Genomic DNA, 144,179 nt, shown 5'->3' on the forward strand with positions numbered 1-144,179 from the left:
TCCTGCTCAGAACTCTCATTTGTTTCTCACTTTAAAACGTTTCAATATAATTTTTCCCTGATTGACACATTTTTGATGTATGTGTTCGTGGAGGTCAGGAATACGTCAGCACAAGTCCTAAACCTATTGAACCACCATCTCCTTTCCCAGCCTGTGGGGAGCCCAGGAAGCTTTGAATGTCTGAAGAGCTAACAAAGTCCTGAGTGAATGTGTGTTGGTGTCTTGGGCACAGCCATGTCAAGGACCAAAGCCTCAGACTCATGGGAAATTGTCAAAGCATTCCTCTGGGTGAAGCAGAAAGGGGGTGGGGAGCAAGCACTTTTGAGCTTCTGGTCTGAGTATGAATGTATGAATGTTGGCAGTGTGTGCAAAGACAAGCAAGCAACCTCAGCTTCCTCCTCCCAGATGTTTACAGCCTGGGACAGCTCACCTACTAATAATCCTGCAGAGACTAGCTGTCTTAGGTTTCAACTGTGATAAAACACTGTGACCAAAAGCATCTTGGGGAGGATTATAGAGTTCTACATCATAGTCCATCACTGAGGGAAGCTAGGACAGGTACTCAAGGCAGGAACCTGGAGGCAGGAGCTGATGCAGAGGCCATGGAGGGGTGCTGCTTACTGGCTTGCTCTTCATGGTTTTCTCAGTCTGCTTTCATACAGAACCCAGGACCATCAGCCCAGGGGTGGCCACACCCACAATGGGCTGGCTCTACCCACAATGGGCTGGGCCCTCCCCAACAATCATTAATTAAGAAAATGTACTTTTCCCAAATGACTGTAGCTTGTGTCAAGCTGTCAGGAAACTAGCCAGCACACTAACTAACCCCTCCTCCTGTGCCACACACATTAAACAGGCTGTTGGTGCCACACCCTCAAAATAAGCACGGCCCAACTGATGCCAGCCTTTCTGAATGTTTCTGAGTGTCTGTTCTGCCTTTGTTCCCTCGATGCCTTCCTTGCCTTGTCCCGCATATCTCCAGGGACCGATACAAACTTTCTGATCCGGTTTCACTTGCTATCTTTGTGTCTCTGGGCATTTCAGCACTCCCAGGAGTCGTAGTCTCCTGTATTTTCTTCTAGCAGGTCTATAATTCTAGCTCTTGTTAGGATCCACTTTCTGTTCTGTTGCATATGGTTCCTCCACCTGTATCTTGTTTTCCTCCTTACATAATCTTGACATCCTTCTCCCCATCCACTGAGCTGAGTTGTCTACATTTCTGTCTAGACTCTGAGTTGTAGCCCAGGAATCTGCGTGCTGTTCTTTAAGGTTTATTACAAAGATGAAGATCTTGGGGTTTTATTGTCTCTCACCCTTCTCTCTATTCTTACCTAACACTGACAACAGACACTGCCTGTTCAGTCCAGGCCAGTGGAGTGTCTCAGGTAGATAAATCTGGGTGTGAATCCACGGAAACAATGAACAGTCCACCTTATCAGGATTACAGAGGGCTTATTTCTGACGCCCCCTACTGGTTGCGAATAGTAACTCCCTGGCGTCTGAGGGGTGAGGCTTCCCGCCCCTGCTTTGTCTCCTTTGGCCACACATGCAGCGTCCACTTGAGCTTCCATTGGGGGTGGAGGCTCAGAACCTCCTTTCCCGACATGGGGAGACCTTCGTCACAGGGCAGGGGTCACCACATGCTCCAGATCACTCAGGAGAAATCCCTCTAGCTGCTTATGGTACAACTCAGTGAGCACTAATGTCCACGTGTCATAGGTGCTGGAGCCTATAACGTGCAATCCCGTAAAATGGAAGAGAGGAGTTTTAAGTCGCGTTTGTAGGCAAGCACAGTGGCTTCCTATGGACTTCATCATCTGCTTGGACTCTCCACTCGCATTTCCTGCCCCCGCGTTGATTTCAGCAATTCTTGCCTTTTCCTCCTGCCACTACTGAAAACCCAGGTCACACCGATATGATGTCACTGGGAGGAACTCGGAGAGACCTGAGGCCTGCACTGTGAATCCCCAAGTGACCTAGAATTCCAGCACACACAGCGATCCTCAGGTGTCAGACTTTATCCCATGAGCTGGTGTGGTGACATCATCCCATGAGCTGGTGTAGTGACATCATCCCATGAGCTGGTGTGATGACATCATCAGATGAGCTGCTGACATAGATGGAAGAAATGGGAGAAACACCACCATGTTTTTCTTGCCTCCCATGCTTTTGACCGGCTTTGCTCCACCATGTCTCCCCACAATATACCGGGTTTTTTTTTAAAACCCAGAGCCCAAGTGAATCTTCCTCTGTCAGCTGGGCAACAGTTATGGTGATGGAAAAATTCTGTGACATGGAGAATCACTGTCACCTCTGACAGGGAGTCTTCAGTGCAGGTCCAACGCTTCAATAGCCGCTCTAGGTGAGCTGCCAGTCTGCTGGAGAGGAAGCACAGGAAGTGGCTTGGTGATTTTTGAGTAGAAGGTGAGAGGCGCATCCTTTGCTGCGATGCTCAATGGCCTGCCTCGGGAACTCCAGGAACATCAGCCAGAGGATGCAACACCTTTCCCTCCACCCCAGGAAAGATGAGCAAGTTGGCTCTGTTGCAGAGTGAGATGGCACAGTCCAGGGCCACATGTGCCAGGATGCCAGTCCAGGGTCAGATGGCAAAGTCCAGGGTCAAATGTGCCAGAGTTCTATTCCAGGGTCAGATAGCACAGTCCAGGGTCAGATGGCACAGTCCAGGATCAGATGTGCCAGGGTGCCAGCCCAGGGTCAGATGGCACAGTTCAGGGACACATGTGCCAGGGTGCCAGTCCATGATCAGATGGCTCACTGGATGGTGTCTGCTTTTCCAGCCAAGGGTCTCAGCCCTTGGAATGGTGCCTCTCACACTCCCAGTGGAAGCTCCCAATACACAAAGCCAGAGGTGTCTCCCAGGTGACTCCAAGTCCACTCAAGACCATGGTGCAAATGAGCCACAGGCTCTAATGGAGACAGACTAGACCTGCTGAGTTGTGGAGCACTATGAAAGAGCTGACCTCTGGTGCCGACTAGGGCTTACAGTCTCAACAGGAGACCCAAAGGCTGAGCAAGACATTGACACAGTCAGATGGCTGCCACATTCCAGGTGTGAGAGAGTACAAAGGTAACTCTTAGACACCTAGAGCTGGGCCTGCTTCCAGAGGCCTCTCAGCCCTAGGCTTCTGCTTGCCTCGTCCTGTTGAGCTCATCTGCTGGCTCCACTCAACACCCTAGCCATTCATTTATTCACTCACTCATTCATTAATTCAAGTACTTACCATTAAGTCATTCACTCTCAAACTCACTTGGTCGTATGTTCATTCATTCATTTCACATTCATTCATTCATTTCATATTCATTCATTCATTCATTCATTCATTGTCTAATGTCCATTGAGTATATATAATGGTTTATTTCTCCCTGTAGTAAAAATACAAAATGAGGCAGTAACTATAGCAACACCACCACTGTGAAAACTGTTGTATAGCAGGGGCAACATCCACCAAACAATGCAGTACCAATTAATCACTCAATTTATTCATGTTTTTGGTCCAGAGTCCTGGAAGCAGGAGCAGAGCCTATGGAGACATAGAGGAGACACCCTGCCTGGCATGTGTACTCCTCAACTCCTGTCCCAGCCTCTCTCTTTACATCTTTACATGGTCCTTACACCATCCAGCAGGAGTCACCCTCAAACCCAGGCCCTGGAAACCTCAGCCCCAAGCCCTTCCCAGGTACCCATGAGCCCTCAGTGACCAGCGGAGAGTCACCCCTGGGCACACCTGTCTTGGAAGTCTCTCCCAATGTCAGAGTGAGGGAGGATGCAAAGCCAGCTGGCCCGCAGCCTTAGGAGAGAATCTGCTTGCTCTGCTTATTTTTCAGCTCCTGGATTCATTAGTGACTTCAGTACTAACTCAGAGTCATGCATGTATCCCTATCTGTCCCCAAGATACTGAGGGTATGAGAACAGAAATTTTAGTTCAGGAAGAACATTGTGATTTTCCAGTTGCTTGTGAATGGGAAGGATCTGGCAATGTTTGCTTTAGAACAAGGAGGCACAGTCAGCCAAGTATCCCACTGCAAGATCCATGAGCTACAAGACCCATGCACCTTCTGCAAGGCCTGTGCAACCTGCTGCAAGACCCATGTACCCCACTGCAAGACCCATGCACCCCACTGCAATGCAGCCCACTGCAAGAGCCATGCACCCCACTGCAAGACCCATGAACCCCATTGCAAGATTCATGCACCCTGCTGCAAAACCCATGCACCCCACTGCAAGACCCATGAACCCCATTGCAAGATTCATGCACCCTGCTGCAAAACCCATGCACCCCACTGCAAGACGCATGCAGTTTGCTGCAAGACTCATGAACCCTGCTACAAGACCCATGCAATCTGCTGCAAGACCCATGCACCCTGCTGCAAGACCCATACACCCCACCACAAGACCCATGCACCCCACTGCAAAACCCATGCACCCTGCCACAAGACCCATACACCCACTGTAAGACCCATGCACCCTGCTGCAAGACCCAGGGTCCCAGAGTCAGGCAGTTGAGGGCCCAAGAGCAGATAACCTACCACCCTGGCCTCAGCATCAGAGAAATTCCTTTTAAATGACTTCATACACTTCCCCACCCACTGAGTTTCACTCTTTGGCTAACAGATGGGATCGGCTAACCATTCCCAGCCCTCAGATAAAGCAGTGTCAGGCAGCGAGGCCCCCTCAGAAAGGCATGCTTGGATAATAAATTCCAAGGCATCCCGCCATCTGCAGACTGCCAATCACAGGGGCGCCGGGCACACCAGGGCTCCCAGCCTGCTGCTGCAAAGGAGCTGGGGCAAGGAGGGGGAACGACCTCAGTGGGTGGGGAGGCAGCCTGCCCACACTGTTGCCCCAGTCTCCTGTGTGCTTGCTTTGCTGTGACCTGTCTCAGGATGCAGGCAGCCAGGCCATCCTTTCCCAGCTTCCCTCCTGCATCCCTGAATATCCCTCTTGCCATTTATGTGGTGAAGCCAAAGACATTGTGGTTTGAAACTCTGCTCGGGAAGAGGCCCTGCTGCCCAGATGAGCCGCCCCCCCTCCTTCCCCTGCAGGGATGGGGCTGTGGTGTCAAATTTCTAGAAGGACATAGAGTTAAATGAGACTAGCTGTGGACTGGTCTTGTTGGTGTGTCTCTGTGGCTGTGGTGGTGGCATCTACAGGGATGCTTGGGGTTGCTTACCCTAGGCTGGGAGCTGTTCTCAGGTGAGACAGGGCAGAGGTTGCTGGGCCCTCAGGTGTCATCACTTAAAGGGACTGAAGTGGCTTCTGGGGCTTGCTCTAAGATGCTGAGCAGGGCTATGTGGACATTATTGTGAAGTTGGTAGAGACGGTCCTAGAGAGGGCTTGGGGAACAAACTAGCCTTCCTTTGCTTTCCCACACTCCTTCTTCTTGGTCAGGTGGCTTTAGCACTCTTCTACAGTTGGGGCCAGGGTAAAATCAAGGCTAGGATAGGCACAGGACAGCCAAGGGCAACCTTGAGAGCCCCTGGCAGACTCTGCAGACTTGGTGCTTCTCAGGTTCAGAGAGGCACCTGTCTTAGCCTTGAAGATCATTGGAGATTTCAGAGAGGGATCCAGATACACAGGCTGTGGCTCTCGGCAAGCTCACATCAACACTGGCAACTATGGAGCTGCTGAGCTGGTCTCAGAGTCAGGCCCAAATTAGCCAAAAGATGTAAGTTGGGGCCACGGATTTCCAGATCTGGGGATAAAGAGGAAGCAGCTAGGTAGAAGGGGCCATCCCTGGTCTTTGCAGTCTTCCATCTATTTGATCCTGAACCTTCTTAGGGGGTTTTAGAATTTAAGTCCTAGAGATGATGGGGCCCACAGCAGAGTGTGGGGGGGGGGAGGCGGCAGGGGGAGAGTTGTCCCAAGTCACATGGCAGTAGACAGGCAAATCCCAGTGTGGTGAATTGAATTTGCTTGGCCCAGGGAGTGGCATTATTAGGAAGTATGACCTTGTTGGAGTAGGCGTGGCCCTTTTGCAGTTGATGTGGCTTGTTGGAGTGGGTGTGGCCTTGTTGGAGGAGGTCTGGCCCTGTTGGACTAGGTGTAGCCCTGTTGGAGGAAGTGCGTCATTGTAGGGGTAGGCTGTGAGACCCTCCTCCTAGCCACTTGGGAGCCAGTCTTCTCTTGTTTGACTTTGGAACAAGATGTAGAGCTCTTAGGGTTTTGTTGCTGTGAACAGACACTGTGACCAAGGCAACTCTGATAAAGGACATTTAATTAAGGCTGGGTTACAGGTTCAGCAGTTCAGTCCATCATCATCAAGGCTGGAGCATGGCAGTGTCCAGGCAGGCATGGTGTAGGAGGAGCTGAGAGTTCTACATCTTCATCCAAAGGAAGCCAGGAGTAAAATGTTTCTCATGTGACTAGGAGGAGGGTCTCAAAGCCCACCCCCACAGTGACACACTTTCTTCAACAAGGTTAAACCTACTTCAACAGGGCCACACCTACTCCAACAAGGCCACACCTACTCTAACAGGGTTAAACCACCTCCAATAGGGCCACACCTACTACAACAGGGCCACACCTCTTCCAATAGGGCCACACCTTCTCAACAGGGCCACATCTCCTCCAACAGGGCCACACTTCCTTCAACTGGGCTACACCTACTCTAACAGGGCCACACCTACTCCAAGGCCACACCTCCTAATAGTGCCACTTCCTAGGTCAAGTACATATAGACCACCACACCCAGGCTCTCATCTCTCCTGAAATAGCTGGTTGTGCAATTCAGACCCCACAGCATGGTATGTCCTCAGCAAGGCTGAAGGCTGCCCTGAGCTCAGAACTTAGTCTGATGGGAGCCAGGAACAGTGACTTACCTCCTTCTACCCCTGCCTGTCTGGTTCGCCACCTTACCAGAGCAGCTCCTTCCCTGCAGGAGTTGAGTTCTTTTTGTGTGGCTATAGGGGGTGGGGGATGAGGGGTAAGTGCAGTCCGTATAGTCCATATAGTGGTGCCATGTAGAAGTGATTTTCTCAGGGGTGACTTGGACCTCAGGTCATACAGGTCAATAAGCATTGGCTGAGCCAGAGAACAGAGAGCTATACTGACTGACAGACAGTGCCAACATTGCTCTGGCTTGGAGGCACATCCTGTGAGCTTTCCCAGAGGCCCTTGCGACCTTGCATGTTGACTGGTGGCTGACAGAGATATGCCAGCTTTGAGACCCTAGGAGAAGTCACTTGAGCTCTTTGGCCATGGTATCGGCTTCCTGGTTAGTACATCCCTGAGAAGGCTCTGATGCAGCTCAGAAAATGATGATGACTGCTGGCTTATCCCAGGTCACATTCATGGCAAGGCAATGGTGCCATTCCACAAAGGAGGCCACTGTGGAATGCACACCACTGACCTGGGTCTTCTGTAGGTGGAGGACTCATCTCAGGCACAAGACACAAACAAAGCATTGCAATTAAGGGTGGCACCTTGGACCAAGGCTTCAGGAGACGCTGGATCCAGGCTCCAGAGCTGGAATGGGGAGCAGTCCCTCCCTCCTCTCTTCCACAGTCAGAGCTGTCCCAGTGTTTCTCCATGTTTGAATGTCAAGTGGATCGTCAGGGAAAGGCTTGAGCAAGGCACAAATCTCCCCCCCCCCCATCCAGCCCATTGCATCCTGAAGGATAGCACTCCTGCTGTAAGGACAGACATGCTGGGCTGGAATCTTTGCCCAGCTGTGTGACCACAGGAAAGTCACCTCCCCTCCCAGTCTCAGCTGCTTCCTGGAGCTGCCCTGATTCACCAGTCAGGGAGGCTGAGGTGCCTGTTCACGGCTCAGCACTCAATGGGTGTTTAAGGAATGTAGGGCAACTGGGTGACTATGAATAACTCCATGGACCAAGGGCTGGAATGAGCACTGGGAACAACTGAGAATGTGTCCTGACATCTGCACATTTTGTTCTCACGGTGAGTAGGACTATCACAACCTCCAGTGTATGCTTGGGTGACCTAAGAGCTAGGGATGGAGAAGAAGCCAAAAAACCAGGACTAAGAGGCTCTGCCAGTGTCTAGTAAACACAGAAGTGGATGCTCACAGCCATCCATTGGACGGAGCACAGGGTCCCCAATGAAGGAGCTAGAGAAACTACCCGAGAAGCTGAAGGGGTTTGCAGCCCTCTAGGAGGAACAACAATATGAACTAACCAGTACCCCCAGAGCTCCCTGGGACTAAACCACCAATCAAAGAAAACGCATGGTGGGATTCATGGCTCTAACTGCATATGTAGCAGAGGATGGCCTAGTTGGTCATCATTGGGAGGAGAGACCCTTGGTCCTGTGAAGGTTCTTTGTCCCAGTATAGGGGAATGGCAGGGCCAGGAAGTGGGAGTGGGTGGGTTGGTGAGCAGGGGGTGGGGGGAGGGTATAGGGGATTTTCAGAGGGGAGACTAGGAAAGGGGATAACATTTGAAATGTAAATAAAGAAAATATCTAATTTTTAAAAAATTAAAAAAAAAAAAAACAAACCAGGGCTAAGACTAAGCTGGTTTGAAGCACCGGTACTTACAACTACCAGATATGACTGGAAAAGGGTGGAGGAGCTATGGCTGTTCATGTCTCTGTCCAGGGATGGCTTCGTGTCTGTCTTGTGAAGACAGTAGCTAAAGCAAAGAACACCGTGAAAATGGCTGTTTTCATACTATTCCGGCACTTGGGGCACAGAGGTGCTGAAAGGCCCCATCCACAGAGACAGCAGAACCCAAAGGATCCCCAGGACACCAAAGGGTCTGGACTCCCATAAGAATAGTCAGCCAGGGTCACACAGGTGACACTGTAGCCACAGGAATTCCTGGGTGAGCCTGCACGGGCTGTGCAGTACTTCAAAACAAATGTTTGAATTTGTTCCTAGCCTTTGAAACCTAGGAACTTTCACATTTGTTCCACATTCTGTTTGGTCTCAGGTTGGGGCAGCCATTCGATGTGGGATCTTGAGTCCCTGTGGGCTCAGCACAGCGGGACACCATTATGCCAGCCAAAGGCACAGGGAGGAAACCCAGGATTGCTTTTGGGGTGGAGATGACTCACAGGACGAGCATGCAGCTTACAGAGCTGTTTTTACAAAACAGAAATTGAAGTTTCCATGACACGTGGCCACCCCACCCAGTGACCACAGGCTTGAGAGCAGCTGGCACAGAAGGATCCAGGGCAGAGTTGGTTGGGCACCAGCTGCTGCTCAATGACATATGTCAGCTCAGGAAAGTACTGCCTGGGGACAGGGTCAAATGGCAACACGGGGGAGACTCACAGCATTTTTTTTTTTTTTTTTTGAGACAGAGTTGCACTGTGTAACCCTGGCTGTCCTGGAACTCATTCATTGACAAGGTTGACCTTGAACTTACAGAGATCCACCTGCCTCTGCCTCCCAGGTACTAAGATTAAAGGTGTGTGCCACTGTGCCCAGCTTCAGGAATGATTCTTGAGGCCATAAAAGGGTAGGAGAACCAGGGATTTTATAATAGCATAACTAACATATGACCCACCCACTCACTTACCCATCCATCCACCAATCCACACATCCACATCCATTTATCCATCCCTCTATCCACCCATCCACTTATCTACCAACATAGCTACCCACCCATCCACCATCTATAATCCACCAATCCACCCACTCACTCACCCATCCACCTAATCCACATTCCCAGCCACCTATCCACCCATATATCTCACACTCCTCCACCTACACACTCACACACTCATGTGCCTGCACACCCATTCATCCATCTACTTAGCCACACACTCAACCACCTATGTATCTAACATCCATCATTCACCCATTTACCAACTCATTCACCTGTCCCTGCCTCCATTTACACACACACACACACACATGCACGTGTGCAAAGACACACACAGACACTTAAAGACATACACAAACACAAACACACACAGACATACACAGTCACACAAAGACACACAGACAAACACATAAAGACAGACATATACACAGACACAGAAATACGCATACACAGATACACACACAAACACATACACAGAGACACACACACAAAGACACACACAGACACACACATTCACACAGACACACACACAGAGATAGATACACACACCTCCCCATTTATTATTTATCTGCCCATCTACCCACCCACCAACCTTTCCACTGTCCCCTTCTTCCTCTTTTGTGCCTTATGCCTATGCAAGGACTGTGCACACATATTCTGTGTCCTGTGAGGATACAGAAATAAATAAATAGGTACAGGCTACCCTGGGAGACAAATACCAAAAGGCTGATCACAGCTGAAGACAGAGGGACAGTGGTACCCATTGGTGACTTAAGGACACTTTTTTCTTATCCTGGGCATTGACTTAGTGAAGTCAACCTATAAGGGGGGGGCATAATATAAATAATATGGTTTTTACCTGTGAAAAGAATGAATCTGGAGAAGAAAGAAGATATGTTGATATGTAATGAACGAGTATGTCTGGGCAGAGAGGGGAGGGGAGGGAGGTGAAAGGAAGAAAATGTCATTTCTAAGGAGTCAGGAGTGAACTTTACAAGAAAAACTCTGGCCACCTTGAACATTCAGAGAAGTCTTCCCTGGAGATGGGCTATTTGAGCTGGCGTGCAAAGGATGGATAGGAGTTTTTGGTGCCGTGTGCAATGGAGGACACAGACTGCCCCAGGATGCTAGTGGAGCAGAGGAACCTCAAGCCCTGAGTTCTGTTCCCAGCACCATATACATCTGGCATAATGGCACATGGCTATAATTCCAGCCCCAAGACACAAAGTACAGAATTTTAAGGACATCCTCGGCTACACAGTGTGTTTAGGCTACCCTATTCTATGTGAGTTTTATTATTCTGAAAAACAGATCATTCTCAGAGCCAGCCCTGTTCCAGCAAAGTCATTTTCATCCCATCCACCAGCCCAGTCTAGGAGTGAGCTGCCCAGTACCCCCGGGTCTCTAGCTCTTGACAAGATGAAGATTCCGAGAAGTCGAGACACCAGCTCAAGGTTGCACAGCTATAAAGTGCTGACTTAGGAATCTGAGTCTGTTCTTTTGACTGAAAAATCTATGTTGCAGCCTGTCATGAGGGGGCTGGCTGGGCCTCCACATACATTTGGGCAAGGGAGGTTGTTTAGAAGAGGCACCAATTAGACAGAAGTGCAGGGCAAAGCACAGGCTTTAAATCCCCACTCGAAGAGAAGCAATCCCTCTCCACAGGCTTTCCCAAGAATAAAGGGCCCTGGAGACATGAAAAGGAAACTCATAAAAAAAATCGTCTCTGGGTAGTAATTGTATCATAAAAGGTATCGAGTTAGAGCACACGTGCACACTCCAGCTCACCAGCTCACTCTCATCCCGTATGGGATGAAAGCGCCCAGTCAGACAGGGTGCCAGCATCCCTTTCATGCCCATACCACAGAGATTAAGGGGTGTGTTCAAACCATGGCTGCCAACAGCTGAAGCCTACCCCGTTGCTTACTGGCACCTGGGTATGCTTTTCCCTCAATAAACTGAGCTCCTACTTCCCTCCATGTCCCTCTACCTCACCTCACGTGAACCTGCCGATCCCAGGAAAATGCAGACAGATCATTGTGAACTTGAGGGGATAGGCTGATTGCTTGCTGGCTGGGGTACATTCCAATATGAATACCTACTATGTGCAGAGCAGGCTGTCAGCTCTTGTGAGGTGAGAGGAGACTGGCTGGAAGGGGACCAGTGATTGGCCGTGCTGGTGAAGGGAAACAAGGAGGTCAAGTTCAGAGGCAGCTGCCCAGAGGTGAGCTGGATTGGACAAGCCTGACCAGTGCAGTCTGGGAGTGGCAGGGGATGAATCTGAGGTTTAGAACATTCTAGAGGATGGTGTACCAAACAGGGCACACCCCTAACTTGGATTAAACAAAGACTCAGCTTCTTCCCAGACTCTGAATGAATGGATGCACAGATCTATCCTGGACGCCTGGACCTATCAGAGTGTTTTAACTGAAGTTCAGAGGTGGATGTTCTGAGACTGCCTTTGGTTTGCAAATGGAGTTCCATGGCTCCCTGTTCCCAGCAGGCTCTTGTGGGGAGCAGGCCTGCGATGGCTTAGGTGGGGACATTACAGAGTAATGATACCCAAAGAATGCACTATGCAGTACTCAGTTTTCTTCTGCACATCAGAGCAAAGGGGAAACAACTTCCAGGGCAGGAGGGTTTACTCCAGCCCAACCTACAACACCATGAAGCAACTACACTCTGCCAACAGCCTGGAGACAGGTCTCCCTAGCTTGGTTGAACATCTTTGGACACACCCTGAGATGGGCTAACTGCCTAGGCACTCTTGGTCTGATCCAAGGACAGTCTTAATCAAGTGTCTCAGAGGGACGAGCTCACCCTTTAACCTGATGTCTAGGTCTGAGTGCTCCATGCTGTCTATCACTGTGGGGTCAGCCAAGCACGGCTAACTCTTGCCTCTTGCTGCCCTGTACACCAGCCCCTGGCCAAGACATTCTGCTTGTTCAGCAATCTGTCCTTTTGCAGACCTGAATTTATATACTTCCTTTGCCACGGGGCTCTGTCTGGACCTCATGAGTGTCTTTAATGCAGCTCACCCTCTGGTGTTTCCCTCAAGAACTCTGACCCACTGAGAAGGAGACCCTGAATTTGATGACCTTTCTCCTAGATCCAAGAAAGCAGGACAAGTCATGTCCAATACCAAAGTGGCCATGGGGCAGGTCCCCAAGAGATGCACACTTAGGCAAACAGAAACCAGAAAGTGAAGGAGAAATGGATGGGTAGGGGAAAGGGAGGGGGATGAGTGGATGGGTGGATAGATAAGTGGGTGGATGGGTGCACTCGCAGGCCAGTGGACAGAGAGGTGAGTAGGGAGGAAGGTAAGTTGATGAGTAGGCATGAGAGAGTAAAGGATAGATGAATGAGTGAATAAATGAATGGATGAATGAATAAAAGGATGGATGAATGAATGGATGGATGGATGAATGGATGAATGGATAAATAAAGAGATGGATGGTTGGATGGATGGATGGATGGATGGTTGGATGGATGGATGGATGGATGAATAAAGGGATAGAAGGATGCATGCATAGATGCATGGATGGATTAATGAATGGATGGGTGGATGGATGGATAAATGGGTGGATGATTAGGCGTATAAATGAAAGGGTGGGTATATTAATAGAAAGTAGGAAAAGAATGAAAGAAGGAAAAAGAGGCAGGGGAGGAAGGAAGGAATGGACAGCAATATCCCCACAGGTGGATTCAGAGACACGTTTCTACTTATTCCACAGGACTCCAGGCCTTAGCCTTCACAGAACCTTCCTAGCGTGACTCTCCCTCATTCCTTCCCTCTCTCCCCCTCCATCACCAAGTCAGCCTCCAAAGTGCCATCACAGCTGCTCAGGGCCCCCCTCCCAGCAGCCTCCCACAGCCCTCTCTGTCTGCTCTTCCTACAAGGGGAGAAGCAAAAGCATCCATCCTGACAAGGAGGGGGGGCCCTCCCTCAGCCTGCAGCTCCGGGCAGTCAGGCAGAAACACGGTCCATTTCTTTCCAGGGATGAACACAAGCTTGTCTCTGCAGGGTAACAGGCAAAGCCTCTATTCTGTCCCTCGCTTAATCAAGAATCACCAGTGATATTGCTGAGGCAGGGGGACATAGCACCTCACAGCTTGTCAGCCCATGATGGGCTCCCCCATGACACAGCAGAAGAGGGCTCCGTCCACCCCCTCTTTCCCCTCACAGACTTCCAGCCACTGGGAGGCTTATTGTTCCTCACTCTGCTGCCCTTGTGACTTAGTGGCTTCTGGGAAAACAGAAGGGCAGAGAGTGGCTTGTGACCTCTTGGGTATTATAGAGCTTGATTCCGAATGTGGGACCCGAGGGGGTGGCTTGTCTAGGTCACGCAGACTGTGTCAGGTCTAGGATTTTATCTCAGTTTCACTGACTTCATGTTAGTCTAGACCCCAGTGCCTTCAGCTCCTGCCCCAGAGAAGACAACCCCTCGAAGCTCAGGCTGGCTTAGGGAGCCGATACAGTCCAGAGCTGGGAGGGGTCACAGAGACAGTCCCTGGAAGCCCTTCTTTCTTGGTATCTGTACTTCAGGGCCACCTTTCTCACCATCCCTCTCCTACAGCTTCAGTCTATCAAATCTGTCGACATGGGTTTGATTAGAAAGTCCCCACATGTCACACCCTGGATTCCTCTTTGCTTTGTTCAAGGTGGCACCATCTAGTCTGGTGGGGACTAGTCACATGTTTCATCCTTGCACAGACTCTATGGGCACTTGAGAGCACACCTCCAACAAGAGAGAAGAGGCTGGCAAGGGGGTCCAGCAGACCCCAGTTCTCAGGTACAAAAGGGATGCAATAGGATGGGAGCCCCTATCTAGAATGGGGCTCCCCCTGGCCCCAAACTCCCCTTCCTCTCCATGTCCCTCTTGTCCTTGTGTGCCTTCAGCTTCTCCCCTCACCCTCATGCTCAGTCAGACATGGTGCCAGGCTGCACCCAAGTCTCTGAGTATGGCCACCAGCGTCTCTATAGTTTGGAACCATGTTCCGCGTGTTCTTCTAAGACCAGGAAAATCGTGCATGGCAGGTGACAGTAGCTCTGAATAGATCCCACCTTCTGTGACATTGACCAAACTCCAGTACCTTCTTGTCACTGAGGAGAGGGACTCACCATTCCTGGTGGTGGTTGTAACTATAAATGAGCCAGCTCCAAGGTAGGCTAGCCCACCACAGAAAGCAGGGGAATTTGGTGTGAGTATACCCAAGACCACATACCTCACATAGCAGCTGTACCGGGACACAGACTGCCTCGGGTGGGCTCCTTCTGCAGGCAATTCAGTGCTGACTAAGGCAACTGGCCTTGAGTTCAATCCGCATGCCTGCCCTGGGGCCTCACCTCAGCCTGCCTTACACATGGGACAGTTGCTTGTATGCCAAGTTCCAGAGCTTGTGGGGAGATTCTCCCACTCTCAAGTTTCGAGAACACCAGGCTGTGACTGTCTCACTGCAGACACCTTGGTGGGGTACCCAGGACCCCAAGAAAACCTCCAAGGTGTGTGTGTGTGTGTGTGTGTGTGTGTGTGTGTGTGTGTGTGTGTGTGTGTGATGTCTCCAAACATTTATTCTAGTGCTATCAGGACGGCATACCCAGACCTTTGGCCAGTCTCTGCCAGCTCAGACCGAGGCTCCAGGATTTACCGAGTAGATTACATGGCACTTAGCTAATGAAAAGACCCCCATCCCACCCACGCACAAGATATTGATCCACTGCTGACAACCGTGGAGCTGACAGCAGCCTCCAGCCCATTAATAAAATTGAACAGTGGGGGGAACTGGATGTATGGGGTGGGGGAAGAAGTGAATTAGACAAGGGGAGGGGAGGGCAAAGTGCCCTCTGACCCAGAGCAGCAGAGGGAGGGAGGGAAGGAGGGAGGGAGGGAGGGATGAAAGGAGGGAGACTGCAATCAGCCTGGGCCCAGAGGAAGTGGGGTCACAGAAGTGGCTAAATGACTAAGGCAGGTCCAGTGTTACCTGCAGACAGCACAGGTGTGACTACAAGACAGGCCTTTGGGCCTCCATAGTCCCCTGTAGGCTTGGCTTGGAAAAAAATGAGCTGGGGTGCAGCTCCATAGGAGAGTATGAGTCAGGCAAGCAGAAGGCCCAGGTTCCTTCCACAGGAATGACTAGAGAAGAGGAATAAGGAAGGGAATTAAACTGTGAATGTCGTTTGAAAATATGCATTTTCATATTTAAAAAAAACCGTGAACTGAGGGTGTTTCTGGAAAGATCGGACACACCCTATGTGAGTTCTCCTTCTTTCATGGTGGTAACTGACCTGAGGGGAAACGTCAGAGAAAGGTGGGGCTCGGCTCACACAGAGTTCGTCTGTCCCCGTACTTACTCCAGTGGACCAGCCACAGTGGTTAAGCATCACCCCGTCTTCCAGTTTGAACTGAGGTGCGACAGAAACAAACACCGGGGTGTGGAGAGACCTGTGTGAGCACACATGTAAGCTGGTGCACCTGTGTGAACTTGTGTGCACGAGTATGAACCTGTGCATGTGTGTTCATGTGTGTGCACACATGGGAGCCTTTGCGTGTGTGTGCAAACTTGTAAGACTTATGCAGATATGTCTTGCATGTGTTGGCATGCATATGCACACCTGTAAGCTTGTGCATATCTGTTGATGTATGTGTATGAATGTGAACCTGTGCATGCGTGTTCAAGTGTGTACACACATGGGAGCCTTTGCATGTGTGTGCACACTTGTAAGACTTAAACAGGTATGTGCATGAGTCTGAGTCTCACATGTGTTGACATGCGTGTGCACACTGGTAAGCTTGTGCACTCATGTTTTCATAAGCATACACATGTGTGTGAATGGTGATTACCTGTATGAAGCCTGGGTAGGGGACACACACTAGGCTCTGCACAGTGGTCACTTCTCCCTCAGTGGACTTAATCTCTTTTTTTCTATGTACTATGTCATCAATGGAAACAGGAGTGGTGGCTTTAGGAAATTGATCTACACAGAGCAGAGGACTCCATGCCATGGCAGGATTTTTGGAAACACCAGCCTGGTTTTCCCCAATTTGAGGGCAGCAGACAGCTGGAGTTGCTATCTTTGGTTTGCTCACATTTCCAGTTGGGAATCTTGAGAGGGGATGTGCTGAATTCAGGCTGAATCACGGTTGACTGCTTCCTTGAGGAGGGGCTCACACACACTGGGCTGTTGGTGCCCCTTGCCTGTTTCATCCCAACCTGAACTTAGGACAGGAGTGGGTGCCCTCAGTCCTCCTTCCCCTGGACATATGAGTAAGTCCCATCTACCAAAAGGATGAGAACAAATTGTGATCCAGATGGGGAGAGAAGGAGGCTGACTGGCATTTTTTTCAGCTCTTGTTTTGCCAAGTGCTGATTGGCACATCTGTGTGTTAGATGGAAAAAAAAACAAAAACAAAAAACAAAAACAAAAAACCTATGGCCCAATGAACCAGAGTCTCACCCTAGCTTGTCCCTGCTATGTGTCACAGGCAGGTCACTTATAACCTCTCTGAGCCTCAGACTTTGTAGAAAACAGTTAAATGTGTCCTCTAAGGTTGGAGGGAGGGCTGGATGAGAAAGAAAATCATGAAGAGCTCTGGGTCTGGCACAGCCGAATGCCAGAGAGCAGCTGACACTATACTGGGGCCAGCAATGCCACTTGAAGCACCTACTGTGTGCACAGGGGGACAGGGGACATGACCCATCCATTTTCAATCAACTTCCCAAGACACCAGTGAGAGGGAGGCTATTATGTTCTACTTCAAGAAGAGGAAACTGGGGCCTGGAGCAATGGCTCAGTGGTTAAGAGCACTGGCTGTTCTTCCCGAGGACCCACATTTGATCCTCAGCACCCTTTGTAGACTATTATCCCTGACCCATCTCTCCCCTTCCAAGGCTCATTTTATTTTATGTGTATGGGTGTCTTGCCTGCATCTGTGCACCACATGGGTGCCTGGTTCCTGTGGAGGCCAGAAGAGGGCATCAGATCCCCTGGATATGGAACAGGTGGTTGTAAGCCTGCAGGTCTGCACTGTTTACAGACCTCACGTGCTCACTATTGGCCCTGCCCCATTAAAAACCAGGCAAATATGTTTCCAATTGAGAGCAAAAGGACACCTACTGTGTGCCTGGCCTCATGCTAGCACCAAATTCAAAGAGTATACTAATGATTAGATAGGAAGAGCAAGGCCCATCTGTCTACCCACACATCCACCCATCAACTCATCCACCCACCCACCAACTCATCCACCCACCCATCTAACCACCCATCTATCCATCCATCCATCCATCCACCTAGCTATTCATCCATCCATTTATTTATCCATTCACCCATCCATTTACCATCTGTCCATCCATCTGCCTGTCCATCTACCCATCCATCCATCCATCCATCCATCATCCATCTATCCTTCTATCTATCCATCCACCCACCCTTCCATTCATCTTTCTACCCATGCATACATACATCTACCTAGCTATCCACCCATCCATCCATCCATCCATCCATCCATGCATACATACATCTACCTAGCTACTCATCCATCCATCCATCCATCCATCCATCATCTATACACCCTTCTGTCCCTCCCCCTTTTGACTATTCTACTTTTACATGAAAACAGCCCAGCTCTCCAGCAGGGATCCCCAACAGCCCTGCGCCTCTGCAAACATGTACAGGCAAGTGATAGGGAACCATCCTCCCCAGCTGGGCCTCTTCTCCCCCTCACTGCTGGCGGCAGCTGCAGCCAGACATGTGGAAGCCATTACCAGCATCCCGTCTGATTTCATCTCCCTTGTGTGTAGCTTAACGCTGTGGATTCCAAGGAATGTTGGCCAAGTTCCTTGGCAGAGAGAGAGCCACAGGAATGAGGAGCACTCTTGAGTCCGCCTCATCTGCAGACGGGCCTCTTCACATCCCAGGTTTAGGAGCATCGGGTGCAACCCACAGGGGTATGGGAAAGACTCTCCCAACCAGAGCAATTTAAACTTTAGCCTAGACTCAGCCTTATTTAGAGGGTACTGCCTCTCTGTGCCTCAGTTTCCCTATCAGTAAAGCAGGAATCATAATGGTAAACATATGTGGCCTCCTACCCTTGACTCGAAGGGCTGATGCTGGGTGGTTGCCTAAATCCCTGCACGGCTATTTGAGAAACTGCATTCTTTCCTGCCCAGCCCTGAAGCCTGCTTTTCCGTGCAACCCAGGCTAGGCAGTTGTTCAGAAAAAGTCTGTAGCCTGCCAGAAGCCCTGAGCAGTCACCTCACGTGCCCGTGCCTCAGCTTCCCCAGCCTTCTGCTGCACATTCCTTAGCCCTGACAGCTGTGGTCACTCACATAAAGCATCCAGTTTGCCAGCATGCACATCCTGCCTGAAAAAACCATGTGGACAGTGTACCTGAGTAATGATAGGCAGGCTACACACACATATGCATGAGTGCACACACGTGCTCCTGCCTGCATGTGCACACACACGCATATACACACATACACACGTGAATGCACACACAGACACACACATGAACATACACACACACATGAATGCGAACATACACACGGACACATATGCATTCATGCATACACTTCCTTTTCACTCTCTTCTCCAGGGCTCCCTGTGTGTCTGTCACCACCAAACCCCCTCCCCTGTGTTGCTGCTTCCAGTGACTGCAGGAGCTTGCCTAGGTGGTTCCTCTCAGCCTCCACTCAGCTCACATTCCACACTCTCCTTCCCACTGCAAGAATGAACACTGATCAAAGCCCCCATGGGGGACTGTGGCCTCTTGGGAGTGAGGGAGACAGTAAGATAGGGTGGAGGGGTAGGCTCCATGGCCTCCTACAGCAGAGTCCCTCTGGCTGGTCTGCCTGCAGCTCTCGGGGATAGCCTGACTCTCCTGACTTGTCAGATGGAATGTAGGAGGGGAGAAAGAGCTGGAACTGGACTGGAGGTGCCTTGTGGGGTCCATGGTATGGGGTGTCTATCTGTCTGTCTGTGTTTGCATGTTTATCTGTGTATAAATCTGTGTGTGTATGTCTCTGTGTATGTGTCAGGCTATCTGTGCATTTCAGTCTCTGTGTGTGTGTTGGTCTCTGTGTTTCTGTGCATTGTATCCTTCTTTGTGCATGCATGTGGCAGTCTCTGTGTGCCTGTGTTCATGTGTATGTGTTGGTTCATGTGTATGTGTATAAGTATCATTCTGTGTGTGTCTGTGTCAGTTTATGTGTGTATCATTTTGTGTGTATGTTTCAGTTTCTGCATGTACATGTGCCATTATGTGTATGCTTGTGTGTCAGTGTGTATGTCAGTCTGTGTGTGTCTGTCTGTATGTCAGTCTGTATGTGTGTAAGTCTGTTTATGTATGTCAGTCTGTGTGTGTCTGTAAAGCTCTGTGTGTATCTGTATATATGCCAATCTGGATATGTGTATAAATCTTTCTCTCTATGTGTGTGTGTATGTATGTCAGTCTGTATGTGTGTAAATCTCTCTGTGTCTGTATGTCAGTCTCTATCTTTCTTTCTCTCTTTCTGTGTGTGTATGTCAGTCTGTGTGTGTCTGTATCTGTATGTATGTCAATCTGTATATGTGTGTAGATCGTAGATCTTTTTCTCTGTGTGTGCACGTATGTATACCAGTCTGTGAATGTGTGTGTATGTGTATGTCTTTCTCTTTCTGTATGTCAGTCTGTATATGTAAGTTGGTGTGTGTGCACATACACATGTGCACTTGTGTTATTCCCACCCTCCTCTTAGCTGGACACACAGTCCTGGCACAGAGAGGAGGAGTGAAGGGCTCTGTCTGTCTGTCTGTCTGTCTGTCCTTAAATGTCAGCTGTCCACTCCTCTGCCTGTGAAAGTGGCTGCTGTGAGAGTCTAATGAGGGGACAGAGTGGCCTAGATCTGAGCATCTGCATCTGCTGCTCAGCCAGTCACACCTGCTTCCATCTCCACCCTCTCCATGGCTGTTTGGGCACCGTCTGGCATCCTGCAAGCAGCTGTGTCTCTCCTTCTGCCCACCTCAGAGCTCCTACCCAGGCAGCACCTCAGACCGCAGCTCTCAGACTTCCGGAACTTCTCATTGTTTGTCTTCTCTTTTAACTCTGACCTCAGATTCTGAGTTATATGTCCTGGCCCTCTCCCCTAGGGGTCTCTCTGTGTCTCACTGGCTGAGCTCTGTCCTTCTGTCTGTCTCTCCACTGGCCCTTGCTGCACTCACTGTGACCATCTCACAGAAAGCTATCAGGATCCCACCCTTTCAGAGACACCATCAAGACTACAGGGGTGAGGCTCTGTGAGTGATGTCTTCCACCAAGTGACCAGCTGTGTCTCTGCTGACCTGTAGCCACTTTATCCTGAACCTTGCTTTCTGTGGACTTCCATAGCTAGTACACACATTCCCCTGAACCTCAACTCCTGACCCCTAACCCCTGACCCCCAACCCCTGACCCTGGCCAGTTCCTGTATATGGGTTCCTCAAAATAGCATTAGACAGGGAAAGCAGTTAGCCTTCCTCTGGGTTCAGTGAACTCACTTCTGTTGAGAAGCCCTGCCTGGATGGAGTCTCCAGGCCTGGGATTCGAGGGCCCCAGGGTTGGCAGCTGGGAGTCACACCATTGTTCTTTGCCCCAGCTCAAACTTTCAGGATGCTCAGAACACCACTTTGCAGTTTTCCTGTAAGACTTGCCTGCATACAAATGTGCCCCAACCCCTTTTTCTCAACTCCACCCCTCTTTCCCATCTGTTCTCTTGCTTGCTCAGATGTCTCCCAGGCCAGGCTGGGGGCTCAGCAAGTGTAGGCCAAGACCTCCCTGCACCATCTCTTGCAGACTTGGCTCCCTAGACTTAAGGATCCAGTCTTTAAACCAGCCGGGGGCGTGCCTGCAGCCTGCCTGGGTGCAGCAGGCATCCTCACTGGGCCTATCCCAGACACTGACGCCCCAGCAGGCCATTCATCATAGCTCCTGTAGCACCCCCACCCCCAAGTAAGGAGGAGACAACTGAGTATCGCTACACTCCTGGCTCCGCCCACTCCCCAGCTCCTCTGCTGCCGGGTTCACGGATGGGCGGCCCCCCTGCTCTTGGCGCCCGCTCAAGCTGCCTGGTGAACTAAATTGATTTTTTATCGTTGCTCTGGAGCGAGCTTAATGAATCTGTTAGTGACGGCTGCCTGCCCCAAAAGCCTCTCAGTGCCCGCGCCACCAGAACGGTTCTTCTTGCGAAGGAGGGGGCGTTATTTAAGGCTCAGCCTGGGCTCTGGAGAACAGCCGGGGACATTGGCTGAGAGGTTGCTTTCCTCCTGGGGTGCTTCTTGTGGTGGGAGGGGCTTGCAATGGGGCTGGAAGTAGGAATGCAACCAGGAAAGATTGAAAGACTTTGCTTTGCCTGGGGACCAACAATTCACCCATCCACCAGCATCGGTCTATCTGTCTGTCCGAACGTCCATCCATCCACCTAACCAATTCATACATTCATGCGTCCACTAGCCCACCAGCCCATGAATTCAAACACCATCCACTCTTCCACCTACCAAACCCATCTACCCCTATGTCTATCCATGTGTCTGTCTGTCCATGCCCACCCTATCCATTAATTTCTCCATCCATCCTTCCTTACAAACCTATCTTTCCATCTGTCTATCCGTGCTTCCTTGTGTCTGTTGCTCCTTTGGTGAGAACAACTCATGATGAAACCATCATGCTTGCTTTGGCCCATAGGGTCGCAGGAGCTGCCCCAGATGCCACAATTGCTTTCTTCGCTCCACCCTGTCCATGACACCATGACCTCCCAAACATGCCCAAGGCCCTCTATACCCAAGACTCCTCTAGCCTAATAGCCATGCCTTTTCTTCACAGGTCTCTAGTCAAACTTTACACCCCAGAGATGGGCTGTGACCACTTCTGACTCAGATCAGCACCTCCCTGTTTATTCCTCATTTTTAGTGACTTCTCATTCTTTGCTCTCGATGAGGTATCGGTGGGTGACCTGATTTCTCTTGTCTTCTGTGGTGATGGAGCTCTGCAGTGGCCAGAGCAGTACTCAGGATCCTATCTGCTCTAGGAGTCCTCTCAGCCAGGTGCTTTGCCACACTCCTGTAGATGGTGAGTTTGAGGCCAGCCTGGGCTATATATATATAGAGAGACCCTCTCTCAACCAAGAGTCCTTGTCCCTCGGAGACATACACAGCCTAACTCAAGGCTGTGTGGCAAGGCATGTGCTGGACAATTTCACTTATGGAACTGGAAGGTGAGAGAGTGCTGCCTTCCAGAAAACCCAGAAAATGCAGGTTCCCAGCCTGAGACTTCTCCCTAGGCTGCACTAGGCAGGTCCAGATTCAGATGCAAAACTTCACAAAAAAATTATTTTGAAGACAATGGGAAGTTAATGATACCAGGGAGAGGAAGGCGTTTTGAAGCGCAGAAACAAAGACATGAATCACAGAGGGTGGCGGGAAGTGGATAGATGTGTGTACCTGAAATTAAACAAGAAAAAAAAATCAGTGTGACTAAAGAGATCATAAATGAAATTAAAACCTAGCTAGCAAACGGACGAGCTTCAACACATAAAAGGAAAAAAAATTGGTTAGTGCCCGCCATATAGATAAATTTTAAAACCCGCCCACATATCAGGTGGAGACAGTAATGCCCTCAATGAAGGAACGTCTCAGAAGAAGGCATGTAAATGACCGCAAAAGTGCAGACAGCTCCAGAGCAGGTGAAACTCCTGCAGCTGACTTCACCAGGAGCCAATGGTGGCTTCAACACAGACAGGTGCTTGTTGAGTGGGGTTTAATGTTGATCAGAGAAAGAGGAGGCGGGTACTGAACCTCTAAAGTCAGGGAGCATCTCTCTTGGAAGACATTTGTTCACTTAAAATGAATGGCCCAGGTTACCCCAAATGGCTCAGCTGTGCAGGTATGAGGACCTAAGGTGCGTGCCCAGAGCCCAGGTGCGTAACTGGCATGGTGGGTGAAACACACTTTTATAAGTCACGCACTGGTGGGAACAGGTATGGGCAGAGCTGCCAGTCTAACCAGATGGCTGAGCTTCAGACCCGTCCAGTCTCATACAAGTAATGGCAGAGAGCAACAGTTATGATACCCAACCTCTTCTCAGGCCTCCATGAGCATGTATGCACACAGGCACCCACAAGCACACATGCACATACCCAAATGACACACGTCACCTCTATCTTCAATACCCCAATACCATATCCGTGGACCATGACCCTGGGATTCTACATTCTGGAATCTCAGATCCAGACAGAGCCAGAGCCATCCTGAGCATCTGGGGATTCCGAAACATACACCACGGATTCAGACGTGATGTGGCCAGAAAATATCACACACAACCCTTGTTTCTGAAATGACTTTGAGGTGAGTGGCATCAGCCTAATGCCACCACAAAGCAGGAAAGGCAGAAAGAGACCCCTGTCAAACCAGCAGCAGAGTCTGAGAAGGGTTAATACCTCCTGGTATTTCCTGTACTGTTTTTTTTTTGTTTTTTTGTTTTTTTTTTTTTTTTTTTAACACGGGTCTTTCTATTTCTTTAGATTGGGGTATGTTTCTGCTGCTGTTTGAAGAGATAAGGCTTTCCTATATAGCCCAGGGTGGCCCGAACCTTGCTATGTACTTGACATGTTCTTTTTACCATAGCCACCTGAGATCTGGAGATTTCAAACATAAGACACCATGCTTGGTGAAAAACTATTCAAAGACATTCTTCCTTTTCAGAAATCTTGTTTGTTCAATCGCTATTAAATGGCTAGTAACTGACTAGTCAAACTCGTCCTGATTTTTTCAATCCTTGGAATGAAACCTAGGACTTTGTGCTAGCTGAGCAAGGACTCTACCACTGGGCCACAAGCCTAGTCCACATTTAATACTTCCATTAAAGAGAACCCTTCCAATAAAATCCCACAAACGTCTATAAAGTTTCCCTCAATTAGAGGCCACCTGTTGAATGAGAGACCCCAAAAGGCGTGTGCTGCTCAGATGAAGTTTTCCAGCTTTGAGCCAGTGTGGCAACTGCCACCATACTGTGCAGAATAATCTTGGAGCTCGGAGTGCTCACCTTGCAAGCAGAAGGGCCTGGGTTTCATACTCAGCAGCACATAGTAGGAGCTTTGCTTTCTCTGTCCTGGGCATGGTCCTGTGTAGGATGACAGGGAAATCTAGTTGCAAACCACTAAATGACAGTAACTTCCCCATGGGAGACAAACACACCCACAAATGCTCCCCAACTGTGCCCTTAGGGGGCACAATGTACCCCATCTTGGAAGCCACTGGTGTCAAGGAAGAAATGGGTGGGGGGACATTTCTTCTGTCCATACTGAATACACCACACCTGTTTGTTTAGCTTTTCACCCACCCAAGGATATTTCCAGATGCTCATTATGCCTTGTGGGCCCCCAGAGATCTATCGAAGGCCCATTTGATTGTCTGAAAGGCATCTCTAAGATTGTCTCCTGTTCCTATCCAGTGATAAAGACCATGTGCATGTGGAGGACAGTGCCTTGCCATCCCAACTCAGCCTGGGAAGAAGCCACAGTTCTACAGAGCCAAGCACCACATGAACCAGCATTCTGGATCCTGTGGGGGCGCTGCTCAGGACTTCCAGGGAGTGATGTGTGAACAGGAAGGTGACCCTTCCTGCTGGGGGTTGGAGGAGGGGAACAAGCTGGCTGGCTGGGTATCCAGGTACAGTCCTTTCTGTGAGCGTGAGGCACTGATGGGCTAAGGAGCATTTGAGAATGATGCAGTTACGAACAAAACAAAACAAACAAAACAAAAAGAAAAAACAAAAACAAAACAAAACAAAAACCCCAGACAAGCTCAGGAAAGGGGCAGGAGGTGTTGCAGGTTGGGGACTTCCATCTGGAGCTAAAGCCCATGAAAGGGACTGATGTTGGATTCTGGCCCTGGTAAGGCCACCACCGCAGGAGAGAGCTGCCCTGTGGAGGTGATGGACAGACCCAGTCAGGGCTGACCACACTAAGCTGGAAGCAGGCAGCTGGTAGAAGGGGTCCTCATTTTACTCTCCAGCCCCACACATGTTCATCACTGGTGCCCATCAGCAGAAACTCCCAGTCTGAAAGCCAGAGACAAAGAAGTGAAGAGCCAGCCGCTGCCGCCACCATCACAGAAGTGAAGGGGCAAATGGGGGAGGGGTGTGTGCAGGACCTGCAAACACAGCAGCCCTACAAAGACCCTCTCTACACGCACTCCGTGAAAAAGTAAAGGTACAGACAGTACGGTAACTGCACCAAAGTCACACAGGCAGGAGAGACGGAGCTCATCTGAACAGGCTCTGGAGTGTGGAGAACCTAGGCTAAATCTCTGCCCTGACAGAGTCTCTGATCTTAATGGTTACCTTGTGCCTGTAAAGTGGGCTTAGTGGTTCCCGCATCCGTGGGCTGCGGAGGGCAGATGGAGCACGTAGAATGAGGGAAGCGTTGGGTGCTGATCACTGACTCAGACAAGGCCTTCCCCCCAACTCCCGGCAGTTATTAACTAGCGTCAGGCTCTGCATTATGTATGGGGCAATTTGTCTGCCTCTCCCTCCACCCGCAGCATCGATCCCCACGCTCAGCGGCCTCATTGAGATGCAGGGCCACAGCCCTGGGACTCCATCCCAGTGTCTGCTCAATAGCTTATATTTTTAATTTGTCAATAATCTGTTCAGACCTTGGACTGAGCCCCGTGGAAGGCTCAGCAGGATTGCTGCCTAGGGAGGGAGTGTTGCGCACCAACGGGAGGGGACAGTGACCCCTTGCATCAAAGCAAACCTGACTGAAGATGAGGAACAAAAGGGGGTCCAACCAGACACTGGAGATCAAGGGAGCCACAGGCTAGGCATGCACACACCAGTCTGTGTCCCCCTGTCTCAAACCTAGCTCAGGTGCCGATGAACTTGACCGAGACACAAAGCCTTTTGGAGACCCTGCTCCACGTTTGTGAAGAGTGTGAATGGCTATAGAGCAATCTAGTATGTTCCTTCAGAACGACCTTTAGCATACAGAGGGATGTGGCATGCATTAACTATTCCATTGTCACTAAACGTTTTCTTTTTAGAGTCCAGTAAGGAAGACAGTTGGCAGTGAGCACCAGTGGATCTGCAGAGCCTGGCATCGCCAAAGAGAAGCTTCGTTTCCCAAATCATTCCTGAGGAAACTGAAGCTCGGAGAGGATAACTCTCCCTGGCCCAAGGTCACTCAGCAGGGCCATGCAGTTCAAGCACTCAGACAGAGCAGAACTTCAGTCCTCACGGTTCCAATCACGTATGTCAGAATCCTTGACACAGAACAAGACAAAGCCCCTCAGCCTTGCCTGGCATTTGTGTGTGTGTGTGTGTGTGTGTGTGTGTGTGTGTGTGTGTGTGTGTGTGCTTCTCTGACAGTCCTGGATGCTGTGGGGAGGTGCAGGAGGCTTCCTCCCTTCTTTGTGGGTCCTCATACATCCTTCTACTCTGATGTACCTGTTTCCCCACCCCATGGAAGGAAGAGTCTAGGAGAGGCCTCAGAGCTGGAAGGATGGAGGTGGCTTCCTCCAGGAAACAAAGTCCTGTCCAAGGTCAGGACTTCCCAGATCAGCTCAGGATTTGCATATGTCACAGAAGGCCATCTTGGCTGCTGGAGCCCACAGCTTCCTACCTCTGACATCACCAATGCTGGACACCTGACCCCACAGTTACCATTTGCATGATGTGTCTCTTCCTGCAGGATTCACTGTCGGCTACAGGAGAAAATGTAAGGCTCACCATTCTGCAGGGTCCTAGAGGCCAGGCCCCTACGCATATGGGAAGCAGCTAAACACAGAGGCTGTGACATTTTTCCCACTTCCTGGGTATATAGTTCAAGGTGAGCCCACCAGCCAGCTGAGTGCCACAAAATCTGAGCCACTGGGGAGTCAGAGGGTTGAGACTACCTCAATCCCTCCCTTTGACCCACTATTTCCCAAGCTGATTACTGCACAAGCTCTAGAGAACTGAAGGCACATTGCCTCTCCCTTCTTCAGCTTGGGGACCTCAGGAGCCTGGGGACTTTAGCTTCTGTCTCCAGAGACCTTTCCCCCAGAGTCTATGTCTGTTGGTAGCTATATTTCCCCCAGAGAGCTCTCTGGCGCTGACAGAATCCCCATGTGCCCATAAGTTGGAAGCTACAAATGCCCTTGAGACTCCTTCAGCACCGGGTGCTCTCATGGGTGAACATGGGTGCTCTACAATGCCAGATCTTTGAGAGCCTCTGTAGCCACTACATCCCACCCATTCCCACTGAGCAGGCAGGAAACTGAGGCAGGGTATCTTGAGACACTGCTCAAAAAAGATGGGGCAGATGGTATGGGGACAGCCTTCTTTCACAGTCCATTAGTCTCCCTAGGAACACCTGGACCAGGGAAACTTCAGAAAGCCTCTGTGCCCCCCAGGGCTCTAGAGGACACAGGATGGATGGATTCTCAACCATCTCCTTCCCCAGGATGGATGTGGATGCTAGTGAGGGGAAGTGAGTCCCTAGCCAGTGTGCACCAGTATCATGCAGTGTGAACACAGATGGTTCACAGCTTCACCCTCTAAATCTAACTCTGTCACCAGCCTTGTCAGTTGAGAAGAAATCAGGACTGAGTTACACCATCACTACCACCTTCTGCTCTTCCCCACTCCCTCTCCTCCCTTCCTTCTCATCTCCATCCTCCTCTTCCTCCTCTTCCTCCTTTCCTTGGCCCTCCCTATTTATCCCCTCCTCTCCCTACTTCAGCTGGTCTTTGACGTCTTGCAGATGCTGCAACAGAACTTCCCAAGAAGTGCAAGAAATGATATCCTTGTCCTGCATCCTGTGTCTTGCACATCCTAAAGATCTCAAGAGAAGCCTGGGGCTGGCAGAAGAAAATCCCCTCCCTAACCCCTGTCCTACATCCATCCTGCAGAGGGGCCTCGCCAGCCACCAGCTCCACAGAACTCAGCTCTGGTTTTCTCAGAGGCTGTGATCAGCTTCACAGCGCAGCCATTTTTGAACAGGAGCCGGATCTTGTGGTTGGTGTCCCCACGGGGGCTGGTCTTTCTGTTCTCCCTGCTCTGGGGTGAGGACAGCAGGTTGGTTTACCAGGAGCACTGGGATGTGAAATGGGCCGGAGAACAAATGAGGGAGGGGAATTCAATGTGTCTGGGTTTCTCTGTGGCTGGAGTTTATTCATGCGGGAAGTGAGTTGAGTCTACAGATTTCCCATGGGGCTCAGAGTGTCAGATGGCCTGGTGACAGGCAGCCCTGGGGCAGGGCTAAGGAAAGGGTGAAATGCTAAGCCTTGTAACAGCTCAGGCTCTCTCGCTCTCCAAGGTAACATTCTATCGGCTGTGTGGCCTGGGGTAACCTGCTGCCCACTCTGGGTTTCATGTTCTCTATTAGATAAGCAACTCTTTGGAGTTGAGAAAAGGCAGAACTCCTGTCATGTTGATAAAGCAACAACTGGATGTGAGAGTGCTCAAGGCATGGTTTTAATACACCCAACCCCCGAGGCCTTTGCTGCAAAGCAGTGGCTAAAAACCCGGGCATTGCTTCAACCTTTGGGATTATTTTAAAGTTCCTAGAGACTATAGTTCCTTATAGCAGCTCCCATCCAGACCTTCTGTAGCAGAGTAGCTGTCCACGGAGAAACTCAGGGAAAGATGATGCCTCCCAGGTCTGACTTCTGCCCAGGGCCACTAGCAATGGTAAGGGGGAGAGGTCTCTGTCCAAGGTCCTGAAACGGAAGCCCTACAGGTTGGGGCTGTGCCAGTGTCTTCAGGAAGACCTAGTGGAAAAGGCTGTTTCTGCAATCTCCTCACATTCTCGTCCCTTTTCTACTGAGGCCCCTCACTCTTTCCCTCAGGCCTTCCCGTTCTGTTTTCTCTCCTATTTCTCTTCTTTCTCTCCTGTTTTCCCCTTCCCTCTCCACTTACCTGTCTCATCTGTCTCTCCGCCATTGTCTCTTTCCACCTCCCTCTTCCTCTTGATCTCTGTCTGCCCAGATGCCTGCCTCCAGTTTACCTGTGACTTCTTCTGCCTCCTTCAGAGAGACACCTCCAGCCAGAGCCCTTTTTCTCTTCCTTCATCCACCCTTTGGAGACATTGCTGTTCCCATCATGTCTCCAGATGGAAATCCAGAACAACAGATGCCCCCTTCTTCCACTCTCTGTAGAGATGCTCACCCCTCCCCAAAGAGATGATCCTGAGGAAGGAGGCCATCCAGAAATCCATCAGGAAAAGAGATCCACACTTAACCCCTCAGCTAAAGTTCTTCTCACTGAACTCATGTCTTACAAACTCGCTCACGGGCCAGAGTGAGCATAGCATTCAGGGAGCATGGCAGCCTGGGAGCACAGAAGCCTGGGAGCAGAGCAGTCAGGAAGCACAGTAGCTAGGGAACATAGCATCCAGGGAGCACAGCATTCAGGGAGCAGACTATCTAGGGAGCACAGCAGCCAGGGAGCAGAGTAGCCAGGGATCACAGCAATCAGAAAGCATAGCATCCATGGAGAACAGCAGCTAGGGAGCACAGCATCCAGGGAGCACAGCAATCAGGGAACACAGCATCCAGGGAGTACAGCAGCTAGGGGGCACAACATCCAGGGAGTACAGCAGCTAGGGGACACAACATCCAGGGATCACAGCATCCAGGGCACACAACAACCAGGGCACACAACATCCATTGATCACAGCAGCTAGGGGGCACATCTAGGGACAACAGCATCTAGGGAGCACAGCAGGTATGGAGCATAGCAGTCAGGGAGCACAGCATTCAGGGAACAGTGAATCCAGGGAACATAGTAGCCAGGGGCATAGCATTCAGGGAGCATAGCATTTAGGGAGCACAACAGCCAGGGAGCACAGCATCCAGGGCACACAACATCCAGGGAGCACAGCAGCTAGGGACCATAGTATACAGGGAGCACAGCAGATAGGGAGCATAGCATACAGGGAGCACAGCAACCAGGGAGCAGAGCAGAGAGGGAGAACAGCATTCAGGAAGCAGTGTATCCAGGGAACATAGTAGCCAGGGGGCATAGCATCCAGGGAGCACAGCAGCCAGGAGGCACAAGAGCCAGTGAGCACAGCATTAAGGGAGCAGAGTATCCAGGGAGCATATCAGGCAGGGGGCATTGTATCGAGTGAGCATAACATTCATGGAGCAGAGTAGCCAGGGAGCACAGCAGCTAGGGGGCGAGCACAGCATCCAGGAAGACAGGGCCACCTCCTTTCTTCCTAGATACAGGAAACAGGAAAAAGGTCAGACACTGGTCTCAGTCTCAGTTAGGATGGTAAGAGCAAAAGCATGGGCTGAGGCTGACTTTGGAGCAGTGAGTGTTTTAGGTTTTAAAACAAGTGTGTGTGTGTGTGTGTGTGTGTGTGTGTGTGTGTGTGTGTGTGGTGGGGGGCTGGCACAGACTCAGACCTGAATGGAGAGGGAACTATCCAGGTAGAGCACTCAGAGGTTCTGAGCTGAGATATAGCTAGAACCAAATCCCCCTGGTGTGGGAAAGTGAGGGAGAAGGATGAGCTCAGGATGGTGAAGCTGGATCTGACCTTGCAGAGCAGGAGGGAGCATCTCCTTCATGGGTGTAGCTACAGCTTTGGGCCTGTCAGTGGATGTGTGTGGTCATTTGTCCCCACCAATACCTGGATGGGAGGACACAGGCTATGAATTATTTAGATTCACCATGTTATCTCCTTCCTCAGAAATCTCCAACCCTACCAGGGTGTCAACAAGTCTAATTTATCTAATCTGGCACAGAACCTGACCTGACAGAAGACCTGACCTTCCGGCTTTTCTTACAGGGTGGTGGATGGTGTCATCTCAACACCAAAACCACTGTTTCCTCCTCCTCCTCCTCCTCCTCCTCCTCCTCCTCCTCCTCCTCCTCCTTCACACCACCACCACCACTGCCGCCGCCACCGCCACCACCATTATACTATACCATAATCATCATCACCACCACCATCATCACCCCATTACTATCATTGCACATCTGAAAGATCTTTCACAACCTTGTAAGAAAAATTCAAGATAGACACAGTAACTATCCTGAGGTTACACAACTGACAAGCCCTAGTCTTAACCATCTAATTATAACAATTTCCATACAACTATGCCTGAAGTTTAGACACCAACCTGTGTCAGGTACTGAGCAGGGCTCCTGTCCAGTTGTTGGATGAGGCTCTGCCCTGCATGCTTTGAGAAAGGCTTGGCTTTCAGTGCACAGATGAAAAGCACCAATTTCCCAAAACCAGGAGAAAGAAGATCCTTGTTCTGTCCAAGCTGGACATTTTGGTTATATCCTGTCATTGCTTAACTTTGAGGCTCAAAGCATGGTTATCAAATGGTGTCACTGTTAAGAGGAGCCTGTTACAGAGGGAACTGGGCTCACTGATGGACCTCCTGAAGTCTGTGGCAGAATGATCCAAGAGAACCTGGTTGAAAGAAGTGGGCCTAAGGGAACCCCTAAGAGGAGGTGATTGGCTAACCATCCCTTATCTCCCTATCCCTTCCTTTCTCCCTTTCCTTCCACCTCCTCCTTCTCCTCTCTCTCCCATTTTCCCTCCTCTTACTCTCCCCACCCCTCTCTCTCCCCACCCTTCCTTCACCCCTCCCCCTTCCCTCCTTCTCCCCCTCCCCCATTCTCTCCCCTCCCCTCTTCTCACTCCCTGTCCCTTTCCCTCCCCCTCCCTCTTCCCCAACCCTCCCCCCTCTCTCAGTACATGTTACTTTTCTAAGTGCTGTAACAGAATACTTTAACAAATGCAGCTTATAAAAGAAAGTATTTAATTACATGTATGGAGTTCATGATACCAAAGGCATGACAGCAGGAATAGCTGAGGGTTCACATCTTGATCCACAAGCAGGAGGCATATAAGACACTAAGAATGGCCCCAGTCTTAAAAAAATCTCAAGCTCACCCCAAATGACACACCTCCTCCAACAAGGCCACACCTCCTAATCCTTCCCAAACAGGTCCACCAACTGCAGACTGAGTATTTAAATATATGAGCCTATGGGAGTTATTCTCATTCAAACACCATATCTATTGGCTTGTAGTCACAGCATAATGTAAAATGCATTTACACCAACTTCAAAAGTCCCCTTGGTCTTTCAGTCTCAATGCTGTTTGAAAGTCCAGTCTCTTCTGAGATTCAAGGCAATCTCTGAACTCATCCGTCTATACAATCAAATTAGATACTTCCAAATACAATGTCACAGAACATGCACTACATTCTTGTGCTGGCTACTTTTGTATCAACTTGATACAAGTTAAAGTCACCTAAGGAGGGAAGGTTAATTAAGAAAACGCCCTATAAGCTTGCCTACAGCCTGATCTTAAGGAGGCGTTTTTTCAGTTGTGGTTTCCTCCTTCTGGTTGACTCTAGCTTATGTCAAGTTGGCATAAAGCCATCCAGCACAAACAACCCTTTCTCAGCTTGACACACAAACACATCACTGCTAAGCCATAACCTTTCCTTTCTTATATGGCCCCCAAACAACACACTAATATCAACATCACACTTTAAAACATTCCAACTTTTAAAAAGTGCCACAGCCTTTAAAAAAATTCAAACACATAGAAGTCTAAAGTCTTTTTGAAATATTCAAAAATCTCTGTAAAATCCAAATCCCCTTTAAAGGTCAATATCTCTCAAACATGGGCTCCTCTAAAGGAAAATGAATGAATGAATGAATGAATGTAAAAATGCTTCCTTATTCTAAGGGGGAAGAACAAGAGCACAAACACAATCTGAACAAAGCAAAACCAAACTCCAACAGTACAAAACTGAGTGCCAGACTTCTGGGATACACGCATAATTTTTCTGGGACCCTCCAAGGGGCTTGCTTCACCTCCCTAGTTCCACCCTCTGCTGCACACACAGTGTGTCTCTTAGGCTCAGGCTTCATGGCTGCTGTCCATGGTGGTCATTCCATGATACTGGCATCTCCAAAACGACGGGTTCTCTCCTGCAGCTGGGCTGCACTTTCACCAACAGCTTCTCCTGGGCTCTCCTAGTGATACCAATTCTCAGTATCTCTGTATGACCCTCCAGTCCTGGACCTTTAACTGCCACTGAGGCTGCACCTTCACCAGTGACCTCTCCTGGACTTTCACGGTGCTGAGCCTCAGCTGCTCTCCATGGCCCCTTCATGCCTTCAAAGTTAGGTGGCTCATCTTGGAATTTGGCTGCCAGCACAAGGTACAACCTAGATCACCTCTAGAATAAAGCCTCTGTGTGTTGGCCCTATGGAAACACTTCCTAGAAGATGTCAACTCAACAACGGTGGTCCCAAGTTGCTTCTTATTCTCAGCTCCAGCTGACTAGCACAAATTGTCCCAGCAAAACAAAGGTTTCAATTTAATGATGCTGGTCTCTTCCTAACCACAGCTGACCCTTCACCCCCAACTGACTGGAGCCTCATACTCTGCACTGAATTTTTTTAAATGGCTCCAATAGAGTCTTTAGACTTCGCTCTGAACTTCATAATCCAGGCCTCCATTGTTTGTATCTCTCTCAACACTTATCTCCCAAGATGCCCTAGGATAGCTCACCAAGCTTTGAATACCCAACGGCTTTTCCAAGCTAATTTTCCAATGTCCTTCCACAATCCTCTCCAAAACATACGGTTATGTCACAGCAATACCCCACAGTTCCCAGTTGAGAAAACTCCTCCACAAGGTCAAGCTGTAGATAAGTCTGTAGGTCATTTTCTTCATTAGTAATTGGTGTGCAAGAGTTCATCCCATATTGAGTGGGTGCCTCCTCTAGGCTGGTGGTTCTGGGTTCTATAAGAAAGCAGACTGAACAAGCTTTGAGTAGCATGTAGGTAAGCAACACCCCTCCATGGCCTCTGCATCAGCTCCTGCCTCGAGATTCCTGCTGTTAAATTACATCATGTTGGGTATTTGGACAGAGCTCACATGCAGGGGCAGCATGAGAAAACTACAGTCAGTTGAATCTACTGGTCCAAGTCCCAGGGAATGGAGGACTGGCTTGACAGGAAAAGGGAGAAAGCTATGCTAGCCTATGTCTGTAATCCCTGTTCTCTGGAGGCAGCTGCAGGAGCATGGAGAGTCTGAGGCCAGCCTGGATTAAGTGTCCGGCGTCACCTTCAGCAGTTGGCCCAGGGGGTCATCAGAGAACATGCTGAATTTTACATCATGACTGAGGAGAGGGTTTGTGTGGCAGGCATGAGTCAGTCACCAGCCCCTACTACTCTGGGTATGCAGAGACAGAAGTCAGAGGCAGGCAGACCTGTGTGGGGGCAGGCAGACCCACTAACAGGGGCAAAAATACCTACAGGGAGCAAGATGGTGGTGGCAGCATTAATGTCGGGAACAAGTCAGGGCCCCAAATGAAAGAGCCTTGGATGTCACAAACACAGGCATGGTTGGTACTTAGTACTGTAACCACAAAATGTGCCAGGTACAAGAACCACCAGCTACAGTACCTTTACAATTCCCATGATGCCGCTCTTCAGCTAGCTGCTCCTGCAGGCCACCTTCCCGGCATGCACACAGGTTCAGAAAGCCTCAGTACTTTCCCCCATGCTCACACAGGTGAAAAATGGCCTGGGCAGAGGCCACTGCCTGCAGAGAAGAGACTATTCTGCCAGCTAGGTGAGGACCTGAGAGACCAATCTCCAACTGGTTTACCAGCATGCATCTCCAGGGTAGCCATGGTTCAACAGTTCAAACCCCAGGCCTGCAAGGCATTAAAATTGGAGCTTTGTCCATTTTGACTCTGCAGTAGATCTTGACTCTGCAGTAGATCTGGAAATGTTTCCGTGCCGAGGCTATGGAAGAACTGGGTAAGTTGTTACCTATCTGCCATAGAACCTGTGGTGTCTCATATAGGATAGGGTCCTTGTAGAGACCATCAGCCACTATGATTGTTCCTTTCTCAAAGGATAAGGAAGTCACACTGCCTTGCCAGCCTGGAGACAAGGGGTTTGGAGGTGCTGTGGCAGGGGCCCTGGAAAGGGACAGCTGGGAGGGAGATTAAGGAGATTCGCACGGAATGTATGTGCGTCTGGCGCGTATGGCGCATTTGGCAGGGACAGACTTGGGACGGAGACGCACCTCCCCGGAAAGATGCGAACGCCATTTGGCATTCCATGTTCTCTCAGCCAGCCCGGCCTTGTCTGCATGCAAATGCTGAGCTGGGGGCGTAGTCTGCACAAGGGGAGACTCACATTGACAAAGAACAAAGACTGGCAGCTATGGGCTGTGGAAGCCAGGGCACTTCCACCCGAGTTCTGCAGCAGGTACCTTGTGCTTCTCTTGTGCCTCAGAACTGAACGTGACACCCAGATATTCAATTTCTAAAAATGGTACCTATCCTTCACTCTGGGGATGGACTAGACTAACTTGTATTAAATTTTTCTTTATTTGTGTGTGTACATTGTGGCAGTCACAGGACAAAGTGTAGGGTTTTTTGGCTTTGTTTTCCTTCTGCTGTGTGGGTTTCAGGAACCAAATCCAGGTGGTCAGGTTTGGCAGCAAGCCCCTTTATCTACTGAGCCATCTCCTATCCTTGTTTCTTGTTTTTGGTGTATAAACAGCAAAGTATGTATTGTTTGCTCCTGGTTTTGCTCTAGCCACCGTGGGGTCCCAAGATTGAGAAATCAACTCTTGAGACTTCCAGGCAAGTGGCTTTGTAGTTATTCATCTCCAGGAGATCTTCTTTACGGAGAGAAGAGACAGCAAAGGAGGGAAGTCCAACGTCTCTCTCCAGTCTGGGGGGTCTTAAACACCCTATGAGGGGAAATTGACAGGAAGCAAGAAAGAAAGGGAATTGGGGTGTTAGGCACTGCCTCACAATCTCATTGATCCCTGCTTCCAACACAGAGACCACCTTCCTCAATGATCCCCCTAAGCCTTGAACCCCAAGATTTCCTCATTAGAATCACATGAAACCATCTTTTTATTGCCCAGAATCCACGGGAAGGCACAGCTCCAGATTCCCATGCCTTCCCACCTTAGGTTTGGCAATTCTTGGTTTAAATTTGAATTCTGCCCCTGATAGAAGCTATTCCCTTGCTCTTAATAGTCTGGAAAGAAAGCGTCCCCAAAGCCCATGTATACACATACAAGAGAACAGTTTGCACAGGCCTGAGATTTGGACACGAGGCCACTCTGACAAAATTGTTGGAGACCGCTTCCCCTTTCTCCAGATGAGTGAAAGCACATGCCAGAGCCCAAGGGACCACCGCTCAGTGCCCAGGAGAGCACTGTATTGCACACCCAGCCCAAATAGATCTCTCAATCCTGTGTATAAAGCCCTCAGCATGGGCAAGGACCAGGTCAGCACTAGTCTCTGCCACCAGATTCCCAAAATCATATATCATTTGAGCCAGCCCTTAAAGTTCATAAGGAGACTTCACTTAAGGCCAACACAGCTTCTACTGTGTCCTGGCCATGATCTTTAAAGAAGTCACCAAACCAGCTAAACTTTGGTTTCCCACACTCGTGCAAGATGCTCCTTTCTACCTGTAGTGGGTGTGTATTCGACAGTCCACATCTTAAGCCCTGTGGCACCTGGTACACATGAGCTGCTGTGAAATACTAGACTCCTTCTCAGGGAGGAGGGGAGCTCCTGCCATCATGGCAGTATAACAGAGGAAGGCAGCCTCTTGTCTTTCATGTCAGCAAAGATGCTCACTCCCCCTGAGGAGTCAGGAGACAAGGACCTGCACCTCCATAATCCCCTACTCCCCTTAGATTCTCTCACTCTCTGAGACTCTCATCTCTGTGAAAATGAGAATTATTTCAATTAAAAGTAAACAGGCTAGGGATGGCTCATAGGCAGCATGCTTAAATCTATACCCAGTAGTGTGAGTCTATAATCCCAAAGTTCTACCTGGAGGGAAGAGGTGGAGCAGGAGATCCCTGAGACTCACAGGCCAGCTAGCCTAGTGTGTGCAGCTATAACAAAGAACCCCACCTCAAACAAGGTGGGAGGTCAGGCCCCATACTCACAGTAGCCTCTGACTGCAGCACTGTGGGCACCTGTAGTCACGTGAGTGCTCACAAGGGAAACAACATTTCCTTTTCTTTTCCTCCCACAGATTCAAGTGGAGACAGAAATATTGAATTTATTTGCAACAAAAGAGAGAGAAAGTAACAGTTGAGTCTAAATGTAACAGGTCCCCTGTGTGGTTACCGGGACTCCTGGGAAGAGTCAAGTGGCTGTCAGAGGCAGTTACATGGTTACACTTTTGCAGGACACCAGCCCCTTCCTTCTCAGTAATCATACTCAGGAGAACAGGGAGGAGGCTGTCAGCTCTGCTCCTCACCACCCCAGGGCTCTGGCGGCTGCTGTTTTGAGGAACCCTGGGGCTCTGTGAACACCGTGTGTGACAGTGGCACTCAGATCCTTTCTTGCTGAAATGTTCTAAATGCCTGGGCTTTTTTTTTTTTTTTTTTTTTTTTTTTTTAAATACTGTCTTGGCACTCGATTTATCTCAACCAGCCTGTGTGTGGATGGGGCTGCATTGCACATGCCTGGGTATCACCACACATGTTCAGAAAGACGGCAAGAAGGGAGTCTCACAAGCCGTTAAAGGGGAAATTTCCGATGCATTTTTCTCGTGGCCTCTGGTACATTAATAAGCGAGGTTACAAACTGGTAAGGAGCGGAGGGTGGTAACACCACAGTGGGAGAGTAGAGGCTGCCATTGCAGCTGTCTGATGCCACAGCCATAGCCATGCCTTAGAGGCTCTGAAGCTGCATGTGGGGAAATGGCCCACAGAAGTCTTGAGAAAGTCAGTAAGACTTGCCAAGTCAGTGATTCAGGGACGGGGTGGGATAAGGTTTAAAAGAAGGAAATGGTAAAGGTAACCTGGGACTTTGTAGACACAGCCCACAAGGGGCCAATTGGTTTCCACAAACTTGGGGAATGGTTGGCAGAGCCGGTGCCTCTGTGCAGGGTAGACTGTTGAAGGGCCCGTGCCTTGCCTCATGCACTTGATGGACAGCCTCTGCTGCAGATGTGTCTTGCACCTTGATTTTGAACCCAGGTTGATGAGAAAGCAATGCTTCCTGTTGCTGCCCCTGAGATTCCTGGCTGGTTTTATCAGCAACACCTGACTGATACGGTGTTAACTGCAATTCCTTCATCTTACTCATTCAGGAAATGCTTTGCATGCCAGGTGCTTTGACAGGTGCCAGGTGCTCTGACAGGTGGCCGACTGATGGAAATGGGCCAAGATTTCAGATTTACTGATTTCTAAGATTGCAAACGTTGCTCAGGGCACAGGCCCGAGTGCTGTAACTGTGTGGAGGTTGCTTCTCCTCTCGTTGCTGTGATAAAATGCCTGAGAGGAGCGAAGCGTGGGGGGAAGGGTTTTTTTTAGGCTCACGGCTTGATGGTGACAGTCAGGTGGGGAAGGCACGGTGGCAGGAGTGGGAGGCAGATGGTCACACTGTGCCTGCAGTCAGGAGGCAAAGAGAGATGAATACTGGTCCTCATGTGGCTTTTCCTTTTCTAGTCAGTACAAGGTCCCAGACATGGAGTGGTACCACCATATTTGAGTATCTTCCTGCCTCAATCTAAAAGATTCCTGCCAGGCACACCCAGGTTTCCCCCGCCCCCCATGGTGATTCTAAATCCCATCAAGTAGAGAGGCCGGATTAACCAGGACAATAGGCAGACCAGCATATACAAGGGGCTCCTATCCCAACTCAAAGAAAGCAAGGCAAGCCAGAAACTGTAAGACCTCCCCCAGAATTGATGGGTGGGACCATAGAACTAGTTTCTCAACTGACCAGCAGGGAGAAAAGTTTTCAGTGCCACAAAACTGGCAACTCAGACTCAGAGTCTGTCATCCCAACTGGGGTTGAAGCCAGGCAGAAGGGAGGGAAGCTCTCGGGGCATCTCTGCTGAGCACTGAAGGTCCCAGAGTTTTGTTTTATCTTAAGAAGATTGTATTTCAGGCAGACAAAGAGACAGAAACGCTCAAAGCAACTCCATATATCACGGGAAGTTACAGTAGAAGATGGAGGAGCAGGTATGGGGCCTCAAGGGACCTAAGCAGGAAGGCATTTGCATGCCAACCAGAGAGAGGTTTGAACTGGATCCCTGGAAAGGAATTGGGAGCCATGGAAACTTTGAGCAAGGCAGCATAGAGATTCTGTTTGGAAAGGTGGATTAACTGAGGCCAGGAGGCCAGGGGTGGGGGGGAAGATGGGTGAGGGACCAGGGAGGAGGGGTGTTATCACCGGAAGACACGTGGAGGAAGACATGAACCTGTTCCAGAAATGACATCTGCCCATCCTGTTTCTATGAGCTCTAGCCACTCTGCTCCTATCATTTATTTTATAAATCAATCATTCCATTTATTATTGATTAATTTGCTCAAAATCAGCTCAGAGAGGGAGGATAGGTGAGTGTCCTCAAGTCTCATAGCAGGTGAACTTAGGACTAAGGATCAGAAGTCGGAATACGTGTGTGGATAAAAGCTTACCCACAAACCCACTGTCCTTTCCCATTTGGTGACTCATTGACCAGCGAAGCCTCCACCGTGTGTTTGCTCCAAGCTGAGAAGTCTTGGAGAATGGACTCTTCAAGAATTCCCCATTCCAAAGACCAGAGCTTCCATGATCTGGATGAGAAAACGGAGGCCCTGGAGTGCGGGTTGATGACTGACTTTTCTGTCAGGCTACCAGGGATATTGCCTGGGCTGAAGACTTCAGCAGGATTGGGGCACAAGTGACATCAATAAGCGTCGGGAGTGAGCCTGATCCCACCATGAAACTTTTGGTGAGAAGCTGGCCTCTTTGGGCCTCAGTTTCCCCAATCTCACAGCCAGCCATCCCTTATGCAAGTCATTCTGGTATTCCAGCCATAGCAGGGCACCTGTAAGTGACAGGACGGTTTCCCTCCCTCAGGCTTAAGGCAGACACAGGACATATAGCCCTGCCTCTTCCTATCCCCTGGCTAAAGACCCCATGGGTCCCAGCATGAAGCACACACCACATCCAAGCCTTCTCTGCCACAGCAGCTGAGCTGCCTCTTTCCCTCCTGCTTTCCTGCCTTCTCTGCTGTTTACACACTGCACACGAAGCTCACTTGTGTTCCAGTCTTGTGAAACCTGCTCTGTTTCTTCTCCTTTCTTTTCTAGGTGGGTTTGAGCCTGTAATCTGGTTAATTATTTCCCAGAGCAGTGGTTTGGTGGATTTGGCTCAGCGTGAGGAAGAAAGAATCACGGGAATAGGTCCTGAGAAAAAAAAAACCTCGCTCTCCAGAAAATCTAATTTCATCATTGAGAAATCTTCTGTCTTAAGCAGCCTCCCCCCCTCCCACCACCACCATAAATTTACATATTCTATATGTCTGCAGAACAAAGTGGGTCCCATTTGCATAGTGCTGCTGAAGGGGCTGGCGTGCCTCGTGAACCCTAATGCAGCAGCAGGAGCAGGGAGCTATTATTAAGCTGTAGACACTGGCAGGAAGGAGACCCAGATGGATTTCCACTCCAGTCTCATATCGCCTGGCTGCCTGTTAGCCAAAGCCCAGGTCCCGGGCTGCTGTGGACCCCAGGGCTGGGGACAGTCAGCTGGCTGGCCCTCAGGTCAAGTCTGCAGGCTGGTGGAGAGTGGGTAGCTTTAGATTTCCATGCTGACAGCATGGACGGCTGCTTGTATTTTGGACAGTTTTGTGATGTTACTTTTGCCCTGGCATGGCACTTACCCCACCACCACCACCACCCACCCATGCTCATGCAGCCCACTGCTAAGCTCTCTAGGAATACTGTGCTCATGGTGGCATTTCCCCAAGTTAAGGTTGGAGAATACAGCTTGGAGGTAGGAATTCTCTCTCCTTCTGCAACCAGCTTCTCACAGGCTGCATTGTGGGGAGGCCAGGTTGTCACTGGTCCTAGCAAGCAACTCTGTGGTTGGGCTCAGGATCTTTACCTGGGGTCACTTGGTGTCCTGGAACCCAAGTGTTCTTTCCAGAGAGCCACCCTGGGCAGGTATGGTGGGGTAGAGACTGCCTGCTTGGGTTACAGTTGGGGTTTTCTCCAGTTGCTTCGTGATACAACAAGAGCTTCAGTGAGCCCGAGTCTTTCAATTTTTTTGTTGAGTTTTATTTCTCTCTCTCTTTCTCTCTCTCTCTCTCTCTCTCTCTCTCTCTCTCTCTCTCTCTGTGTGTGTGTGTGTGTGTGTGTGTGTGTGTGTGTGTGTGTGTCACTATGCAGCCCAGTCTGGCCTTAAACCACAATCTGCCTGCTTTAGTCTCCCCATGCTGGGATCTAAGGCTACCCCAAGTACTTGATAGATTTAAATTAGGCTAATCCATAAACATGTCCCACTTCTCAGGCAAAAGCACTGTGGGGCTCTTGGTGAGTGCCAGATAGGCTTAACTAGCGCACAGTCAGCGTGGGGCGGAACTGAAGACCTGGGAGAATCACCCAGGCCTTATGCCTTGTGGTTAATAATGGATCCTGTGGCTTTAATTTCTCCAAACAAATGCTTTTCATTTTCATGGAGTTGATGCACCTGGTGGGTTAGGTGGAGGCTTCGAGGTTGCTCAGTGCCAGATTTCAACAAGGAGTCACTTCTTGGGACACAGGTATGCCAAAGCCACTGTGACACAGGTATATTATAGGCTGCTGACACACAGGTATTATGGGGCTGTTGTGACACATGTTGTGTTATAGAGCTACTGCCACACAGGTGTGTTATAGGGCTACTGTCACACAGGTATGTTAAACATAGGACTGCTGTCACACAGATGTGTTATAGAACTGCTGTCACACAGGTGTGTTATAGAAGTGCTGTGACACAGGTGTGTTCCAGGGCTGTTGTGACACAGGTATGTTATAGGGCTGCTGTGACACAGGTGTGTTCCAGGGCTGCTGTGACACAGGTATGTTACAGGGCTGCTGTGACACAGGTATGTTCCAGGGCTGCTGTGACACAGGTATGTTACAGGGCTGCTGTCACACAGGTGTGTTACAGGGTTGTTGTCACACAGGTGTGTTACAGGGTTGTTGTCACACAGGTATGTTACAGGACTGCTGTGACACAGGCGTGTTACAGGGTTGTTGTCACACAGGTATGTTACAGGACTGCTGTGACACAGGTGTGTTACAGGGTTGCTGTCACACAGATGTGTTACAGAGCTGCTGTGACACAAGTGTGTTACAGGGTTGTTGTCACACAGGTATGTTACAGGGCTGCTGTGACACAGGTGTGTTACAGGGTTGTTGTCACACAGGTGTGTTACAGGGCTGCTGTGACACAGGTGTGTTACAGGGTTGTTGTCACACAGGTGTACTGACTTAGAGTGCTATATTGGAGCATCAAGACCCAGGCTGGCTGCATCAGGCTGAATGGCTTAGAAATTTGGAGTAGAGGTCTTCAAGCAGAGACTGGTAAGGAGATCTGGGCTTTGCCACTGTGGTCTGGGTTCAGGTCTCTGAGCTGCCCTATGAGGGCCAAGTGTCCCTTGTCTTTAGAGAATCCCTAGTGCTTGTAGAGGGGTGGAAGCTCACAGTGGAAGCTGTGGCTGAATCCAGCTCAGCCCATCAGTCCTCTGCCAAAGAGCAGCCTTCTGCTGCTGCATCCTGACATCATCAGTGTGGACCTGCACTTTTGGGGGAACAGATAGCTGCCTTCCATGCATTCTACAATGAGGTTGTGGTGAGGTTTTATTCTCAGGACCAGGGGGAAGAAAGAGCAGAGAGGACAGGGGAGGGGACGGGAGGGGAGGGGAGGAAAGGGGAGGGGAGGAAAGGGGAGGGGAGGGGAGGTGAGGGGAGGGAGTCGAAGAGAAAGGAAGAGAATCATGTAGCATGCAGACTTGACAGCTCATTTAATTACCATAGCTAAAGTGGCTTATCCTGCACTATGTTCTGAATCCACACCTGTGACAGCCTGTCACAGGTCCCCATGTGAGGTACACACCAACACACTCTGTCTCAGATCTGCAATGTCCACAGCAGGACAGTCTGATGCCTAAAACTAGGAACTACCCAGGTGCCCAGCCATTCCCGAAAGTCTTCCCTATGACAGGGTGCCAAGTCCAGCCACTTCCTGTTTGACAAAGGGAGTTTCACCTGTCACCTTTGGTGGCTTTGGAATTGCAGCAGCAGAGCTGTGGTCAGCAGACAGGAGACCTATAAACCCTGGAGGGCTTTCTTATCTGGCCCCTTCCGGAATGAATGTGTCTCTTCCTGCTACACAGACATGGAGATGAACAACCTGAAACTTCCTGAAGGACTGTGAGTGACACCTATTACGACGTCATGAGCAGACAAGGCAACCTCATCAGGACACACTAACAGAAACTCGAGGCAGAGAGCCGTGGTCAACTGTGGAGGACACAGCGACCTGGCTCTGGAGCATGGTGAGGAGAGCTATGGTTGAGTTGCTGAAGTTCACTCATCAAGACACACACTCACACACTTTCCCAAGTTTGTGCTGCCTGTGGGTAAAAGCTTTTAAATAAATAGGAAAGAAAAGTGTGTGTGTGTGTGTGTAACGTCTGCCCATGTTTCCTTCCTAGGAACCTCAGACAACATACTGTCAAGTGAGAAACAGACAACAGACAACTTCAACTCTCACACATGAGCACACATTTTCACTTGCTCACCAAACGTATTGACCACTCCGCCAAACAGGTACTGGGAGAAGGGAGATGGGTAGCTTGTGAAATCAGCTCAGCCACCACCTCCTTGGTGCTTCGAGGTCCTGTGTGCCTACAGGACACGGACCTGCAGTCTTGCACCCAGAACCCATAAGCACTTTCCTGACCTCTGCCCCTTCTCACTCTGTGGTCACCACTGAATCGTGCTTACCACAGACAGGTGGCAGTCTAGGTGACAAGACCCAGAGGGAACAGGGACCTCCAGAGAGACAGCAGTCTGGGCTGAGCAGAATTGCTGTCTTCTCCATGGCCTTGATTTTTAGCTCAACTTTAAAGGCATCACCTCTGAAAACCTGATGTGTTAGGAGTCTTTGAGCTTAGGGCTCTTTGCGAACACTTGTCCTGTGACCAGGCCACCCCACTGTCCCATCTTTGTGTGTGTGTGTGTGTATGTGTGTGTATACATATACATATGTGTGTGTGTGTGTGTGTATATATATATATATATATATATATAGTATATGTGGTACATGTGTGTATATGGCCAGCCAAGTCTCAACACGAAGCTCCTGACTCAGGTTTGTGGCAACCAGCCTCCCCCTCGTCCCCTGGACCTTCCATAACAGCCTCTGAGGAGCACGAAGTGTCAAGCCCTGTAACACCCATAATGCAGACAGGCCAACTGAGGCCTGGTACAATAAAGGTTGTCCAAGGACACTCAGCTTGCAAGTATCCAAAGCAGAGCGTGACCCCCAAATCTATCTGTCCCAAGATTGCCAATGTGGCTATCGCAATGCAGGACCCAGCTCCGGAGTCCTCATCCCCAACTCTGGGAGAGAGCCTGTGGTCGCACATCGGACCACGTGCCACTGCATCTGCAGACTGGTCACAGCACAGATCCAACACTCAGTGACTAGCTTTTGTCTGTTGCCACCAATTAACGTGATGCCTACCTCTATCTTTGCACTACTATTCCCTTAGAATTAAAGAGACTGACGCCCCAGGTCCTCTGTAAAGAAAGAGGCTGCTCAGCCTGTGCCATTTAGTATGCTAAGCAGGTCCCTGCTTCCTGTGAAGTGCAAGTGCTGGCTTTGAGACGTGGAGATACATTCAAATTAACTCCACGCTATTCCTCTTCCAGATCCCTTCCTAGGGCTGACTCCTGAGCACTGACATTACTAACTCAGCAGGAGGGCAGAGATCCCCCCCCCCACCTTAGACTTGGGAAGGGCTCTAGGTGGCGCTCCCCCCTCCACCTTAGACTTGGGGAGGGTCCTGTTTTTGTACAAGCCCGCAGGGTGGCCAGCCCCACAAAAGGCCTCCTTAGAACTGGGTCTGACTGGTTCCCTCCTGGAGCACCACAACCAAGTTGTTTGTTCAGTAAACAGAGACTACATCTCAGCCTGTGACGTTAGTTCTGAGGGGAATGGCACCCGGCAAAGCCAGAAAAATCCTTGTCCTTGAGGAACAAGATTTCCACGAGAGACGGATAACACAGATGATCAAGTCTGTTTTGTATCAAGGAGACAGGGCCAGGTGAAGCAGGCTTAAAGAACAGATAGGCACCTGTGCTGGTGTCTGGGACTTGTAATAGATTTATAGGTGAGACCAGTGGATCCCGACAGCATTCCAAAGCTAAGAGGCTCTGAGGTCAGGGGATCTAGGCTCTGTCCATGTTAGAGGCTACCGAACTCCAGACAAGGAGATCCTCTGGGTGTCTGGAAAGTCAAGCCTACTCCTAGCTGTGGAGCAGACTGCAGGAAAGAGACAACGGGTGTCTGCAGTAATCTGACCTCCTCCTGCAGGTAAGCTGCTCCTTCCTTGAGGTGAGCAGAGTCCCTTGGACAGCATCACTGGAGAGCTGTGAGCATCCATAAGGTATTGGTGTGGGCTGGTCAGCCGGAAGTTCTGTGTCTTCTGTGCTTTGGGGCCATCTGGGTAAAGTTCAATAGCAACTTGCCCATGAGCTTGGACTGCTGAGTCTCTTGAGGAATCTCCCTGTCTCTTCCCTGCGTCTTACCCATGCCCGACCTTTTCCATCAACAGGCCCTCCCATCTTGGCAACAGAGGCAAGGGCTAGACACGCCACCCCCTCCTCTCGAGCGTGAACGGCTGCCCTCGAAGTGTGTTGACCTGCCTCCTCCCTGGCCTCTTGAGGACCCTACCTCTTCTGAGAGCCACAGGCCATTGCACAATAAACCTTTATCAATATGACTCCAATAAATGTTTCAGCTCGCATATAAATTCCAGCCCCCGCCGCACAGTGGAGGAGACCTGCTCAATGCTCAGCCCATAAAGAAGTAATAATGCAGTTAAAAGGTGGGGCCCGTCACCCTCGTAAAGCCGGGGATCGATGCAGGGGAGCTGAGGACAGCAGGCAGCGGAAACTGCTTGCCTTGCTACAGCAGAAACAGAGGACACCGGAGTGAGCTGAGGATCCAGGAAGGTGGTTCTCGGGTCTAGGGGAGGAGGCCCTGGCTGAGGGACCGTGGTTCTCGAGTTTCAGTGAACCACATGGCAAGGAATCTACATTCTGTCCAGGCACAGTCAGGCCTCCATTAGGTCCTTTCAATTCAGTAAGCCTCAGTCTTCTTCCCAGGAAAATGGGCAATGGATTCTTGGTTCAGAAAGTGAAGAAACATGACTCTGATATTCGAGGGGGCCGAGGTCCCAAGGCAACCCAGGATGGACATCTGTGCACCGATAGAAGGAGGAGGTATCCCTGGAGGGCAATAGGGAGTTGTGGGAAAGAACAAAAACAGGCTCCTCGTGGCTCTACCTCCTGCTGCAAGGTGAGCTTCCAGCTCCAGGAACCAAAACAATCAGAATTTCTGGTCTTAGATGAATGAGTTCAGAGTTTTCACAAGTGTGCTGGGGCTAACAGTAAGTGTTCATACAGGCTGCACACTCCCGTAAAGCTACTTTGAACACTTCCTTCGGGTCACCAGAGGGAGTGGTTGGGCTGACATGCTCACACACATGCACACACATGCTCACACGCACATACACAGACATGTGCGCACACACATGCATACACACACGTGCAGAAAGACAGCAGAGAGGTGGGCACTGGAGATCAGACTCTGCCCAATTGCTGTGGGCCCCCAGGTACGTTAATAGTTCCTACTCGTGGGGTTCTTATGAAGATTCAAGGACCACTCCCCCAAAGCATGTAAGACAAGGTGTTTAGGACCCAGTGTGCTCAGAGGTTGGCTACTGCCTGCTTTGGACAGATCTCAAATCATGCCAGGGATGGAGGGTGGGAGTGAAGAGGTGGAGGACCAGTACGACCCCGAGGCCATGCTTTCCGAATGTGTCACCCTCCTCAGGATCAGCTGTTTTCTCTGACCAACTGCGGCAGTCACTGGATAGGGCATCAAGGGGCAGAGGGCCACATGCCTCTGAGGATGGTTGCCGACATCGTCAGGTGTCTTGGAACATCCTGGATTCACTGCATCTGGTGTGTGTGTGTGTGTGTGTGTGTGTGTGTGTGTGTGTGTGTGTGTGTATTTGTCGATCTGTTCTCTGTGTATATCCCACAATGACCCACACTGGACCCACAGATAAACAAACTTGGACTTTTTGTTCGTAAGGGAAACACAGTCTTAAGGGGAAAGAACGACCCTCATCAAGGGCCACACAGATGTGTGTCCTACCCTAGCTTGCCAACAAGGTGAAACAGGTGCCAGGGCATCCTGGTCTAAGACATTGAGAAAGGCTCCCTGTGGAAGTGAGTGTGGCTACCCAGGGATGGAGAAGCCAAGGCACACAGAGGGTCAGTGATGGGAAGAATCATGGAGTATTTGAGGGGGTCTGTACAGTATATCCTAGGAAGCTCTGTGCAGACACCCCAAGGCTTCCATGAACACTACCACTTGGTGACTGTGCTGAAGACTCTCAGACTGTAGTTTAAAGTCCTTTTTAATAAAAATTACTGGTCCCTGAGGGTCATCTCATGTGGGACATCTTGGGTAGGGCTCTCTGGAGATACAAGTCTTGAAAGCTAGCATTCATGGGAATGTGAGGTTCTAGCTTGCCTGCCATCTCCCACCCTGGACATGCACACCATAGCCCAGGATCTCTGCAGCGGCTCCCGGGGGGTGGGGTGGGGGGAGAACACAGAGTGGGAAGCACTCGCTGCTCCCCGTGCTACCTTCGGAACGAGCTCTTCCACATCTAATTTTAATGTATTTACTAACGTCACAAGGGTGCATGCACGGGTGCAGGTGCAGGTGTCATTGCACACATGTGGAGGTCAGAGGACAACTCTGGAGAATCGATTTTCTGCTTCTATTCTTACATGGATCCCGGGGATCAAACACGGGTCGCTGGGCTGGTGCGCGTCAAACAGCTGTCCCGTTGAGTACGGGACCTCCACACATGCGCTTTTCTCGTCTAATCTTGACTTGGCACATAAGGAACCTGAGACTCAGAGGGGGATGGTGATCGATCAACCAGAACATCACACCCAGCAGAGCCGGCACCGCAGCCTTTCCATCTCCAGGTCGTCCTTCCTCTCTGCAATGGTTATGTCCAGCTAACACCAGGTAGCAGGTGGGAGAGGCCAGATCTGTGGACTGTTATGGTCAAGAAGTCAGCCCCACCATGAAGCCAACACTGATAATTATTGGTTAAGTCAATTTCTCTTTGAGGATCCATGTATCTTCTTCTGAAGATGGTGGTGGAACTCCTACCTGTCTAGCATCATAAACCCCAAAGTGAGGATGCATAGACACGATGAAGTAACAGCTATAAGTAGGCTGAGCCCATCTTACTGCTTAGCCACCAATCATAGCCAACACAAATGAGAACTCTAAGCCGGTACGGCATGGAGATGCTCAGCGTGTCAAGCACAGCTCACTGGTGATTTGTGCAGTTTTGCTTATTGTCCCAGACACAGATATCCTGAGAACAAGGCCTAGGAAGAATAAATAGAACAACATACCCAAGGCCACCAAATTACTGGGGAGAGCAAAGACAAACCAAGACTGAGCTTTGGGCTAGAGAGACCAAGGAAAAAGTGGTGAAGGGCCCCACTCTCTCCGGGGATGTTGGCACTAGGAACTATGAAAGAGTTGTAAGATCAAACTTCAAAAGATAGATAGCTCACAAAACTGGCCCAAACTTCCTCCCACTTCCATCGTTGTTGCTTATGGTATGTTTACAGTTCTCCCATCCAGATGCCTAGCTGTCTCATTTCACCCACTGGTTATGTTCTTGGGCCTCCTTTAGCAATAGAAAATGAAAGAGACCACCACTCCCACAATGCTGTGCAAAGACCTCTTGTAATGGAGAGCAGATGCTTATATCATAAAGCCATTGAGCTTGGTTGGTTGGTTCTTCAGCCATAGTTGGCAGACACACTTTGGTTTCTTTACCTTCTTTTAAAAAAAATTGTCCTATTTTTAAAAATTATCTGGGGCTGGAGAGATGGCTCAGTGGTTAAGAGCACAGACTGCTCTTCCGAAGGTCCTGAGTTCAAATCCCAGCAACCATATGGTGGCTCACAATCACCCATAATGAGATCTGACACCCTCTTCTGGTGTGTCTGAAGACAGCTAAAATGTACTTATTTATAGTAATAAATAAATTTTTGGGCTGGAGTGAACAGGGACTAAGTGAGCAGAGTTGACTGGAGCAAACGGAGTTTACCAGAGCAAACAGAAGTCCTAAATTCAATTCCCAACAACCACATGAAGGCTCACAACCATTTGAACAGCTACAGTGTACTCATATATGTAAAATAAATAAATAAATAAATCTTTTAAAAAATTATCTCAATGTGTTTGTGTGCGCACATATGGTTACAGGTATAAATGGAGGACAGAAGAGAGTGTGGTACCCTCAATTCTGGAGTTACAGGTGGTTTTGAGTCAACCAGTTTGGGTTCTGGGAACTGAACCCAGGACCTCGGTAAGAACAACATGTGCTCTTTGTGCTGGGCCATCTCTTTAGTCCAGTTACCTCACTTTCTAAGGCTGTGGCCTTGGGGAAAAATACTTCACATCTCTGAGGCTCAGTTTCCCCATTTGTAGGGGATGGAGATGGTGGGGCAACTTCCTAAAATTCCATGGAGATCAGAGAGGAGAAGGCACCCAGGGTCAGCGGCACAGTTCTGGCCTGTAGACAGTGACCAAGAGGCAGAGCTTCTGCCTAGGAAGCCCTCCACCCCTGCTGCCCCCTCCACCCCAGCCGCCCTGGGACTACAGAGTGCTATTTGCTCCAAGGCTGCACTTCAGACAGATCTGTAATTAAACATCGACGACTAAGCTAATAGCTCTGGGAACTCCAAGCTGCGTCCTGGCCCCTGGACCCCATTGGAGCCCTGGGCCAACCAGGGCAGGGCCAGCACCAGGGTGGGCGGCCCCAGTGTAGGCTGAGTTCAGTGGTGCAGCTCCCTCTGCTTGCTGGAGCTAGCGTGTTTACATACATCCCATAATCACCATCTGCACAGCCAGCGGCGTTTGTTGCAAATGGCCCATTTCCATCTGTTGAAGCAATTTCCTCAGAGGAATTCGCGTTGATCACTTTTTTATGCAAAGCTTTTGTGGAGACCATTTTTCCCCCCAATGGTTTTTAATAGGTCTAAATATCTGAGGCGCAGGGAGGGGCCTCACAAGAAAGAGGACGCTCAGGGAAGGGTGGCTGTGGGTAGCCAAGGTGGGGGAGGCTGAGTCCCCCCGAACCTTACCTGCATTCCTCATCTGTGTCCCCCAAACCCATCACTGTGACCACTGTGACGGGCCCCATCCTGGGCCATACCATGTCAAATATTTATTGTTTAGAGTTCTTCCAGAGTCAGCAGCCCCTGGCTAATGGAGAGGCCTCGCAGGGAGGGAGACTGGGGCGTAGTAATTGGCCAAGCAACTGGTGATTCCGCTCTGAGCTCCGTACCTGAAAGGACCAGATGGGCGATTTTGCATATTTTTGACAGCTGTAATGAACAGGGCAGCTCCGTATTGATTAAATGTCTGAGAAATTAGTGCAGCCCTCGGGAGCTTTGGTATTTACTATTTCTGCTCAAATCTCGGCAAAGTTTCCGTAAGCAGAAGTTGAGACCCTTGAATGATGATAAATACATTCCAGGGCCCCAGCCCCTCAGACACAGAGGGGAAGACAGGCTGCAGCTTTGGCCACTGAATGCCTGGCAGGCACAATGGTGTCTGCACCCCCAGCTTTCAGTAGGGTGCCAGGTGCATAGTAGGTGCCCAAGAATTGGCTATGCCTTGGTAGACAGTAGACAAGAAATCTAAATCTAAGTCCTGGACTTGTGTGGAAAACCCCACAACTCCCCATCATTCAACTAGACCCTGATCCCTTCCATAAATAAGGCATTGCATGTACAGGTGCCTTTGGCCAGCACTGCCCCTCACCTTGACTCTGCAGAATAGATTTTGCGCCCTTTTGGGGCCTTGATTTGCTGGGTTACAACTCAAAGAACTGTGATGAACTGTCTACTTGTTCCCAAGGAGATTCATATATACAGAAACTGGAGAATTACAGTGTGATCTGGAGTCCTGGGTGCGAATCCTGACCCCACCTCATCAAGCAGATATGAGTCCATTGCTCAATACTGCACCATGAGTCCCTGTGTCCAGCCTCCCCCCTCCCTTGCCCCATCTACAGCTGGACAATGGAGTTCACCTGTGAGAGCCGAGAGCTCAGTGGCTGTGAGCCACAGATCTTCACCTGTGCCACCCAGGAATATTTCTTTGCAAAGGTCATTCCAAGAGCCATCTGCCAGGAGACAGGAGAACCACAGACTCAGGAATGTGCAGTTATCTATGGTGCTGTCCTGGATGGAGGGAAGATGGGAGGGGAAGAGAGAGGGAGGAGAGACACACCCTTGGCTAAGCATACAGGCATTAGGCACCATAGACTGGCATGGTGTGAGGGGCCATGTCGGCTCTATGGTTATCTTTAAGCATAATCACAGAAGGCAAGTGGGACTTGATGAGTTACTTGACCCTGCATAGGAACAAGGGAGATGGGCCAATGGGCTGGCAGAGTAGACAAGTGGCAAATTTGCTGATGGCAAGATGGCAGGGAGGGTGATGGCAATCAGGTGACCACACTGGATATGGCCCAGGTGCTATAGACAGGCTCAGGGCTCACTCAGTCAGACTACAGGCTCTTGAACATATTTGTGTGCAAGACCCTAGTTCATTACCTTGATGGATAGATAAGTGGATGGATAGATGGATGGATGGATGGATAGTGGGTGGATGGATAGATGAATAAATAGATGGATGGATGGATAGTGAAGGGATGGGTGGGTAGATGAATAAATAAATGGATGGGTGGATGGATGGATGAACAGTGAATGGATAGATGGATGGATGGATGGGTGGGTGGGTGTGTGGATGGATGAGTAGATGGATGGGTGGATGGATGGATGGATGGATAGATGGATAGATGAATAAATGGATGGATGTATGGGTGGGTAGGTAGATGGGAGTATGGGTGGATGGGTGGGTGGGTGGATGGACAGACAGATGGACAGGTGGTATGGGTGGATGGGTAGATGATGGATGGATGGATGGATGGGTAGATGGATGGATAGATGGATGGGTGGGTGAGTGGAAGGATGGATGGATGGAAGATGTATGAACAGATGAACAGACAGGTAGCTTAATGGATGGTAGAAAGAAAAAAGGACAGATAGAGACAGTAGGTGGATAGATTAAAGAAGATGAATGGAAGAAAGGTGGAATGGAAGAAGCAAGGGTGTGAAGTGTGAAAGGAAGGGAGGGTGATGAGGCCATGAGAGCCCAGGCTGTACAGGACCAGAGGGAGAGGTGGGGAGGAGACCAAGCCTCACTGTTCTGTGATCTCTGCCAGGCAGGACATGGGACTGGGATGCACTCACTGCATGCATCGTGGAATGTTACCATATTTCATTCATTTCTCCTCCAATTAGGTAAAAAGCCTGTTCCATTAACAGCTACCCTTGCAGATCCAGACAAAATTAACTCCTGGTGCCTCATCCCAGCAGCAGGGCAATTGATTCCTCCCCATAATCTGCTGATTTCATTAGCAATACATTTATTTGGTACATGCATTTTGCCATACTGCTGCAAGGAAATGGCCCTGCAAGGTACGGGCTGTGGGGGGAGCACTCGGAATATTAACCAAATCGCTATTGCAGCTATTGTGGCGTTGCTTAAAGATCATATGTAAATCAAATGTCAGGGGAGAACACTGGAGCTGGGCTGTCAGGAAACAATTTAGCAGTGGTTAAAGGCACAGCTCATGGCTGGGTGAATCGTGAACTTTGGGAATGGAAATCTAGGCTGGCTTCTACTGTGGAGCCAATGAGACCTAGAGGAGAGAAAATGGGGGCTGGGAACCAGGGCTCTCCGTAGTCTGCAACAATGAAAATCAAACAAAAAGAGTGTGTGCTTTTAAATATTTACATATATCTGCACCACTGAGTTCCTGATGAGGGGCTTGGACTGTGGAAGAATCCTACCATCCTGTCTGCCTTGCCCCAGAAACAGGAGAGGTTAATTCCATGCCATGGATAATCAGAGGTGTGGAGAAAGGGAGTCCAGAGAAAACATGCATGATGCAGGCGTGACCCAGAACATGGGACCAGAGATTCTGCTCTTGGCAACTGACACTTGCCATTTGGTGTGTGTGTGTGTGTGTGCGTGTGTGTGTGTGTGTGTGTATGCACACATGCGCACAAGCTCATGTGCACACACACAAGCGCTCAGATGTGTGTGTGCATGCACATGCATTTGTGTATGCACATGTGTATATGCTTTCTATGTCTGTGTGCACATGTTTGTGTGCATGTAGGAACGTGTGTGAAACTAAGCACGTGTGTTGTTCTGTGGTCCATGCTCAGTCCCTTTTTTTAGAGATTTCCATCAGAAAGGGATTGCTAAGAAGGTTCCCAAGCTCTGAATGGTAACCAGGAAGCCTGTGTGCAAATCACAGGGGTCTAGGTGGAGGGACCTTCAGAATTTTATGTGTCTCCTGTACCCACTCAGTGTGCCTGTTACCCCCTGGGACAGTGGGGATGCCCAACTTCCAGAGCTTCAGAGTCTGATTCTCGCAGACCTTTTCTGTGAGGTCCACTCCTGGAGAGATTGCTTCAGGACCCAAGCCCTGACATTAGCAGCCAGTTTATTGGCTTCTCCAGGCCTCTTGTGTCCCGGGCTTGCAACTTCTGTGGTAACAGAGACAGGTGAGAACGCAGTGTGTCTACACTCAGAAGGCAGCAAGTGCCCCCCCCCCCCCATCACAGCCATCTCCTTCTGTCCTCTGACTTTGTCCCCATGTTTTCCTGGGAGGGTCATATAAAGCTGATTTCGATCACGTCCCTATGAATATGGGCCGGTCGTAGGCAACCACTTCCCAGGGTCCCCAATTCCCCCAGGGAAAGTCTTCTCCCTTGGAAAGCCATTAAGGATTTAATTTCTTATCATCTTCTAGTTGAGCCAGCCCGAGTGTTATGAATAATATCCTATTAGCAGAGACATTCAAACAATCACCGCTAACATGTTCTCAGGAGCGATGATGGAGCGTCCTCAGGAATCACCGCTTATCTACAGCCCCTCTCAGCACACACTCCATCACGCCCGGCATGGGCAGCCCCTCGGCTGTCTCAGATCTCAGATCAGAAGAGCTCAGGGTGGATGCCTGCAGATGCTGATGTAGGCAAATCCTCAGGCTGTGGGCCCTAAAGCACAGGACGCCCCCGGAACACACTCAAGCCATGCTGGGAGACCCAAAGTTACAGAAAAACAAGGACCACAAACCCTTAGACAAGAGGCTAAGCCAGGCAAGGTTGAACATGGGGAAGGGATATCTGAAGCAAACAAAAACAAGCTGGGCACAGTGATACCCATCATGCTAGCTATTTAGGAGGCTAAAACAGAAAGGTAGAAAATTCTAGCTCAATCTGGGGTCTGGAGTGAGTTCAAAGTCAGCCTAGCCTACAAAGTGAGTTCAAGGCCGGCCTGGTAATCCCAGCACTCCTGGGAAGGCTGTGGCTAGAGAATTACAAACTCTGTGGACTACATTATTGTGAGCAACCACCCTGGGGCAAGAGGTCTTATCTTAGAAATACAAAAATAATTGAGAGTCAAAGGTCCCTGAGATGGGTGGTGCTCCCACAAGGTGCTCCATTCAGTTCTCTGGCCACAGAGGTTAGAAGTCAGAGAAATCTAGCCCCTTCTTGTCGATGCCCAGGATCCAGGCTATTGCAACAAGAGCACCCATTTGTCTTCTGCTACCAGCAGGGACTCCTCCACCAGTGGGAAAGACAAAGACCTCATTTCTCAAGTGGCCATGGTCCCAAAAGCCATTCCTCAGCCATAAGGGTGTGTTTGTCTACTCCCAGGAGCTTGCCTATTTTTTTCTGAGACTCTCAGAGGAAGCCACAGCCATACACAAGTATAGACATACTCTATGCAGACAGGCTTCCCTGTCTGTTTCATGGAGTAGCTCTTCCAATAGCACCTCTGCTGGTACTGTGTACTACGTACCTCTACTGCTACTGAGTACTAAGTACCTTGGAGCCTGACCCCATTTGACCCTCATGGTTACACTTCATGTTACCATGGGGCCCATGAGCCCAATTTTCTGAGCTACCAAGAGCCCGTTGCTGGGCCTGATTCAGAGTTGTCTGTCTTAGTCAGGGTTTCTATTCCTGCACAAAACATTATGACCAAGAAGCAAGTTGGGGAGGAAAGGGTTGATTCAGCTTAAATTTCTACATTGCTGTCCAAAGGAACTTAGGACAGGAACTCACACATGGCAGGAACCTGGAGACAGGGGCTGATGCAGAGGCCTTGGAGGGGTGCTGCTTACTAGCTTGCTCCTAACAGCTTGCTCAGCTTGCTTTCTTATAGAACCCAGGACTACCAGCCCAGGGCTGGCCTCATCCACACTGGGCCCTCTCACCCTTGATCACTAATTGAGAAAATGCCTTACAGCTGGATCTCCTGGAGCCATTTCCTCAAGAGAGGCTCCTTTCTCTGTGATAACTCCACCTTGTATCAAGTTGACACACAAAGCTAGCCAGTACAAGGTCTTTTCTTGTGTGATCTCACACTCCTTAGTCTTTGGGGCTGACGAGGACCCTCTCTAGGCATTGGGTGCAGTGCCCAGTTACAGTGTAGAGGTAGTCAGATTCACTGAGTCCCAGGATTAAGCCCAATGGTAATTTTCCACCCGGCAGAGACCATGAGCTGTAATTTCTTCATGTAGGTGAATCTGGGAGAGAAGGATCTACCATCTACAAAGCCACCTCGTAGAAAAGCCTATGAAGCCCCGGGCCTTTGCAACCATCCAGACTGTTTCCTCCATCCCCGGGTGACCATCCCATAGCTTCCCAAGCGCTGGAGTTACAGGCGGGAGCCAGCACACCACGTTCTGATTTCATCCCAATCAGGTGTCATATTTTCTCCCCCCCCCCCAAGGGAACACTTGGGTGAGAATACAGCCAGGTTTGAAGCTTCCTCCTGTCCCGGTGCAGGCTCCTCCTCACCCTCCCTTCCCACAGCCCCAGTCTTGTCCTGCTCTCTGCCCTGCTTCGGAGCAGCTGGGGAGAGGGCAGTGTGGAGACACTCCCTCCTTGGGCCCCTTGCATGCTTAAATGCTTTTCTTCTGTTCTCTCTGACCTTGGGTGGCTGCGGTCACATAAGCGAACAGCGATAGACTCTCCGTCACCGTTCGATGCCCAGGGGAATGGTTTAAGGCCCTCCACTGAGGTATTTTTATGCAGACCATAATTTCCTTTAAGACCTTCACTGCGTCCCCACAGCCTCCCTGCCCTTTCCTCCCAGGAGCGCGCTCAGAAGAAAAGCCACCGCTAATGAGGGGACAAAGGTTTCCAGGCAGGCCCACTGCCTCACCCCAAGCTTGTGCAGCTCTGTTGTAGTGGGGTCCCCATTCTGCTCCCCCAGATTTCCATCTGGAAATGAGGGTAAGCAGGGCCTGCTCTGGGGGGCCCAGGACAGGGAAGGCAAGCACCGCCCTACGTTAAAATCTAAAGACAGGGCAAGCACGGGGACACAGGACACAGCAGGATCCAAGGCCCCAGAATCCTGGTTCTGTGCACAAGGCCAAACTACCATTGAGCAGGCATTGAGAAGAAAGTTCAAGGCTGCCCATGTTTGTGATCTTCTAGGGCTTGCTGCTGTTGTGGGGTCAGAGGCCAAGTCCTTCCCCACTGTGCCTCAGGTTCTCCTGGTGTCTTTCCTTTTTGCCCTAAACATTTACAGTTCTCCCCATCACACACAGCCTCCCTGGGGAAGTTTGCCCACTGCCGGGTCTAACAATGACTTCATCGCTGTCTCTCTGCCACAGTAAATGTGATCTCCACTTATCTCTGTGTGTTGACCCAGCTGGACTTCTTATCTTGTAATGACCTTGCTCACCGATGCAAGTACTCTTAAGCATGTGCTGACTGACTGACTGACTGAGTTGGGACAGGGTCAGAGCAGATATGGAGGTTCAAAATTAGGATGAACTAGTTAAATTCATCTTCAGATACAAGCTCTCAAGGGCATCTGTGACAAACAAAATCTAAGTGTCTTAAGTGCAGCACTGTGAATAGCCATCTCAAAGCCCGAGTGCAAGAGGAGTGTCAATAACACACTCACTAAAACAGTGTGTGGAGACTGCTGAGGTCTTTAGTGTCCCTCGTATTTTGTCCCAAGTCTTACCTTGTTCCTGCACTGGCTGGTTCCTACCCCCATTCTCCCACCAAGCACATCTGGGACCCCAGGTGAGATCATTGGCCTCTCTGGTCCTCTCTGTTCTCTTGGGGGAAACTGGAATGGTTTTAGTGAAGTTCTTCATCTGAGTTGGCAGAGAAGGGGCACCAGGATACCACAAAGACACGGATGTGACACTCTCTGGGTAAGGAAAATGAGCTCCTTGGGTCAAGTCATGGTTTGTGAGGCACAGTGATGGGCTTTGAACACTCATTTGTGCGATCCTGGAGTCTCCCCAAGGCCACCTGTGGCAGTGAGTTAAGCCAACAGGGGAGGGGTGAGGAGCCGATGGACTGGGATTCAGGCACCAAGGTCCCAGCTGAGGCCCTTCCCTCAGTCACAGTGGTGTCTGGAATCTTCAGAGACTTCTCTCTCACAGAGTGAGATAAAAGGTAAGTGAACTGCAGGTTCCATAAGCCACCCACAGTGAGCCACCCAGGAGATGCCCACCCTCCCTCACACAGCCTCTCACCTTCTGCTCATTGCCTGTAACTTCTCTGATGTGTGGCTCTCCATAGGCCTCTTGCAAAAACGGAATAGTGAGGGAGGCCTTGGGGAGGAGGGATAGATGTTCTCCAAGAAGAAGTGCTCTGAGGCAGTGTGTGTGTGTGTGTGTGAGTGTGTGTGTGTGTGTGAGAGAGAGAGAGAGAGAGAGAGAGAGAAAGAGAGAGAGAGAGACAGACAGACAGACAGACAGAGACAGACAGAAAGAGAGACAAAGACAGAGAGACAGAGACAGACAGAGAGAAAAAGGGAAAAAGCAAGTGTGCGTACATGTGTGAGTATGTGTACACGTATGAGTGTGTGTGTGTGAATAGATGTGTGTGAATGAGTATGTGAGTATGTATGTGCGAGTATGTTTGTGTGAGTGACTGTGTGTGTTGTGAGCACATGTGTATGAGTGTGTGTGTGAATTTGTGAGTGTGTGAATATATGTGTGAGTGTGTGAGTATGTGTGTATGAGAGTTTGTGTGAATATGTGTGCTGTGAGTATTTGTGTGTGATGTGTGTATATGAGTGTATGTGTGTGTATAAGTGTGTGTGTGTGTGTGTGTGTGTGTGTGTGTGTGTGCTCCCAGCTAGACTGGTGCTCACTATGTAGACCAGGCTGGCCTTGAACTCACAGAGATTTTCCTGCCTCTGCCTCCCAATTTTGCTGGGAAAATGTTTTAAAAACCACCCAAGATGTCCAGCCTCATTGGTTCTCATGAGACAAACGGTGATGTGGAAAGAACTGACACTGTAAGGTCAGACGTGCCATTGACTCTGCTGCACACCCTTGCAGAGCCTTCCTAGGGTACAGCATTCACTTACTGAAGAGAAGCCATGGGATTACAGTGACCATGGGTCCTTAAAGCACCCACAATCCGCACTCTATTCTCAGGAACCCCAGGTGGCACTTCCCATGCTCTCCTGCAGGGGGCGATTGTTTCCACATTACTTCCTGGGTCTGGAGTTTTGTTCTGCAATGTGCTGGCTAAACAAATGCCTGAAGGTCCCAATGTTCTCAGTGTTCACATCTGTAAAGGGGGATGCTGGTGACACCTATGGTGTAGCAGAGCTCACAGAAGAGGAAGACAGGGCAGCACCTGGCTCTGATGAGGGTTCTGGAGACCCAGATGTCAATCTTACTGGTGTGGGTAGATTGGAAGCTTTTGTCTGCCTTTGCTGTCAGCTGCATGTCTAATCAAGATTGTGCAGACTGTGTTGACAATAACCAGGGAGCTAGAAGGGAGAAGAAGGTCTGCCTGGTGAGGCCTGGGAATGATACAAAGTGAACACAGTCACAGACTGCTCACTAGACATGACAATGGAGGGACGGAGAGGAAAACAGAAGAGCCAGCAGGACACAAAATGCCAGGGCCTAGACTGGGAGGGTCCCAGCTGGGGAACAGGGGCAGCAGTGTCTGCAATCCTACAGAGTCAGGAGTGACCATCAGTGATCCTGTAGAGCCAGGGTCTGATGAGTAAGTATCATGCAAATCTTCAGACTGGTCACAAGAAAGTTAGAAATTGGTGGTGTGTATGCTTTGCGCATGCCTATGCATTGTTTCTGCAAGGTTGTTCATATGTGTGAATGTCTGCAGATGTGCACACTGTGTGCGCTTGTGTGACTTTCCTATGGTAATGTAAATGGCTTCATCCAGACAGAGCAGCAACAACAGCAGAGAGCACTTCATCCAAGTATGGCTTGGTGAGCCCGTCAATTTATTGGAGTTGCTTACAGAGTGTGTGTAACTCAAAGGCAGCTGCCTCCCCAAAACCCTTTCCAGCATAGTAGACACACAGATGAATGGCAGCTCTGGAGCCTGGCATCTCAGAGTCTCCTCTCCCCTGCCATCTTATTGCTTGTGCAATCTTAGGGAGGGGCCTTGTGAGTTCTGTAAGTTTCAGGGCTTTCCTGAACTTTGTGAGTTTCCCTCTTGCCCTCTCGCCTCCAGGGGAGATGATTTCAGCTGAGAGGAAATTACATCCAGCAGTACTTCCAGCAGAGGGCGTCCTGTGTGTCTCACTGTGAGGCTTACCACACGTGCTGTGTGGATCTGCATGCATGCCTGCCCTCTCTCCAGTTGGCAAGAAGTCCGATTTCTGAGGAAAGGGTTCAGAAAAGGACATAAAATGGCCATGAAAACAGCCTAGTACTTTGTCTGTGTGCTCACTGGGGTGAAGCGGTGGCTTACATCTCCCCAGGAAAAGGCCTGTATTCAAGTTCATGTCTAGAACAAACTATAATCTGGAATGATACCTCACTGTCTATCCTGATGGATTCCTGAAGCTCTGTACCCCCACCCCAGCTCTGACTGGACAAAGGCCAGCACCCAACATACACCATGCCACTGACTAGGGAAAGTGTCACGTTATGACTGAAAATGATCACTCTCTGCCCTTAGCTATCACTTGAAAAATCCTATTTTGGAAGGCAATATCTGGAAAATACACGTGTTGTTTGGTGGTTTGGATGGAGGCCCTTGAACGAAGCCTCAGATCTGTCATGATATTTACTCTCCCTCAAGGGATGGAAGACCCTGACTTCCATGTTGGATGCCTCCCCTGCTCAGGGGAGTTCTGCCTCCGCAGGACCTGACACCCGCCAGGGATTCTCTCAATGATGCCCAGCCTACCCAGTTCACTCAGACATCCAAGGCTTCCTAAAGCACCTCTAACACCACCAATCTCTGCCAATTCCAATAGCAGACAGGAAGCCCAGTTCCACTGTCTCTCAGCACCGCCTTGTGCAAATGCAGAGAGCTCTGAGTGAGGCGTGGGTTGCTAGGGAGGTCAAAGGCCAGAGACACATGGACCCTTGTTCTGACTAGAGGCTGAGTGAAGTCCACACCACAGATGAACAAAGGCCTGTCTTCCTCCCTCCTTTCTTCCCTCCCTTGCTCCCTCCCTTCCCCCTCCCACCTTTTCTCCCTTCCTCTCTGCCTTTCCTCCCTCCCCTATCTCTTTCTCCTTCCTTCCTTCCTCCCCCTCCTTTCCTCCCTCCCTCCCTTTTTCCTTCCATTCCTTCCTCCCTCCCTTCCCTATCCCTTTCTTTATCCTTCCTTCCTGTCTGTCCTTCTGTCCTTCCCCCTCCCTCCCTTTCTTTCTTCCCTTCCATTCCTTCCTCCATCCCTTTCCTCCCTTACTCCTTCCCCTCCCCTCACTTCCTTTCTTCCTTCTTCCCTCCCTTCGTACTTCCTTGTTTCTTTCCATTAGATGGCTTTTCCTAGGTAGACCTAAGACATCCCACAGAGAGCTTGGGTGTTGGCGGGGGAATCAGAAGCATGGTTGACCCAAGGCTGCTGTTGCACTGAAGAGTCCAGCCACAGCGTGGTAGGGGCAGCGGCCACCCAGTCAGCCTTCTACCTCTGATATAAGCTTAGGGTGGGCCTCCATGAGGAACTACTGAAGCCATGGACGACATGACTCTAACAGAAAATGTTCACAGGTTCAGTCTCATGATGTCTCCTGACCCAGTCACAGATGCTCTGATAACCTTCTCCGCAGAGGATGTCCCTGCACAGCTCACGAACCTCCCGAAGGCAGGAGTATGGTGCTCTGGGTACGTGGGGCTCAGGGTGCGAGACACTGTCTGGGTTTGTATGACACCAGAGTCTTCCAGAGAAGCCAGGAGGACAGTCTGCTCCAAACCAACAGGGGTTCCTACCCATGGGTCTTCGGCCTATGTGGGGACATGGGGCGCTTTGCCCACATAGTGGGCACACAAAATAAATACAGTCAGAACCACATGTGGATCACCTAACCATGCCTCAAGCGTGGGTCCCGGAATGAAGTGGGCTGAATGTGAAGACCTGAAGGTCCCAGGAGATTCTGCCCTCTTTTGCTTCTTCTGTTCCCAATGACCCCTCCCTGCATCCCCACAGGACTCACTCACAGGGTGGGGGGTGATAGAGACTTTGAGTCAGGCCTTCCAGCTGAGGCTTTTTTTCCACAGACCTTTAGCTGGTGGACTTGGAGCAGAGGCTTTGCTGGCTAGTGCTCCCAGACTCTAACCTATGCTCTCAAGTAGTGTGCCGAGAGTCCGCCATCCCCATGTCCTGAGCACGGCTCACTTACCATCGCTGTACCCAGCTACAGATGGGGAGACTGAGGCTGTAGGCTATCCTGTGGTATACTAGGTATACTTTCCTGGTGGGCCAGGAAAGGTAACCTGGGCCTAGACTCCACCATGGACAGGCTGTCTTTCAGTACTCTGTGTACCAATGCAGGAGTACTGACTCCATACCATGTAAGTACCACTCCCCCTCCATGATTCCTATCACCTTGACTTCCTGTGGAATCGGATCTTTACTGGCACCAACTCATGAGGGGTGACGGACAACAGAAAGAGAGGACTCAGAACCCCTGATGCCTTGGAACACCAGGCAGGCTGGCACCCCAAGGACCCTGGGCACAGTTCCCTGTGTGCCTGCCTGGTGCCAGCAGGCAGATGGGTCTGTTGGCCAGTCTTGCCAACCAGCCAGCTGGCCCTGAGCACCTTGTGGTTGGCACCTCAGCCACTGGGATGGGCCATGGGCCTGCCTGCAATAGGCATGGGGCTGGCTGTGTGGAGCAGATGGGCCGGCCGCTCCATTGGCTGTCCACAAAGCTGCCAGCTGGCTGATGCCTGGGCACCTCTGGGCTGGCATCACCATCAGGATGCTGCTGTGTTAGCTTTGAGGGATGGGCAGCTGGCACAGAAGCATGCCTTGGCCCCTCCCAGTTAGTCTGTTAAATGCCCCAGGGTCTGGGCTGTAAGGGAACAAAGCCAGGTTCTACCAGGCTGGATGTGGAAGAGGACAGATCTTCTGTGCTCTGGAATTTGCCTTGGTTTTGCACAAGGACAGGATTCCAGGGGACAACCCACATCCTTGTCATCGAATCTAGCACCCCAGCATCACTCAGCTGTCAGAGAAGCTATGTCCCCTGCCAGCCCCTAAGGCTATGCCAGCCCTCCATCTGCCCCTGGTCAGCTGGCAGCCTGTCTCTTCTTCAGTTTGGCTATTTAAAAATTCCACTTCCTTGGACAGAAGAGGCCCAGACTGGGGATGCTCTATGGAAACCCAGGGGAGGGGGAGTCCCTCACAGCATGGGATCCAACAACTATTCCCTCTTCCCTCTGACCTCTGACCTCTGATATGAGCCAGACACTAGCAGCCTGGAGAAGCCAAGGCACCTGTCTCTAGTTAGGGTTTGCCTGCTGTGAGCAGACACCATGACCAAGGCAACTCTTATAAGGACAACATTTAATTGGGGCTGGCTTACAGGTTCAGAGGTTCAGTCCATTATCATCAAGACTGGAACATGGCAGCACCCAGGCAGGCATGGTGCAGGAGAAGCTGAGAGTTATACATCTACATCTGCAGGCCTCTAAGAGAAGACTCACTTCCAGGCAGCTAGGATGAGGGTATTAAAGCCCATGCCCACAGTGACACACCTACTCCAACAAAGCCACACCTACTCCAACAAGGCCACATCCCCTAATAATTCCACTCCCTGGGCCAAGCATACACAAACCATCACAGCACCCAACAAAAACACACAGTGAAGATGCTCCTTACTTGATCAGTGGTCGCCCAGACATCCAAGGAAATATGGTGGCTTCTCCACAAATGCATATCACCACCATGTATTCACTGAAAGGAGCAGAAAAAGATTTTAGGTTGGGTTCAGTGGTAGATCCATTGCTATGCTATGACCTCTGGGGAGAGTCTTCACAGAGACTAAGGGAAAGAAAGAGGGACAGAGTGGGGAGAGAGGGCAGACAGATGGATGGACAGGGGGATTTCACAAGTTGATGCTGACATTCTGTGTACAGTTTCCAGTACTTGAGGTGATGTGATAGCATTAATATTGTCCCCTAAAAGGTCATCCAGGTCCTTACTGCCTGGACTGGAGAGGGAGACGTGATTAGGAGATAAAGCATTTGCCAATGTGGATGACCTCCAGGTACCTAGGGTTGGCCTTCATCCAGTATAACTGCATCCTTCTAAATAGAGTTTCTTTGATACATAGGCACAGACAGAGGATTGGGGGTTAGGTTATGGTGTGTCCTGCATCCACTCCGCCACAGGTCTCAGGTCACTTGAGGAGGTGGCATGCGGGAGTTTTGACTGTGCTTACCCCACACTGGTGCTGGGCAGGTGTCAGGCTATGAGAAGCTGCTGGACACCACTCTGGGGACTGGGGGGGGGGTGCAGTCTGATTTCCTGGGGACCAGTCTGAGCTGGCCCAGAAACAAAGGGGAAAAGAGGGGAGAGCTCCGGCTGGGTCCTGCAGGGTGGAGAGTCCTTGGATTGTTCAACAGGCAACTTGGCTTGGTGGAGGCCATGGCTGAGAGGGCTTCTGCAGATTAGAATGGCTCTTCAGGCGAAGACCTGCTCCATTGCTACCCATGGCAGATTTCGATGAAAGGGGACAGCCCATGGTTTTAAGGCATTTATTGTCATGGCAGAGAATGTGATGAATAAAGCCGTACCCCACTTTCTCAGGGCAGATCTTTTGCAGGGAGGAGTGTCTGGGAAGGAGAGTTTATTGGCTAAGCCTCTCATTAAAATGGAGATCTGTCTTGAGGCTATGTGACCTGTGGTCATGTCCTCTACCTGTGGAGGGGCTTGGGGCACTGCCCTTTCATGACTGATGGCCCCAAATCTATGGAGAGCTGTGGCCTCATGCCAGGAGCCTGGTGTCCAGGAGGGTGGCAAAATGCCTACTGTCCCTTGCAGGGTTATCCCCTGCAGGGTCATCGGGGTTTCAAGCCTTAGCTCAACCGGAAACCAGGCTGCCTTCCATGGTCCTACAATTGGATCTGTAAAGGACACCAAGACCACTATGGGGTGGGGGAGCTAGAAGGACCCAGCAAGGTTTTCCCCATGTTCCACCCTATAAGCCCTTCCCCCACATCCCTTCCCTCCATGCCTCTGCCCATGGTATTCTGTTCTGAAGCCCCAGTTGGGAAGTGTAGGAAGGAGCTGTCTTCCAGAGGTAACCTGTGGCCCAGGTTTCCCAAAGGACTCTGGACACCCTTACACACCAGCACCATCAATGCCTTCCCTAATCCTACACCATCATGTTCTGCATAAAGAAAAGAAGACAGAAACACACAGGGCTGAGCTAGGAGGTGCTGTCCAGGTTGAAAGTTTGAAAACTCAACCAGTCAGGGATAAGCAGCAACTCCCTTTCAATGCTCAGGGTCTAGGCAAGCTGGGAAGACAAGGGGTCTAGCCCCAGACCCATCTATAGTGGAGAAGCTGCTCGACCCTGAAGTCTCCACTGGAAGGCAAGTGAAAATACAGATAAGGCAATTTTTAAAAAACAAAAACAAAAGCAAAACTCATTTTATCCTAGAAATGCACTAGCAGGGCAACCTGGGACACACATCAAATTATGGACAAGTTCTAGCTAAGATGTTGGAGCAGCTGCTCTGCAAAACTGATAAAGGCTGGGGAGATGACTCTGTCAGTAAAGGCACTTGCCACACAAGCGGGAGGAGCTGAGTTCCACCACAAGGAGCCATGCAGGAAGCTGAGTGGGGTGTCCTGGGGTTGTAATTCTGGCTGGGGAGGTGAGGACAGCTGAGTACCTGGCCAGCCTCTTTGCCAAATCCCAGAGGCCTTGTCTGAAAAACCAAGTGGACAGTGTGCCTGACACACTGTACCCAGCCCACACACATGTGCATGCGTGCACACACACACACACATACACAGATACAAACATACACACATATACATGAGTGCACACACACATGCACACATATGCATGGGTGCACACACATGCACCTATACACACCTATACACAATACACATATACACACATACATGCATGATTACATATAAATACACACATACACATATGCACACACATGTATGAGTGCACAGGCATATACTCACATACACATATGCATGAGTGTACACACATGCATGTGTGCACAGAAATACACACATATATACACATACACATATGTATGAGTGCACACATATGCATCTACACACATACACATCTGCACACACATGCATGAGTACACACACACATGCGTGAGTACACATGCATACACATACACACACACACATACAGGAGTAGGACTTGAACTATGGATTCTGTATTTGTAGCTATGCTTTCAGATATAAACACTCTAGCCTGGCAGTAAACACACTGAGCTCTTTGCAGTGAAGGGCACACAGTAGGCACTTAATAAACGTCAGTCAGGTGAAAAGATTGTTTTTCTGTCTCCTTCCTTCTTACTTTGTATGTTTCACATTTTCTCCAAAGTGTGTGGTGTGTTCTCTGAGAGACAAAACACTGGGTAGGTTTTTCTTAAGCTTTGGTGCCAGAAAAATAAACTGTAGCATGAGAAAGAGGAGAGATGACTTTGGATGGAAGCTTTCTGTCGATGATACAGCGCATGTTTCTCTCTCTCCCTCTCCCTCTCCCTCTCCCTCTCCCTCTCCCTCTCCCTCTCCCTCTCCCTCTCCCTCTCCCTCTCCCTCTCCCTCTCCCTCTCCCTCTCCCTCTCCCCCCCCCTTCTCTCCTGCATCATGAGACAGCAACTCCAGAATTCAGAACCCTTCAATGTGAACTGAAGAGACCTTGGAGACCCGGGTCTTCAGATGAGGAAACTGGGCCCCAGAGAGGGTCAGCCACCTGCCCAGGCTGCCACAGGAGTCCAGAGCAGAGAAGGCAGACCCTGGGCCCTCAATGCGTGACTGTTTCTATCTCATGCAACCTCTGACAGTGTGGTCATGAAGGAAGTGCACATGCTGTTTTAGTCAGGGTTCCTGCATAAAACACCATGACCAAGAAGCAAGTTGGGGAGGAAAGGGTTTATTTGGCTTACACTTCCATACTGCTGTTCATCACCAAGGAAGTCAGGACTGGAACTCAAGCAGGTCAGAAAGCAGGAGCTGATGCAGAGGCCATGGAGGAATGTTTCTTACAGGCTTACTCCCCCCTGGCTTGTTCAGCTTGCTTTCTTATAGAGCCCAGGACTACCAGTTCAGGGCTGGCCCCGCCCACAAAGGACTGGCCCCACCCACAATGGGCCCTCCTACCCTTGGTCACTAATTGAGAAAATGCCTTACAGCTGGATCTCATGGAGGCATTTCCTCAAGGGAGACTCCTTTCTCTGTGATAACTCTAGCTTGTGTCAAGTTGACACACAAAACCAGCCACTACACATGCTATGAACTCAGTGCCTCTATGCAATGAATGTTGGGGGAACTTGAGAGGCCTGGTCCCTTCCTAAGACCACACACACACACACAAAAACATGCAACATCAGCCCTGCAAGAGGACGGGATCCAGCTCCTAGAAGGAAAATTCTAGAAGACTCTGAAGACTTGGGCATGAATGTGATTCTTGGAGCCTAGACTCTGAGGCTGAGGTCATTGTCTGTATTTCCCTGAAGCCCCACAGAATGTTGGGAAGGTTGATGGGCTTCAGGCACACAGAGGCATGCAACCTCCTTTGTGGTCTCCCATGAAGACACATCAATGATGGGGCTGAGTGCTGAGTTCCAGGGCCACCAAAGAGGAAGGAGCTTCCATAGAGGAAATGAGGTTCTGAAAGCAAAATCCACTGTCAGACATGCCAGAGACACTATCCTGAGGCAGGAAGGTCTTAGAGCTGCTATTGCTGTGGCAAACACCATGACCAAAAGCGGCTTGGGAAGGAAAGGGTTTGTTCAGCTTACACTTCCACATCACTGTTCATCATTGAAGTCAGAATAGGAACTCACACAGGGCAGGAACCTGGAGGCAGGAGCTGATGCAGAGGGCATGGAGAAATGCTCTGCCTGCTTGCCCTTGTCTTGCTGCTAAGTCCATCTCTTCACTGGCATTAGAGCCTACTTCTTTGGGATTCTAGAGTGTGCTGAAAACCAGTTGAAACATCCAGCCTCATGGAGTGAGTTGGGCATCTACAGGATTACTGAGCTCCTCTACATGGCCAGCCATTGTTGGATTAGCCGGACAGCCTTTAAGTGCATATGTCTATATGTATGTGTATATGTTTATGTGTATATATGTATGTGTGTTTATACATTTGTATATATATGTATATGTGTGTATACATATATGTATATTGTGTATGTATGCATGTGTGTATATATAGGTGTGCATGTATGTGTATGTATGTATATGTGTATTATGTATATATGTATGTGTGTATACATATATGTATATTGTGTATGTATGTATGTGTGTATGTATAGGTGTGCATATATGTATGTATATGTGTATTATGTATGTATGTGTGTATGTATATGTGTGTATATATGTGTGTGAATGTATGTGTATATATGTGTGTATGTATATGTGTATATATGTATGTGTATACATATGTGTATATGTATATATGTGCATATATTTCTGCTACTCTAGAAAACCCTGACTAATACAGCGTGGCTTCCCCTAGGAGATGCACAGATGTCCATGGGGCTGTTTCAGAGGGGTGACAGCCCCTCCCTAGAGAGGTGTTGATCATTATTATTTTGTTGTCATTTTCTTTCTTGAGGGTCTTAAGGGTCTCAGACTGGTCTTGAACTTGCTATACAGCTGAGAATGACCTTGCATTTCTGATCCTCCTGCCTCTACTTCCTCAGTGTTGAGGTCAAAGATACAGACCACACAGCTGCTTTATATGATGTAGGAGATCAAACTCGAGACATCTCATATTCTAGGCAAGTAATCTATCACGTGAGCCATATCATCAGCTCTGTCTTTGGCGAAGGACGAATGCAGTGAGGGCAAGAGCCACCTGTGTGTGTGGCATGCGGGCGTCGGGTAGCTCAGAAGCCTCCACTCCACTCAGGTCTGAGAGGGCTTTATCGCCTATTGCTAAGCGCTAAGAGGAAAGCAGATGATGGACAGCTGGGTGATGGTGAGGGCGTGGCTTCCCTGAGCTCTCTGCTTTCAGCGTCTAGTAGCCTGTTTCCTGTAGCAGGGGCTTTCTCTGGTTCCGTAACAGAACAACCTCTCCCCAGACCATGACTACTGGCATCCCGTGGCGCAGAAGGGGAAACTGAGGCTCGGAAGGATTCTAGCAATAACCTGAAGTCCCGGAGGTGGTGGACCTGAACGCACAGGGACGGCATCACTAGCCTATCACCTTCCACGTGACCTTGAGAAAAGCCTGGTGGCGTGTGTCCTGTCCACTCCGAGTCCTGTGGGAGGAGGACCTAGCAGTATCCATCCATCCACACCGTCGCTGCCTTTCTCCACCACCTCCGCATCCTGCAACTCCCCGGTCATGTATAAAACATTCCTAGGCACCACTTATCCCTCATGCATTTTCCATGAGTCCAAGCTCGAGTTAAAACATATAAACACAAAAATACCAAGAAGCACTTTTTTCTTTTTTATAAAAAGGCCATGTTTCAAAAAATACCAAGAGACCCGTTTCTGTGCACCCTCCTCACGGGGGCGGCCCCCCAGTCAGCTCAGGTCTGTCTCCTCACGCCTGTGTTCTGCTGGCCTCTGTTAATGTCTTGCTTCCTTCCCATCATCCTTTTCACCTTTCTCTCCTTCGTTCTTTCTCTTCATTTTCTACCCTCTCTCCTTCCCCTCCCCTCCCCCTACAATCCTTCATCCTTCCCTGTATCCATCTCAGGTGGGAGTCAAATCATTTTTGTACCGTCCTGCTTGACTGCCTCTACCAGCGTCTCCTCCTGTTCCTCTTACATCTGACCAAAGGGGCTCAAAGTTGCAGAATTGAAAATTCCAAAAAAACGATGAAAATTTGGAGTAGTGGGGACTCAGGCTTTGCTAGCAGATGTGTGAACTGGTGTAGGTTCTTTGGAGATTTCTGGACATCTCCTACTCCAATGCACAATTGGGCAAGGTCTCCAAAGGAGCAGAGAAGGTTCATCCCCTCAGAGGTACCTGGGATCTGTGGTGCCAGCTTGGTTCAAAAGAGTCAGATGGCTTCATCCCAGTTACTGCCTAGGGACTCCAGATTCCAGTGTGGTCACAGGCTGCAGCACCCTGCACTTAACAAAAATGAATGACAGGGTCAGGTGTGATGGCACAGGCCTGAAGTTCAAGCTTCGTAGGAGCCTGAGGCCAAAGGATTCAAGGCCTGGACTACAATGTGAGATCTCATTTGTTTAAGCCATACTAATGACACGGATTAATCTCAAATTTTAATATTTTACTAAAAGAAGGAATATAAAAGTCCATCACCATAAAGAACACAAGTATCTGACATCTTGTGTGCCTCTGGAAGTCAGACGGTGGCCGTCGTCTGGGAGAACAGAGGCCCTCCCTAGCTGCTGAAACAGTTCATGTAGAACAGGAACACCCAGCTGATGATCTGAGCAACCCATTATACGAGACTTCGACCTTAAAGAAAATACAAGACGTGTACCACTGCTTATGAGCGCTATTAACGAATACTGTTCTTTTCATGAGCTAACCCACATACCGTTTCCCTGTTATCATTAATTACGGTTGCCTTGATGGGAGACACCGACCCCAGTGTTTGTACTCTTGTTGGCTGAGGTAGATGCAAGCGCTTTCCCACTCGGGACTAGCGAAGTCGTAGGCCACACAGACACTGCCTTGTCCAGATCAGCCACGAACCTCGGAGAGTCTGGCAAGGCCTGTCTGGGGAGACCCCTGCACAGTTCCCACGTCTAGGGCTGGGTCTCTTTCTCCCCCTGTCAGCTCTAAGGATAAAGATTCTGGTTAGTCCGACCCTGTCCTTGATAACCAACAGCACAGAAGCTGCAGTGAGCTTCCGGGAAGGGACAACCTGAGAACCCTGAGAGTAGACCTGCCTACAGAGGCCACCAAACACCATGACAGCCTGCAAATGTGCCAGAGAGGGGCCACCTCCAGCTGGGAGTCTCTGAACAAGGCCTTTATTTCTGTTTTTCTTCCTTATTGCCCTCCTCCGGAGAAGGAAGGAAAACAGGCTAGCTCTACTGCTTCAACAGCGTGGGTGTGAGCCCTCCAAGGCTCAAGAAAAGCCTGCTTATTTCCATTGAAGGGGAGGCGCAGACCGGGAGAACTTCGGCCCTATTAGTTAAATAATGGTGCTTAAAAATGCATCGAGTTTAGCCATCTCCCTCCCCTTAAAAAAAAATCCAGAATTTTTCTATTGAGTATACTTTTTCCCTTGGCCATGAATATTAATGTCCCTCTCAGAAAGATCTACTTGAAAAAAAAAAAAAAACCCAAGAATGAATTAAGTACCTGCAGGTTTTGCTAATTCCTCTTTTTGGTGACACGCCGTCATTACATCAAATTACTGAGATGGGCCTGCTCTTTCTCTCTCTCTCTCTATTTTTTTTTCTTTTTGGGTGAAAATTATGGAATATCAAGTATATGTAAATGGAGCAAAGAAAGAGGAGGAAAAAAAAAAAAAAACCTGTGAAGGAAGACCGGGGAAGGGATGCATTGGGTATTCAGTCCGCGTAGCAGTCAGCCAATTAATCAAGAACGGGCGCGAGGAGGCTGCAGACGGGATGAGTTCGCCCTTCATGTTGATGGGGCCGGCGCGGGGCAAACGCTACGGCACCTGAACTCACGGTTAGGCATGCAGAAAGGGATCATGGGAATATCTCGCAGTCTTTGTCTTCCCGGTGAAGGATGGAAAATGTCAAGCTGTTGTTTGGCTGGATGGAGGTGGGGGGGGGGGGAGGGAGAGGCGAGAACTGCAGGCTGGAGAGGCGACGCTTTAACTCTTTGAGAACAACCCTCTAGCTCCCCTCGCTCCCAAGAGCCCCCTACCTCCACTTCAGCTCCGGGCCCCCAGCTCCTACTCCCCAGAACAGCTGTGGGAACTCAGCCTGCAAATAGCTAGAGAGACTTGTGGGCTGGGGCAGACAGTGGTGTGTGTGTGTGTGTGTGTGTGTGTGTGTGTGTGTGTGTACGCACGCACGCGCACATATCACATGCACGTCAGAGGAGGAAGATAAGAATTCTGTCTCCCCCAGACAAGGTCTTTGTTCGTTCTGGAGTGTGTCTGCCCGCTTCTCTCTCCAACCCATCGTGTCCTCTCAGAGGGGGAGGGCCTGAAAATCTGACATCAGCTGCAGGAGGACATTGGTATGACCAGGCATTGAGACTGGTGTGGCTTGGGGCTTACTCCAAGTACCCAGCTCACCCACCAGAGCAGCTAGTGATTATCCTGAACCCATGGGCAGGTATCACTGGGCCCTCAGCTGGGTCTGGCACTCACAATAGTGACAGGGATCTGAACAAACGGTTTTCCAACTCATCAGCTGATCCCTGCCCCGATTCCTTTCATGTGCCCTGTGGTCTCACCCTTTCTAGACAAAACCAGATCCATGGTCCCCAGGACAGCTGCGCTAAACATCTGGCAACTGGTATGGGATTCTCCCAAGCTGCACTGGGAACTTCCCGGAGCCCCCAAGGATCCTCTCTGCAGAGAAAGATGCCAAGGACAGAGATGTGGTAAGGGATACAAGACACATCTCCAGGACTTAAGTCCCTGTCTTTTCTTGGGATGGATGAGCATCTTAGGCCCTGGTCTACTTCTCTATCCAAGAGAGCTGTATCTACCCCAGCTCAACCCAAGACTCACTTTAACCTTACTCCTGGCCTGATCCACAGCCAGTGAGTCTTCCTGAGAGTCTGACACAAGCACACAGACTTTCAGTTTCTGTCTCATCCCTGGGTGATTTCATTGCCCACAGATGTCCGACCCTGACTCCTGTCTGCTCTTTTTACCTGAGATCAGCCAGGTGACTTCTACTGTACAAAGATGGAATAACACATCTTTCATGGGCAGGGACAGCAGTGGCATGCTCTGGGATTCTCCACACTCACATATGTGACAGATGATCACAGAGGCCAGAGAGGTTAGAGACTTAGCCCAAGACATACAGCCATCAAGGAACAGGACCTCACTCAGTGGGGGCAGAGTCTGCTTCCACTCACCGACTCCCACGTGGAGCCTGTATCTGTCGCCTGCAGACCCTGTGGAAGTGGCGGTCTAGCCCTACCCTGTGATGCTGATTGAGAAGGTTTTAAGAGATTCCCCAAATTAATTTACACTTTCTAACCAGGTCCCAGAGGTGCTGACGGTGGTATAGATTAAGGAGCCATTCAGAACCCTGCTCACTCTGCCTATGCCTAGCTTCAAATAAGTCAATCTGTAGGGGTCTAGGGTGTAGGCCTGTTTTCATGAATATCAGAGTGAGGCAGGGGGATTGCCTGTACTGAAAAATGAATGCAAGTCCAGCTTGTGAAACGTGGACAGAGTCTATCTCGTAAGTCTGTAAAACCTGTATCCCTAGATTCAATCCCCAATAATGCACATCCAAGCCGAGGTGTGTGTTTGTGAGAGGAATAGGAAGCAAGGACATGTGGGAAACTCGTGATAACTCAAACACAAGCCGGCGGCCAGAGCGAGAAGACGTCTTGTTACCCAGCACCCTCCTCTCCACGGCTCACGGAGGGTCACTGCTAGGGGCTGTTGCAATGACCCCATCCCTTATCTGTCCTGGACCATCCCTGAGTCTGTGCTGCTCCCGAGCATCTCTAATTAGATCCTCAAAAGGTTAAGGCCCCACTGGTCCTGACAAGACTCCAGAAAGGATTCAGGGGTCCCTGTAGACAGGTGACACCCATGTCCTTCCCCAGTGGCAGGTGCCTCTTCATGGGGAAAGGTAGGCAGGGTCTCGGGAACAAGATTCGTAGCCAAGGCCACCTGCTCAGAGGTGACTCACTCTCGCATGGTTGACTGCTCTGGGGGAAATTGTATTTGTTAATGGGCTTTGAAAAATCAATTCTAAGATGCAAGATTGAAAGAAAAAGGCCCAAAGTCTCCATCCCTGAGAAAGCACTGCAGGCCTCTCATTTCTTCCTTCAGCCCCCTTCCTCCCAGTCACCATCCTTCTCTCTCCTCTCCCCTCACTCCAGAACCTCTCCTTTTCTCTTTCCTCACCCTCTCCTTCTGTCTTCTCCCACCTCAAACCTCTACCCCATATGGCTCCAGAACATGACAGAGCTCTACACACATACACAAACACACACACACACAGTAACCTATCAAAAGTTTCCATTCTCACAGTCTTTTGATCGCTGTCTCTAGGCTGATCCTGGATTCTAGAACTTTCTGTGGTGACAGAAACGCTGAGGTTCTTTGTGTCCATGGTGGAGGTGCTTTGTGTGCAGAAGGAATGAGACATGGTGAGAGGGACTGAGTGGCCACATTTTAAATTCTATGTAAAAAGTTCTAGCTGTGTGCTTTGCAGGAGAGCATAGGTTTGGACAGGGGTTGGGCCTACCAAGATATGTTCAGGCTTTTGACCAATCTTCCTGTGGTGATATGGATGAGATTCCTCCTGTGGTCTCAGGTATTTGGACATCTGGTCCCCAATTAATGGCACTTTGGGGGAAGATGTAGGAGAACAAACGTACAGGAGGAAGAGTGTCACATGGGGCAGGTTTTGAGGTCGCAGAGTGTGCTCTCTTTGGTTCCCAGTTGTGCTTTAAGAGATGAGCCATCACAGAGGCACTACAGGAAAGCACATCAAAATGCAGAACTGTGGAGGCCAGTTCCAGAGTGTGAGGAGCGGGTGTGGCAGCAGTCCCAAGATGGAGCCCAGGACTGCAGCTAAGTCTTATGACTTGCACCTGACTTCCTCATACACCTGAAAATAAGCCACGACCATCGTGAGAGCTGCGCAGGTGCACCATGATGCTGGCAGTGTAAACAAGTCCATATTTGGTGGAGACATGCCCCTGCCACCCTGATTGGCTGAAGTTGCGTGCCTGGTGAGGTGGCATGGCCTACCGTGAGTGGATGGGGACTGAGCGCATATAAGCAGACCTCCCTGGGTTCCCGGGGTCCCCGTAGCAGCATCGAGGCATTCCTGCAATAAAGGCTGTTGAGAAGAATCCAACCGTGTTGTGTCTTCCTTGCAGGCCGAGGTGGGTGCAACTTCTGGTGGCCTGTATGGGGACCCGAGGACAATCTCGTGGATTCAGAACTCTTCAGCTGAGGAACGGTGGTACCGGGTTGCCCATAGACCCAGTGTGGGTAGCTCTTGCCATTGTTGTTTTGTTTTTTGTAAAGAAAAAGGGCGAAAGGGGCGAGAAAGAAAAGGGAGAAAAGACAAAAGGAATGGAAAGAAGGAAAGAAAGGAAAGGAGGGGAAAGGAAAGGAAAGGAAAGGAAAGGAAAGGAAAGGAGAAAGGAAAGGAGAAAGGAAAGGAGAAAGGAAAGGAGAAAGGAAAAGAAAGGGGAAAGGAAAAGAAAGGGGAAAGGAAAGGAAGGGGGAAAGGAAAGGAAAGGGGAAAGGAAAGGGGAAAGGAAAGGAAAGGGGAAAGGAAAGGGGAAAGGAAAGGAAAGGGGAAAAGAAAGGAAAGGGGAAAGGAAAGAAAGGAGAAAGGAAAGAAAAGAGAAAGGAAATGAAAGAAAGGAGAAAGGAAAGGAAAGAAAGGAGAAAGGAAAGGAAAGAAAGGAAAGAAAGGAGAAAGGAAAGGAAAGAAAGAAGGAAAGGAGGAAAGAAAGAAGGAAAGGAGGAAAGAAAAAAGGAAAGAAGGAAAGGAAGGAAGGAAGGAAGGAAAGGAAGGAAAGAAAGAAAGGAAGGAAAGAAAGGATTGAGACGACAAGGTTCTCGGGTAAATGGGACAAGTTAAGGTTCCCGGCTTTGGGACAAGTTGCACCAAGCACCATGGGGACTTGAGGTTTGCAGAGGAACCGGGTTTTACCAAAAGGGGTTTTGCGGGTCTGGAAGTTAGTGAGAAATTGCATAGAAGATAGATAAAGATGTGGTGCAGAACTCCAGAGAGGTAATGAGGTGCTGAATCAGGTGAGAGAGGAGCGCTCTCAATTGGTTTGGGAGAGAGGGTCTGTTTGTGGTTCCCCAGGATCACCTACAACAGCTGTGGGTCCCAGAACGGCTGACCAGAGCAATTCAAAACAAGCAGAGCTATGAGGGCGTGGATGTTCCTGTGGCTGGGAATGCTCCCGCTAGTGAGAACTGAAGAGCTCTGTGTTCCTGAAACCATGCCGTTGATGCATTTAAGTGTTTCCTCAATTCTTTACATCTAATGCTTCGCTACAATTGCCTTTTTTCTATGCTGCTTCAGCTAAAGAGATTGTTGTATTTTCAGATGATTCAAAATATTTCACAGATGAGTGATTGTGTTCAGCTGTATCTACTAAAGCTAATGCTACCTGGATTCGAGGGGTGTGACCTGCCAGTATATCCAAGGGCAATGGCACTATACCCTCCCAACCTAGATGGGCCCCCCCCTTTCCTTTTTGTAGGAGTGTTCCTGATTCCATTCCACCTTGGGCAGTGCCCCCTTATATGTATGGTTGTTATGTGGGGTGAATGGTACTGATCCCTTGCCTCAGGGCTGATGGGATCCCTGGGATGTATGCTTGTAATATAGTGTGTGTGTTGTGTGTTTGGTGTATGTGTTGGGTGCAGCGTGTGCAGGCCCTCACTTCTGCCATGGTGGCGCAGGCCTTTGCCGCAGTGGAGGCGGGACAATCTCCTCAGATTTGGCTTGCCGCTCTAAAGAAATAATGCTGAGTTATGCCGTGGGTTGCGAGGCTAAGCACTGCACAGAGGATAGCTTGCTGTTGGCATCCTGTGGAAGGTACATCTGATTGCATGAAGGTTCAGTGTCCTAGTTCCCTTCACCCAGGAAAAACGACACGGGAGCTGGCCAAGACCTCTCTGGGTGATGAGCCCAAGGGATGGTTTTGTGTAGGGCCCCTATGCTTGCACACTGGGGATCAGACCTTCACCCATGAGTCTTGCTTGCAGCAAGCAAAATCGGGCCATAGATTAATCAGCGTCCTGGCCTTCTGGTGCACCTGCCACATGCAGACAGGACAATCTCCTCAAGTATGGCTTGGCATGATAGAGAAGTAGTCAATGACGGATAAAACTCCCTGGGCGTGTCACCAACCTAAGACAGGGATCAAACGAATGCTGTTTGTCTCCCAAGGACGGGTAAGGGGCATTGCTGCAGGGGGCAATCTAAGACAGACATTCTCTCTGCCAAAAAAAGAAAAAAGGGGGAGATGTGAGGAGCGGGTGTGGCAGCAGTCCCAAGATGGAGCCCAGGACTGCAGCTAAGTCTTATGACTTGCACCTGACTTCCTCATACACCTGAAAATAAGCCACGACCATCGTGAGAGCTGCGCAGGTGCACCATGATGCTGGCAGTGTAAACAAGTCCATATTTGGTGGAGACATGCCCCTGCCACCCTGATTGGCTGAAGCTGCGTGCCTGGTGAGGTGGCATGGCCTGCCAAGAGTGGATGGGGGCTGAGAGTATATAAGCAGATCTCCCTGGGTGCCCGGGAGCAGCATCAAGGCGTTCCTGCAATAAAGGCTGTTGAGAAGAATCCCCGACCGTGTTGTGTCGTTCTTGCTGGTCGAGAGCAGACGCGACACCAGAGGATACAAACACAAAACACCACCACACTTAAGGCTCAGAGAAGACTCTGGAAGAGCCAGGGAGCAGGAACTTTGTGATGAGGTCATAGCAATGTCAGATGCTCCACCCACTAAATCAAGGCCATGGCCATCTAGACATGAGTGGGCAGGAACAGCAACATACAGGCCCAAGGGGACCAGAAAGACTTCAACCCTATACAAAGAGCTACAGACAACAAAGGACCTGTAAGAGTGGAAGAAACATTCTTGTTCAGTGAAGGGCACAAAGATTGGTTATCCAATGTCAACCAACATTAAACATACAAGGAACATTAGACAGACTGAGCAAGCTATATTGAGGGAATACATACATGCATACATACATACATAATACACATATGCATACATGTGTATAACAATAATTAATGAAAAAGAGGCCGTGAATTTAAAAAAGAATAGAGAGGGGTACACAGGAGAAATTGGAGGGAGGGGAGGAAGAAATGGTTCAGTTAAATTATAGTCTCAAAAATAAAAGGAAAAATATCACTCAATTCCTCCACCCTCCCACCAAAAACCCACCAAAGATCCAGTAGATCCAGCCATAGCAAATATTGAGCCCCAAGTTGTTCCTATAAAGACAAATGAGAATAGTCATCTCATTAATACATAGATTTGATCTTGTCTTTAATAAATAGGAAAATTCCACAGAAGCAGAAGAACTGCTAGGAAATAAAATTCATTACGATATACTATGAATGAATGAATGAATGAATGAAAGAAAGAGAGAGAGAGAGAAAGAAAACTGTGAGCTCTTGGCTTCTGCTCCAGTCTCCATGCCTGCTTGCTGCCACGCTCCCCACCATGGCAGACACTGATCCCCCTGGAACCATAAGCCAAATCGACCCTGCCTTTTATAAGTTGCCTTGGTCATTGTGTTTTATCACAGCAATAGAAAAGGAACTAATACCCATCCTGCTTACAACAGAAGGAAGGGAAGGAGATGTGGAGAGTGGAAAAAGATGGATAACATGGAGGTAAAGGGATTGGGAGAAAGAATGGAGGAGAGGGAGGGTGGGAGGGAGAGAGGGAGGAGGGGGAAGAAGGGAGGGAGGGAGCAGAAGGGAAGAAAGAGGGAGGAAGGAGGGTGGCAGGGTAGAAGAGAGGGGAGAGGGTAGAAAGAAGGGTGGGAAGAAGGAGGGGAGGAAGGGAGGGAAGGAGAGAGGAAGGAGAGATGGAGGGAGGAGGGAGGGAAAAGGGAAGGTGTGTAGAGGGAGGAAAGAGGGAGAGGGCGGGGGAGAGGGAGAGAATGGAGAAAAAGAGGGAGAGAGGTTGGGAGGAAGGAAGGAGGGAGGGAGAAGGAAAGAGAGAAGGAGAAAGGAGGGAGGGAAGAAGGAAGATTCCATTGAAAATCAAAGCCCAGAGAGGTTAGCTAATTTGTCCAGGACTGCACAGGAGCTGAGATTAAAAACCCAGGTCACTTATCACCCTTATTGTGTAGAGATGCTGTAGAATGTTCTAGATCTGTAGAATGTTCTGGATCTGGTTTTAAGCAAAGAGAGAACCACTACATATGAGAGCAAGTGTGTGTGGTATGGCCCTGTGCTTTGACAAACCAAATGAACTAGTGCATGTTTGAACAGGTATGGATACATTTTGTTTGGACAATTCCAGAGTCCTGTGGAGCAAAACACTGACAGGGACACAGAGAACAGACTTCTAGAAGCTCAGCCCTGCCTCACCAACCAGGAGCCCCTGCCACAGGGAAGCCAGAGGCACCTCTGTGCCTCTTACACCTGACCCTGGCAGAGCTCTGGCATACAGCTGGTACTTAATAATGTCCACTTCAAAGAAGGGAGTTCTTCCCACACATGCTTGCAAAAAGTCTCCTAAGTGCTTAACGTTCAAGGAGTTCAAAGAATTTTTTTCTGAGGCTTAGAGGGGGCCAGGAGCTCCTGGGTGGAGCTCAGATGAGAGAGGATGGGGTACGTGGGAAGGAAATGTCTGTGGAAGGAAGTGCAGCCTTTAAGGGTGGTGGGAACTGCCACAAGACATTTTGTGGGTTTCAGGACATCTGAAGAACGTGGCTTCGACTCTGAGTCAGAGGGACCCCTGAGCAGCAAGTGGAATTAGTTTCTGGTGCTGAACCTGTCCATCAGAGGACGGTGGCCTCCAGGCCTCTCAGAGTCTCAAAGACAAGGATAACACCGAGAAACCAGAGCTCCTGTTATGGCCCCTTCTCTTGATGCTCACACCACAGCTGCTGGAGTTGGGGTCCCTAGAGCAGCATTAGCAGGTCCCTTGGAGCCGTTAGAGGAAAGAGCCTGGGGCTGGGGTGGTAATGAATCAGCAGGTAAAGTGGATCAGAGTTCAGATCTCCAGAACACATAATAATGTTGGGTAGGTACCCACCTATAGCCCCAGAGCTTGGGAGGCAGAGATAGGATCCTGGGAGCAAGCTGGCTAGCTGGACTAGCAGTTACTGGTAAGCCTGGGGTTCAACCAAGAGATGCTGATACAGTGAATGTGTTGGGGATGGTGAAGGGAGATTCCCAGCATCAGCCTCAAACCTCATAGGAGCATGCAGATGCACACATGCACACACAACATTAAAATGCACACACACGTACAAACACACAAACATTCACACACACATGAACACAAACATATACACACATGAACACAAACATATGTACACTAGAGTTCTCTGTGTGTGTCTTATCTTACTCACTGTCTCTCTTTCACACACACACATGTACACACGACACTAAAACACACACATACAAACACACAAACATACACATGAACACAAATATATAAACATACAAGAACTGTCTGTATGTGTCTCTATCTTTATCACTCTCTCACACACACATATGAACACAAACATACTAGAGCTCTCTCTGTCTCCCAATGTCTCTCTGTCTGTCTCTGTCTCAGTCTCTCTGTCTGTATGTCTCTCTCTCACACACATACACACATGTATGAACACAAACACACACACTAGAGCTCGCTCTCTTTCTTTCTGTCTCTCTATTTCTCTCTCTGTCTCTGTCTTGGTCTCTCTCTCAGACACATATGAACACAAACATATTAGAGCTCCCTCTCTGTCTCTCTGTCTCTGTTTCTCTGTTTGTCTCTTAGTCTCTGTTTCTCTTCTCTTTGTCTTTCTGTCTCTGTCTCTCTCTCTGTCTCTGTCTGTCTCTGTCTCTCCATCTCTGTCTGTCTTTGTCTATCTGTCTGTCTGTCTGTCTGCGCACACGCGCGCGCGCACGCGCGCACACACACACACACACACACACACACACACACACACACACAAGATGAGTCCTGACAGAAGTTCCTCAGGTCCCTGGGATATTTCTTACTTTGTCTCTTGACCTCCTGACTCTGACACTCATCCTGGCTGTCTCCACTGTGTGACACAACATCATGGTTAGGTCCACCTGATCCTGGAAGTTGAAGCTCTGAAGCAGTGAGCAAAGCCAACCTCTTTTCTACATAAGCAGCCTGCTTTGGGTACTCTGTTACAGCACTGGAAAGATGCCTGGGAGCAAATGTATGCCCGTTGGGCTCTTGCTGCGCCCAGCACATATTTAGGACTGGTTTCACTCAGACCCTCAGCCAGTGAGATTTGGGGCAGATATCCAGATCCTGTGGCTATACATGTAATATGATGTGCACAAAGCATGACCCAGAACCCATCTGAACATTTGCAGGATCTTGGGGAAGGAGATCCTGACACACTTCTCAGCATTATTCAAGGCCATACCAGAGTTCTGTCTACACCAACTTGACAGTGTGTCTCAGCACAGGTGATCTCAGCCGTCTGGCCACTGGCAAAGCCTTATCGCCAGTTGTGAGCTGCAACCTATATCATGAAGCTGACAATCCTTAGCTGAGCTACTCCCGTGTGCTAGGACTCAGGGAGAAAGGGCAAACCTGCCCCTTCCCATCAGCACTTATGTCTGTGAAGACAGGGGCACTGTTCCTCAGAGCTCCCGAGTGGAGTGATCTCGATGTCTCCGGGGTGAAGGAGCAGGTGAGGTAGAAGCTGTGTTCCCACCACATCCTGTTGCTCTTTCCAGAGCAAAGGGTTCTTGGGGCTCACAGGTCACAGCCCATCATGGACGCAGGCCACGTCAGGAACCTGGAGGCAGGAACTAAAGCAGAGGTTGTGGGTGGGGGGATGCTGTTCACTGACTTGCTTGGGCTGACTCGCTGTGGGGGTGGGGAGGGATGGCACTGCCCACATTGGTCTCCTACGTCAATTACCAATCAAGCAAATGCCCCAGACAAGCCCACAACCCAGTCTGATGGAGCAATTCCTTAATTGAGATTCCTATTCTCACCTGTGTCTAACTTTGTGTTGCGTAGGCAAGAACTATGCCATTCAGCCCTTGTCAACCAACAGGAACACATTTCTCTAATAACTTTTCCTTGTTCCCATGGGCCCACGTTGATATCCCAATATAAAATATCGTTCGACGCTTTAAGAGCCCAATGTTGCTTTAAAAATAGTCTCCTAACCATGTGGAGACTCCTTTAAAATCCAAAATAAGTTATAAACTTCCTTATTCTAAGGGGAAAGAACTGGGGCAATCGTAAGCAGATGGAAGCAAGAGAGGAAAAAACTCAATGTCCAACATCTGAAACTCAGCCCTGATCTTCTGGACTCTACCAGGCAAGCGCAGCCCACCTCTCCTGCTCTGCCCTCCACGGCACACGCGGCACATTTTATAGGGTTAGGACAGCTCCATCTCACACCTGCTACTGTCCTAGGTGGTCACCTCACAATTCTAGCATTTCCAATATGCTGTGTTCTCTGCTGCAACTGAGGCTACGCCTTCAGCAATGGCCTCTTGGTCTCTTGTCAGAGACCAAGACCCACTGCCCCAAACTCGAGATCCTTCCCATATGGAGGCTATGACACACCACCAAGTTCACCCCCAACCAGCTCGAGATGCAACCTTGGCCTCCTCTGGACCATGATGTCATGATGTCCGTCTGCTAACCCAGAGGAAACACTTCCCAGAAGATTGCTTCTCGGTGATGCTCATCTCTTTCGAATCACAGCCGATTCTTGCCCCAGATCTCAAGCATTGATTGTCCCCGTAAAGCAAAGGGGGTTCTTTTTAGTGGCACCTTCTTACCCATAGCTGGTTCTTCAGGTGAAATGGACCTCGGGTTTTTAATTGAAATAGACCACATAAAGGGACTTCAAAGCGCCTTGGAGGGAACACCTCTCGGAAACCTCACAAGACCCCGGACATTCACAACGTTTTGTGCATCACGTTCTAAGTTCACACAATAGCTCGTTAAACAATACACACTCAATGTCTTCTTCGGCCCCAAAGTTCTGAAGTCCTTCCACAATCTTTTTCCAAACAACATGTCCTGTCAGTGAAGAGACTTGCCAGAGGATCTTGGGTGGTCCTGCACGAGTGGACACCTGACCCCTTCTAGAGCTGGCCCAACCTGCCACTTAGGTCCCAGGAAACACAGAACACTCTTTCCTTGCTATCGTGTGAACAGGGGGCTTCCTGGACAGGATCCAATGTCTAAATAGGTGTCAGGAGGTGGAGAGTGGATCTGGAAGAAGTGAAGTTGGCAACCAGGGGTTGAAGCCGAAGGGGAAACTTCACAGTAAGCAAGGACCAGGTTGGCACCAGGATAACGTGTGGGGCACAGAGGCAGTGAGAGGGATCCCCATGTTGGAGACTGGGCAGTGGAACTTCTCAAGATGACAAAAGACTTGCTGCATCCACACACCCACAGCAGCTGCAGGCTGGTGCTGGATTTCTGGTCCTGGTGATGAAAACCCAGGGTCCTCTGGACAAATCCTGGAGACGAGACTGTCTCTCAGTAAGAGTCTGACTGAAAATGCACCTCTCTTTGCAAGGTGAATTTTCAGTCATCATTCCTAAGGGCAGAGATCTAGTGGCATATATATGTAGTGAGCTGAGATGCACAGAACATACCAAAGACCCATCTGACCTCCACAATGGCACCAGATGACAGTTCTGCCATCAGTGGAGAGAGTGACACCAGGAACCCTGGACACAGGAATAGTCTCACACCAAGGATGGCTTAGGAGGAGTTCTTGGAAGTGTGAAGTTCCCCATGGTAGGGTCACACCAGTGACAATCCCACCCACACTTCTGAGCCTGGACTTTAAATCTACCTTACACACAAAGTCTTGCCTACACAGACTCCAATACAGAGACTTTAGTGGACTGTAGTGGCAGAGTAACTTGCAGCAAACAGTAGGACTTTGTTTTATCCAAAACTCCATTATTGAACAATCCAGGCACCGGCCCCGAAGCTGATGAGGGAGTGAGATCTGCAGCCAGCACACTTATAGGACAAAATGTTAGCAGTCTTATGTGCCTACAATCCCCACTCACCCTGAGAAGCAGGCACCAGCCACACTTGCTTTCCCAGTGCCTCAAGCTCACCTCAGTCTCAATAATCTGCATATTAGGTAGATTTCATTTTATATAAACTATCTTCATCTCATCCCACCTTAGCATTACAGTCTGGGAATTAGATCGACTTTTAAGAATTATCTGTGTATTTAGGCAAAATATATGCTTTGTTTCAGAAGGATAAAATTAATGTCATAAATAGCCTCTCTGTCCTGGGCTAGTTCTTAGATTCATGGGGCAATACTGACCCTCAAGTGGTACTGCTTGGAACCCTAGATGTGTGTGTCACAATTGACAGGATAGCCACACTCAAGGGATTGCCCTGAGTCCCACAAAGACTTTACATGTTTTTCAGGGCGTCCACGGAGGTGAGTCTTTTGAGATCACCCTCTGGCCTCACACTTTGAAGGATCAGCAGCAGCCTGCTGTTCTGGAGCCTGAAGGACTTGACTCAGGACCACCTCTTGCCTCTCCTCCTCTGCAGAATAACAGAGTGTAGGTTCAGGCGCTGCCTGCAGTTGGGAGAACTTTGACAACAGGTAGCCAAGGACTTGTGTGGCCAAGGCAGAGCGGAAAGTCTGGGAACCTTCTCCGAGTGTACCCTCCTTCGCTTGTTGGTCCCGCCCTGGACTTTCTGCCGAAGCTTAGGAGAGCCTGTGGGCAAATGCTTTCACTGCAGAGTGTAAAATGGCACACAAGCTGCCACTGTGGCTCACACTTGCAGCCCTGACACCTGGGAAGCAGAAATGGGGGCAAGTTCTGGGCCAGGCAAGACTATGTAGCAACACTTTGTCTCAAAACGAGAGGTCTCAAAACCTTTAAGGAGAAAGAAAGCAAGTGCCCTTCACCTCAGCCTGCCTACACATCAGACTCTCTGAGAGTCCCGTTCACACAATTTCATGAACCGACTGTTGAGAAGGCAGGCTCGGAAAAGTTCAGACAGCAGATTTCAATCACACAACTAAGGAATCCTGGCGCTGGTGTTCGAAGTCCCACCCCCATGAGCGCACAGCCAAAGTGCCTTCCGCTGTGTGGTCCACAGGGCTTCGCTTCGCGGAGCACAGGCGTCCCCTCCGTCTCCGTCTCTCCCAGGGATGCCTGATAGTCCGCCTGGTCTCTACATCGACTCGAGTTGTTCTCGGTCATGGACGGCAAGCTGAGTGACTGGGACGTGTGACACTTGCTTAGCTGCGTGGCTCCGAGGAAGGCTCCGGGGCCATCCGTGTAGCGTGTCTGCATGGCCGGTTTACACGCTTCTTCTGGTTATAGCCGTCTCTATCCCGCGGCCCGCACACTCAATTTCAATTCAAAGTTTGGCAGTGAAGGTGTCACGGCTAAAAAATGGAATGGCCTCCCTCCGAAATGAAATAATTTTGTTGTTCAGTTCCGAGCGATTTTGTAATTTCATGCTTGTGTATGATAATTTTATGCTGTCCTGCCTCACGTAACTCAGTTCTGGCAGATCCTGACAGGTGATAAATACAATCTTTTCCGCCCCGCATGCGACAGGCCGGTGCGAAAGGGGGGAGGGAAAGATGGCAATTTCGCATCTGAGGCCAGAGCGCGCCCGCAGCCTGTGGAGGCCCCATTCTTTCATAATTTCACGCCTGGATTCCAGCCGGCGCCACCTCTGTTGTGGCTGAAGGACCCAGGGGTCAAGGGAGCCTTCCGGAAAGTAGAATGGTGTTGGGCAGGGGCCAGGGAGCCAGTGGAGGGAGGGGAGAGGAGAAAGTGGTGGCTGCCTGCCATGGTGTGTCCCAGGCTGGCGAGCAGGGCAGACTGGATCTGGGGCACTGATCCTGGCCGCACTCTGTCCTTGCGTACACATGGAGAATGGGTACTTTTAGCAGATAATCTTGTCTGCAGGAATTTGTGAAATCTTCCAAAGGTGGTTGTTTCTCTCTCTCTCTCTCTCTCTCTCTCTCTCTCTCTCTCTCTCTCTCTCTCTCTCTCTCGCTCTCTCTCTCTCTCTCTCTGTGTGTGTGTGTGTGTGAGAGAGAGAGAGAGAGACAGAGAGAGACAGACAGAGACAGAGAGAGGGAGAGACAGAGAGAGACAGAGAGTCAGAGGGACAGAGGTAGACAGACACACAGAGAGAAACACAGAGACAGAGAGAACAGATAGAGAGACAGAGACACAGAGTGGGAGACAGAGACCGACACGCACACATACCACGGGGGTGGGGGGGATGGATTTTGACTTAGTGTCTGTCACCAAGGCCTGTATAACTGTTCCTTAGCCCTGGCCCTGAAAAAGGCCTGTCTTCTGGAGAATAAATAAAGAGAAGAATGCTCAGGAAGGCCCTTCGGTCCTCAGGGTGTCAGCATGGCTGATGGGGGAGCTAAAGTGTGAGCCCTGTACTAGTACACGCCCGCACATTACCTTGGCTGGACCAGTCCCTCATTCAACCCCACCTTACACAGGAAGTTCCTTTTTTGTTATAGTAAGGACAAGGGGGCTCCCTGAGCCTGAACACTTGCTATCAGAGACAATATTTGTCCACCAGTTGTATACCAGGATGGCCTGAGCAGACAGTCATTGGCTCTGTCTAACCTCCAGTGTCTCTGGGCTATGCTGACTAAAAAAATCCTCATTTTATAGATGGCAAAACTGAGGCTGAGTTGACAGATTACTGTGTCATCTCTCCCTCTCTCTCTCTTTTTTTTTTTAGGTATTTATTTCATTTACATTTCCAATGCTATCCCAAAAGTCCCCCACACGCTCCCCTACCCACTCCCCCACCCACCCACTCCCACTTCTTGGCCCTGGCATTCCCCTGTACTGAGGCATATAAAGTTTGCACGACCAATGGACCTCTCATTCCACTGATGGCTGACTAGGCCATCTCCTGATACATATGCAGCTAGAGACAGGAGCTCCGGGGGGGTTACTGGTTAGTTCATATTGTTGTTCCACCTATAGGGTTGCAGATCCCTTTAGCTCCTTGGATACTTTCTCTAGCTCCTCCATTGGGGGCCCTGTGATCCATCCAATAGCTGACTGTGAGCATCCACTTCTGTGTTTGCTAGGCCCCGGTATAGTCTCACAAGAGACAGCTATATCTGGGTCCTTTCAGCAAAATCTTGCTAGTGTATGCAATGGTGTCAGGGTTTGGAAGCTGGTTATGGGATGGATCCCCGGATATGGCAGTCTCAAGATGGTCCATCCTTTCGTCTCAGCTCCAAACTTTGTCTCTGTAACTCCTTCCATGGGTGTTTTGTTTCCAATTCTAAGAAGGGGCAAAGTGTCCACACTTTGGTCTTCGTTCTTCTTGAGTTTCATGTGTTTCGCAAATTGTATCTTATATCTTGGGTATTCTACGTTTCTGGGCTAATATCCACTTATCAGTGAGTACATATCATGTGAGTTCTTTTGTGATTGGGTTACCTCACTCAGGATGATGCCCTCCAGGTCCATCCATTTGCCTAGGAATTTCATAAATTCATTCTTTTTAATAGCTGAGTAGTACTCCATTGTGTAAATGCACCACATTTTCTGTATCCATTCCTCTGTTGAGGGGTATCTGGGTTCTTTCCAGCTTCTGGCTATTATAAATAAGGCTGCTATGAACATAGTGGAGCATGTGTCCTTCTTACCGGTTGGAACATCTTCTTGATATATGCCCAGAAGAGGTATTTTGGGATCCTCCAGTAGTACTATGTCCAATTTTCTGAGGAACTGCCAGACTGATTTCCAGAGTGGTTGTGCAATCCTGCAATCCCACCAACAATGGAGGAGTGTTCCTCTTTCTCCACATCCTCACCAGCATCTGCTGTCACCTGAATCCTTGATCCTGACCATTCTGACTGGTGTGAAGTGGAATCTCAGGGTTGTTTTGATTTGCATTTCCCTGATGATTAAGGATGTTGAACATTTTTTCAGGTGCTTCTCTGCCATTCGGTATTCCTCAGGTGAGAATTCTTTGTTTAGCTCTGAGCCCCATTTTTAAATGGGGTTATTTGATTTTCTGGAGTCCACCTTGAGTTCTTTATATATATTGGATATTAGTCCCCTATCTGATTTAGGATAGGTAAAGATCCTTTCCCAATCTGTTGGTGGCCTTTTGTCTTATTGACGGTGTCTTTTGCCTTGCAGAAGCTTTGCAATTTTATGAGGTCCCATTTGTTGATTGTCGATCTTACAGCATAAGCCATTGCTGTTCTACTCAGGAATTTTCCCCCTGTGCCCATATCTTTGAGGCTTTTCCCTACTTTCTCCTCTATAAGTTTCAATGTCTCTGGTTTTATGTGGAGTTCCTTAATCCACTTAGATTTGACCTTAGTACAAGGAGATAGGAATGGATCAATTCGCATTCTTCTACATTGATAACCACCAGTTGTGCCAGCACCATTTGTTGAAAATGCTGTCTTTTTTCCACTGGATGGTTTTAGCTCCCTTGTCAAAGATCAAGTGACCATAGGTGTGTGGGTTCATTTCTGTGTCTTCAATTCTATTCCATTGGTCTACTTGTCTGTCACTATACCAGTACCATGCAGTTTTTATCACAATTGCTCTGTAGTACAGCTTTAGGTCAGGCATGGTGATTCCACCAGAGGTTCTTTTATCCTTGAGAAAAGTTTTTGTTATCCTAGGTTTTTTGTTATTCCAGATGAATTTGCAGATTGCCCTTTCTAATTCGTTGAAGAATTGAGTTGGAATTTTGATGGGGATTGCATTGAATCTGTAGATTGCTTCTGGCAAGATAACCATTTTTACTATATTGATCCTGCCAATCCATGAGCATGGGAGATCTTTCCATCTTCTGAGATCTTCTTTAATTTCTTTCTTCAGAGACTTGAAGTTCTTATCATACAGATCTTTTACTTCCTTAGTTAGAGTCACGCCAAGGTATTTTATATTATTTGTGACTATTGAGAAGGGGTGTTGATTCCCTAATTTCTTTCTCAGCCTGTTTATCCTTTGTGTACAGAAAGGCCATTGACTTGTTTGAGTTAATTTTATATCCAGTTACTTCAGTGAAGCTGTATCAGGTTTAGGAGTTCTCTGGTGGAATTTTTAGGGTCACTTATATATACTATTATATCATCTGCAAAAAGTGATATTTTTGACTTCTTCCTTTCCAATTTGTATCCCCTTGATCTCCTTTTGTTGTCGAATTGCTCTGGCTAATACTTCAAGTACAATGTTGAATAGGTAGGGAGAGAGTGGACAGCCTTGTCTAGTCCCTGATTTTAGTGGGATTGCTTCCCGCCTCTCACCATTTACTTTGATGTTGGCTACTGGTTTGCTGTAGACTGCTTTTATCATGTTTAGGTATGGGCCTTGAATTCCTGATCTTTCCAAGACTTTTATTGTGAATGGGTGTTGGATGTTGTCAAATGCTTTCTCCGCATCTAACGAGATGATCATGTGTTCATCTCTTAGGGCACCATAACAAATGACCATACAATGGATGGCTTCACACTGGAAAAGCACCTCTCCGCCTCAGCACTCTGATGTAGAAGAGTTGGGGGCTGGTTCCAGCAGGAAGCTCTTGGAGAAGACTCTTTGCTGAGTCTCTCCCAGCTCTGCACCTTGGTCAGCTTCCCGTGGTGCCCATCATTCTGGACCTGTCCTGTATCCCCACAGGACCTGCCCCTCCCTTCTCTTCTCTAACAGAAAACTGAGATTTAGCACTAATCGTAACCAGGTTAACATCACCTAAGGATTCTTGCTTCAATTCTATCTGCCAAACTCTCCTTCAAGTAAGAGCAGGGCCAAGAGTAACCTTCCTGAATGTTGCCAGCTGCCGAATTGTCCATGATACTTCCTGCTCCTGCAAGAGTCTATGGAGTACCCAATCAAGCGCTGAGGGAACCTCAAAACATAACAGAGAAGGAACCCCAGTAGGAAGTGACCACTTAGAAGCATGTGGCTGCCAGCCCATCTCAGTCCTGTTTCAGGTCAATGTTCTCCTTAGAACCCTTTCATATGACATGAGCCCCTGCAAGATTGTGGTCAGCCCTGGGCTCCCTATACTTGCAAGAGAATAAGCCAGAGGGAGGTCCCAGATCATCTTGGGGTCATTGGAGTCACTGGGGATTGTGACTCAGAGGGATCATGGAGATATGCGGAAACCGAGGCCAGAGTGATTCTGTGATCTGTCCAACATTATAGGATCTATGAAGGTTCTGCAGTGAAAGACCAGGGAGTCTGTCTAAGAGACCAAGGAGGAGGGCACACACACACACACACACGCACATGCACGAATACGCACAGATACACATATACACACATACACACATACATGCACATACTCATATACACACATATATAAACAAACACACATACATATACACACACATAAACACATGCACATACACACACTCAAGTGCGCAGACAAGATCCTCGTCTCAGCTCTGGCGCACCAGGGTAGCCCCACCCACACATGAGCAGAACATTTCTCTTCTAGGCCTCACTGGTGAGTGCTGGAGAGGCCATTCCCAAGGATGAGGTGGAGCCCTGCACCTGGGCCACATTACCAAGCACGCCAACTTTGAAGGCAGCAAGCCTCCCTCACCACCTCTTGCCACATGATGTCCTAGGGCTCAGTGGCTATGTCTGGGAAGATTAGGTACAAGGGCCACTCACCCGGACTACACACAGGTCCTGAAAGTCTCACAGGAAGTTGTGAAGAAGTCTCACCTTGCCAAATCACAAGTGAGCCAGACGTTACCGGACAGGACGTGATCTCTTTTTGGTTGAAGCCTCCTACCCTGCTCCCTGTGTGCCTGTCCTGTCCTGTCATGGCATGTCTGACATGTCCCAGAGGACCACAGAGGAACTCTCCTCCTCCTCCTCCTCCTCCTCCTCCTCCTCCTCCTCCTCCTCCTCCTCCTCCTCCTCCTCCTCTTCCTCTTCCTCTTCCTCCTTCTCTTCCTCCTCCTCTTCCTCCCCCCTCCTCCTCCTCCTCTTCCTCCTCTTCCTCCTCCTCCTTCTTCCAGGAAGCCCTCCCATAACCTCCTGACTAGCCAAAACCCCTGCTCTGAGCTCTCCTTATGCATCACACAACTCCAAGTTGGCATTCTGTTTCTAGGACTAGGACAGGAAGATGAACCTTATGGAACCATAAAACATTCATTCATTCATTCATTCAGAAACTGGCAGTGAACAATCTCTTTAAAGTGGCAGATGCACAGAAGCTCTGAAATCATGTTCACATGATGAACAGGCATTGACATGTGTAACAGTTGGGGTTCTCTATAGAAACAGAACTGCTTGTGTGTATGTGTTGTGTTTGTGTATATATGTGTATATGTGTGTATATATATGCATATGTATATATGTGTGTATGTGTCTCTGTGTACATATGTATGTGTGTATGTATATGGATATGTGTGTGCATGTGTGTATGTGTATGTATATGTATGTGTGTGTGTGCATGTGTGTGGGTATGTATGTGTTTATGTGTATGTATGTGTGTCTATGAATGTATGTGTTTATATATATGCATGTATGTATATGTGTTTATGTGTATGTATGTGTGTATGTATGTGAGTATGTATGTGTGCATGTATGTGAGTATATATGTGTGTGTCTTGTGTGTATGTATGTGTTTATGTGTATATTATGTGTGTATGTATGTGTTTATGTGTATATTATGTGTGTATGTATGTGAGTATGTATGTGTGTGTCTGTGTGTGTATATGTATGTATATGTGTTTATGTGTGTGTATGTATATGAGTGTGTGTGTATGTGTGTATGACTTATTAGAGTGGCTTACAGGCTGTAGTCCAGTTAGTCTAACAATGGCTGTTTCCCAGTGGAGAATCCAAGAATCCATAAGTGTCCAGTCCACCAGCTGCATGTCTCAGCTGGTCTTCAGCATACAACAGAATAGAACCTGAAGTTGGCTCTAGCCCTAGGAATCACTACTTGATTACATTTGTGAAGGTCGACTGTCATTGTTCACGATCCATCTGTCCTCTGCACTGTCTAAACAGGAGAGTTAAAGGGAGGTGTAGTGGAAGCCACCACCCCTGAAATTTTCAGTTCTTGTTGGTGACACTAATTCTTGCAATTCTTCCTGGGATGCAATATTGTCTTTAATTCCCTGTTTTCCCTGGTAGAGGAAGCTCCAAAGGCTTCTGTGGCCCTTCCAAACATAATAGCCCTCACTCCACACGTCAGAGAACCAGTGTGGAAATTCTGCCAACTTCTAAGAATATATCTCCCAATTATACATCCTCAACCTGGGGAAGTAACCACAGGGTGAGCTCAGGAATGTACTGGACTTGAGCCAAATCTTCATTAATCACCTGACCTCCATGAGCCCCACCTTTAACTGGAGAGTACAATGCTTCTTGGGGTCTCCCAGAATCAGTATCAATTCAGAACCGGTGTTTCCGAGACCCTGGAAAGTCAGATTGTTTCCTTTCCCCCAGTGCACAGTCACCCTTGCGTTAATATACTGGTGACATTTTGGTCTCTCTAGGGAAGGACAGGAGAGAAGCTAGATAGAAGCCTGGTAAGCAGGCGTTAGCACGTCAGGTTATAAGCTAAAGATTTAACCAGCACAGCCCACAGCCAGTACCACGGCTCCTTCATTTCTTCAGGAATCTGTTGTTCTGGGAAGGGGGTCCTTCAAAGCAGGGACAACGTCCCCGTCATTCATGTCTGAACCTAACAAGCACACTGCTTAGTGCACAGGAGGCATTCAACGAACACCTGATGATTCAATTAGTAAGAAGAGAGTGAGTCATGCAAGCAAGGGCATAAGTGGACAACAGCCAGACCACCCCACAGAGAGGAATCTGAGCCATGACCAGTCGATACACACAGCCTTCCCAGTTCCCTTCTTCTGAAAGATCCCTGTTCTGAAAGACATCTAACTGCAGGAATGTTATCGGCCTTTCTCAAGTTCCCGTCTACAGGGTCAAGCCCATTTCCAATCTTCCATTCTGTTACTTCCTTACTGTTTCCTAACACAGAGGGGTGGGTAGATGAATGTACAGATGGACAGACAGACAAATGGGTGCATGGATATGTGGAGGGGTGAGAAGACATAGGGAACAGATGATGGGCAGATGAATAGTCGATGAATAAATATATGGTAGACAGGTATATGGAGTTGTGAATGGATAGATGGACAGGTAGATAGATAGATGGACAGATGGAGGACAGTGGCTGGGCAGTGGGATGGATGTGGGGGTTACTGTGGTCATTGAGAAGCTTCATGATGAGGTAACAGAGAGAATAATTGTGAAGTAGCCCTGGATCATCAGGAACTTGATCTTAGATGGCAGCACTGGAGTGAACAAAAGATGAACTCTCCTGCAGCATGAGACCCATGGCGAGATGGCCCAGGTAAATTATCAAACACAAGATGACAGAGGTTGAAACCACAGGTGTGACACCAAGTGGCAACTTCTTCTGAACTGAAACATTCCCTCCTAGAGAGACTTGGAAAATCAACAACTCACAAGTCTCAGGAAGTCCTTGAAACTGACAGATGTATGAGGCTCCTCCCTCCTCACAGTATGTGAACAGCCTGCTGGGGAGAGGAAACTCTGACATGTCTAGCTACCCCAAGGCTGTCCAGGGAGCTCCAGGGCTCCAGCTTTGGAGAGTCATCACCCAGGTTAGGGGCAGGGCTTTCAGTGATGCAGCTGTTCGTGAGTTATCCACGCACTTCAAAGTACCCCTCGCCCACCGATAAAAACACACTTATTTACAACTAGATCTTGGTTAAGTTTTGGCTGGCCATCAGTTCCTTATCTGAGCTGAGTAAGCCCCACAAAAAGTCTCACACAGCAGTGGTTTGAGGGTACAACTCGATCTACCACCTCAGGGCTGTTCTGGCCTGCTCCCTGACATCCTCACTTGGGTGAGCAGGACAGAAAGCCTTGCAGTGAGTGTTTTCTGTGCCCCTGTGATGTATCCATGAGGTGGAGAGTCCAGAAGCACAGGCTGCTGAGTCAGAGAGAACAAACGCTGTAGCTTCTGACGCATAACAGCAGAAGGCAGGTGGGACCCCGCGCCTGCGCAGCCATCATTCCTCTAGGTACTGCGGACGCTAGGGATCGTTTCAAATCCAGACCCTGACTGATGGCTTCAGCTGATTTCTCCTCGGTTCATTGAGTGCAGATGGAGAAACTAAAGCCCAGTGAGGGATAAAGGTGTGCTTGAAGTAAGACCCTTGGGACAGAGGCAAGAATCCAAGCCTGTCATTTTTGAGATGCGACATAGGGAGGGACAAAGCCATGTGGTCTGAAACAGTCCTCACTTTTGAGTACTTCTCTCCAGGTCCCCGTAACTTCTCAAGGAGTGGTCACAGCCTCTGAAACCCACAGTCTGGGATATGAGGCCGTGTGAAGGGAACCATCCATGAGGAGGAGAGATTTGAACCCAGATCCTCTGCTCCACCCACTCTGCTACATTTCTCCCCGGCATCACTGACGTCACAATTGAGACCATCAGACTTGAAGGGTAGAATGAGGGGAACTGTTACAGGCTGGGCAGAAGCAGGCTAACAGCTTGGTATGGATGCTACAACCCTCTCTTCCTACATGCTGACATCCCTAGCCAGGCAACACACACAACTGCACGTCTGTCTGAGCCACACACCCGGGGGGACACCAGTATCTCATGTTTCTGTGGGTTGGATCCCAGTGTCACCTGGTAAATTCCAGCCTGTGTCCTGTATATTCCAGCTCCTCTCCACACCAGCAAAGCCAGGGTAGTATCCAGGATGACAGCTGCCCGGGCCACAGACCTGATCACATCTTCCTCTCACCTGGAGGGGCCAAGGGAGGCTGTCAAACCTGTGATAGAGTCTTGCACGGCTTTTGTGACACACTGCAGGTGCCACAAGGGGCTTCTAGTCCAGATTTAGCCACTTTGATGCTGCGACGCCTTAGGAAACTGATATAACTTCTCTGGTCAGAACCAGCACCCTCAGATGTCCCCTGGGACTACAACTTTTTTAAAAGCCACCCTGACCCATGAGCCTCCCCAGGGAAGTGCCACCACTCACCCTTTGCCAGAGCCAAACCCCACTGCCCAAGCATGTCCTAAAGGTCCCAGCACTGCACCCCATCTCCACACGTCTTCAAATTAACCGTGTACCTTCCCATTTTGGCAGTTTCACAGGTATCCATCAATCACCATTGGCTGGGGTGGCTCATTTTGATACATCATCCTGTTAACATCTCTCGAAAAATGCCAACAATGCTCACACTGCCATCAGAGCTCCCCCCGAATCCCAAAAAGTACATAAGAATTTATTTGTCTCCGTGAGCATCATACATATTGTATTAAACCCACATCTCAGGGCTTAATAAAATGGCACAGAGGCAGGAGAGCGCATCTCGGGCAGTGGGGGGCAGGGGGTGGGGCAGCCATGACCTTGGATGCCTGTTAAACGCTCCAGTGGCAGAACCCCGGCTTTCTGCCAGGAAATGAGTTTGCCACCAGGCAGGGGCTGAGGGGCCATCGAGAGAGGCTGGGCTTTACGGGACCATCCCTCTTCCACGCAGCAATACCGTTGCGCCGCCTCGATTTTTCATCCCTTGCTGCCTGAGATGCAAATTTCTCCTCTGTTGTTTATATTAGGTTTTCAAATATATGGAAATCTAGAGATCTGGAGGGAAATGCCAGGCCCTCAGAGGCACCCGATCTGTCTTCTTCCTCCGACTGATTCCCCTTCCATCACATGGCTGATGGCTGATGTGTGATGGGACTGGGAGCTGCTACCCCCTGCTGGGATGGAGCAGCCCTCCACCCCCACCCAGGAGATGAGGGGCAGCTTTTCAAATGGAGCTAAATAGGGCTAGAGGTGAGGTAGCATGTCCCCACGGGCTGGCGGCTACTCTGTGTGCAGAGGTGAGACCTCCTGATCCTGGGCAGGCAGAGAAGGTGGGAAGATCCATATTATATACCTACTGCATACCAGGAGAGCTAAGACTCAGCAGTGATTGAGCTCTCATGGTAGGCACCATCAGAGTAGGCCATGACGGGCTGTTTGAGCATCTCATGGTCTCAATCATCAGACAAGTGAGGAAATGTGTTTTCAATGCTCAGCCAGGGAGGGGGAAGCCTGAGCTTCAAGCTAGCACTTGGTGTTAAGGGCTCTTTTCTAATTTATACCAGGGACAAGCAGAGTGCTACATAGTAACTCTGTCAGACTGCCAAACAGCTGTTGCAACTGCTCTGTTCTGTAGTCATGATTCAAAAGCATCACTAGCCTATGTTAACAACATGTGCCAATAAAACTTTATTGACAGAAACAAGTAGTGGGCCAGATTGGCCCATGGAGTGTAGTAACTGATCTCTGTTCTTCTGAGGCTCACACTTGGTGCTTTGCAGGGGTTCAGCAAACTTGGGGACCAAGTGACCCCAGGACATTTTCACTCCTGCTATCCTCATATCTTTGTATCTCTACTCCATGGAAACTTGGCAAAGTAGAGATTTTAGCCTTATTTTTTAAGGATGATGTAGAAGCTCAGAAGTGAGTCACACACCAAGGTTATGGCTGACCTTGAATTCTGATGCTGACCTTCAGGGCTGTCTTGTTAGGGAGGTTAAGAGTGCGCCTGTGGTTAGAGCTTCTCCAGGTTGCAGTTCAGACCATGCAGGAGAGAAGCTGGACTCAGGAAGGCATTGGAGTAAAGCAAGCCTCAGCTGGATGCCTCTGTGAACAGAGGAAAATGAAAGCCCTTCCCTACCAGCACTGCTGATAGAAATGCATACATGAAGACCAAGGGACACATCCAGGCCAGAAATACCCGAAGATTCGTAGTAATGCCCTGGATGCTTCAGATAGATGCAGCCTGCTGCTCCATGTGCTCAGTGCTGAGAGATCGGCAACTTGGTCTCCAGTCTCTGGGGCTTTGGGGGATTTGGTAAGACCTTCAAGAGCCAAAGCCTCAGTCTGGCTCAGTGGTTGGAAGCACTGACTGCTCTTGGCCTGGGTTTGATTCCATTATCAGCACTCACATTGCAGCTCATATCTGTCTGTAACTCCAGTTTGAGGGCTTCTGACACCTTCACATAAAGACATACACAGATAGATAGATAGATAGATAGATAGATAGATAGTGAATATATGTATACATATGTGTACACACATGTGTATACATATATATCTATACATATACCTCTATATATCTATACATATATACACATATATGCATATATGTACATGTATATCTACATACACACACACACACACACACACACACACACACACACACATATACACACACACACACACGAGTCAGAGCCCGGTGGGAGGAAGTTAAGTCATCACAGGCATGGCTAGGAAGAGGATATCGGCCTCTCATTTTCTCCCCCTCTCTCTTCCCCTCCACTCCCCTTCCCCTCCTTTTCCTCTCCCCCTCCTCTTCCTCTTCCTCCTTTCCTCTCCTACTCTCCTTTCTTCTTTCCAAGCTGTCATATGGTGTGAGCAACCAACTCCCTGTGCAACACCCCCCTACCACAATGTCCTAACGTGTGGCAGCAGGCCCAAAAGAAACAGAGCCAAGTTGGCCATGAACTGAGCTGGGAGCTGAGTTCAGGTTTTCTGCTTCCTGAGCAGAACTTCTTGGGTATTTTGAAACAGGCAGGAAGATATCTCACTCCCACCTTGACATCAGACTGCTGGCTCCCTTAGCTGAGAGAGAACATGCGCATTTCTGTTGGTGAGGTCATACTGTGTGTAGCGTCACTGCAACCACACTAAGCACTCAAGTTGGAGTAGCCCACACATCAGCACCAGCATCCCCGAGGCCCCAGATGGATCCCAGACACCCTGTGGGTGGCCCATCTTTATGAGATATTGACAACTCTAATACATTCAATCTGTGACCTGGGCAGTATTGGGTTCCTCTCTCAGCAGTCTCCCACTGTAAATGTGTTTATTGAGCACCTGCTGTATGCCGCATACATCAGTGAGTCAGTCATTAACTGGTGCTCTGAGGGTGCAGAGTTAGGAACACAAAGTCCCAACCCTGACCTTGATGTCCTAATGCATGAAGAGAACTCCAAATCCACTGACAAGCCCTGCCCAGGGCTATCTTTCTTGTGTATTTAGACTGCAGTGTAGACATAGGGGTGGGTGGTGAACAGCAATGTTCGATGACCAGAACAAAAGGACCAGCCTTCTTTGACAAGGTGATAGTGGCCATCAGTAGCCCTGGTCCTGGGAATGGAGATGTAGCCACACAGTAAAGAAGTGACATTTTAAGAGGGAAGGAAGGCTGTTGGACCCAAAAGACCACATTCTTTTTCTCTGCCTGGAAACAGGTTTACAAGTGGCCAAGCATTTCAAGAATAATGATCACACCCGGACTTTTTAGAGAGATGAAGCCAAGAGACAGCGGGAACACATATGATATAGCAACATTAGGAGGATGAGGTAGAGGACAGAGAACATGCCAGGACCATGCAGGGATAGAGTTGTCCCCTGAGACTCACTGGCCTCTCTAAACAGCAGCTCCTCCATCTAACTATGGCTGCTTGCCTCTCCCAGAATCCAGCCAGATTTTAAATCAACCCTTAATCCCCAGGGCTGCTCTCTGTGGCTACTTCCTGGAACTGAGCGGTCACTGTGACCTTGTGAGGGCAGAGATACACCCCTGAAGCCAGCAGTCCTGTGTTGGCAAGTCCTGTGTATCCCCTGAGCCCTTGGCAAGAGTGAGCCAAGAGGCCTCTGGAACTCCTTGCCCTGCATGAGAGAGGGTGAGAACCAGGGTTGGGACAGCATCGTCCCTTAAAAGAAGAGAGGCCCATTGGACACGCAAACTTTATATGCCCCAGTACAGGGGAATGCCAGGGCCAAAAAGTGGGAATGGGTGGGTAGGGGAGTGGGGGGGGGGATGGGGGACTTTTGGGCTAGCATTGGAAATGTAATTGAAGAAAATACGTAATAAAAAAAGGGTGGGGGGAAGAACCATCTCCCCTTAAGAAGGAACTGGGGGAGCTGAAGAGAAGACAGCAAAGAGAAAGGGATCCCAGACCAGGGCAGCCTACAATAATTTTTCCTGTCTGCAAAATATCACCAGATCCTAAGGCAGGGGCTGCACTGTGTGGCCCAGTCACTCTGCATTCACCACCCCTCGGCCAGATTCACCTTCCTCCCCTACTACCATCTCCATCCCTCAGCGAGTAGACACACTGTGTGTCCCTTGTCCAGACACTGAGACCAGTGGCCCCGTGGACACTCTGCTCCAGTCACAGCTTGGCTCCTGTGTGTCCCCAATGTCATCATAATGTCCCTTGGGGCAATATTGTAAAAATCTCCTGAGCCACATACCCCATATCCTGAGCTCCCTGCTCAGGGCTGTGAACATCCGGGTCTTCTCTTGTTTCTCTCACACAGCTCTCTGAGTGGGCACGCTGCCCTCAGCTCTTGGCTTCTGGTGTTTACAGAGATCCATTCAATCTCTGGCCAAGGCAGAGGCACGAGGCCTCTGCTAACTTCTCTATCTTGGATGGCCCTGAGCCAGCACCATAGACTGTGCTCTGCTTGGCTTGAAAGAGCACCCTCCCCATCTTGAAACTCTTTCTGCAGGTGAGGCAAAGTGGGGCTTCATTCAGCAAGGATATGGTGTAATGGTTGCCCGCCACCAACCTAACTGCATTTAATGACACCCAAGAGACAGAGGCCCACCCTGGGTATCAGTGCAAGGGCATTTCCAGAAGATTAATCAAGACTTTCATGTGGCTCCACCCCATGGGCGGAGCCCACATGAAACAAGAAGGTGGTACTAGGAGCAGACACCAGCTCACCTCTGAACTCTGGCTGCTGGGACATGTGACTTTCTGACTGGGTTACTTCCCACACCAGCACCCTCTGTAGCCCAAGCTTCACAGGCATAGAGAAAAACAGTGTTGTGACAGAGCACACTGAGCACTTGCTACACAGGGACAGAGGACAGCGGCACTGTGGGATCTTGGCCATCTACCCTGCAAGGACCCTTCTCTCTCTTGAGGCTAAAGGCATGGGACTCTGAAAAGTGACCATCTGCCTCAAGCTCACAGCAATAACTGGAGGATTTCACAGCTATGCTGAAGGAGACAAGAGACAGGCTTTCCTCTGGGATAACTCTCTAGGACACCTCATTCCTTTTTAACCTTTCCTTCTCCTCTTCCTCTTCCTCTTCCTCTTCCTCTTCATCCTCCTCTTCTTTTTCTTCTTCTTCCTCCTCCTCTTTTTCTTTCTCTTCCTCGTCTTCCTCCTCCTCCTTCTCTTCTTCCTCTTCCTCCTCCTCTTCCTCTTCCTATTCTTCTTCCCTTCTTCCTCTCTCTTTCTCTCTCTCCCTCTCTCTCCCCCTCTCTCCCCTTGCAACCCCTTGCCTAGTCAACAAACTGCAGTTCCTGAGTCCCAGTACCTAAGACCAGTGTGGCACACAGCAGGCACTGAGCACATGGAACGTGCTTGTCTGAAGATGGTGCTCCCTAGGGTAATATTCACCTGCCTCCCTTCCTCAAGTCCCATGGTCCCATCGTATTTCACAAAGGAACCCACTTTTGGAAGCTGCCCCAGTTTATGAGATACAGTGACAGCCCCAGCCCAGGCTTCCCTGAGCAGCAAGTTGTGTCTCATTCTGCTGTGTTGTAAGACCTAGGGACCTTGGGAGCAGAATGGTGGTGACATGGCTGCCAGGTATGCTTTAGAGAATGGCCTTTCCTGTTGCCAGATGCAAGAGGGAAAAGGAAACATGTCTGTCTGGATTCTAGGAGCACCCTCCCCACAGACCTGACAGTGCAGTCAAAGACACCATGGGGCTGCATCTCCTGATGTCCATCATCAAAACAGGGACAGGGGAGTGTCAGTCAGTGTCTCAGAGACACCAGCACAGCTGTCCACACACTACTGGAAACAGCTTTATCTTCAGAGAAAGAGACAAGGGAGAGATGTCACTTCTTACCACAGTCATGTAGTCCCTCAAAGATCATGACACAGCCATGTGCCACCTAGGTCCTTAGTGCTAGAACCTGGTGCATTCTTATAGTTTGAAAGGACCATCTTCCCAAAGGCAAAGGGATAAAATTAGCCATTTATGATTGTCTGTTAGATATAACACAGCCAATAAAAGTACTGCATCATTAACATGTAGAAAAGGGAATATAAAATAATAATAATAATAATAATAATAATAATAATAATAATAACAACACCACAGAGGTAAAATCACATTACAACATTCCAGCAACATTTAAGACATTAGGAAAGCATAGAGGGGTATTACCTACCCATCTATCTACCCATCCATCAGCTAAACATCCACAACCTGCCCACTGACACATATACCCATCAACCAAGACATCTACTCCCCACCCACACACTCATCCACCAACCTACTCACTTATTCATCAGCTCATCTATCTGTCCACCTACCCATTGACCCACCCATCTATCCACCCACCCATCCATCCCTTCACCCATCTACCTATCCATTCACCCACCCATCTATCCATCTATCCATCAATCCATCCATCCATCCATCCATCCATCCACCTATCCATCTATCCACCCACACACCCATTCCAACCATCCATCTATCCATCCATCCACCCATACACCCATCCCCTCACTCATCCATCCATCCATACACCCATACACCCATCCCCCCATCCATCCATCCATCCATCCATCATCCATCCATTCATCTATCCATCTATCCACCCACACGCCCATTCCATCCATCCATCCACCCATCCATCCATCTATCCATCCATCTACCCACCCATACACCCATTACCCCACTCATCCATCCACCTGTACACCCATCCCCCCACTCACCCATCCATCCATCCATCCATCATCCATCCATCCATCCATCCATCCATCCATCCAACTACCCACCCATCTATCCACCCATCCATCCATTAACCCACCCACCCATTGATCCATCCATCCATCCATCCCCCACCCACCCACCCATCTACCCACTCGCCCTCCACTCATCCATCCACCCTACCACCATCCACCCATTTACATGTGCCCAACCACTGCCCTGCCTCTCCTCTGCCCACACTCTTATTCAACAGGTTACTGTGTGCCTCTGTAAGTGCCCATGCTCCCTGAGGTCTTCTCTGTGTCTATACATGTGGTCAAAGAACTACATGACAGTCAGTCTCTCTCATATAGGTGTCCTGTGGGGAAGGAGTCAAGTGACAGAGTAGGGAAGAGAGCAACGAGAACTTCCAGAAGGAAATGGTAATGATTCAGCTGTCTGGAGAGTAGATAGGCACCTCTAGGGTGGAGAGGAGAATAGGAAATGGTGAAGAGAAATTCCAGAGCCAGAGGGAACAGTGACATTTACAGGCCCTTAGGGGAACAAGTCCATTTCACAGCAGGCCAAGGGGTGGGGAGTGCGTGAGAGAACAACTAGACCAGAGGAAGAAAGGCAATCCTTTTCTCTGGTGCCTACAATTTACAGAATTTCCCCCTTCAATATTTATAATAAGAATGGGGTTGGAGGTTTAAAGGGGTTAAAATTAAACCTGGATGGGCAGAGAGATGTCTCAGAAGGTAAGAGCACTGCCTCCTGCTCTTCCAGAAGGCCTGAGTTTGATTCCCAGCACCCACATGGCAGCTAACAACAATCTGTAACTTTAGTTCCAGGTGATCTGGCACCCTCTTCTGGCCTCCATAGGTCCTGCATGTTCATGGTGTTCAGGCATACACATACACAGTCAAATATATACACATAAGCGACAATAAAAAAATAAAATTAAAGATGGAGCTGCCAGCCAAAGCAGGGTTCCTGGAAAGAGAGTAGAACCAGCCAAAGAGCTAGGCATGATGAAGGAGGCAGAGGCCCAGCCTTGCGGACCTGCTTCAGACTCCCCTCTTCTCCTGGTCTCTTTCTGTGGGGCTGGCATCAGAGCAGCAGGGCAGAGCAGCTGACGGAAGAGTCGGGTGTGTGGAATAGATATTAATGTGGCAGGAGAGGGAGGGAGAGGCAGACTATTAAAATTCTGTAGTTCTGAAAAATACATAAGTCTAAAATAAGACTAATGAGACATTTACTGGTGTGGTTGTCTTGCATTAATGACCCTGCTGAGGAGGAGATTGCAGATGGCTCTCAGTGTAATTACCAGGCTAATGGCTCCCTATGACATCACCCGAGACCAGGATGCGGCGGGCTTTGCTACAGATCACTTTCAAAGCTGCTGACCGCTCACCAGCTTGAGCAATCTTAGGGCACATGACCTGCACCTCCCCAGATGCTATGTCTGCTGCATTTGAGTCACACCCCCATGCTCACGTTTGCACCCTCGTGCCAGAATTTCTGCAGAAACCTCTGTAGGGGTTGGGGAGACGGTTCAGTTAAAATGGCTAGCACCCGTTTGAAAAGCACAGTGGGGTGTCTCCACAATTCAGCACAATCCTAGAGCTAGGGATGTGAACACAAGATCCCTGGATCTTTCTTGCTGGGCAACTAACAACTGAAACAGCCTGTTCTAGGTTCAGTGAAAGACCCAATCTCAAAATAATAATGATGGTGATGTAGAAAGTTCTTGCGCGCGCTCAACTGGCCAGGAAGAACGACGCTGCAACAGGATCTTTCTGCACACGTTTATTCAGTCCTGTTCCTTCTTGTTTATATCTCCCTTGTTTATATCTCCCTTGTTTATATCTCCCTTGTTTTTATATCTCCCCCTGTTTATATCTCCCCTGTTTATATCTCCCTTGTTTTTATATCTCCCTTGTTTTTATATCTCCCCCGAACCCTGGGCCTCTCACTCTTTTATACTCTCAGTTCCCATCCACGCACAGCAGGCCACGCCCCCTCGCCAGTCACGAGGCTTCAGCTAATCAGGGCAGCAGGGGCAAATCTCCACCAAATTGGATTCACCTGTATCCTGGTACACATGCGCAGCACTCAAGATGTTTGTGTCTTATATGAGGAAGTCAGGTGCAAGTCATATGACTTAGCTGCAGTCCCTGGCGCCTTTGGGACTGCCGCCACACCCGCTCCCCACAATTCCCCCTTTTTTCTTTTTTGGCAGAGAGAATGTCTGTAGATAGCCCCCCGCAGCCATGCCCCTTACCCGTCCTTGGGTGACAAACAGCATTGGTTTGATCCCTGTCTTAGGTTGGTGACATGTCCAGGGAGTCTTATCACTGACTACCTCTCTATCATGCCAAGCCACTCCTGGGGAGATTGTGTTTTGCTTGCGGCATGTGCATCAAAAGGCCAGGATGTTACTTAACCTATGGCCAGATCTTAATTGCTGCAAGCAAGCCTCATGGGTGAAGGTAGAGGTCTGATCCCCAGTGTGCAAGCATAGGGGCCCTACACAAAACCATCCCTTAGGCTCATCACCCAGAGAGGTCTTGGCCAGCTCCCGTGTCGTTTTTCCTAGGGGAAGGGAACTAGGACACTGAACCTTCATGCAATCAGACGTGCCTTCCACAGGATGCCAACAGCAAGCTATCCTCTGTGCAGTGCTTAGCCTCGCACCCCACGGCATAACGCAGCATAATTTCTTTTAGAGCGGCAAACCGAATCTGAGGAGATTGTCCCGCCTCCACTGCAGCAAAAGCCTACGCTACCATGGCGAAAGTGCAGGCCCACACACTTTGCACCTAACACATGTGCCAAACACAAAACACACACACACTATAACAAGCATACATCCCAGGGCTCTCATCCCCGCTCATCTTCCCTGAAGCAAGGGATAGATAGCCAGAGGGGCTATCTCTTTAAGGGGAATTCAGGGATCAAAAAGCGTGGAAAATTTTGAATGTCATGTCGAGCTGGTATCGGCTTCTGGAATACCGAAAGGATCTCCCATCTCGGCTCCATCATTTGTGCTTGTGGGATCATCCACCACATCCACAGGGGCAACTGGATCAGGATCCTCATTCTTGCAGCGTCTCACCAATCTCTCCGGCACCCAAAGAGGTTCTGTCTGGTCCTGTGGAAACACACAAACAGACCCTCTCGCCCACGTCAACACCTGATCTACTCGATCCCCAGGGGGGATGGACACAATACCTCGTGGTGATGAGACCATAACCTCAATCACCTTGTGTCCATCTGGGGAGTCAATATGCCAAATCTCTGGACAGAAGGTCCACCTATAGGTGGCTGCTGAGGAGGCATAGGGAGGAGGCATAGAAGCTAATTCGCCTTCCTCCTCCACCTCGGCTCTTTTATTTTGTCCTTTCTGTCCACCTGATAACACTGTGTCTCCTTTCTTTTTCCTTTTTCTTTTTAAGCCCTTCTCCTTTTCCGACATACTTTCTTGTTGCTCTGTAAGGATTTTCTGACCTGTCTTGACTGCCTCTACACACAGTTTCAAACAGTAACAGAGTCCATATATCAGAACAAACAAGACCAAAACTATCAGACCTACCCACAAAGGGTCAATGGGAGAAAAAAGCATAACTACACAGCGAGGATCTATTGATCACTACACTGAGGTTATCATAGTTCCTTAACTTGTCCCCAAACCGGGAACCTTAACTTGTCCCAAAGCCAGGAACCTTATCATTACTTTGTGCCTCCTTCCTGGCAACTTTATGCTCGCCTCTATTTTATCCGAGGTCCTTCCCAAACTCCTGGGGTTGCAAATTTCACTCACCGTGAACTTACCCTGCCGGCAACCACTGACTGCTGAAAGTTCTGAACTCGGTGGGGGAGTCGGTTCCCCATACGGGCCACCAATTGTCGCGTCCGCTCTCGACCAGCAAGAACGACATGACACGACAACCAGTCCTTCTAACAGCAGTTTATTCAGTCTTCATCTTTCTTCTTTCTCTTCATCAGTACCGTTCCCCAGCTGAAGAGTTCTGAATCCACGCCGGATCCTTCTCAACAGTCTGTTTTACAGGAACACTTCATTAACCCCTTCTTCCCCGTTATGCAGTTCTGAATCCTCCCTGTAGCAGGGGGTCTTCGCTCTTGCCTGAAGATGTTTCTTTTCCCGGGTTTTCTCGTCTCAGATCTTCTCGCCCCGGGTCTTCTCGTCCCGGGTCTCAGCACCAACTCTTGCACGCGCTCAACTGGCCAGGAAGAACGACGCTGCAACAGGATCTTTCTGCACACGTTTATTCAGTCCTGTTCCTTCTTGTTTATATCTCCCTTGTTTATATCTCCCTTGTTTATATCTCCCTTGTTTTTATATCTCCCCCTGTTTATATCTCCCCTGTTTATATCTCCCTTGTTTTTATATCTCCCTTGTTTTTATATCTCCCTTGTTTTTATATCTCCCCCGAACCCTGGGCCTCTCACTCTTTTATACTCTCAGTTCCCATCCACGCACAGCAGGCCACGCCCCCTCGCCAGTCACGAGGCTTCAGCTAATCAGGGCAGCAGGGGCAAATCTCCACCAAATTGGATTCACCTGTATCCTGGTACACATGCGCAGCACTCAAGATGTTTGTGTCTTATATGAGGAAGTCAGGTGCAAGTCATATGACTTAGCTGCAGTCCCTGGCGCCTTTGGGACTGCCGCCACACCCGCTCCCCACAGAAAGTAACAATAAAAGTCACCCAGACCTTTGTGCACACACACACACATGCATATTTTCACACTATCATGCACATGTATGCTCACACATTTGCACACACAGAGACACACACATTCACATGCACACAATCACAGGCACACTATTCTACACACATACATGCACATATAAACACTGTCACACACATGTATGCTCACATATTTGCATACATACGAAGACACACATGCATGCATATGCACAACACATACCTATGCACACAAGTAAAAACACAGGTGCACACACATTTCTGCACACACATGAACAGATACACACTATCACGCACATATGTGCTCACACATTTGCAGAACACACACACATGTACAACACACACACATATGCACGTGCACAAAAACGTAGGCATACATACATACACATGTCTGTGTGCGTCCTCACACATATATGCTCATACATGAGGCCTTTAATTAGGACTTATTCCTTCCAGTGCTGGATGTGGAGCAACAGCTCAGGCAGTGACTCCTTGAGTCAAGCTGGCATCAAGCCAAAGGAATTTGATGCTTATCTGAAGGATGTGATGCAAGAGAAACTGGGCCTGGGGTTGGGATTACACCTCTGGTCCCAAGAGGCAGTTGAGGGAGGAGAGAAGAATGCAGAGACCACAAAGTAGAAAACATAGCTTGCAGACAGGGTTCTTAACCAAGACTCAGATACGGGTGGAACCATGATGTTGTCTTCCTGTGTGGGTTTGGCACCAGGTGGCTTAATTCTGGTTTCACAGACATCCAGATCTACACAGCCGAGTCTGATGAAAGAAACCACACACGGCAGGTTGTGAGAGGCCCAGGGACTGGGCTGGAGGAAGGGAAGAAGGTGCCAGGTGACAGAGAAATTTTACCATAGAATCTTGGCTACAGATAACGAGACATAGAGACACGTGATAAACATCTGCCTTGGTCCTGAGCCCTGGAGATTGTGATCTAAAATGTGTTCCTCTGAGATTTACCTGGGCCATCGGTTCCCTCTCCTGAACATAACAGAGGAGCTTCATTTGGTAAGGGCTGTCACCTCAGAGGAGAAGAAAAAAGAGGGTCAGACTGCCCCCAATTTGCAGGGAAGAACTTGGAGCTCAGGCTGGGCTTGACTGTCCTAAGATCTCCCTCCTTCCAACCCCCAGCTCAACCCCACCACCATGAAACTCTTCCCCACCTTTGCATCTGACCGTGCCAGTGGTCATCTGAAAGCTGAACTACGACGGAAATGAAGTTGTAAGCCATCAGTGTAAGAGAACAAAGAACCACTCACTGGGTATGGGGCTATCAACAAGGTCAGTCCAAGACAGGCAAAGGAAAGAAGGTTTCCTATGTGTCTGGACTTAACGGAGAGTTAAAGTATAAGGTCACACCTTACACATCTGGGACAGAGCACACACACCCCTTCCCATGTCCTCACAAGTGACAGGCTTACAGACAAGGAAGAGGAGAGAGATGTCATTGCGAATAGTGACACATAATAGGTCTTCAACATAGTACCCTAGACAAAGCAGTGAGCACCTCAGGGCAACACTATGTCAGCTGATTCACCCTTTGTGATGGTTTGAATATGTTTGGCCCAGGGAGTAGCACTATTAGGAGGTGTGGCCCTGTTGGAGTGGGTGTGGCCCTGTTGGAGTAGGCATGGCCTTGTTGGAGTAGGTGTGATCTTGTTGGAGTAGGTGTGGCCTTGTTGGAGTAGGCATGGCCTTGTTGGAGTAGGTGTGATCTTGTTGGAGTAGGCGTGGCCTTGTTGGAGTAGGTGTGGCCTTGTTGGAGTAGGTGTGGCCCTTGTTGGAGTAGATGTGTTGCTGTGGGTATGGGCTTTAAGATCCTCCTTCTAGCTGCCTGGAAGCCAGTCTTCTCCTAGTGTCTTTCAGATGAAGATGTAGAACTCTCAGCTCCTCCTGCCTGGATGCTCACATGCTCTTGGTGCATTGATGATAATGGGCTGAACCTCTGAATCTGTAAGCCAGCCACAATTAAGTATTGTCCTTATGAGAGTTGTCTTGGTCATGGTGTCTGTTCACAGCAGTAAAACCCTAACTAAGAAGCCCTTCTAGATCCAGGTCTGGTTTAGCCGTGGACCTCTGTCAGGAGGCTCAACTACATATCACTGACATCCACAGATACCATCTCTCTGACTGAAATGACCCTGCAGGGTGGGAAGGCCAATCAGGTCTTCTTCCCACAGCCTGGGTGAGAAGACACTTCTGTGAAAGGCGTCCTAAGTCTTTCTTTAATCTGCCTTTTCCTTTTGAATTCTTAGAAAGGATACAGAAGGCAATGAATGACTCCTGGGACAGTTTCCCTGCTTTGGTGGCCTGAGGTACCTGACTTTCCATGATTAGATTGTTCCTACAGACACTCTAAAGGTTGTGACCCTGGGCTGTCTCTTCAGATAATACAGCCCTGGGCTCCTGAATTCAACACAGAGCCTCACGGTCTCTCACACCCTCTTGTGTGCGGCACACAGGGGTGGGGGTGAGAGCAGTACTTTGCATCTCAGAATCTGAACTGTTATTTTCTGCATGAAGTCCTGAGTTCTGGACTAGGAAAGCCACATTCACTCTTTACCTTCGGGATAAGATAGGCTCACCATGTGACGACACCAAGCAAATCATCCCTGTTCCTTCTTGAATAATGAGGCCGTGTGTGGTTATCTCAGAGCTCATAGTAAGGACTCAGTGACATCCTGGAAGAAGGGCCTCGTGGTCCCATGAGGAGGTGGGAGCAGCTATAGTGACTGCCTCCTACACCTCCTGTCTCACCCAGGACCTTCTACATCCTGATGCCATGACAACCTTTTAACCTGATGATAACCACACAACTGATAACCGCTGGTCGGATGCCTCTCTCCCACAGCCTCTTCTCTGCTTTCCCGCCAAATGCATGCATGCCCCAAGTCACCCCAACACAACCTCTCAGCCTCCTCTCTAATGCCAACTCTTCCAGGACCCCCACCTTGGCACTGCAGACCTTCAGGCTCCCTCTTCTCTTGCTGAAGGAGTTTTCTAATCAATATGTCCAGTCGGGCTACTAGCCTGAGAGCCTGGCTAGAACAGGCTGTGTGGACATCAGCCCTGGACCCTCAGTGACTGGTACCAAAGAGGTGCACAGGAAATGCATACCTGGCTTCCTACCACACAATTGAGGCAGGTGGCCTTGTGTCTGATGACTCCAAGCTCCATGCTGTGGGATCTGGCCATCAGAATTACAGACAGATGCTGCCCCCACTGCATCCCCTATCTCAGCTACCTGCCTGCCCGCCCGCCTGGATGCTATATATTCTCAAGGCCTTATTCGGCATGTGCACCACAACTGCCCCCACCCCCTTAGCTCAATCTTCCCCTCCCCAGCGTCCATTGGCATAATTACTCTCAGGCTGCCCAGAACCTGCCAAGCTTGTATTAATGTTGTCTCAGAGAGAGAGATTTACTTCTTCCCAGCATAGCTCAAGCTGGGACTCTCTAGGACACCCCCCACCCTTGAGCAATTCAGCACACACACACACACACACACACACACATACACACGAGAGAGAGAGAGAGAGAGAGAGAGAGAGAGAGAGAGAGAGAGAGAGAGAGAGGTGGGGAGAGAAGTTCTGACTAGACTTAGTGAGAGGGTTAGACATGCCCTTTCTAACTACAAGCAATTGACCCCAGAGGTTACTGAATGTTATATGGTTGGGTCTGGTACCCATTCCCTGTTTAGCAAGGGACACAACAGCAGAAAGTGCCAGCCCAAGGAAGACAGTTTCGCGATTTTCCCAGACCATGTACCTTTCTGATTGCCGGTTCGTTTATCCATATCATGAGGATAGTGTTCGCACGGCTGTGTCATAGGTCACGCCTCTGTGAATATCTGAAAAGGAGGAATGAGACTGCTCCCACTCACAGAGAGGGAGGAGCATTGGTACACAGAGCCCACTCCTGCCTCAGTCCCAAGTGGAAATAAGCCAAGCCTGAGATGCTGCTCCTTCCAACCAGGAACCCTGCAGGTAGAGGAGTATGGCTAGCCTGGCGCTGCCCTACAGGCGACTCTGAGCACTTACCTCCAAGTGTTTTTTACACCACATCTGCATATGCTGTTCTCTCTGCTTGGATTTCTCTTCTACACGCTCTCTGCCTGAGAAACTTACGTTCACCCACTGTGCTGGCTAGATTTCATGTCAGCCTGACACAGCTGAAGTCATCTGAAGGGAAGGGAAGCTCAACTGAGGAAGTATCTCCAAGCCTGCCAGTCATTTTCTTAATTAGTGATTCATGAAGGAGGGTGGGGCCAGCCCATGGTGGGCGGGGCCAGACCTAGGCTGGTGGTCTTGGGTTCTGTAAGAAAGCAGGCTGAGCAAGCCATGGGGAGTAAGCCAGTAAGCAACACCCCTCCATGACCTCTGCACCAGCTCCTGCCTCCAGGTTCCTGCCCTGTCTTAGTTCCTGTCCTGAGATATACATACATACATACATACATACATACATACACACACATATACACATCTATCCATCTATACATATGTGTTTGTATATATGTATATGTGTGTGTATAGATGGATGGATGACTATTTGGACAGACATATGTCTCTGTGTATGTATATATTATAGATGGAATAAATATATGGATAGTCAGGTGTATGTATGTATGTATGTATGTGTGTGTGTGTGCATGGATGTATGTATAGATGTATGGGTGGCTATTTGGACAAATGGACAAGTGTATGTATTTATAGATAGATGGACAAGTATATGGATGGACAGGTATATGTATATATGTGTGTACATATGTATGTGTATATATAGATGGATGGATGTGTATTTTGAGAGTTGAAAGCTGAACTAAATTCCTCCTTCCCAAGTTGCTTCTGATCATGGTGTTTATCACTGCAACAGATACCATGACTAAGTTGTCCATTAGAACCCAGTTCTAAAACCCCACTTCATTTGAAAACCTTCCTGTTCTCTCTCCGAGTCCCTCAGCCTCAAGTCTCCCATGTCCTGTGTGATCCATAGAACATTCTATCTTTGAGAATTCCACACCATTCTACCAACTGATGGTGAACTCCGTGTACAAATCCTTTGGATGAATAATTAATTGTGCCCCCAGAGCTTAATCCAAGACTAGGGAACCTAACTACCAGGTGGGTCTTAGTGAAAATAACCAATGCTTCCTTCCAGTCTTTGACTCAGAGTCCCAGCTCTGCATTGTGTGAACACCAGAGGCTTATTGCATGTGCTCAGGGTCAGGAAATGGTGGAGCCCAGGCTGGAGTGAGGGAAGGCTCGGGTAAGCATCCACACACCAGGATAGATTCCAATACGTTCTACCTCAGCTCAGGAAGTGCAGGTTCATCTTGCTTAACTGATAATAGAAGAACACAGCCTACTGTGGCTTGACAGGGCCTGAGTTCTGAAACCCAGCCTCCCAGTGGCTCTCTTGGTTTTAATAAACAGCCTCCTTGGGTCACTCAAGGCTCTGAGATCCAGCAAGCAGCTAGGAACAACAGCATGAATAGTACAAGTGGATTTAAGGGCCAGGTCAAAGACTGCACCATGTCAGTTCTGCTCACACCCCACTGGCTATAACCCTAGTGAAGTGGCTACACCTAGCTGCAAGGGAGTCTAAGAAGTGTAGTTAAACTGCATGCCAGCCAGTTGGACATCAGTTGGTGTTGACTGTGAGCCTTGAAGGTAATGGCTGAACCATCTCTCTAGCCCCATCAGTGAAAGTTAAGACTCACACAATGTTTTCTGTATCTGGATTGAAGCACACTGTCAGAGAGTACAAAAGCATCTGCATCTTCAGATGGTGCTTGGTACAGAGATGTGTATAAAATAGAGGGAAGAAGATAGGGAGAAAGAAAGGAGGGATAGGAGTATGTATGTATGTATGTATGTATGTATGTATGCATGCATGTATAAATGGATGGATGAATATCAGGTACATATGTGTATGTATGGATAGATGGGTGAATATATGGATGGATGGACAAGTTTGCATACATATGTATGTGTAGATGGATGAACAAATATATGGATAAATGGGCAAGTTTTTGTATGTATGTATGCATGTATGTATGTATATATGTATGTGTGTATGTATGTGTATTATGTGTGTATAAATGTATGTATGAATGAATGTATGTATATGCAGATGATGGATGACTATTTGGACAGATGTATGCATGCAGGTACGTATATATTATAGATGGATGGATAAATATATGTATAGTCAGTTATATGTATCTATGTGTATATGTATGTGTGTGTGAATGCATGTATGTATGTATGTGTATGTATATATGTGTGTGTATGTATAGATGAGTGAATGACTATTTGGACAGATGTATGTATGTATGTATGTATGTATGTATGTATGTATGTATTATAAATATGTGGATAAATATATGGATGGATGGACAGGTATATGTGTAATATGAACACATGTATATATATATATATATATATATATATATAGAGAGAGAGAGAGAGAGAGAGAGAGATGAATGAATGAATACATAGATGAATATACAGGTAGATGAATAATTGTGTGGAAGAAAGAAAAAAGAAAGGAGGGATGGAAGGATAGAGAAAAGAAGGGAGAGAAGAAATAAAGTAAGAAAGGAAGAGAGGAGGAAGGAGGGAGAAAGGGAAGGACAGAGGGAGGGAAGAACAGAGGGAGGGAGAGAGGGAAGGAGAAGCTGTGTTAATTCCAGATCCTAATACAGTTTTGACAGATGCTAAGTATTTTGGAATTTCCATCATTGGCTGTCCCTACAAATTCAGGCTCCCCAACTGTGGGCTCCCATAGACTGTGCCCCATAGTTCACTATTCCTCATGACCTCACCTTTGAAGCCAGAAGGAGACCATCCCGTGTTTCCAGGTGGGAGTCTGAGGCCCAGTACAAACAGGGCCAGTGGTGGATGGGGGATGGGGAGGCCCAGCCGGGCTCTGTCTCAAGGTCTGCTCCCTGCTTGACTGATCAACATCATTTCCATACTATAATTACATAGCGCCATCCCCTCCCGACTTTACTGCTATCTTGTAAGCCGTCCCGGTTGTGAGTAATTTAAAGCTATATGAGATGTCAGACTCCGTGAAACAATCACCCCTCAAAGAAATATGGCCCGAGATTATAATTGATAAGTCCCATTAGGCAATGGGGCCTCTTATTTCCTCTTTGGTCTCCTCTGAGATGGCCTTGTTGATCCATCCACAGCAGGCAGTGTCTCCAGCACTGTGAGGAGGAAGGTATATCAGTTCAGGGGTGAGGGTCAGGACTCCAGGGCAGAAATCAAGAGAGTGGGAAGATAGAAAGATGGGGAACCTGGCTCTTCTTGTGTGTCAGTCTCTCCCCGAGTTTTCTGGTATAGAAACCCCCTATGGAGGAGCTTGGAGACTCCAACATTCAAGTAGGAGTCTTTGGGTTTGTCCTGTGGTGCTGGGCTGGGACAAAAGGTAAAATTCACAGCTGACTCTCAACCTAGCAACGGCATCCCCTACATCAGGCCCCATGATGCTGTAGATGGCCTTAGAGACTAGCAAAGGTGTCCCCACCCATCCCACACTGTTGCCTTCCCCCCTCTTACTCTGCCCCAGGCCTGGCATGTGAGCTGGATGAAGTTGTGCTGCAATAAGCACAATTTAGGACTGGTCTGCTCATTCATCTCCCCGCTTGTCTCATCCGGTTGCCTGCCACACCTCACTCTGGGGTCAAACAGGAAAGAGCACATGCTGAAGGGACAGAAACCAACAGAACTTAGGGGACGATGGTGGAGTTCCAGAATTTGAGTGTGGCCAACACAAGGAGCAACACTGAGCAAGACTCCTCTCCTATCTAGACCTTGATTTCCCCATCTTAAAAAAAAAACTTTAAAAATGGGGTGCCAGTGTCTGGATCCACGAAGAAATTCATCATCATCCCCAGAGATGATTCAGCACCACGGACAGTTCTGCACAGAGCTCCCCAGCCTTGTGGGTCTTCCCACCTCCAAGACACTATGAGCTTCCATCCCCTTCTCAGCTGTCCTGCCAACCCTCCGTTTCTGTTTCAGGGGCCTGATTGATTTGTTTGTAATTCTGTCCTTCCTTGTGATTGGTTCGGGAGCAGGGAGAACAGGTGAATCTTCCTGGCAATCCATGTCAAAACTGCCTGTCTGCCTGTTCGGAGCAACCGCTGTCTCCAAACACCAGTGCTCTGTTGATTTGTTGACTTGCACTGTGTGCATTTGCGCTTTAAAATCTGTTTTTCTCCCCAACTTTGCCAAGTGATTGAAAGGCTCCACTTTGCACTTCTGAGATGCATCATAAGACCTTCTTTGGGAATGGTTTGGCTGGAATGAGGAACATAGGTAAATGAATATAACCAAGGCTCCTCCTCACAGGAGCTCACTGTACCCCTGGCATCTCTTTGGGGTTTCTGGCCTGTCAGGAGATCAATCTTGGGTCCACTCCCAACTTCCTATGACCACTTAGCAAAACATTCAAAGCCCAGTGCTCTCTGAAGCCCATTTAGTGCCTACTTACAGCAGTACTCCACCAGATACCAGGGCACAGGAACCAGAGAAACATCCAGGACTTGACTGGCTCCATGAGAAGGATCCCACCTACTATGAACAAGGCCCAAGCTCAATCCCCAGCACCAGACAAAATCATCTTCTAGGTGGGCAGTAATGACAGTGTGGTAATATAGACACATGCTGTGCCCTACTGTTGGGGAGCTCAGTGCACACATATCACACACACACGTGCACACACACACACACACACACACACACTGTGTCTCACTGCTCAGGAGCTCAGTGCACACATATGCCATTGCTGGCCAGCCAACCTGGCCTATCTGATGACTTCCAGGACTTCTCAAAAGCACAGGTGGATGTTACCTGAGAAATGACACTCAAGGAGTCCCCCAGCCCACATATATATGCATGCCCACATATGTACAAACACACACATACATGCACACACTCAAACACAAATACACACTCAGGAATACACACAAAACAAATAACAAAGATAATTTTAAAATGGTAAGAAGCATTGGATAGGAAAGTTAATCTAAGGCCTCCTTAAGAAGTGGCCTCTGAACAGAGGCCTGGGGCATGGCTGCTTCTGATCCAGGAAGAACCTATCAGGATGATGGAGCAGAGAGTGCCAAATTCTATCATCTAGAATGTCCCTGGAATGTTTGAGGAAAGAGATGGGAGAGCAAATGACCCCAGGAGATGGTCCCTGTCATCCACCTCTGTGGTGAACTTGGCCCTGAGTTTTAATGCAGCTCTATCTGGAAGGGGGTGTATATATATGTATATGATGTATATGTTGATGTTGATTATATATTGATGTATATGTATATGATGCATGTGCATATGATGTATATGTGTATGATATGTGTGTATATGATGTATATGTGTGTGATGTATATAGTATATGGTATAAATTTATATGATACATGTACATATGATGTATATGTATATGATGCATGTGTATATGTGTATGATGTATATATGTCTGTTCCCACACATGTGTGCATGCGCCTTTAGTTACAGTTCTGCTGCAATAAAACAGCATGACCATTTCACAGCAGACTCCCTGGCTCTCTGGCCTTTGCAATCTTTCCACCCCCTATTCCAAGATGTTCCCTGAGCCTTAGAGGCAGGAGCTGTGATGTATCTGTTGATCCAGTCATGTCCAGTCGTGGTTGGATATAAGATGGCCTCCCTTTGCTGTGAGAAGTTTCTTTAGTGAGGGGTGATGGCCCGTAAGTAGAAAGATGGCACTTAGAATATGGTGAGGAGTGATGGTCGTCTAGTTAGTGGTGCTAGTAAGTTACTTTTTAACCTTCATGACCTCACTAGGGCCAGGCATGGGTTTCCTCCTACCAATTGGCATGGAGGTACAACCAGACAGGTTGCCGCCAACATGCAAGGGCCACTGCCTGTACCTTTATGATTTTGTCATGCTGACCATGGCTGGGGTTCATAGGTGTCGTGGCTAGCTAGGGCTGTTTAATTACTTCCCTCCCTTGGCAGTCTGCATAGTATATTCTATGGGAACTAGACTGCAGGAAAGAGGAATCTAGGTCAGACCCAGCTCTAAGTGTGTGGTGTCTTCTTCGGTAACCCATCCTCACCCTGAAAGGCGACCAAGGGCTTCGTCTGTAATCTATTTCGCTTTGGGGGTCCCTTGAAGCATCCCAGCTCAACTATTCAAAAGGGAGTTAATGCTTCTCTGTACACCAAGAAAACCAGGAGAATGTGACGTCAGTAGACATGTCACTATCAAAGAGGAAAGTGCTTGGTAGAGCTACACCCCCAGACAAAACTACAGGTGGCTAGTGACTGCTGGGAGATGGAGAATCAGCTTTCTCAGGGATGAGAGCTCCCTTACTGGTTGTCCGATGAAGAGCAGTCTACAAACATATACACACATCATATATATATATAATACATACACATACATTTATATCATATACATATATGTACTGGCTAGTTTTGTGTCAACTTGACACAGGCTGGAGTTATCACAGAGAGCAGGCTGAGCAAGCCAGGGGAGGCAAGCCAGTAAGGAACATCCCTCCATGGCCTCTGCATCAGCTCCTGCTTCCTGACCTGCTTGAGTTCCAGTCCTGACTCCCTTGGTGATGAACAGCAGTATGGAAGTGTAAGCTGAATAAACCCTTTCCTCCCCAACTTGCTTCTTGGTCATGATGTTTGTGCAGGAATAGAAACCCTGACTAAGATAATATACATCATATATACATACATATACAGCATATTCATATACATAAACACACATATATATGCATACATATGCATACATATACACACGCACACTACATATATATCATATTCATATACATCATATGTATTTATATATCATGCTCATATACAAACACATATACATATCATATACATATACATCATATACCTACACACATACATATACATATATATCATATTCATATACATCACATACCTACACATATATACATATACTTATATATCATATTCCTATACATATACATCATATTCCTACATAATATACTTATACATCATATCCAAATACATATACATCATATACATACACACACATACACATACATATACATAGATATATATGGCTGGAGAGAAGGAAGAGAATGAGGGGAACTGATGTAATTCTATTTCAGTTTAAAAATAAAACCACCACAAACAAAAGCAAACTGGAGTAAAAGCCCTTTCAGCTTAAAAGTTCCTCACTGAGGAAAGCCAGGGCAGGAACTAAAGGCAGGAACTGAGGCAGAAGCCATGAAGAAGCGCTGCTGACTGGCTTGCCTCTCATGATCTGTTCAGCCTTTCTGCATCATACAGAGCCAATGCCCATGGCAAGCTAGGCACTCCCCACCAATCATGAATCAAGAAAACATCCTACAGACTTGCCTACAGACCCAGCCTGTGGAGGCATTTTCTTAGTTAAGATTCCTTCCTCCCAGATGACTGTAGCTTCTGTCATGGTGATGCAACAGGCCACTAGCACACTGATAATCCCCCTCTCTGAAGGTAGATGCCACCCATCTCACAACATCTGAGCCCAGCAAGGTCTACATGGAGGTCAGATATAACACCCCAGGGTGTTCCCCATCCAGGTAGGTGCTCACCGCAGCATTGATGGCACATGTATACTCCACGCATGTTCCACACCTTCTCTATCCACATCTCAGACTTGAACAGTCAACTTCAGAGGGGAGTATTGTACTGTGGGATGTCTGGGTCCTAGGGCAAGAAAGCAGCAGTTGACTTTGACATGGTCCAGTCTGAGGCAGACCATCTCTGACATATTACCAGGGCAGACACAAACTCTGCTTCTTGGGACAAGGGGTTCACACTTGACAACCATTACAGTTAGTATTCACCACAAGCCATTTCACACCATAGGTTCATGGAGCCTTACAGCTGTCTCTGTGTGTAAGGAAACTGAGGCCTGAAAAAGGTAAAGAACTTCCCTATAACATGCTGAAGTGGAGACGGGTCTACTATCCAAGTCTCCTGCCTGAGCCTCCCCATTTTCCTCAGGAAACTAGGCCACTCTCCAGTCACCAAACAGATGACTCTGTCATTTTGTCCCAGGATCTCAGACTTGACCAAGAGAGCCTACACCCTTTGAATCACATGCTTATTCTCTGGGACTTTACATAAAGGCAGAAATGCCAGCTTGGATCAGAACCAGGAAGGGCTGGATGTGACATTATCCTTAATGATAACCTCTGCAAATGCCCCATGCCAGCTCCCTCTGTGGAGAGGAGTGCCTAGCCCTGGCCATGGGGCACCCACATTTGTCTGTCCTCCCTGACTCCCCTCACTTGTCTCCAGGCACATGCATTGGTTGGTCTTCACATGCTGGCCAAGCAGCCTCTCACCAAAGCTTCAGCTCTCCAGAGACATCAGAGGGAGGGTAGGGCACCGTGTGAGAAAGCTCACGGCCACATCCAACAACATCGGAGCTTCAATGAGGAAGAATGAGCAAAGAGTGGAGAGACATGGGGAAATTCGTTCCCACCAGGCACCCTTGGGACTTTGCAAACCCAAACCACAGTGTAATGCAGACCTAAGGCCAACAAGAACGAGATAAAAATGCCAGCAAGGACGCCACACCAATACGTGCAGCCTTCCGGTGGGAGTGCTAATTGGTACAGCCAGTTTGAAAAGCTGCTTCTCCGACTCTGTAAAAGCCCAACATATGGGCTGGGAGATGGCTCTGTGGGTAAAATACTTATGGCACAAGTGTGAGTTTAGATTCACAGAACCCACTTCAGTGCCGGGCGGGCACGGTGGCCTGCCCGTAATTCTAACACTTAGAATCCTGAACAATCTGCCTGGCAAGACTAGCCAAACTGGCAAAGCTCTCGATACAAGTGAGAGACCCTGCTTTAATGAGCAAGGTGTAGAATGTTCTAGGTAGGCTCCTAAAGTCAGTACCAGGCTCTGGATGCACAGGTTCACATGTTGGAGTGCACACACATGAACACATGAACACCCCTACACACAGAGAGAGAGACACACACATGTGAACATCCTCACATATACACATATATGAACACCTCTACACACAGAGGCAGAGACACATATGTGAACACTCACACATTTGAACACCTCTATACAGACACACACACACATGTGAACACCTCACATACACACACATGTGAAAACCCCTACACAAAGAGACAGAGAAAGACACACATGTGAATACCCTCAAACACACACATATGAACACACCTACAAAGGGAGAGACAAAGAGAGACACATATGTGAGCACCCTCACACACATGTAAACACACACACACACACACACGTGAACACCCCTACACACAGAGACAGAGAGAGACACACACATGTGAACACCTTCATACAGAGAGACAGACAGAAACAAAGAGACATGGACACCCTTACACACACACACACACACACACACACACACACACACACACACACACACACAGAGAGAGAGAGAGAGAGAGAGAGAGAGAGAGAGAGAGAGAGAGAGAGCAAGGCATGCCCCATGACTCCCTGGCTCACTCCTAGGTTGCAACAAATGGAAATTGTGCATGTGTTCACCAAACGTTGCATGCTGGAACTTCACTCCATGCTGGAACCTCCAGCAACAGCAAAATTAGAAAATGAGTCCCAGGCCCTCACATTCACTTGAGATTCTGGGTAGTGATGAGTGGGATGCAGGATCTGTAGTTACATGGAGTATGGGAGCTCTCAGAACCGACACAGGAGAAACCCGACCAGAAGGTACTGAAGTCACAGCCTGCCTCATGGGGGTCATAGAGCTATAGGGGGCTCTAGGGACTTCCTCCATCTTTCGAAGCTGCTCCAGCTGTTTCCTGGACTTCCCACCAGCACCCTTCATACCCACTGGCATTTCCATGGTTAGAACCTGACACATCTAGCTGCAAAGGCACCTGGGAAATGTAGCCTCCTAACCAGATCAAGTCGTCCCACGCTAGACAATCCCCCGCCCCATCCCAGATTTATTTCATGACGACAGGAACTGGCAGATGTGATGGTTATTGTAGATTGTCAACCTATCAGGATCTAATGCTCACGCGGGAGACAAACCTGGGCCTGCCTCTGAAGGAATTTGAAGGGTTGGTTAACGGAGGTGGGAGGGGCTGCCTTGAATGACTGCATTTGATGGGCAGGGCTCCTGGGCTGAATAGAAAGGGTAGAGGAGAAGTCAAGCTGAGTCCGGGCATTCACAGCCTGTTTCCTAACTACTCCATAGTGAGACAGTGCACCTCATGTTCCTGAGGTCAGACTGTGCTTTCAGAGGATGGTCCAAAATAAACCTTGTATTCCCTACCTTGGTTAAAGCAAGAAAAAGGCAACTAATATAGAAAATCAGAACCGAGGAGTGGGACTAACCGAGCCAGACGGTTCTTCGGCTTCTGAACCAGTATGTGGCAGGTAAGTGGAAGAGTGCGGAGCTAAGGTTTAGAGAAAGCCTCAAAAGAAAGGCTCTGGTGTGGAAATGTAGATTCTCCTTTCTCTGAGCCCTCGCCCATTTGAGGCTTTGAGCCTCCCTCCCGTTGTCAACGAAGGAGCAGCCACAGACAACAGGGGATGACCCATTTCCTGAGGTCTCATCACACTCTCCACCCTAATATGGCCAAGCAGTGTTGGCTCCAGAGACGAAAGTGATCACCACCTTCCTGAGGAAGGAAACTTCGTCCCCACCATGAGGACAATTAAGAAGGGCAAGAGAGTCGAGTGGGGAAAGTCGGGATAGCAATGAAAACTTGACGGCCTCACGCACTCATCTTTTGGTAACTAGAACCTGATCAGTGGCCATACATAGATAGCTGCAAAGGCCCCTGGGAAATGTAGTCCCTAGACAGGCAAAGGCACCTGGGAAATGTAGTCCCTAGCCAGGCCATCCTCTGCCTACTCAGCCCCAGAGGATCCTAGCACCCAAAGAAAGAGGAGGAAGTTGGATAGATGGGAACCCTAACTGTCACAAGCACAGTCCCCAAGTCTAAGGAAATCTCCGGTTTCCCTCTTCGATGACACTGTCCGATCTTCACCAGGGATATGGATACGATCCGTCGCTCTTGTGCTTAAAGACCCTTCCATAGTGTCGTTTCACTGATCCTTCCTGTGTATCAGATAATGGGCTGGTAAATGAGGTCAGAGAGGAAAACAGGGAGGCATGACACCAGGCTTCGAGGAACATCCAATCTAGGAGGAACCGAGCTATAAGTCCCTTCGTTGGTCCCCAGGTCCTGACAGGTTTGAGCTATCCTTCACCCCAACAAAGAGGGAGGGGAACTCAGGGAAGGAGAAGGTGACTTAGATTCTGCCTGGGTCCCAGAGCCTCCATCTCCATTTACCATCCCACTACCATCCCAGATTTCCACCACTGGAGAAGAATTTTGTGAAGTTTCTGCTGGCATCTGAAGTCGTGCTTATAGTCGTCCATTTCAGGACGAGATAGCTCATATCTCCTTTTCTTACCCTTAAACATCTGAATTTTTAATCAAGCAACGTAAACTTAATTTTTTTTTTTTTGTCTCCCAAATACAAAAGGTCTTAGGTTCTGACAGGAATGTGACTGGTGAATTATGCCGGCAGCAAGCACCCATCCAACTTCTGTGATGTGCTTCGTTATAATTGCACAAACTCTTGTGCCCCAGATCTGGGAAATATGGTTTTACACTTCCTCAGACATCGTTAGCAAAGGGTGACAGGAGATTTACCAAGTGGAGAGGAACAGGGAAATTAGATGGGTTTTCCAGAAACAGAAGGACCGGGATGCCTGGACCCTCTCAGCTTCTTGAGTGCCGACCCCACTCAGCTGCCCACAGTTGGCAGGAGATGCTGGTGTCTGCTTCAGCAGAGAAAAACTATCTGGTGTCTTCCCTCACCTGATAAATGATGGCTATTTATCAGGCGTGACATCCCTGCAATTCGGGGGATTGGGACATGGTATCATCTCTCTGAGACCAAGAGTCACAATCTGTTCACAACGTGGAGATCCCTTCAGAGGCAACATGAGAAGCAATTTATCCATTCACTCATTTCTTCATTCCATCGATAAAAAATACTATAATAATAATTATATATAATAATTATAAATAAATATTATCTATAATAATAATTACTACTACTACTACTACTACCACTACTAGTAGTATTTTGCCACTGAATCCGGCACTAGAAATGCCAGCCCATCTTCCAAGAGGTAACAGTGCTATGTTGATGCTGAGACTAGACTAATGCCAGCAGGTGTTTCCTGTTGAGTTCAGAAAATAAGAATCCTGGAAGACAGTGGGGGCGTCGGCACCTCTGTTGATGAGAGTGAACAGGAAGGGAGGGTAACAGTGGAGCGATTCTCGTTTGGGAGATGAACTGACTCCTGGCAGAGAAAACATTTGGAACTGAGACTCTGAGGTGGGAGAGAAAAACTCCAAGATGGTGCCAAAAGGAAATGAGGAAGTTCTGTGAGCTGAGGTGGAGACCCAACCTTCAGCCGCCATGTCTGCTCAGTGTTTAAACACAGCTTTTTCTGCTGCAATTTGGAGCCACAAGCGGTGCACAAATAACACGGGGGGCTCCGCAGCTCATCATCTCCGTAGGTCTCAGCATCCCTCATCCCCACTCCACAACACTCACGTTTATAGATGAGATAACCGATCAGTGAGACAATCCCCCATCACGTGACCGTTGAGAAGGAAATCTGAGCTTCAGATCCTGTGTCCTGACTTCATGTTTTCAGATACCCCTGTTTCTGAGCCCCATTCCATGAAGGTGAAGTGAGAGTGGAAAAGAGGCGGGCATGGAGGAGCAGGGTTGTCCCAACCTGATTTCTCCAGCTCTTTGGCCTTGGCTGAGTCTTTCCTCTCCTTCGCCCTTGCCCTTGCCCTCCCCCTCCCCCTCCCCCTCTCCCTCCCCCTTTCCCTCTCCCTCCCTCTCTCTCCCTTGTTGGCTCATGAGTAACACTTGTTATGGTCTCATTACATACTTGGAGGGATAAACCATCACCACAGACACATGGAGCTTCATGGTTAAGAACAAAGTTCTCAACTCTGACCATTGCCTGTCAACAACACTGAAAAAAATAAACAACTGAGCTTTATTCCCTCATACATAAAATGCAAAAATACGTGCAGGGTTGTTGTAGGAACCCTGTGGTGATGCCATACATAAGACCAGCAAGGGGAAGAAGATCTAGTGAATACAGGTCGAGGCAAGGTTATCATCACTACCTCCACCACCACCATCATCATCATGACCATCTTTATCCCCACCACCAAAACCATCACCATCTCCTTCATCACCACCACCATGAGAATCATCCACATCCATCAGTATCTGGAGCTGCTATCTAAGCTTGAAGCAGAGTAGCTGTGGAAACCATTATTCTGAGCTCCTTGCTAACTGCCAGCCCCTGTCTCAGATGACTCCAACACCTTCAAGAACCTTGACCAAGAACATTTATTTCCACTTACTTCTCTGTTCAGCCAGCCTTTATTGGAGCTTCTATGTGTGGGACCCGAGGGAGCCCACTGTGGCAGATGTGGGGCCTATGCTTACCCTCAGATAGCTCACATACTGGGGGGAGCCCAGGAGTAAACAATGAAACCAGCAAATCAATGCCCTAATTGCAGGTTGCTGTGTTATTTAATTACAGAGGGTGATTAATGGCTTCTGGATGGGCAGGGGCTTTTCAGAATGTGCAGTGGCTTCAAGGTGACAGGCACACTGAGTTCTTAAATCAACAAAACATTGGCATGCACCCAAACAGCCCCTCTGTGGGTGAGGAAGAGGTCCTTGGCTCACCCCACCACACTCCCAAGAACACAGATGAGGAGTCCCTGCAACTGACTGCTGGGCTGGGATCGAGGCAGGGGCGGGGGAGCATCTGCATGCATGGCCTGCCTCACCTGATGTGAGATGAGGGATTTAAGAGCGGGGCTTGCAGGCAGGGAGGTCTGCAGAGTGGCAGAGCTGGGACAAGTGTCAGAGGGGGGACATACTATGTGAGGGTCTCTAGTGTGACTGTCCTGCCTCTTAGACTCCCTTACTAGGGATGGCTTGTGTAGTTTGGGTCTGGTGAGCCATTGCTGACTTGAACACACACATGCACACATAAGCACAAATACACATAGACATACAAGGAGACATACCACATACAGATACAGAAACACACACAGAAAGACACACAGGCATATAGACGCACACCCAACCACAAAAACAGACACCACACAGATACACAAAAACACACACATACAAACATGCTACACAGAGATACACACATATACAAACATGCTACACAGAGATACACAGACATACAAACATGCTACACAGAGATACACACACATACAAACATACACAGACATGCACACATTATATATCACACACACACATCTCACACTGACACACATACATCTTACACACACACAGAGACACATCATATATACATATTACATACATAACACACACATCTCACACTGACACGCATACATCTTACACACAGATGTACATCATATATACATATCACAAACATAACACACACACACACACACACACACACTGTGCCATCACTAGGCCTACTCCAGCTGGAAGGGGAATTCTCTAGCCCTCTATGCTGACCAAGAATGACCAGGAAGGACAATGGTCAGGGATTTGATCACAGCTCAGCTCTGAACCTCTGTGTCCTCCTCTGCCCAGTGGAGCCAGAAGCACCTGTCATGGAGGAAGACTTTGCCCTCAGGGGACTCTGGCTTGCAGGTTGCACACGGCAAATCACTGTACTTGATAGATCCACTGTTAACATACAGTAGGTTGACAGGCAGAGAGAGGTAATCAGGATGTGACAGCCGCTTTGAATAAAGAAATGAAGTCTCAAGCTAAGGAGATGGCTCTGTGGGTCAAGGCACTTGCCACCAAGCCTGATGACCTGAGATCAAGCTCCAGGATCCACACGGCAGAAACATAAAACCGACTTCTGCAACTTGTTTTCTGACATCTACACAAGCTCCTCTCTCAACACACAAAATAAAAGCAAAAGAACAAAAGAAAACTTAAAAGAAACCATATTTCAATTCCCTAGAGAATCCAATTCTCTCCTAAGATGAGAGACTTGCTTGGACTGTCTTTCGGAGATGCACATGGCAACGATGGGGGTGTGGGGGTGGGAGCAAAATCCCATGTGAGCCCAAGCTTGGAATCTCCCATGCCTTTCTTATCTGTCACATACCCAGCAGGGCTCCTTCCTGAGACCTAAATAGGATAAATAGGATGTTTGGTCAGTTTTACAAGCTCAGGACTGGGCTCTCAGGCTGTGATATTAATATCAACATGACATTTTGGGGGGAACAAACAGAAAGAGAAGTGTATGGTTCAGTAGTGTTGTGTTTGTGTGTCAAGTTAATAAGAAGTTAATTATGTTAGCTGAGGGTCTTAGTCAGGGTTTTACTGCTGTGAACAGAAGCCATGAAGGACAACATTTAATTGTGGCTGGCTTACAGGTTTAGAGGTTCAGTCTATTTTCATCAAGGTTTGAGCACGGCAGCATCCAGGCAGGCATGGTGCTGGAGGAGCTGAGTGTTCTACATCTTTATCTGAAGGCCACTAGGAGAAGACGGGCTTCCAGGCAGCTAGGGTGAGGGTCTTAAAGCCCATGCCTACGGTGGCATACCTACTCTAACAAGGCCACACCTCCTCCAACAAGACTACACCTACTCCAACAAGGTCACACCTACTCCAACAAGGCCACACCTTCTAATAATGCTACTCCCTGGACTAAGCATATCAAACCATCATATTGAGTTTTCATCAACTTGATATCAGCTGAACTCAACTGGGAAAGGGGGCCTTGACTGAGCAAATCAGGTTGCCTGTAGATAGGGAGTTTTCTTGACTGATGTGGGGAGGCCTAGGCTGTACCCATATACCCACAGTGTATATGGGTGGCACCACCACCTGGGCAGGTGGTCTTGGATTGCATAAGAAATCAGTCTAACTAAGTCATGGGGAGCAAGCCAGTAAGCAGCATTCCTCCATGGCCTCTGCCTCAGTTTCTGCCTCCAGACTCCTGCCATGAGTTCCTGTCCTGACTTCCCTCAATGGTGGACTGGGACTGGGACACATAAACCCTTTCTTCCTCAAGTTACTTTCTGTCCTGGTGCTTATCACCACAGTAGATCCCTGCTAGGACACAAGTCCATACCCAGCCCTAGTTCCTGCATCTGTGTCTGCATCCTGGCTCACCTAATGTGAACTGCCCACCCTTCATGTTGCTGAGTGACTTTTCTAAGGAATCTTTTTCTACTCACTCCATCAGAGGGACAGCTACAGACCATAGAAAAGCTTCTATCCAAGCCCGGCTAGTGAGCCGATGAGTTTATTAGGGTCCTTTTTGATAGCACAGGCAAATTGGGTAGAGGAAGCACTTAAAAACAAAACAAAACAAAACTGTCCAGCATGGATATGAACTGGCAAAACTGTATATGACTGGAGTTTCCAGGACAACTTGCAGGCAACTCCATCTAAGACTCTCTTCTCAGACCACAGCGATCACTCACATAACCTATGATTGGGCCTCTAAGCCTGGCAGCTCCGTGAGATTTCCTGTGGGCTCATGGGTCTCTGAGCCCCCAACCAGCTCCAAGGGAGAATGTTAAATTCCAAAGCACACATGCACAGTGCTCCTGTGGCCTCACCCTAATCCCAGCTGTTCACTGTGCCTTCCTGCCATGGCTGACAGAAATCTCTCAGAGGGAGCTAAAACCATTCTTTCCTTCCTTAAGTCCCTTCTGTGAAACACTGTGGCCACTGCAGCACAAAGGTAACCAGCACGCTGCACACTCTTTAGATAAAACAAAACCCAGTAATAGTTGCCATTGTCTGGAGATCTCATCAGAGCCTTAAATCCTCCTTACTTTTGAGCTGATTTATTTACAAATAAATCAAAGGGGCTGATTTCTTTACAGCCAGAGAGTGGTGGGTGGGTGGTACTCCACAGGCCAATCTTTTCCCTCTACTTTAACGCCTGAGAATTCTCTGTGAGTTCCCTGCAGACAGGCAGCATCTGTGACTGGCCTGACCCCAGTTTCTGTTCCTGCAGCCTCAGATCCCTGCTTGGAAAAACCGTGCTTCCAGGGAATAAGTAGAGAATTGCAGGTGGGCTATGGTGGGGACACTCAGAGGAATCCTAGGTCCCAGCTGCCTCTTTGAGTTGGAATGGAACCAGGCTCCATCCAGTGTCTCCTTATTAAGCTAGTTGAATTCTCCTCCCATGAAAGGAGAGGATGAGAGGGGATTTAGAAAGAAGAGGACAGAATTGCAGAAGCAGAGAGGAAAGGGGTGAAAACTAAGAAACAAATGGAGGGTGAGAGGGACACCCCACCAGGGACCTCCACGGCCGGCCTGAGTGTCCTTCCCCCCCCCCCCCCCCGGTTCAGGATCACCACTGCATAAAAATGACTAGATGAGGCTATGGCCAGGCTGAAGAAGCAACTGTGGTTGAGTGAGATGGGTATTATAATAGATGAAGGACCAATGAGGACAAGCAAGATAAGGTGCCAAAGCAGACATTACTAGTTGATCACTGATATCCCCCCTCCCCATCACCAGGATGGGAAATTTCCTTGCCTTCCTGGTACTGAGAAATGCAGAATTTTCATGAAAAATAAGACCTATCTACCCCTCCCCTATGCTTCAAGGATTTTTACCTGATGTTGAGTTGCATACATACATGTCTGGGGGATAAGGACCTAGATAAACAAGTCAGTCGATCTTTGTGGTTGGCGAAGGTGGTGCAAAACATGGAGTGAGTGGTCACCAGAGAGATATCCTCTGAGCTGATTAAGCAAGAGCTCAAAGAAGCTGGTTTCTTTATTAATGGTGACCAACCAGAGTGTGGAGGGCAGAATGGGTGGCTCCTCACTGACCCGTCTTCCCCCTCTGCTTTAACAGCTGAGCACAAGTCACTGTGAGCCTCCCACGGGTCAGCCAGGAAGAAAGGGTCTCTAGGGAACCATCCCCTTCTTGACTCTCAAACCCTTCCCCAGGTCTCACTGTGGCATTCTTAAGAGACCCAGGGGACTTAGACCAATCATGTCTCCTCTCTGATAGTCTAATTCCATACTAAAGAAAATAAAGACATAGACCTTCTATTAAAGAGGTCAATGTGTGTCATCCACACCAAATAAGTCTCTCCCTCGGCCAAAGCAGACATTACTAGTTGATCGCTGATTCCCACACACACACACACACACACACACCCCTACTATGACCAGGATGGGAAATTTCCATGCCTTCCTGGTACTGAGAAATGAAGAATTTGCATGAAAAATAAAACCTGTCTGCCCCTCCTCAAGGCACAATATGCTGTGAGGGTTTTTACCTGATGTCGAGTTGGAAAGAACCCCCATTCTCTATTTTGCCCTGCAACTCAGGTTGACCTCATTGTCTATTGTATCCCCAGTACAAGAATCCCCACAGAAGCCACCTCACTGTCCTCACAGTGTGAGTCTACATGCCAAGCCAGGGGCTCAGTGCACGCACGCGCGGTGTGCACACAGTGTATGGGCCACTCCACTCTCCCTCTCCCTCCCTCTCTCCTGCCTGGACACAATTATGTTAAAAGAGCAATTAGCGACCTCTTAAGCCTGATGGCCTACTCCCCCATTAATCTCTTGCAATTATAAACCCCAAATCTTCACAACAATTGGTCCCAGATGCCCACTAGAGGGAACGCTAATCGCCTCTTTCCCAGCTGAAACCAGCTGTTCGGCTTCAGTTTCTGGGTCAGGGAGAGAGATGAGAGGTCACACGTGGCCGAACGGTCAGATGCCGCCTGGGTGGAGATCCTGCAGAAGAGACACCCTTAGGGGCCTCGGGAGCACCCTGGGAAGGCATCTCTCTTTACTTTGGCTGCCTGCACACCCGGGTCTGCAGTCAGCCTGGGCCGGTATCTCCCCGCACTCCGAGCCACTCTGATTCCTCATTATGAACACACGCTAATTACTGCAGATAATTAGCTCTTCACAACCACCCGGCCGAGGCGCTCCAGACAAAGAGGCTCAGGAGGCTGTGGACATGGCTGGTCGCCTCCGGCCCACAGCCAGCACCAGAGCACCCTGCCAGCTGACCCTAGGTTTGGGGGAGGAGGCGTGAACTAAGGTGAAGGCCTAGGTCAATGGCGCTTAAGGCGCACAGCCCCTGCTGCTGCGGGCAGAACCGATTCAGACCTCAGCACTGCAGCTAATTAAATCAATATGAGATAATGAACGGCAATTAGAGGTCCAGCTAGGCACATCTTCTCTTGTAAATACTGTTTCTCTCCCAACGGGGAGCTCTTTCTTAATAATCTGTTTGTGTTTCATTTCCAGGAACTGTAATTCCCCTAAGAAGCTCCTGGGGAAGTGATTTGTTTGTCTGTATAACCACGAAACCCGTTCCTCTGGACTCGCCTGCCACTGCCTCTGCACATACATGATCGGCTTCTTACTATTTTAGGTTTCTTTTGGTTTGTTTTAATTTCTGACCTGTCCAGGGAGCCCATGCAGAGGTCTCAGCCCTCAAAGAAAACACCAATAAATCCCTGAAAGGGGTGGGGGGGGGGCAGGGGGAAAGGTCACAGGGCCGAGGACTCCCATTACATGGAGGGGAAAACTGAGGTAAGGCAACCACAAGAGTGATGAGCCAGTCAGGTAGTCTCCTCTGCCATTCAGACTCTCACCCCACCCCCACCTGGTACCCGGGGTCATGATAAGAAGCCTTCTGCCCTCCAGGAGCTAACAAATTTGTCTAGCAAGACAGACTAAGGCACATAACAATTAGAGAGCAATTAGGCACCTAATTGTGTGGTACCAATAAGCTCGGGGTTCAGTGAGGGTTCGGGGACTAGGGAGAAACAGCAGCATCAGGGCCCGGGCCTCTTCGTTTTCAGTGTTTCCCATCAGACCCTGCTTTCTGAGTCCTGGGTTTTTATTTCTTCACTTAGGGGTTCCATGGTACCCTAAAGTCAATGTGTCTAAAGCAGCCTCACGGCCACCCCACCCCCGCCTAACTGCTCCTGCTCCTCAGCTCATTTCCCTTAGAGAATTAGCCACGCCCACAGCAGAGCTGAAATCAGGCATAAAGAATGGAACTGTGCCCTTTGCAGGAAAATGCATGGGGAATCGACATCATTGCGTTAAGTGGGATAAGCCTGCTCAGAAGGACAAATGCTGCAGAGACATCGAATTTTAATGTGTGTGTGTGCCTCTGTGTGTGTGTGTGCCTGTGTGTATGTATATATGTGTGTGTGCCTCTGTGTGTGTATATAAATATATATGTGTGTGTATGCATATATGTGTGTGTATGCATATATGTGTGTGCCTCTGTGTGTATATAAATATATGTGTGTGCCTCTGTGTGTGTGTGTGCCTGTGTGTGTATATAAATATATGTGTGTGTGCCTGTGTGTGTATATATGTGTATGTGTGTATGTATGCCTCTATGTGTATATATATGTGTATATGTGTGTATATATAAATATATATGTGTGTGTGTGTGCATTGTGTGTGTATATATATGTTTGTATATGTGTGTGTGCTTCTGTGTGTGTGTATAAATATATGTGTGTGTATACATATGTGTGTGTGCCTGTGTGTATAAATATATGTGTGTGTGTGCCTGTGTGTGAGTGTGTGTGTATGTGTATATATGTGTGTGTGTGTGTATATATATATATATATGCATTTGTGGGTGTGTATATAAATATATGTGTGTGTGCCTGTGTGTGTGTGTGTATATATATATATATATATATATATATATATATATATGTGTGTGTGTGTGTGTTTGTGTGTGTGTGTGTGTGTGTGTGTGTGCACTTGTGTACTCACACACACACATCTACTACACGGGAAAAAAGAAAGACTTTATGGGGAAAGCTAGAGGTCTCAAGGGAGGGACACAGAGTCAGGGGAGGGAGCAATGGGTGGAAAAAGACAGACATCACACATTTGTTCTCACAGACTTAAGCATGGATACACATGGAATGGAAACAGAGGAGGGATCCATGGGGGAGAAGGGACTGGAATGGAGAGGGGGGAGGCAGTGGAGGGAGGGTAGCAGCAACAGGAGGAGTTGGCCCTACGTGATGATGTCATACTCAGTGACACACATGCTCACTGAAATGTAGTCGGAAGAGGTAGCATATTGCTTGTGAGAAGTATGAGCCTTTTCCACAAGGCTTCCATCTCTCCTGGCTGGAACTGGCCTGAACTAGCTGGCCCCTAGACTACCCCAGTGTCCCAGCAAACCTTATGGAGAATGAAAAGTCCCAGAGAAGCAACCCACCCTGTCCCAGGACTCAATCAGGTTCACAAGACAGTTCAGAGCAAGTTCAGACATGGGGAACATATTGCCAGCTTGCATCACCTGCTCTCAGACTATGGAGAGAAACTTCCCTGTAGCTTGAGGAAATTGGGGGTCCTCCATCATGGCCAAACCAATCTTTTGGGGGGGGGGGTTCAAGACAGGGTTTCTCTTATAGCCCTGGCTGTCCTGGAACTCACTTTGTAGACCAGGCTGGCCTCAAACTCAGAAATCTGCCTGCCTCTGCCTCCTGAGTGCTGGAATTAAAGGCGTGTGCCACCATGCCCGGTCATGGCCACACCAATCTTTATGTCTGGTACTGTCACTGGCTCTGTCCAGGGCACACCTACAAAGAGGCTATTTATCTTCCTGGACACCCGTGAGAAATGTATGTCAGCCCTGCTCTGTAAACCAGGAGTCTGCAGCTCAGACAAGGGATGTGACAGGGAGCCCCAGACTGGAGCCAGCAGAGTCCAGTTCAAACTATACCATTCACCCCCACTATACCATGGTCTTCAAGGGGCTGTGCTTCCTGGGAGATCCTTCTTTATTTGAGCCAGGAAGTCTTGAGTCCTCCCACCCATGCAGGTAGATGTGTGGCTTTGTGCTGGTGAGGCTTCTGTCAACATGACACAAGCCTAGACATATTTGGGGAGAGGGACCTCAATTGAAAAATAAAATGTATCAACAGGCAGATCTTTGAAGAGAGTTCAAGGACAGCCAGAGCTACATGAAAAGACCTGGTAAGAAAGAAAGAAAGAAAGAAAGAAAGAAAGAAAGAAAGAAAGAAAGAAAGAAAGAAAGGAAGGAAGGAAGGAAGGAAGAGAGAGAAAAGAGAGAGAGAGGAAAGAAGGAAGACACAAAGAGAGAAACAAAGAAACAAAAAAGAAACAAAGGAAGAAACAAAGAAACAGAGAAACAAAAAAGAGAGAGAGAATGAAGAAAGGGAAAGGAAAGAAAAGAAAAGCTGCCTCAAATAGGTAGTCTGTAGGAATTTCCTTGATTACTGACTGATATGGGAGGGCCCAGCCCATTGTATAAGAAAACAGGCTGAGCAAGCCATCCAAGCAAGCCAGAAAGCAGCATTCCTCTATGGCTTCCAGGTTCCTGCCCTGACTTCCGTGGATGGTAGACTATAAGCTATTAAATGATACAACCTTTTCTTCTCCAAGTTGCCTTTGGTCATGGTGTTTTATCACAGAGCATTAGAAATCCTAAGTAAGACACGTGTGCATGCACATACGGGGGCACATTTGTGTGCATGTGGAGCCCTGACACTGGCAATGGGATCCAACTGCTCTCCCTTGTTATTCGAGGTTGAGTCTCTCAGGTATTCAATTAGCCTAGCTTGTCCTGCTTGTGTTGTGTCTCTACCTTACCGAAGGACTACCATTCCACTGGTATATAGGTGAGTATCTGATCTCTGATCTTCCAGCTTAGATGGCAGACACCCCTTACTCACTGAGCTCTCTTAGAACTTAGGATTTGTGACATAGCTAACCCATCCTGCAATCAGCTGAGCCTGGGATGCCACACAATCCCTGCCTCTCCTCACTCTTCCTGGTGCTCAGTCATGACCTGTCCAGAGAATCCTGAGACTTCTCTCCATGCTCCCAGGTTCCCAGCTCCCCCGAAAGCCCTGGACAGGAAGCCAGCCATCTAGGCTTCTCTGTGAGTCGCTGCTATAGACATCAGACATGCAGAGTGTTCCAGCCACATCTGTGGCTACAGCAATCAGTGTTAGTCAGCTGTGGCTGCTGGCTCATTAATGCTCCTGGCCAGGGTCTGCTCTGAGGGGCTGCATGGGATCCGCTAAACCCTCATGGCACCCAGGTGGCTCCACTAGAAACGGTTCCAGTTTCAGATTTGAAAGTAAAGTTCAAAGAGGATAAAGGACAGGTAGAAGAAAAGCAGAGCCGGCACCTCTCAGGACCTGCACAGTTGATGCTCCGTTCTTAGCAGGACCACCTTGCCCCTCCTCTTAGAGCTCCTCAGCTCACCTCTGCTTTCTTATCCATGGTGAGAGTTCCCTGCACCCCCACTTTCAGGAGCTTAAACATCCAGGATATGGCCATCGGGGAGACTGTTGTGCCTGTAGAGATACAGCCTCAGAGGACACTGTTTGGGCTGTAGAGACCAGAAACATATGCTAACCTCTAACCTGTGAACAGGCAGATATTTTCTCCCAGACTGGCACAGTTATGTTACTAACCTGAGATGAGATGGTTCTGTAATTAGAGTCCTCAGAGGAGGAGCCAGCAGAACTGAAGATACCACAGGACAAAACAAAACGGTGGTGACTGAGCCGAAAGCTCCCTCCCTTCTCACTGGCCCTGGAAGGTGTTCTGCAGGCCACTGGGGGAGGGGACGATGGGGGAGGTCAACATTCTTACCCAGCTGTGATATCCTAGAGCTACAATATTGATCTGACAGGCAGGATGTGCCCAGTAGGGCAATAGTGGCATGACTGTTATGGGTGATGACTGTTATGTGATAATGACTGTTATAGGGTAATGACTGTTATGGGATGATGACTGTTATGGGGTGACGACTGTTATGGGATGATGACTGTTATTGGGTGATGACCATTACAGAGTGATGACTGTTATGGGGTGATGACTGTTACGGGATGACAACTGTTATGGGGTGATGACTGTTATAGGGTGATGACTGTTACTGAGTGATACCTGTTATGGGGGTGATGACTGTTATAAATGACAACTGTTATGGGATGATGACTGTTATTGGGTGATGACTGTTACAGAGTGATGCCTGTTATGGGGTGACGACTATTATGAGTGATGACTGTTATGGAGTAATGACTGTTATATGGGGTGACAACTGGTATAGGGGTTATGACTTATGAGGTGATGACTATTATGGGGGTTATGACTGTTATGGGGGTGATGACTGTTATAAATGACAACTTTTATGGGGTGATGACTCTTATGGAGGTGACCAACAGCTTTCTGGTTAGAGCTAAACTCTCCACAGGAGACATCTCATGCCGGATACCTCAATCCTGGTGGAAGCTCATGGCTGCGGGGAGGGGTCATAGACACTGGGTGGGAGGACCTGCTGCTGTTTCTTGTGGGTCTTTGGGTAACACAGCCATGGAAGTACTTAGATTAGTGCTGTTCTCAGCTTAGTTGGAGAAGCTTCTGTATGCTGTGAGTGACTGTGGCTACAGGCTTCGTGTGCTGAGATTAAGTTGTGAGCTCAGCCTGAAATCAAAGCACAGCACTGCCCACCCCAAGACTCAGGGAACGTACAGAAGGGGAGACAGAAACAATGTGGTGGTCAGAACCAGGGATGTGGGGCATGGGCAGTATGGAGGTGAGGTTATGAGAGGTGAGGGTGGGGGGCTTTGAAATACTGTCTTCTTAATATGACGCAGCAGCTGTTGCACATATGAACTCAAAGCAGCCCCAATTCTCTGTGCCAGACAAACATGTCAGCATCCCATCACAAATGGGGGAGGGTCTCACAAGCCCCAACCCCTTCCTGAGGAGCTTCTGGGGAAGGGAGAGTCATTTTCTCTGGTGGTGTAGACACCAGTGAGCTGCCTGCGCTCCTGTAGATGACATCACCCTACATTCATGCAGTCAATGCCAGTGAGATGCAGCAGCCTGCAGAAACAGCCATGCAAGTAGGAGGGGACTTGTTGGGGGAAACTGAGGCTCCACAGAAGGGTGGGAGATTAAAGGGGAGAATGAGGGAAAGAGCTTATAAACATATATAAGACTGTCAAAGCCTGAGTGTTACCATCTTATGTGCATAGACACAGTATTATGTGCATATATACATGAAGGAGCCATGATCAGAGTCAGGCCTGGGAAAGTGTTCAGTTAGTGAGCATGTGCCTTGCATGAGACAAAAGATTCTGAGTTTAATCCCCAGAACCCAGTAAAAATCTGGGTGTGGTGGGCTTGCCTGTAACCTGCATTCTGGAGATGTGAAGACAGGCAGGACCATGCGGCTTACTGGTCAGATATCCTAGGAACATCAGTGAGCTGGGCCAGTGAGAGACTCTGACCCCAAACAAGGACTGCTCCTGAGAAATGGCTCCTGAGGCCAGCCACCTGCTGTGACACACCCCTCCACACACACATGCACACACACGCACACACACACAATACACACACACGCACACACACACAATACACACACACATGCACACACAGAGACACCAGGTTATAGCCACATAAGCTCAGTGTTCCTCCACTTAAGACCAAAAGCCCTGCAGATTGCAGCACTCTCCGAGTTGGACAATGTTCACACACAGCTGAGCATCCCTAACACAAAACTCAGATCCAGAGGGGCCTGAGCACATCGAGTTGGTGTGGCTGAGCACAGGACATTCCAGAGGGACTTACCCTGGAAGAGGAGACTTGGCCAGGTGAAGGCTAGTGACATAAGAAGCTGGCAGAAACCACTTGAAAGAAGAAGAAGAAGAAGAAGAAGAAGAAGAAGGAGAAGGAGGAGGAGGAGGAGGAGGAGGAGGAGGAGGAGGAGGAGGAGGAGGAGGAGGAGAAGGAGAAGGAGAAGGAGAAGGAGAAGGAGAAGGAGAAGGAGAAGGAGAAGGAGAAGGAGAAGGAGAAGGAGAAGGAGAAGGAGAAGGAGAAGGAGAAGGAGAAGGAGAAGGAGAAGGAGAAGGAGAAGGAGAAGGAGAAGAAGAAGAAGAAGAAGAAGAAGAAGAAGAAGAAGAAGAAGAAGAAGAAGAAGATTATTCATTTCCAAGAGACCTCAGCTCTATACATTGCTCAAGAATGCAAGACTCTGTCTCCTTCCCAGCTATGCCTTATGTTTAAGCCAAGGTGAACACGTGATTGCCTCTGGGGTAGAATTAAATTAATAAGGTCTCTATCCCTCTTAGCCTTGGCCTCCCAGGCTACACGCTGAGGAGCAGAGTGTCCACACTTCCGTCCAGCTGGTCTACACAGAGCGCATCCAGTGGGCCACAACCAGCCCTGGTGGCCCAGAGTCTCCTGACGGATGAGGCAGAGCCCAGTGACATGGCTGTTATTGATCTGAGTGGTTGTCGGCAGAGGGGAAAGTTGTAATTGCCTCTGTAGCTTCATTGTAAGCACCCGGAGGGAAATTAAAGCCTCCGGCTAATGGGGTGTCCGATCCCCAGCCTATGATACATTTGTTCCAGTCAGGTCCCTGGAATACCAAGTGGATGCTTGGGGCATCATTTTAAAGCAGATCCCGTTTGGAGCCGAGGTCCTTTGCAGACTCGAGGAAGGGATGGGACAGGATGAGACGGATCTCTTCATAGCTGAAGTTCCAGAAAGGCTTAGCATCACTAGGAATCACATCAGGCCACTTGAATAAGATCAGGTCCTGCTTAAGGCATGTGTGTGGGGTGGGGGGTTGGTGAGTGGATCCTGTAATTAGTGATAAAAGCTAGCCAGACCCCTCTGGGTCCAGGGAACTGCTTAGAAGGGCCAACTCCCTGCACGGCCCAGCCTGACCAACATACAGTCTCAAGTCTACCACAGACTCTTGATTTGAAGACATAACAATGCTAAGAGCCCTGTAAGTGAAGTGGCACTCTGGGCTAAGTCCCAGCTCAACCCCTGAGTGTTGGTTTCCTTCCCTACTCTGAACATCAAAGTGTTGTTTAAAACCATACGTTTACATGAAAAGCCGTTGGAACACCGCGGGGCTCGGGGAAGACATTCAAAACATTAATTCCCTTTAGTGTCTGTCACGAGCCTGAAGACAGGTCTGTCATTCATACCCACGTAGAAGTGAGTGAGGCAGTTAATCAACAGCCAACCCATTAATAATCTTATATTGACCCATTACTCAGAGAAGGAGTAAGACTCCAAGGTCATATGAACGCTTAGAGGGTGGCGGGGAGAGAGGTCTGAGTCAAATCAACTCCAGGACCTAGGTACATGAACTCCACCAACGAGCTCTTGGTTTGAATTTTATCATCTACACAGCGGGAAGGCTTGTAGGTACAGCCCGGGAGATCCACCCTCACCCAGTGATGCTAAGGCTCTGAATCTCCTGATCCTACATTTCTGGAGGCCACCTTTGCCTGAATAAATGCTTGCATGCAGCTCTGCTCTAGCCTGGGCTACTGGGGTAGCTGCAACAGACAGTCCAGATTCCCAGAGCTGAGAAGTACTGAGTGAGCTCCCTCCTCATCAAACCCAAGTCTCTGCATGCCACTTCCAGAGAGCAGTGTCTCTCTCCCTTCTCTGCCCCCAGCATTGCTGCTTCCCTTCCGCTGCCCCTCACCCACCTCCAGCTCAGCCCATCTCCTGGGCTTACATCCAAGCTGAGAAAAGATGGGGCGTATTTTATTCAGGGTCCATCTCTCATCCTGTCGTTGACTTATAGGGAATGAGAATTCCTCCTGGGCAGACTCTCTCCCACTGTCATGTGCACATCTCTGGGGGAGGGGCCCGGGGTGACCCTCCTGTATACCCCATGGATCTGGGGGAGCTGCTTTCTCCTCAATCTGTGAGATTCCTTGGGTGGGAACACAGACAAGACAGAGAACAGAGCTTTCAGGAATGGCTAGGTCGGGAGGCTGGGCCTTGTGTCTGGGTATATGCCCATCCTGATCCATTTCTTGGCCATCTTGGGCTCTATGCCCCCATCACCTCACATGTGTGCACGGAGCCTAGGGGGGGACCTTTGGTCACCACGGACAGCTATACCCCAGCTGAGATGTAAAGGCACCCCTCCCCTAGACACAACACCCATTTCTGCAGGGCACTCACACTGTGGAACCATCCTGAGCAGCTGCCTCTCAGCTGAAGATCCCCATGTGAGCATCCTCATCAGCACCACTATGGAGGATGTGAGTATCCTGGTGTGAAACCCATCTTGGCCACTTGTGACAGGCGACCTCCCCGCGGCGAGGGCTGCTCTGCAGTCGAAATCCCATATCCGTGTTTTGATTTTATTTTTATTGAGACTGTAGTGACTTCCCACAGCTCAGCAATCTGAAAGAGGACACGGCTATTGTCTTATAGTTTGTAAGTTCAGGAGTCTAAAATCAAAATGTCAGGGACTGGGAAGAGGGAACTATGGGTAGTCTTTGCCTGTGAGCATGAGAGACTGAAATTGGTCAACATCTGTTTTCCAGGTGCATGTACATCTGTGTGTGTGTGAGAGAGAGAGAGAGAGAGACAGAGACAGAGACAGAGACAGAGAGACAGAGAGAGACAGAGAGAGAGAGACAGAGAGAGAGAGACAGAGAGAGAAAGAGAGAGACAGACAGACAGGGAGAGACACAGAGAAAGAGAGACAGAGACAGAGAGACAGAGAAAGACAGAGATAGAGAGAGACAGAGAGACAGAGACAGACAGACAGAGAAAGACAGAGAGAGAGAGAAAGAAAGAAGAAGAAGAAGAAGAAGAAGAAGAAGAAGAAGAAGAAGAAGAAGAAGAAGAAGAAGAAGAAGAAGAAGTAGAGAGAAAAAAGAGAAGAGACCATGATCACAGTGAGGTGGTAACAAGACCATGATCACGGTGAGGTGATAACAGTGTATGCTCTCTGTAGCTTCTAGATCCATCTCCCACCGGCTTGAGTTTTGAACGCTTGTATTTCAGAGGTGCCAAGCCTTGAGGAAGAGGTGTCTTGCCGAAAGAAGTGTGTCACTGGAACTGGCCTTTGATGGATAAAGTAGGTCTGACCTCTCTTTGCTTCCTGGCATTCAAATAAGTAAACCAATAAAGTGGCCAGGGAACCTGAGGGTGATGTGAGCCCTTGGTGTGGCCAGGAACGGTGACACTTGAGCAGGAATGTCATTGCAAGAAGAGGAGCTGGGAATGGAAAGATTCCAGTCAGGAAAGCCTCTCCTCTCATGGACGACGGAGAACTGCTGCGACTGCGTTGATGGAGAGGATGGGTGGCAACCGAGGGTGGGGCGGGCAGGAGGTTGCCAGGGGCCAGGTGGGGGCTTACAATTTCATTCTCCATAGTGTGGGACTCCAGAATGGATCTCTGCATGGAGGTGGTTTGCCAGCGGTGTGCGTGTTATTTGAGCAACACCTTGACGGGAAGTACTAGCTGGGAGGGTTGAGGCTTTAAGGATAGTCCCCACCTCTGGATCCTGCCCCCTCCACTTCCTGCTCTGAAGCACTGTGAGCATGCTCCACTGTCGCACCCTCCCTCCACCACAAACTGAGCAGCCAGGGGACTGGAAGTCTCCCCTCCCTGCTGATGACAGGCATTGTGGCCACAGAGACATGAAAGCAAAGGACACATACAGAACCGTGCCCTAAGAGGCAGATCAGGGGTGAGCTCACTGTCCAGCAGCTCCGCAGTGCAGACTCCCCTCTGGTCACCAAGGCAACGATCTCAGGCCTGCAGTCAGCCACTTCCTTCAGACAGCAAGTGAGGCTCTGAGCTCCCATGGTGCCTTTGGGAGATAAGCCAGGCTCCTCTACTCTCTCGGTTCTGTTTTCTAGCATATGTGGCCATCTTCCAGGGATGTTTTTTTTCCTGATGTCTGGACTGAGGTTTGAGTCACCCCGTGTACAAGGGCCAGATCAGAGCTGTGGGTGTCTCCTTTCACCAAAAGTTAGTCTTGATCAGGCTCCTCCCCAAGTCTGCTCCCTCTAGATCCTCTAGATCCTCAGCTACTCAGTAGATCAGGCTACTCCCAGTGTTCCCTGCGGGCTGCTGGGTAAAGGCTGATGGTCCAACTTCAGAGAATGGAACCCCAGGCCTGGTTCCACTTTCCCCTTAATTTTGTTCCACTTTTCTCTTCAATACTGTCATCTTCCTTTGCCTTATTGATGAAACTACTCTTTTTCCTGCTCCAGGCCAGGCCCGCAGTATAAATCTGAGAAGCAGACTTAGAAAAATGGGAGAGCAGAGTTGGCACAGGGGATGAGAAAGACAGAGCCCGGGACAAGCCCCTCACACTCGGGCGGGTGGCTTTCCTCGAAGAGGGTAGGTTTACTTCTCTGTGTTCCTAGCAGAGAGCGTCACACTGATGCACATTTGGTATGAACCCCTAAGCACGGGCCACCAGGTTCTGCTATAGTTCTACAGCGTTTATGCTGTGCAACCTTGGACAAGAGGCTTAGCCTCTCTGAACACCAGTAACTCTCTCACAATCCTGGGAGAGCAGGCAATACAGTTCCCTGAAGGGTTCCCTAAAGAGGGATCAGGCTGGATTCTCACAGTCAACAAGCCAGATAAGATGAGGAAGGAGGAGTCACTGTCTTCTGTGAAATACAGCCAGGCTGATGGAAATGTGGACTAGGGGTCAGGGGTCAGCTGGAATGTTGATTTATTTGAGTTTAGATTAGAAGGCAGCTCTGGGGATGGAGCCTAGCATCCCCAGAAAACAAGAACATGGTCTTGCCCCGTGGAAAAGGAGGCACCCACCACAGCTGCTAAAGCAGCAGGAATCATGTGTCCTTGGCACCATAGGAACTGTGAAGACCCTCCAGGGCCATGATGGTGGCCCACCAGTATCACCTCAGTGGTCCTCCTCTCTGCTCCAAGGAAGGGTTGAGCAAGCCCATTGTATAGATGGGGAAACTGAGGCTCTGGGGAACAAAGATGGCATCCTTGTGGAGCAGAATAGAGTGTAAATCCTGGCTTTGCTCTCAAAATGCCCTCCTCTACACATGTGAAGGAAGGACAGACACACAGACTGCAAATTCTGACCCTCATCCCCTGAGGCTGCCATCTCTGTAGGCAAGCCCCATTGAGGAGCACCAGAGCACTGCAGCTGAGCTTCTGTATGCAGCCCCTCCCCAGCCTGCTTGCTTGTTAAGTTTTACTGAGAAGTAAGGAGGAAGGGGTTCTGGTTCCCAGTCAGGCCCCGTCAGCTATTCTGATTCCTGTGCTCCACTGGGTACTTGCCGGGGTGCTTGTTAGAAACAGGGCAAGCTGTCACTGTGCATGAGGATTATCTATTTAAAAAGAAAAACCAAACAGATATTTTGAAAACCCACAGCATATCCATGCAGTGGAATTCTACTCAGGGAATTTAAATTTTAAATTTAAAAAGGCGGCTATGAAGGCTGCAGAGCTGGCTCCATGGTTAAAAGCACAGACCACTTATTCAGAGGATCTGGGTTTGGTTCCCAGCACTGACATGTCAGCTCACAAACAGCTCCAGGGGATCCAGTGCCCTCTTCTGGCCTCCACGGGTAAAAGCATGCACAAGATGTACAGACATACAAGCAGATGAAAACAGCCATATACATAAAATAAATCAAAAATTAAAATTTTAGTTTAAAAAAAAGGTGTACATGCTCACGAGCAGGCCAGAGGCAGGCATCAGATGGCCTCCTCTATAATTCTCCACTTTATTCCCTAGAACCTGGGGTGCCCCGATTTAACTCGACTGGCTGGTCAGAAATCTCCCAGCACCCTTCCTGGCACTGGGAAGCACACACATGCATCCTCGTTCACTTTTGTGTGGGTGTAGAGATTTGAACTCAGATCAGCAGGCTTGTACAACCGATTCACGAACGTAGACTTCTGCCCACAAAGGCAGTGTGCTGGCACTAGCTGGATCCCTATCCCCCAAGCCACCAACAGCTGTTGCTAGCAACACACAACACAAAATAAAACACATCTTCACTCAAACAGAAATGCTAAAGGTCATGCTGTAGCCAGTGAGGGCTAGCAACATGTCCCTAGGAGCTTGACACTGACTGGATGGCGAGCTTGCTTCTCCCAGAGGCAGACAACATAACAGGCTCATCCCCCACACCGCATCTGACTTTCTGCAGGGACTCCCACAAGACACAGTCACTTCCCCAGTGGAGCCTGTGAACACTGAGGTGTCTTGGGTGCACACCTATAGACATTCCCAGTCTCTGGTCCTCGGTCAGCATCTTCCCCATCCCTCACAGCAAGCTGAACACACTAACGATATTTTCCCAGCTCCCTCTGAAGAGAAAGTCAGGTGTTAAATGGAAGATTTGCTTGAGCGCATGGCTGGGACCTAAGCAAAACCATATTAAGGAAGTCATATTTATTATCTCCATAAAGTAACCTGCGCAGCAGCATGTGGGGGCCAGATGGGAGGCTCAGGTGCACAGAGAGCCAAATCAGCTCTGTCACAAGGGGTCTGAGCCTGTGGGGCATGGCTGTTCCACCTGGGAGAAATAGACGCTAAGTGACTCAGAGGTTGGGTGCTCAGCAGCTGTGGCGGAGGGGGGCCTGCAGACATGAGAGGGGGGCATGGGTCCCCAACAGAGTCTGCTGAGGCAGTCTGTAGTGGGCCAGGGTGAGAAGCCACATGGGCAAAGATGAAAGCTGACAGACTGGCAGAACAGATCGCACCCAATGAGAACTCCAAGGGTCCCTGAAGAGAAAAAAGAAATGGGACCTCAGGGTTCAGTGGGCCAAGTCTCCATTGTTTAGGGTGCCCAGGTAAGGGCTGCAGAGGAGCTGGAAACCATATCTGCTGGACAAGAATGAGCTTCACCCAGGGGAGGATGCTTCAGGCTGGTTTTCCCACAGGCACCTAATGGCTGGGCGAGGTCCTCTGTTGAGGAGAGAAAGGTCCAAGAAGGATGGAGAAGGGATATGTGAGCAGTGTCAGCTCTCAGACTTTCAGCTCTGTGCACCCCTGGGCGTCACCATGTCTCATGGCCACCAGACCCTTTCAATCTGTGGCAACCTCTAGCCCAGATCTACCCCCACACTCCAAGTCTTGCCAGGTGTCAGCATCTTTCAAAGGGAGCCCATCAGGTTCTCTGGAGAAACCAGAAGTTTCTGTCTGTCCTCTTTATAGCATGCTCAGGAGGCAGGTCCTCCTCCAGGCCACTGTCTCTGCCTCTGAACACTGGAATCACATCTGTGCGTCACTCCACATATTTTTATGTGGGTTTCTTCTTCATGCTCACAAGGTGAGCACTGTATCCAAGTAACTTCCTCAACTCGTGAAGGGAGAGTGCTGGGCTGTTCCTTGGGAGGAAAAAAACAAAAAGAACAATTCACTCATGGTTATAATAACAGATGAGCTGAATTTTAACACACCTGTCAGCCCAGCGCTGTCAGCCCAGCGCTGAGGCAGGAGGATCTCAAGTCCAAGACTACCCCGTCTCACATAGGAAAACCTTATTTAACTTTAAGGATTTCAAATGTCATGAACCACACATAGGCAGGGCTAGCACATGGGTAGGGTAAGAAAGGAAGGTGGACTATAAATTTAAAATAAATTTACCCAAAGTCAGTGTCCTCATGTTCCAATCCTGCTTGGCTGGGACCAACATTTGTCCCCTTAACTTTGGAGGACAGT

The 144,179-nt window shown here is 49.0% G+C and overlaps 4 long non-coding RNA genes across 19 annotated transcripts; 3 read left to right on the forward strand and 1 right to left on the reverse strand.

Annotated features, from left to right (window-relative positions):
* The first annotated feature begins 20,552 nt into the window (after positions 1 to 20,552).
* Gm29935 lies at positions 20,553 to 25,315 on the forward strand. 2 transcript variants are annotated; one of them, XR_389544.3, is made up of 3 exons: positions 20,553 to 20,806; positions 22,455 to 22,613; positions 24,993 to 25,315. It is a non-coding gene; the product is annotated as a predicted gene, 29935 (long non-coding RNA). The 2 variants fall into 2 exon arrangements; XR_389543.3 differs by having other exon boundaries at positions 20,553 to 20,796.
* Positions 22,086 to 73,891, reverse strand: Gm36794. 9 transcript variants are annotated; one of them, XR_880587.2, is made up of 5 exons: positions 73,236 to 73,891; positions 70,212 to 70,313; positions 63,897 to 63,971; positions 24,585 to 24,662; positions 22,086 to 22,984 (listed from the first exon to the last, which is right to left on the reverse strand). It is a non-coding gene; the product is annotated as a predicted gene, 36794 (long non-coding RNA). The 9 variants fall into 9 exon arrangements; XR_880585.2 differs by lacking the exon at positions 73,236 to 73,891 and adding an exon at positions 72,063 to 72,144 and having other exon boundaries at positions 70,212 to 70,318; XR_880586.2 differs by lacking the exon at positions 73,236 to 73,891 and adding an exon at positions 71,701 to 71,795.
* On the forward strand, positions 38,011 to 46,894 carry Gm36880. 7 transcript variants are annotated; one of them, XR_389541.2, is made up of 6 exons: positions 38,011 to 38,151; positions 40,034 to 40,285; positions 43,715 to 43,876; positions 44,036 to 44,150; positions 45,922 to 45,994; positions 46,163 to 46,893. It is a non-coding gene; the product is annotated as a predicted gene, 36880 (long non-coding RNA). The 7 variants fall into 7 exon arrangements; XR_880588.3 differs by lacking the exon at positions 40,034 to 40,285 and having other exon boundaries at positions 46,163 to 46,889; XR_389540.3 differs by lacking the exon at positions 38,011 to 38,151 and having other exon boundaries at positions 39,729 to 40,285; positions 46,163 to 46,889.
* Gm42156 lies at positions 71,772 to 74,932 on the forward strand. Its single transcript, XR_880578.2, has 3 exons — positions 71,772 to 71,861; positions 72,609 to 72,749; positions 74,785 to 74,932. It is a non-coding gene; the product is annotated as a predicted gene, 42156 (long non-coding RNA).
* The last annotated feature ends 69,247 nt before the right edge of the window (positions 74,933 to 144,179 follow it).

Source organism: Mus musculus, chromosome 5, assembly GCF_000001635.26.
Source record: "Mus musculus strain C57BL/6J chromosome 5, GRCm38.p6 C57BL/6J".
Lineage (NCBI taxonomy): Eukaryota > Metazoa > Chordata > Mammalia > Rodentia > Muridae > Mus > Mus musculus.